Here is a 143,746-nt window from a genome sequence, read left to right as displayed (position 1 = left end):
TATCGATGTTGACATTTTGTGTGTGTGAGAGATTGTTAGTAGAATGAAGACAAAACAAGAATGCAAAGCAAGTAAACCCGTGTCCTACAAGGAAAAATATCCACGATGATTAAGATATTGCTTCTTATAACGATTAGGATATTGCTTCCTATAAATATAGCTCTTCTGTCAAGGTTTTATTTGTACAAAAGCCTTTGAGAAATATTGAGTGGTTGTTGTTAGTGTGTAAAGAGAAAATAAAATAGATCAATGTTTGATTGTGTTTGTATCTCGTGGGTTTAGTGAGATTGTTTTTATTGTGTAATCTTAAGTAGACATTATAAGCAAGGTAGTCATTATAGTTGATATCTTGAGAGAGCTTTGTAAAGAGAAAGAAAGGTTCATTGTGATCTTCCCATTATATAGTAGAACCCTGGTTAATTTGCAGAAGACCTAGCTAGATGTAGTCCAAGATTGAGGTGAACCCGTATTAATCCGTTGGTGTTAAGATTTTCTATCTCTATCGTCTCTTGCTCCTTTTTATATAGAGACGAGTTTGGTTTGAAAGTAAGATAATCATTGTAGGTGATATTTTGATAAAGCTCTGTAAAGAAAAAGAAAGGTTCATCATAATCTTCTCATTATATAGTAGAACTGTGCTTAATCTGAAGAAGACCTAGATCATGCTCCTTTTTATTATTACTAACTTGTTATATGCTTTTATCATGTGGGAGGAGAAAATCAAATAGATCATGTTTGAATTGAGAATCACAATTGGTCTATATTTTTTTTTCAATAGAGATGAGTCTGGTTTGAGTGTCCTATTATCTCCAAACATACAATCCATGGCAATACAAGAATCTCCCTTACGAGGAAAAAGATGTCTAAGCCATAACAGCAAAGAGAGCAAATGGAGGACAAAATGTGGTGGAGAAGATGGAGTTTTCTTTGGTGGGGAATAATTTCTTTCTTTTCGGTAGGGAATATATATATATATATATATAACAATATATAGGGATGGAGATTCGAAGTAACAATCTTTTGAGAGATATATGTCTTAACCAGTTGAAACATGTTCAAATTGACAAATCTACGTTTTCTTCGATTTCTTTATATATAATTTTTTTAATTAAAAAGAGAGAGTGGTTAGTTTAGAGTGAGAAGAAAGGAGTGAGAGGGAACATATAATGAATGGATGGTTCCAAATGCAAAGTACTCAATAATTTTAAAGTTATTATCATATTGTAGTGGATGCTCCCATGGTCCAATAACCTAAAAGAAAGGTTGTAGGACAACGTACAATTTGCTTAGATTTGCCCTCCTCTTTTAGGGAGAGATAGAGAGAGGGAGTTAGGACCATTTGGCCAACCCCATTTGGAAAAAGATAGGGCATGCCAAGATTCACGACATCAGCTCTCGTGAAATTTTGACGTTTTGTTTACTAGTTCGTGTAGTCCCTGTTTGGATTATATAGAGAAAGAGAAATATATGTCAAGATTTTGAATTTATGTATATTTTTCTTTAGGGTGAGACCGATTTCCTATTAAAAGTAGATAAAGAGCAGATTTGAGTGTCTTTACGTCTCAAATGTTTGATCTTTTCCTTTACAGGAAGAGTTGAGAGTGCTTTTGTTTGGTTCGTGAATTCGAGATTCGTGAAAAAGGGCATATATATATATAGCTTGAAAAACATGTTTAAGAAGGAAGTGTATGTATTATTTGAACTCATGAGATTAGCAAATTGGTAAGCCTAGAATAAGTAAAGTTATGAATGTATACCAAACAAAACGTAGATACTCAACTCTTCGATTCCATATTACACAAACGTCCAACTCATAAACCAAACACTTTCTCGTTGCTATCTTCTTCTTGGAGGAATCAAATGTGAAATTTAATGAAGTTGTATGGATGCTTTAAAAGAGAATGAATTTGGAAGTTCTTGGAGTGGTCAATTTTGGTTGAGATATAGAAGGGAAAGTTCCATTTTGCACCTATATATATCTCATATCATAAATATTAATGACTTATTTTCTTTCCTAAACAAAAAAGTTTCTTCTCTACTAAAACTTTTGGATCAAAAAGATGAATGAGGAAAAAAAAAGAGAAAAAAAAAGTGGAATATATTGATTAGGATGTTTGCCATAGAAATAAAACCAAGAATAATTTTATTGGATGGCCACAAATGGGTTATTGACTAGATTCTGACCAATTTCAACCACACATTTATTCCCTCTATAATATTCTTGTCTTCAATCTCACTCTCCTAAAAATGTTCCTCTTCTCTCTTTCTAATTCTATAGAATAACATCAAGGATATAATAGTAATTTCATTGAGAATAAATAAGGTTAATCATAATTTCACTAAAGTATGGGAGAATATGTGATATAATATTTAAAATTAAAAACTTAAAGATAACTCTAAAAGCAATGTCCAAATTATTAAAGGTAGGTTCCTATTCAAATATGTGTCCATCAAAATATGGTTCATTATCACATGCATATTTTCTTAAAAAAAAAAAAAACCCCAAAAAAACCCAAAAAAGAATTAAACTTTAACCCATATTTCTTTTCCCTTTTCCTCTTTTTCTCTTTGGAAATAAAGGAATTCATTATTTATTGAGAAGTATAGAGGTCGGTTCAAAATAGACATCCCCTCTATGAGAAATCTCTTTCATAAAGAACATAGTTAGACAAATATCAAGATCTGTTTACCTGAAAAATCAAAAGAAGAAATAAAAAATAAAAAGAAAGAACAAACCTAGAAGAAGAATTCTTGCCTTTTGTTTATTAGGTGATAAAGTTGATAAAGATTTTTTAGAATAATTGTGTTGAAGTAGGGATTTGGATCGGGATGCAACACTAATGGGAGCTTCGATGAACACATGCACATAAAAATATGCATAATGGTGTTGTGTTAAGGCTTAATACACTTTAATGGTTATGTCAAACAAAAGGTTCAATTGAGAGTAACGAAGAATAGAGTTGCGTTAAATGTGTATTTTGCACACGAAACCACTCACTAATTATATTTATAGAGGGAATCTTTTCAAGTTGACCGTTTCGATTGGGTCGACGTAGGCATTGGTCTGACATGACTGTTAGACTGAGTTGGATCAGGATTTAACTCATGTCGTTTGACTCATGTTACTTCTGCTTCACTTTAGGTGAACTTAACACGTTACTTGATTTTAAGGTCAATCATCATCCCAATTACCCAAGAAAAGGAAGAAAAGTTAGGTATATGACAATGCAAAAAGTTACTCATGATTTTTTTATAGTAAAAATAATAAGCTAAGATTTCCTTATTAACCCTAAAACCCTTAAAAAAGAGAGGAAAAAAAAAAGAAAAGAAAAGAGAATTACTTTATCTTTTCCTACATTTTGTGTCTTGATAATTCCAATAACCTTTAGCTTAACTTTATCAGCTCCACATAGCATATAGACTTTTATATTTATTTTTTTAAAAAAAGATTCTCTTTGAAAGACAAAAAGATATTAATAAATCCAAGGACAAAAAAGTCCACTAATTAAAAGGGTTCATCTTGCAAATTGGCTTTAGGCTTGTTTTGAAGGGTCAAAAATTGTATATAGAGGAAAATGACCTCTAAAACCATTTTCAATCTCACAATCACCCCCTTCCTACCTTGCCCTTTACACCATTGACAAATTGGTTGGCTCATATTCATTATCTTTGTCCACTCTTCTCTCCATCGTGTCATCCAAATAAATCAAAAGAATAGTTTTAAAGAAATTATGCGTTAAAGTTGAACAGTAAGTTTAAATTAATTAACTACTTGACTAAGATGAAGTTTAGTTATTACAATTTTTTTTTGTATGAAGTTTATGAAACTCAGTAAATAGTTCATATATGCAGTAGATTTTGATTATGCTTATATGTAAAGCAAATAAATACATTGTTCATTTTTTTCCTTGCTTTAGTATCAATTAGAATTAGGTATTGTTGTTTTATCTCAAAAGGAAATTAGGTATTGTTGTTGCTTACCATTACTATATAAACACATATTAGAACAACTAATTATGTAATGGCACTGAAAGTTTCTTTGATTCTTTATTTGAGTATGTGGATTCTTCTTTTTTTTTTCCTTTTAAATATTTTTAGTAATTTTATTGTTATGTTATTTTATAATATCTTGTTTTCATGATAATTTTTTTTACAACATGTAGGATGGAAATTTAAAAATCTTTCAATCGAAATATGTATTTTAACAAATTAGTTATGCATTTATTTTAATGATAATTTATAATCACATTTTAAAAATGCACCATTCTAGTTTAATTATGGTTTCTCAATCAATGTAAAAATAGTAATTTTATAAATTTGTATCTATCTTCAAAGTGTTTGTCCTTTTAAAATTATTAACATTATTATAATTCATGGATGAATACATCTTATTAAGATTTTATTTTTAATCCTGTCTATTAATATTATTTATATAATATCACGCAATTCTTTTTATATGTAGAAAATCTCATATTTATAAAAAAAATTTAAAAATTGACATGGCATACTTGTTAATTTGAGCTATTTAATAATTAAAAGTGGAATATTTTTTACAAGTTTACGATGAGAAAGTGATATAATAATGATGAAAAAGAAGAAGAGATTGAGAGAGAGAGAGACTGACTTTCGAGAAATTAGAATTATCTGAAAAAGAGAAAATAAACGTAATTAATCTTAATTTAAATTTAAAAGGGAGAAATAAATGCGCCCCAGAACGGTGAAAGGCAACGGACTGTGTCGTAAGGAATGACACGTGTGGGAATATTATAAGGTGGGGTAAAAGAAAAATGGGGAACTGTCACAAACTGGCATGACAGCGCGGTGTGTTTAAAACGCGTGTACGGTACGGAGATTAGGGTCCCGTTTGCCGGCAAATGAGGGATGCCCTGGCGTGCCTCTGTCAACTGACAGTCCACTTTGGCACGCGCCTCTATGATGTAAAAAAATAACCTTTTTTTTTTAATTTTCATAAATCGAGGGACTTTTTTTGATATTAATTAAATTCGTACAATAAATAAATAGCTTGTGTAGTTTAATAGCATTGAATTTGGATATTAATGTCCATTATATTCCTACGTTAATTGACATATTTTTAAATTAAAAGGTCATGAGTTTGAATCTCCTATTTCACATATTGTACTAAAAAATTGTACGATTTTCTTAAGCTTTTATTTACTTTTAGAAATCAGAATGATAAAAAAAATTAAAATGAAACTAATGAAAATGAGATTTTTTTTTTTGATGTTTGTTTAGTAGATTGTTGTTTAATCGGACTACAATTATCTCGAATTGAAATATGAATAAAGTATATAATTATTTAAAAAAACATGTTAATATTATTTTGAATTTAAAAATAATAGTTTCATTATTTTCTTTATTACTATTTTATAAAAATTAAATAATTTTTATTATAATAATTTATTTAATATTGAAAATAACAATTAATTAAAATAAAATTACATAAACAGTTTTTATTAGAAGTCATTAATATAAAATATTAATAAATTTTATTATTATAGTATTTAATAATAATAAATTTTATTTTAACAATTTTATTGATATTAATTAAGAATAACAAAGTAAAACTAAATAATTGATCAATTGAATATAAGTTATAATTAAATCACATCAACTAATGACAATGCTACATTTTATTATTAGAAGAAAAGTCATTAGCGGTAAAAAAAATTAAAGTAAGTTACTCATCAATAGATAAGAGAAAAAGAGTAAAAGATATAAATTAATTATTGAAAATGTGTGTGACCTAGCCATAAAAAATGAGAATGAAAATTTTCTATAAAAAAAAAGAATGAAATTGATGAGATCGTAAGAGAAGAATAATGAGATCTCTTCTTAGGGAGAATTATTCCCAAGTTTGAGGTGAGTCGTAAATTGATTTCATTCCGACATTTTAGTAAACACCGTCAAATTGAGAAAATTTTCATTTTCTTTCCTTACTAAGTAAATGAGATCTAGAACTCGAAAGTTAAAATCTTTCACTATTTGTTGTACTACTAAAAGTTTGTATGTTTATGCTTACTAATTATAAAAAAGTTCCAGAACAAATTTTTATTACATTTAAAATTCACGAATTGATATTTATGGTTTGGTTAAAACTCATTGTTGGAGCTCGAAATTGCTGAGCTCGGATGTAACGTAGATCGGAACGTGCATGATGAACTACGATCAACGATCTAACACCTTCCCAGAACACTTTCGAGACCTGAAAAACAAAGTTAGCACTCCGACGAGCAAGTCAGTTCTAGTCCGAGCTAACTTGCCCAGTCTATCTAGGATTGCGTACCTTGCATTTAAGGCTAAGGTTTCTATTTATAGAAACTGGGCCCGACAGAAACTCTGACACACTCTAAAAATACGTCGTGTTGTCGGGTTCGAAAGAAACACGTTTACGAACTCCGTTTAAGGTCGGCTCATTCTTTTAGCTCGGTCCGTAACCGCCGACCTGAACAATCTTAGGAAAAATTCTAACTTCATCCACACGTCAATTCGACTTACCTCTCTGATCATGACACGTGGCAGGTCCAAATTCACCTCCAACACTCGCAAATCACATATATTTTTTTAATATTTAAAATAAAATTCACAGATTTTCTCTACTTTGTCCACTTAAAAAAACCACCATTTATTTATTATTATTATTTTTTTACTTAGCCCTAACACACTTAGTAAATTGAAAATAAGTAAGTGTCAATAAGGATATGGATAATTTATAAGGGTTACATAAATGATAGGAACTAAATTAAAATTAAGTCCAAATCATATGGATTAAATTGAAATGGGATCAAACTAAAACTATGCGTAAACCATGTGGTCATAATTAACCCATTTTAGTTTATAATTTTTTTACTAGTTTAATAATATTTATTTTGTATATTTATATTTATTGAATTCTAATTATCCTAAACATAACATAACTATTTAAGACACATATTATTGACCAAAAAACGTCGGAGATTTGAATCTCCGCTCCCACACATATTGTTGCACAAAGAAAAAAAATTATAATTGTATTTTTTTTATTAAAGTGATTGGCTATACAGCCTACAATTAACTAAGAAAAAAAACATAAAATAACCTTAATGTTGTTATAAAAATAATTTAAAACATTGTAATACTGAATAAAAAAAATACCTCAAATTGAATTTTTTTTTCTAATAAATAAAGTAAAAATTTTAAAAGCAAATTACCTTTTCATTTTTCCTCTTCAAATGTGATGAAAGATTATTCCAATATTAGTGGAGAGAGAGAAATAATGCATAATATGTGGGGGAAACAAAAAACATTATCCACTCTCCCTTTTCCACCAATCATGATCACTAACATGCCAAGCTCCCCACTGACACCACATTAGGCATTTTGCGTTCTAAGTAATTAGAATATTAATCTAACATTATTGTATAAAATATTGAAAGAAAATACGTTACATTTCATCATATATCAATATATATGAAACCCCATTTCATTATATTATATTTACTATAATTAAGAATTTTTTTATTTAAAAGCATAGGGTAGCAATTGCCCTTTTGTCTCATATCGTATATATAAATTTGTAGGTTTTTTAAAGAGCCAAAACGAGCATAGTTCAGTAATAATTAACATATATCTCTTTTGTCTCATATCGTATATATAAATTTGTAGGTTTTTTAAAGAGCCAAAACGAGCATAGTTCAGTAATAATTAACATATATCTCTAATCAAGAGATTATGAATTCAATTTCCTACCTTCACATGTTGTATCAAAAGAAAAAAATTGGCCCTAAAGATTTTGGCTTATCTCTGTTGGATAGTTTCCTTTATAGAATATTTAAAAATATGTATTTTTAGAAAAGTAATTGATAATATAATATGTTTTAAAAATAATGGTAAATATAGTTTGCTAAAGTTAAAAAAAAAAAAATAATTATTATTATAATGCTGTCGTTTGAATCATGCGTGGATTGAAGAGACCCATTTAGAAATCTCTCGCCTCCTTGTTGCTGATTGTTTTAGGTTTGCTTCTGTTTTTAATTGTTTGTTTTCATTTTGTTCTAAAAAAATTATTAATAATAATAGTAGTAAATCGATCTCTGTTAGATTACACTCTTATTATGATATATTTGTTGTTTTTAATAAAATTATATATGTAATTTGAATAAAATTATTAACCTAAAGGTTTTTTTTTACCCAATCATTTTGGTATTAAATTATTTATCCGTGTTGATGCGACTCCCTAAGGCACTAGCAATAGGAGTGTGACCTAATATGTCAGCGTCAACAACTTAGGGAGGAAATCCTTCCGGGGCACCTGTAAAATAGGTAGGCCACTCCGATTTCCAAATTAATTTGGAATCCGAACTTAGACTGGTCAGCTTCGTACAAATTTCTCATACATGGACTCGTTGGGTGGTGTATATATTTTTAAGGGTCAATGAGGTAACTATACGTTTCATCGGGGTATTCCCTTGCTCGTCCTGGACTCCCTTATGTGACCATTGGTCCATATGCCATACAGGTCCCTTCTCTGCCTTTAACAATGAAGCCCTCGCGTCTTCACTTTTTACCTAAGTATCAAGGCCGACCTGTTCTTGGGATCGCTTGAACAGGTCGATGCACAATTTGCCTCCCAACAATTTATTTACCACCACTCGATATAACCCTTCTAATTGTATATAACAACTATAATTGTATATAGCAACTATAGACACTCATGGATAAAATAAAATCAAGGTTTATATATTATTTTGGTCTCATTTAAGTGTATGTGCTCTCAAAACGTCAAATTTAATTTTTTATTCATTTTAGTTCCTATACTTTTGAAACTTTCATTTTGGTACCTGTACTTTGAAAAAGTATCATTTTGGTCCATTCATTTTCATATTTTTCTAATTTATTTCAATCAAAATTTTAGCATGACATGATTCACTAATTTTTTTTGATGTAGCCATAAATTTGTATTAAACGATTTTCATCGTGAATAAAATTTGTGTTAAATTTTTTTAAATAACAACCATTTTAAAAGTATAGAGATTAAAATTGACATTTTGAAATACATAGACTGAAATGAACGAAAATAAAATATACATGAACCAAAATAAATCAAATTAAAAATACAGTCACTAAAATAGTATTTAAAAATATAAAACAAAATAAAATTCTCTTTTCACAAAATGTGGTCCTTCTTGGGGTTAAAAAAGTCAAAAGCACATTTTCTCACATGATTTAGCCAATTGCCCAAATTCATTGGGTTTGGAAAATTGGCCTTGAAAATGGTGTCATGTTTGGATTGAAAGGCATTTAATCATGTTAGAAACTAATCCCAAAGTGTAGATTTATGATCAGCAATTTATAAGGAAAAATTTGTCCCCTTTCCTCACATGTTATTCAAGAAGCTGAATTTGTTTGACCAAAAAACCTACCACCATTGAACAAAGTGTCAAATTATAACATTATATTAATGAGATATTTTTATTTTATTTTATTTTATTTGTGTTGCCTTTCATTTTAAGCACTCTTGATATTCATTTTTTTCTATCATTACACTAAAAAAATTATAAAATATTGCTTGTATTCCATTGACTTGTTTTTCAAGGGATTGGTCATAAAGTGAGAGCATAATTATTGTTTCTCAAAATTTGAATTGATGATATTATTATTTTTTACTATGATTTATTATTAGGTTTAAAATATAAGGGTGTGACCATTATGGTTTGATGTTAGGGTTAAATTTTATGAACATATCATCCTCTCATATGTTCTTTTTTTCTATTTCAACCAAGTTTAGAAAAAATTTCAAAAATAATAATAATAATAACAACAAATAAGAAATACAAAATTTGTTTTTCTTTTACTTCTTCGTTGATTTTTCGATTGAGGCATGGTTGAAGCTCGAGGAACAGTCAAAGATAGCTATGATGAATGTTAAAGAAAAATTAATGAACAAGTATGGCCTATTTTCATTCTCAATCAAGAAACAAAAGAGGATAGTTATCTATGGCATAGCCAAAAAAAAAAAAAACTAATAGATAAGCATGCTTGCCACGATCTTCTCTTATGATTGAGATTGTCGTAATTATCTCGATTACTCATTAATGGTTCGGTTTAGATATTGTCATTTCCTTGGTGGTTCTTGAATTAAGGGTTCATTAATATGGCTTAAAACTTGTGGTTCTTACGATGGTTCATTAATTTGTGGACTTTGATTTTTTGATTTTTTGGGGAAGTTTATTACCTTTTTGCACTTAAATTTTGTGGTTCCCTTTGTACTTGATTTTTGCTTCTTTAGTAACTTTTTATGCATTTGAATTATAATCACAAAGGGAAATAGATAGAATGTATTAAAGATTTTTCCCATGTATTAAATACAATTATGCCGCCAACTTGAACATAACTTAGTAGGTTAAGACACCTATGTATGATTAGAAGGTCGTGAGTTCGAATCCCCCACTTCACATATTGTACCAAAAAAAATACAATTTTGCAATTGGTTAAACAATACCAAATTTTATTAAAAACTTCAAATTATTTACGGCGTTCGAAGACAAAACCATGTATACATTATGGGTCTTCTCCTTCCTTAGCCAACGAGAAACTTTGGCTGCACTTCTAACATGTTTAAGCTATACTTTTATTTTTTGACTCGACATTTTATGGTTAGTAAAGCGAATTTTTCCACTACTATTAGTCTTCATTGGTTTCTTAGAAGATTCGACCAAATTCTTGGATGGAAAAATTAACAACTTAGTATATCAAAATCTCCCGATTGAGATTTATTTCAAAAGTCAACCTAAAGTTAAGTTTCTTAAATTTAAGATGCTACTCTAATTTCATCTCGACACGTGTAAAGATAATCAAAGTAGCCATTAGAAAGATCAAATGGTTTTTTCAATCATATGAAAAAACATAACGAATAATCAAGAGAAGGATGGCAATATGGAAAATGCATTTAAAGAATTAATCACAATCATGGTTGGAAAAGTCTAATCAAAAGTTAAAAGAATAAAAGGGTTTTAAGTGGGAAATGGAAAAATGTGGGAAGGAATGGGTGGAAAATATAGGGTCAAGGATTGAGAATAAATGAAGTAAAAAAGAGAGAGAGAGATAAAAGAAATTAAGGAATTGAGAATGAACTTCACTTTTTGGTGGAAGTATATGCATAATTTTTATTTAAGTAAAGGATGGAAAAGGTTTTTTCCTTCCATCAGTACAAGAATTTTAATTTTTGATGAAATTTAAAAGGCATAAATAAAAAGTCACTAATATATTTTTTTCATCGGTGATGGTCTCACCCAACAGTCGTGTTACAACAAAATAGACATTTTAGTTGACTACATAGATGACAATATAATATAAGGATCATAATTTAATAAAATCAATTTCAAATATAGAAAAATAGTGCATTAGTCCATCTATAAAATTACCATGATTAGCTTGAATCAATAATTAGTACGTAAATTAAAAAAAAAAATCCCTACGAAGGAAAAAAAACAAAATAAAAATTAAGCTTTTAATTAGGAATTTTCTAAAAAGAGGAAAAAGAATGAAAATCTTAAATTAACAAAAAAAAAAATTTGAATAAATTAGGATTAACATTGCCCCCTTTATTTTGCTCCTCTTAAAATTTTTAAAATTGAAAAACTACCTGTCAAAATGTATAATTTTGCTCCTTTTTTTTATGGCTCTAACTCCTATTTACAATTCTTTTAAAATGTTGTCCAAGAAGATTTTCCTAGTTTTTTTACTTCTAATTTTGGTTTCAGTACTCTCAAATTTCAACAATATTAGGCTTTTTTTTTTTTTAATTTCCATACTCTTCTTGGACATAAAAAAAATAAATCTCTATCACAGCTTGCAAAATTAATATATGATATTTATAACAAAGGGTCAAGGTCGCAATGATCTTAAGATGCATCCAACCATCACTTTAGACTTTAGACTAGTATTCTTCAGGACCACCACACTGTAGCATCGAAATCCTCTCTAAAAATATATATAATTATGAAAAAAATTAACACATTATTTCTTATATTAATGTTGTCATTTTCATAAGTGAAAAGAAAAATCAATAATTGTTTTTCATGACTTCACTTCTTGATGACTCAAGTCATCTTTGTTTGTAATTTAGCTATGTGATTTTCTTCTCCAAAATTTCCTAATATTTTTGTATTTAAATCAAGAGGGAGTTTCCAAAAAAATAAAATAAAATAAGTTGAAGTCATAATATATTCCATTGAAATAGCCAAGCTATGAATATGCAAATTGTCCATAGTTTAACTTAACCAATTAAACAAATTGCCATGTTTGTAATAAAACAAAAAAACAAACAAATTGCCATATATTACATTTTTTTTCTTCTGAAAACTAGTAACAATATGACGTGTCATTAAACGGCATTGAATAATATTTTATAATTATTAATTCTAAAATGATAATTTTTAAAAATTGACATCTCACTTAAATTTTACATTATTGTCTCGATGACTTAGAATAGTATGTTGAAGACTTTTATATATCATCATCAACTTTTGAAATATCCAATTGAGTGACCTTTCCGAAAAGTTGTAAGTTCGAACTGATCTTATCCCATTTATCTGAACTATTATATAGTAAAAAAAAAAAATTAATATGCCATTTTGGTTCAGGAATAGTATACATTCATTTTCTAATTTCATTTCCAATATTTTAGAAGGTTTAAATATTTTAAATAAAAAATTTTATTCCATAATGTTACGTGATTGAATAGTAGGATTGTGACATGACATTTAAAAATATTATTTTGTTTATTTAATGTTACATATTCAATCTCACCTTTTACCTTATTTAAAAGTCCAACCAATTTCTCGTCTTCTGAATGACATTATAAAGTAGAGGGATATTTGATGATTTTTTTTTTAATAATAGAGATTGAAATTCGAAAACAATATACTTTAGGGACTAAATCATAAAATAAGTCTTGTTCTAAAATAAAAATCAAAATAATTAGTGAGTAACTATAAGCACTTTTTTTAATCATGGTTATAATTAAACAAATGAAAAGTAACTTGCAACATAAACCATGGTTCTCCCCTTTTAAAATTTGCCTAAAATTGTTGATTATCTTCAAAGTTTCCAAGTATTTACTTGACTTAAGGGCTTGATTAAGAGAAAAATGAATTCTATGGAGGGACATTAAATTGTAATATAAAACAAAAGGGCAGACCCATACCAAAAATAAGTATTGCATTAAATAGAAATTAGAAAAATGGGGCAAAGCTATATATCTAGAAGAAAAAGTAGGTAAAAAGACAATGCAAAAACTTAATTAATATCTTCTTTTACCATTCCAAAGAATTAGAAACAACCAAAATATAGAAGATATTGGATTGGGCAACTCATGGAATTAGGTGCAAAGAGTTTTTTTTTTTTTTTTTTTTGACCTTTTGCATATGCTTTGGCTTTCAAACTTTATGACATTTTCAAGTTTTTCAAAATTGGCATATAATTCAATTTGATGCCTTCTTGTGATCAATACCAATAATATGATACTATTAAATTTCCGTCGAAAAATTCTATAATTTTTTTTAAAGGTCATTGAGATTATTTTTGTTTTGTATTATATTTTTTAAAATATTTTTATAATTTTAGTTGGATTTTGAAAATGGTAATTTCAAAATTTCTGTTAGTTGAAATTTGACTTAAAATTTTTTTAGTAATTTTTTAATGAAAAAATGAAAAATATGATACTATATATCTTTTTATTATAGTTTAGTTCTAGTAGTGCAGGCAGGTCAATTCAGCTTGAGTTTTGGCCAAAATTGACTAAAAGCATTTATCATAACCCAAACACCAAAATATTAGCAACGTTCTTTTAGCCAAACAAACAATTTGGCCACAAAGTAGTTTTCCAAACTGACTTATCAATTTAAGAAAAATTAAAAATCAATATTGAAACTTATTCCAAAACAAAATAACCACAAAATTAACCAAAACCAAAGTGAATGGATTGAAACTGATAAATGTCAATCTTAACATAATTCAACTTGTTAAAACACTTATCTCCGACTAAAAAGTCGTGAATTCAAATTCCACTCTCACATGTTGTGCTAAGAAAAAGACTAAAACTCATGTACTAAATTGAAATTAAATCTCGACTTTTTTTTTTAACTTTGATTTACACCACTGATCATTTTTCACAAATACAAGTGGGATAGAAAGATTTTAACGCTACTAAAAAATTGTGGCAACAAACCTCTTGCTGTTTTTCTTTGATTTTTATAGTCAATAAAGAATCTAGAATATTTTGCAGTCTTGTGTTCCTACTGATCCATTTGGTGGCAAAATTTTCTTTGCAATTTTAACCAATTGTGGGGATTTTGAACATTCAACAAAGTTGACCAACAAATAATTCCCCAAAGGAATATCCGTACAAAGGCATACAAAGATTTTCTCATCATCCAAACACAGCAAAAAGCCAATGGGAAAAGTTTGCTTGATCTTTAAAAAAGAGTGACAGAGGGAAAAAAATGGAGTAGAAGTTTGTGACCTTAAAAGCCGGCCTTATTTCTTCCATACACATATAATTCTTTGGTTCTTATGAGAAAAAAAAGTTCCTCCCTTTGACCAGGAGTAACTTTAGGACTTAGGCAGGCCAATGTGATAATTTAAATTATTATGTAGAGTGCAAAAGAAAAAAAAAGTCTCTCTAGATTAATTTCTACAATTTTTTCTTTGTGGGGATGGGCCCACGAGGACTTGTTTCGATTAGGACGATTTGATTTAATCAAGGAATAAGAAAAAAAAAACTTTTGATTTAAGAGTTCGACATGGGACGTGGAGATTTGAATCTTGAACTTTAATTGATGTATATGTGTATATTTTGTAATGAGGTAAAATCCAACACAACATGTAGCCCCCTCCTGTTTGGGCATGTGTCTCCGAGCTTTAGCTCACATGCTCTAAAGACGAGGAGGAAGGATCTATGACAATGTGAGCAGAGTTCAGGTCGACTTCGAACTGAGGGTATCAAAGAAATCGGTTGACCATTCAGTAGAAGGATGATTTTGGTATTAGTGGAACTTCTCATTGCTGGCGAAAAATTTGTAAAGTGACAAATACGTTAGTCAAGATAGCAAAGTCTCGACTTTCAATGCTCCCCTCCTGTAAAAGTTGGAGTCATCTTTGATAATGTTATTGATATATATGATTACGAGTGCTTATATGATAAAACATTGATATATTTTATTCTAAGTGTTATACTTTATATGAATACACTGGTACACCAATGATACATCTACTATATTACTTCTCTTTACCATGTTCAATTTCTCTTCTTGAATTGTGTTGTGTTATTTACAAATTTTAGATAACATGTTTGTCTTTTGTAACCTAATGTCTGTCTTCTATATATTGTCAATATACCAATAACATACTTAATTTGTTATATTACTCAACGGAACAATAATATTGATATAGTTGATTATGAGTGTTGATATACTAACTACCTAAACATGAATAATTATATGCCTGATATACTCGATTTGATATTTTTTTTTCAAAGAAAAAAAAACACGCTATGAACATTGATGGTATACCTAAAAATTTAGAAGGGAAAAATCGAAATAATTAAAAAATAAAAAATAAGATTTAGAATATTTTGTCATATTTATAAAATCCAAAATTTGTAAATTTATAAATATGACAAGTATTTTAGCTATCCATCACAAATTTCATATATTTTATCCAACCTCTTTACGCGTCTTATTTCTATTATTTCTATTAGGGGTGTTTGATAACCATTTTGATTTCTGTTACTTGTTTTTAAAAATGATTTTGTTTCACAACCATTTCAATTTTCAATTTTTTAAAAATATTTTTGAGATTCTAAGTAAATTTCAAAAACAAAAAATTAAATTTAAAAATGTACTTCTAGTTTTTTAAATCTCATTTTTTCTTATAATGCTCAACTTTTCTTTTCACTAACATATTTCTCTCTAACAAACTTCTTTCTCGCACTAAAATATTTTCCCTCCTAAATTTCCCTATCTAAAAAATTTATCTTTCTATGGAATATTTACTATTATTTATTTCTTCAAAATTTTCATCTCTATATATATTTATTTATTTTTTTCCAACATATTACTCTCATTCTTCTTTCTCGAAAAATTTGATATTTTCTTTAACTTTTTTCTTTCTCAAATTTCGTGTTTAAATATCTCTCCAACTTTTCTGTATTTAATTTTTTTCTTGTTCAATTTTCGTTCACTATAACTTTTATTTCTCTTTTTATTTATTTATTTTTTCTAACAAATATATTTCGAAAATTTTTTTTGTCTATTTTTTTCTCACTATAATTTTTCTTTCTCTTTCTATTTTTTCCCTCTAACATGTCTCTTTCTCTCAACTTTACAACGCTAAAAATTTCTATTTTTGTCTTTTAACTTTTCTCTCACCACATTTTCTTTCTCTCTAAAATTTAATCTATCTAAAATTTCTCTATCAAAAGTTTCTTTTTACCTCTCTAATTTTTTTATTTTCATGTCTCTACATTACTAGGGCATGACACACAAGTTGTCTGCTCGGATAAATCCAAGAACATGAAATGAATTTTTCACCATGTCTCAACTTTGTCCTCGTTCCATTTTTTAAGTAATTAGTATATATTTTAATAACTGTTTTACTAAATTAGAAATTAAATATTAAATTTTTTAACTAATTATTTATAGTAGTAAAAAAAATTCAATAAAAAGATATAAATTATATTACTCTGTTTACTTTTTAAGTGGCAAGAATAATTAAAATTAATTATTAAACCGGTAATTTTTGTTGCGAAGATCACCATCCCTTCATGAGGATTCCTCAACCTGGACATCGATTTCAAAAATCGGAGAGCGAAGTGGAGATGAAGACTAAAAATTTCTGCGAGAACGAAAATGAGAAAGGACATCCCGACTCCTATCTTACACGGTTGACATAGTTACTTTACATAGATTTTTCTCTCTTTAATATATGTCTCTTCGACTTTTCTAACTTTTTAAAAACAAGAAACAAATATTATTATCAAACATAAAAAAACATACAATATTCTGGACTCTTTTATCCATCATTTTCATATTAGAAAATAGAAAAAACACAAACAAGTACTTATTAAGTACATAAAAGATACTCAGTTCCTAAAGTATTTTTTTAATTTCTACACTTTTAGAACCCCTTTTTTATATGCTATAAAAAAAAACTATATATAAATACGAATATTGACAAATCAAGTTGGTTTTTAAATATGAGTGTAAATTTTGTACACAACTTACCTACCTTCTTTATATTCTTTTTTTTTCTAGACCTAACCCCTTTTGTCTTCATTCTTTTTTATCTTGAGGTTGTTATTATTATTATTATTATTTAATACTTTCAAAATATCCGTTATTCTATTTTGTCCCTCAACTTTTAAAAACGATCATTTTGATTGTTTCATTTTCATTTTCATCACATTTCTTCAAATCACAGTTTTAGTACGACATTTTACCCCTTTAAATATAACCATGAATTTATATGAAAGAGTTTCCATTGTGTATACAATTTACGTTTTAAAAATATAGAGATTGAAATAAATAAAAATTAAAAGAGATAGAACTAAAATAAAACAAAGTCAAGACTACATCGGTGAAAATAACGTTTAAACTATTTTTTAGTTTTAAATAATGTCTTCTTTTGGTACAAAAAGTAGTAATTTTTGTGAAGCTTTTTGAGATCTCAACCTCTTCCTACTTGTCGTTAAACATCCTTGTTGGGTTTTTTAGACTTTTCATGGGAATATGCTGACCAATCCCACATGGGAACTTTAAATAAATAAATAATTATTAATCGGGTCGTTTTTTTGACGGTTTGGTTTTAGTTTTTTCGTTTTTGAAAATAGTGTTTAAAAAATGTAAATCAACTTTATTGGAGATGGTGAGGTTTGGTTTAATAAGAATTTTGAGTTTGAGTTTCTTTTTTGGGAAAATTAAACTTGTAAAAAGAACAAGCTTTGAAAACTACCCTTTTCTTTTCTTTTCCTTTTTTACAAATTTAGTTTTGGTTTTTTTATTTTGGAAAATGCTAATTTAAATTTGTAATTTACTTTAGATAGGTTTTTTTTTTAATATAATTTTAGTACAACGGTGAGTTTGGATTTGATAATAATGATTTTGAATTTTGAATTTTGAATTTTGAATTTTTGTATCTGGAAAATCAAGCTTGTGAAAATTACTTGCAGTTGTATTTTATGTTTATTTTTTATTTTTGTTTTGTTTCGTCGTTTTACAGTCCTTTTAAAATAGAAAGTTTAGTCAACTAATGATTTGAAAATTAAACTTGATTTTAGGTTTTCTTTTTCTTTTTCTTTTTCTTTTTTTTGTGTTTCCAAAATTAAATTTGTGAAAATATTGTGATTATATATATATACATATTTATTTATTTATTTATTGCTGTTTAAGTAATTTTTTCTTTAAAAATACTTTTGAAATTAAAATTTTAGTCCGCATAAAAAAGATAATTAAATTTCCAAAGCGAGCAACGGTAATTGGCATATATCTCCAATCAAAAGATTGCGAGTTTGATCTCTTACCCCACATGTTGTACTTGAAAAAAAAATTAAGTTTTTTAAAACTATTTTTTTTCTTTTTTTTTGTTTAGAAATTTTTTTAGTACAACATGTGGAGTGGAGGTTCAAATTGTGATCATGACATTTTGATCGAAATAAGTGACTTAACCAATTAAGCTACGCTTAAGTTGACACGTTTTTAAAATCTTAGTTAAATGGTGAAATCTAGATTGTTAAAGATTTTCACTTTTGAGTTTTTTTTTTCTTTTTTTTTTTGCAAATTAAGCTTGTGTGAAAATTCTAATTGTGTTTATAGAATAGATGTGTTTCGTTTCTTTTTAAGATATTACTTAAGATTGTAATAAACCTAGTTTTCAAGTTTTAACTATGATTTCAAGAATCTTGTTTTAAAGAAAAAAAAACTATGATTTCAAGATTTTTTTTTTCTTTTCAAGTAGATTAGAAAACATAGAAAAAATATTCAGAATAAAAGCATAATTTTTAAAAACATGATACCAAAAAAGCAAAATGTTATCAAACTAGACTAGAGTTGCTTTCTAAATTTTGGAGAAGAGTTCTTAAAGCAAAAAATATGGGCAAAGAAATTAGAAAATTAAGCTTAATTAGAAAAAAAAAACGAAAACATAATGCTTGATACAATAACAATTTTTTTCTAGTTTTCTATTTTTAAAAAACATTTATTCTTTGTGTTTTGGTTTTTTTACTTTTTTTAAACTCATATATTAGTATTTTCAAATATAATCGAAAGTTTGAAATGTTAAAAAATAGCATAATTTATATCTATTTCAAATTCATATGTAATATAAATTACATTAAAAATGATATTTATGTTATATTTTAAAAAATTAAATATTATAACATTTTTAGAATACCTAATTAAATTTAAGTCCGTGAAATATCAACATTTTTTATTTATGGTTTTCTTCTAATAACATGACAAAACTACTTTTTCCACGCCCAAATGCCAAATCTCCTACGCTAAGAAAAAAGATGAGAGATTTTATTTTCTCTCTTTATTAACACATCTTAGTCTTTGATTTTAAAACAATCTCGAAGAGAAAAATGAGTTAGTTAAATAGGTTTTGGTTTTTCATAATTGACTTGTTTGAAAACATTTCGTGGGAGTTGTGTTTTTAATAAATAAAACACTTCCCTATAAAAAAAATAATAACCAAATCACATCCCGATTTTGTTTTCGATTTTGAAAGTTAAACTCGTGAAAGGTATGGAATCAAAATTCTTTTAGCTAGCTTGAAAAGTCAAAGTTACAAAGGAAATCTCTCTTCAATTATTCGTTCGTTGTTCCTCATTTAGAGATGTATTTTGTCTCCACAGAGATAGAATCTCGCTGTGAAACTCACCCCAGAATGAGGTAAAGAATCCCGCTTAGGCTTTTTTGTAGAGTGGGGATGGGAGACATTTGGAAAATTTTCTAGTGCTACAATAGTAGTAGGGAAGATTTCCATACCACTCCTATTAACTTTATGTCATGTGTAATCTCTCCCCTATTTTTATTAATTATATGGGTCTACGGCATAAAGTTGATGGGAGTAGTATGGAAATCTTCCCTACTACCATAGGACTAAAAATTATTTTTTTAGGGACACGGGCCAGGAAACATATTTCCCGCTCCCGTTCCATTACATATATATATATTTTGTGATGATGTTTTGAATAAAGTTTTAAATCATTTGTGATGTGTGAATTCTGTTATATTTATTTGGTCTATCAAACATTGTCGTGTATTTGACTTATAATCCTAAAATCTATATTTTAAGATTTGTTGTGTTATGAAAATTAAATTAAATTTTAAACAATCTTTTCAATCATGAAAATTAAAGCACACTTTTGTCTCAAAAGATTAATGAATGAAGAACAAAAAGACTTGATATAAATTTGTTGAGTTAATAAGAATTTACAAAGACAACTTTAATGTTTTTTTTTTATATATACAAGACAACTTTAATCTTTGTCAACATATTTACCAACATTACATAATGAAACCTTTTCAAATAATAATAATAATAATAATAATAATAATAATAATAATGAAATAACTAAAAGGAAAAAAAATTACATAATGAAATATTGCAATAGTAGTAACTTACCATAATTATTATAAAGATCTTCTTGATTTGTATATAAATCCCCACATATTTGGGGGAGATTTCAAATACACTATTTTAATTAAAGGTGTAGTGTAAGTTAAATTCTGAGTTTCTAGACAAATTATTTTTTTCTATTAAATACGTTAAAAGTTAATAATAAAGACATTTCTCAAAAAAAAAAAAGAAGTTAATAATAAAGACAAATAATTCTAAAACCAAAGTTTTAGAATTAAAACATAAATCTAAAAATGGAGAGATTATAAACACAATTTTTATTATTTTTTGGTTTAAATCTAAATTCACTCCATAGGACAAATTTAACATGTATTTTCAAGATTTTCACAATTATTTATTTATTTGTTTATTTTTGTTTAAATATTATTTTGGTATATGTATTTTTTACTTCAGTTGTCCACGTACTCTCAAAATGTTTTGGTCCTCATATATTTTAATTCTTATACTTTCAAAAGATCCATTTTAATACTTGTACTTTTAAAAAGTGAAAATTTTCGTCCTTCATTTTCATATTTATTTAATTTCTTTTTTTTTATCACAATTTTAGTAGGATACTCCACTTAATTTTTTTAAAATGTAGCAATAAAACTTTATTAAAGAGCTCTCATTGCATATAAATTTTGTATTAAAATTTTGCTAACAATAACCCAAATGGGTACTTTTTTAAGAAAACATAGACATAATTGGACATTTTGAAAAAACAAAAATTAAAATGCACCAGAGTTGAAAGTGAGACAAAAATGAATGTATCGGGAAGTATCGAGACAAAAATGAATAGAAGCTAAAAGTACGAGACTTTATTTTTTCCAAATATAGCATACATGTAACTTTTCTTAATTAATGTCTTTTACCTCACATGTGAGTTTGAGTTTGATTTAGATTATGATACTTTTCTAATTTCAAACCGTATGTGCTATATTTATTTTATGCTATTTATGTAAATGTCTCTAAATTTTTTTTTATAACATTCTCAATTCTATTGGGTGTTTGTTTACTCTATCGATTAATTAAAAAAAATTAAAGAAAAAAGAAATAATTGAATCACATATATAGAATTACTCCAAGCTAATATTACGTAGGATCAAAGTGAATCATGCCTAAAGTGGCATTTCTTTGAATGTCACACTCAAATTAAAGGAAATTATAATTAGAAATTTCATCAATCTTGCTCTGTTGGTTTTATCTTTTTTTTTTTTTTCAAGAAGAAAATCTTGCTCTGTTGGTACAATAAACATTGCCGAACAAGAAACAACAAAATTTAATATTATTATATAAATAGAGAGAGAGAATTGACTGCAAAAATGCAGCAGATAATATGCTCTACTGGCAATTAATAATTTTGGAAACCTTATCATTGGAAAAGTAATTTAAAAAAGAAAAAAAATCCTCATTATGGTAATTTAAATTTTAAAATGTGAACAGAGAAAGAGAAAAAAAAAACTGAAATTAGTTGTTTAACTAAAAGGACTATGTAATATATAAAAATTAATATAGCAACATTAATTGCATAGCATATGTTTTGCCTTATAATGTGGGAGGTGACTATTGATTTTTGTTAATTCACATAGGATTATTGATATAAATTTTTTTTTTGCTTGTTTATATTTTGAGTACCATAGAACTGTTGATTGATATATTTAACCAAGAAATCTCAAAAAATGATAATAAAAAGAAAACTAAGGGGGAGAAAGAATAATAACCATCCGTTGAACTTATTTCGATTCGTAGTTATTGGAGAATGTAAATACCTTTGTTGGAGATGGTCAATAAAATTGGTCGAATTGTTGGCTATTTTCAAAGGAGTAGAGACTTTCATCAAGGTCATGGCTTACCCATAATAATTGAGTTTGATTCGCTCGAATTCGAGATTCAAATCTTCTGCAAAATCAATGAGCTTATCCACATCAGAAGGGACAAAAATGCCCTTGCTAGTAGAGCTCCGTCAGCAAATCTCTTGAGAAGAGATGAAAAGTCCATTACCCTAAGATATAAATAAATACGATACTTCCGAAATGGAAGTGTTCCAATTGAAGTATTTGCAATGAAAATTAAAGTATAATTATAAAATTTCTAAATCTGAGAAGTACTAAATTAATATATATTCTTAACAGATCACCTCAACATTTTATAATTGATATATGTTTATGATATATATACTATAAACGAAACATAATTTAAAGTTGAGATGTTAGATTTAAAATTTAACCAAAAAATTAGTATATACCTTTTTTTGTTTTCTCTTACCCGTCATTCTTTATTCTTTTTTATATATAGGCCAGTCTTTCTTTTTATTAATTAAATTTAGTAAAAATAATTTGACTAAAGAGTTGGTTTTTTTTTTTTCAATTAAGTTTTTCATATATATATTTATATATTCATTTTTATGAAAATTTGAATTGAAATAAAAATTAGAAGTGGAATTGTACCCTTTTTTTTCTTTGGATAAACTGTACTCTTCAATTGAATTATGATATAATGGAAGAAAATAATTTAATGATAAAGAAAAATATAAATAGTTGATATGATAATATGCGTTGAAGGCAAAAAAAGAAGTACAATATTTAATTGTAACGTGTAAGTTTGTCCCCTCAAAAATACAAATTAGTAGTTAGATTTCATTTCTAATATTTATAAAAATAGTATTAATAAAAAACCTAATTTTCAAAGGGTTGTATTTGGAGTTATTTAGTGATGTTCTTATTTCTCTTTTTTTTTCCTTGTTTTTTTTTTCCATTGTTAGTTTTTCTTTCTATCTCAAAATTTTCATTTTTAAGAAGTTAAAAAAAATTATATTTTTTATGGGATTATAGAAATTTTGAAAACAAAAAATTGTCATTTGTTTGTAAATAAAAACATTATCTTCATCATTGTTCATTCCTAATAAAATCACAATAAATACATTTTTTTAGTACAAAATCATAATAAATACCAAAATTTAATCTGACGTAATAATGTTGAATATTTTTATTTAAAATTGAGTTTTAAGTAAAATTAATTTTATTTCTTAACATTATAATTAAAAAAAGAAAAACTTTATTTCTTAAAATTTAACCTTGAACTATAAACAATAAATAATTGCTAAATACTTTTTTTTCAAAAAAAAAAAATAACAAGAAGCAACTTAACAAAAAATTAAAAAAAATTCCCAAAACGAAATATCGGGAAATAAAAAACACAAGAAATAATAATATTTTCTATTTATAAGAATTAAATTGGGTCCCTAATAATGATTAATAATCAAATTAACCAAAATTTATCATGACTGCAATGTTAGAGAGACACCAAAGCAAAAAATTATGTAGTAATTTATGTGATGGGATAACCAATACTGAAAACTGGTCCTATTTTTTGTTTCAATCTAAAACTAATTCCGTTTGAAATTATTTAAAAATGAGGTAAAAGAAAAAGCCTCATCCTCTCGATAATGTCATAACTCACCTCGTTAAAATACTTTAAATTTTTTACTATATCTATAAATTTATTATTTGTTTTTTTACCACTTCAAATTTTTTACTATATCTATATATTTATTATTTGTTTTTTTTACAACACTTAGAAATATATTTAATCAGAAGGAAGGAATAAAAGTACATGTACAATACAACCCATCCCATATGAACACAATTGATTAACTTGAAATAAAATAAGAAAAAAATAATCAAGTTTCAAAAGTCTAAATAAATAAATAAAAAAACAAAAAATAATTAAGGGTCCTCTTTTTCCATAAGCCGTAAAGAGTTGACTAGCTTTTAATGGAATCCAACGGTCATGTTGGATTTACCCTCTTTATTTTTCTCTCTCATTTTAATTTCTATGGCTTTTTTTTTCCCTCCATTAATTTTCCCATAGTGCTCTCCCTCTCTTATTTTATTTTCTTTTATTTTCCCATCAAACAAACAATATTTAAGAAACCCCATTTGTTTTTAGAGACATCACAAGTGAGAAGACTTTGTGTACTATTATTGGGGTTCCCACAATCCACTTCATACTTCAAAAAGTCAAATCTTCCCCTATTTCAATTTTGTTCTTAAATTAACATTTTTATTATTACTACTTTAATTTCTTCTCTCTCTTAAGGTTTATAAAATAAAATAAAAAAAAACATTTTTTTAACCCTAATGATTTGATCATCCCATGTGCTATAATCTTGTTTATAGAGATCATTTTTTAAATCTTAGATTCCATTAATTGCTCAATTAGCCCTATTATATATTCTTTTTTCTTACTTCTATTCTCAATAGTACCTTATCTGTTCCATAATAAACGTTACTCTCGACTAGCTTCTTCATGTTATACCTATTCGAGTGACCAATATTATCTCTCCTCGACAATATTATTCTACCGTTCAAATAGTTTAAATAATAAACACCACCTTAATATTCCCAACTTCGAATAAGGCGAAACCAAAAATATTTATAAAGAATGGCAAAGTCGCCGTTTTACTACCAGCATGAACATAATTCAACAAATAACAACACATACTTCTTTCTTTAAAGTTGTAGATTTAAATTCCTATACCCCACATTTGTTATACCAAAAGGAATCCTTCACTACATTTTAAAGGATAAATTAGATAAAAACTTTAAAGTTCTTAACTTCTTTAATCCAATGACGCAATTGCCCGACCCTCTTTCCTTCTTGACTTGGCCTCTCACCCCAAGTATCAAATTTCATACTCTCTTACATCTGCATCTTACATCATACATGCATCCAACCAAATTATATTGTTGTTTCGAAGGCGGACTATATCCGACTCGAAATTTACAGCTACTTTTTGTAATAACCAATGTTGCTCCAAATAGACAAAAAAAAGTACAATAATATAATTTTGTTGTCACACACATACATTAGAGAGAGAGAGAATGAAAGAAAGGTAATAAGATTTGTCTTGCTTATTGGAAAGGGGGAAACGAGTACAATTTACAAAAACCAAAAAAAAAAAAATCAAATGCATGGGTTATATCAATCAAGAACAAAAAATAAAAGTCTAAATTATACAGATCATTTCATTGGTTATAACATAGTGATCATTGGTTATATCACAATAATGATTTCAATTTTCAACCAATATACAGTAGAAACAACACAACAAAATTTATTTATTTTTTTCTCTCTCTTTTTTTTTTAAAAAAAAATTTAATTAAATGGGAATCTGTGTGGCGATGAGATTCCACCTCTTGATGTGTGCCACGTGGATGTGGGCCCCACGGGTTAAATCCAACGGCCAGCAGAGCATCACCACCACCATAGTTGAATAGTGAGAGAAAGAGAGAGAGAGAGAGGTGGGGCCCAGTTGGACTGCGTGGTAGTCACAATGGAGGGAGCTTAGAGTTATATAAAAAGAGAAGAGGATTTGGACGCCAATTCCTCACCCCTCTCTTCGGCTTCTCTCATTTTTTTTTTCTCTCCTCCCAAACACAAATTTTCCCGGGATTCTATTATTTTCTCGGGAAAAATCCCCCCCAATGGTCCTTCTCTAGAACAACAAACCCCACCCCCATATCTCTCTGTTCTTTTCATCCCCTGAAGTGAAGAAGAAGAAGCCGATTCAAGATGGGAAACGACACCGCTTTAACTCTCGAGGAGATCAAGAACGAGACCGTTGATCTGGTACTCCCTTCGATTCCCCCCCTGATTTTCTCGGGAAAATTTCCCCCACAACCAAACACTCGCTTTCTCGTTTTCACAGGGCTCTGTTTCCACTTTCCACACCCCCTTTTGATTATAATCTCTTTTGTTTTATGATTTCGCTGATCTGAAATCATAGATTCATTAATTTCCCCATTTCCCGTCAACATCTCGCTGATCTAAGCACACAAACACAAGATTTTTCTTCTGCTTATTCATAAATCACTGAAACAGAGCAGAGAGAGAGAGCGATTTTTTCCTTTTTTATTTTTATTTTTTTGAAATTCGTTCTACTTCTCTTATTATTATTATATTGCCCTTTTATTTTCTTACGTTTTCTCGCCAGCCAAACAGATTTTTTTTCCCTTTTTTTGGTTTCCATGGTTGGCTCTGTAGTGGATCTGAGCATGTGCAGTACAGGAGAGATTAGGGGAGTGTTTTTTTTTAAATAATAATTTTTTTATCTTTTTTTATTGGCTGTCCTTTTATATTAATTTAGTTATTTCTGTCTCTATTTCAATTTTTATTTTTAATGTTTTTTTTAATTGTTTATAAATAATAAATAAATAAAAGGATCAAATTGGGAATTTTTGGTACTTCTCCGTGGTACTTTTGACTTTTCGCCAAAAATAAAAAAATAAAAAGAAACGTTTCGTTTTTCTCTTTTGTTTTTATAAAAATAAAATAAAATAACTTTTCACGTTTCAACTGCTCTGACACTTAACCGACCTCTCCTTGGATTCAACAACAATCGTCGGATTTTTTTCTCTTTCCGATTTTCCCGTTTTGCCCCTCTCCTCTACCGATATTTCCGCCGCCGCTGTTTCCTTTTCCTGTGCGGTAGGCCCCGGCGCGTGGGAAGACGCGCCGGCACGTGGGTGGCGGGGCCCACGTCTGAGGATTATAGTCAACGTGCCTCTGATTGGGGCTTCACATTTACAGAGAGTTGAATTTCCGTTGGGCCATTAAATTTTCTTTTGTCTGGTTCCGAGTCGAACTCGTTTAACTCGGCGGTGACTCGCCCTCTCTTGAAACCTAACAGCAATATTAGTTTAATTAAAAAATTTTAACTTCTCAAAAATAATTTCCTTTCCCTTTTTTTCTTTTGTTGCTGATTTGATAATTTCTTTGTTGGGTAGGTGGCATGTGATCTTTCAGTTCCATTTTTGTTTGAAAGGAAAAATCTTGAAATCTCATTAAAGGGATTATAAATGATCCTTCTGGTTATCAGCTGAAGCATAGGTTTTGGATTAATTTGAATGTGAAATACCCAAAACTTTGTTTAAATGGAAAATATTTGGTAAGATGATAATGTTTAATTTGAATTTAAAATACCCAAAACTTATTTATACGCCTGATTTAAAGAGAAGTAGGCTTAGTAATCGTTGATATCGATGTTAATGGATATTCTTACAGAAATTATTGAAATATGAAATAAGCATCTCATAGTTCAACAGTTTTTATAAAAGAAATATTAATTAAGAACAGCTTAATAAACATTTGTGTGGTACCATTATTATTGATTGCAGGAGAAAATTCCTATTGAAGAAGTGTTTGAGCAGCTGAAATGTACAAGGGAAGGTTTAAGTTCTCAAGAGGGGGAGAACCGTCTTCAAATCTTTGGCCCCAACAAGCTAGAAGAGAAAAAGGTTTGTTCTTGATTATCCAAAACAAGCCAAGTCTTTTGGTCTTTTTTTTTTTTGGTCTCTTTGTTGTACAGAGTTTTCTCATATGTATTTGTGATTGATTATATGAACAGGAAAGCAAGATTCTGAAGTTTCTTGGGTTTATGTGGAATCCCCTCTCATGGGTCATGGAAGCTGCAGCTATCATGGCCATTGCCCTGGCCAACGGCGGCGGTAAGGGCCCGGATTGGCAGGATTTTGTCGGTATCGTCTGTCTGCTGGTTATCAACTCCACCATCAGTTTCATTGAAGAGAACAATGCTGGTAATGCAGCAGCTGCTCTTATGGCTGGTCTTGCTCCTAAAACTAAGGTAACTAGAAGAACTTGTTCATTTTTCTTTCGGAAATTATGTTATGTGTTGGATCTTTGATTTAAAGGTAGTTGTGTTAAAGAATGAATTGAAAGATTAAATTTGGTGTAGTGAAATTAGAATAAGAATTGATATCTAAGCCTATGCGTGTGGAATCACTTAAGCTTTTGAGTTGAGGTAGAATTTAAGTTCTGTTTGATAACCACCTCTTGTTGGTTTTCTGTTTTGGAAAATTTAGCTTATAAATATCATTTCTCCATGTGTTTCTTTGTTTTTTTGTTATAAAACGGGACTTTTGTGCCCATTCAGTATGTAGAAAACTATGCGTTTGATTATTTTGAATTCATGCTTTTTCTTGGTTGTATGATGCTCTTAGGTTCTGAGGGATGGAAAATGGTGTGAACAAGATGCAGCAATTCTGGTTCCTGGAGATGTGATCAGTGTGAAATTGGGAGACATCATCCCGGCCGATGCTCGTCTTCTCGAGGGTGATCCGTTAAAGGTCGATCAATCTGCCTTGACTGGAGAATCACTTCCTGTGACCAAGCATCCTGGGGATGAAGTCTTCTCAGGCTCAACTTGCAAACAAGGAGAAATTGAAGCTGTTGTTATTGCCACTGGTGTCCACACCTTCTTTGGAAAGGCAGCTCATCTTGTTGACAGCACCAACCAAGTTGGTCACTTCCAGAAGGTTCTCACTGCCATTGGGAACTTCTGTATTTGCTCCATTGCCATTGGTATGCTGATTGAGATCATCGTCATGTACCCGATCCAACACCGTGCCTACAGAGACGGAATCGACAATCTTTTGGTTCTCTTGATTGGAGGCATTCCAATTGCTATGCCCACTGTCTTGTCTGTGACAATGGCCATTGGTTCTCACAAGCTGTCCCAACAGGGTGCTATCACCAAGAGAATGACTGCCATCGAAGAAATGGCCGGTATGGACGTTCTCTGCAGCGACAAGACTGGAACACTGACTCTCAACAAGCTGAGTGTTGACAAGAACTTGATTGAAGTATTTATCAAGGGCGTAGACAAAGAGCATGTCATTCTTCTTGCTGCACGGGCCTCTAGGACAGAAAACCAAGATGCCATTGATGCTGCCATGGTTGGAATGCTCGCAGACCCGAAAGAGGTACAGTTATCTTTGATTGTTATTCATTTTACATTTTTCTGAGAAAACTCTGAATCAAAGTCCTCTGGCAAAGTGGTCTAAATATGTTGTTATAATGTAGGCAAGAGCTGGAATTAGAGAAGTTCACTTCTTGCCATTCAACCCTGTGGATAAGAGAACTGCCTTGACTTACATTGATTCAAACGGTAACTGGCACCGTGCTAGCAAAGGTGCTCCCGAGCAGGTAAATGTTTTCTAAAACGATGTAAGACTGCATGATACTGTTGTGGTAGTTGATCATCATGTCTTATAACTATTTGATCTTTGTGAACAGATCTTGGATCTTTGCAACTGCAGAGAGGACTTTAAGAGGAAGGTGTTTTCTGTGATTGACAAGTTTGCGGAGCGTGGGCTTCGATCGTTGGCTGTTGCTAGACAGGTTCAAATCCAATGCTCCATAGAATAGTTTGGACTTAAACTTAGATGATTGAACCATCCTTTTTAATTGTTGTTCTTGTGATATGTTCACAGGAAGTGCCTGAAAAGACTAAGGAGAGTTCTGGTGCTCCCTGGCAATTCGTTGGTTTGTTGCCCCTTTTTGATCCTCCTAGACACGACAGTGCCGAAACCATTCGCAGGGCTCTCAATTTGGGAGTGAATGTCAAGATGATTACCGGTAACTCACTTGTTCTAGTTTCTTGAAAGCCTTCTTTACATATTCATCTTCTGTATCCTAACGCCCAACCCCGACCTACCTCGATACCAGGTGATCAACTTGCCATCGGAAAGGAAACTGGTCGAAGACTTGGAATGGGAACAAATATGTATCCGTCTTCTTCTTTACTCGGCCAGCACAAGGATGAAAGCATAGCTGGCCTTCCTGTTGAAGAGTTGATTGAGAAGGCTGATGGATTCGCCGGAGTGTTTCCAGGTGAACTTTGTCTCCTGTTAATCCTTAATGATTGACAAATCACAAGATGTTTACACCCCATTTTTCGGTTTCAATTCTCTAACTTTTCTCTTATGATGCAATGTTTAGAACACAAATACGAAATCGTAAAGAAGTTGCAAGAGAGGAAGCACATTTGTGGAATGACAGGAGATGGTGTGAACGATGCCCCTGCTTTAAAGAAGGCCGACATTGGTATTGCTGTTGCTGATGCTACAGATGCTGCACGAGGCGCATCGGACATTGTTCTTACAGAGCCTGGATTGAGTGTTATCATTAGTGCCGTCTTGACTAGCAGAGCAATTTTCCAAAGAATGAAGAACTATACCGTAAGTCAGATCGCTCTACTCATATCCCCATAAATAGCTAACTCAAGTTACATGTATCTGGGAAAGCACTTGACCATTTCTCCTTCTATCTTTTCTCTTCCACAGATTTATGCAGTCTCCATCACAATTCGTATTGTGGTACGTTTGCAGTCCTCGCTTAAACTCGATTCGCACACTTACGATCCTATTTTCTTCGGTCATTCCTATACTAAATTCTGTGTGATTTTCATTCCTTTTGCAGTTTGGTTTCATGTTCATTGCCCTCATTTGGAAGTTCGATTTCTCACCCTTCATGGTTTTGATTATCGCCATCCTGAATGACGGTGAGTTGCCAATAAATTGTACATTAGTTCTGTTCCTATCCGTTAGTTTGTCTCTTTGATAGCTACATGGAACCAAAACTATGAATACTGATGGGGCCTGCATTGTTGTTCTATTAAAGGTACAATTATGACAATTTCAAAGGACAGGGTGAAGCCATCTCCATTACCTGACAGTTGGAAACTAAAGGAGATTTTTGCGACCGGGGTAGTACTCGGAGGGTACTTGGCATTGATGACGGTTATATTCTTTTGGTTAATGGATGGAACAAACTTCTTCTCCGTATGTTCCCTGCTCCCAGTTTGTACTTTTCAGAATTGTTTAAGTTGTATGTAGATGTACTTTGATCCAGCAACTCATCTCCTTTTTATGTCAATGCAGGACAAATTTGGTGTAAGATCCATCCGTCATAGTGAATATGAAATGATGGCTGCTTTATACCTCCAAGTGAGTATTGTCAGCCAGGCTTTGATTTTTGTAACTCGATCGCGTAGCTGGTCGTATGTTGAGCGCCCTGGACTTTTGTTGGTGGGCGCTTTCTTGATTGCACAATTGGTATGTACAAACAACTACGGTTTCACTCTAGAAAATGTCGAGTCGTAGAAAGTTATTCAAATCGAATGCTTGGAAGCTAAAATGTTATTGGTGTCTTAGGTTGCAACTTTGATCGCGGTGTATGCTAACTGGGGTTTCGCAAAGATCAAGGGAATCGGATGGGGATGGGCCGGTGTCATCTGGCTTTACAGCATTGTGTTCTATATCCCACTCGATATCATGAAGTTCGCCATTCGGTACATCTTGAGCGGAAAGGCATGGCTCAACTTGTTGGAGAACAAGGTATACGTTTCTTTCCAGTTTCGTTGTTTGTCAATCTTTCAAGAGAGTGAATATAAGCTTGAGTTGTGAACTTACACACTGTTTTGTTCAATAGACTGCTTTCACCACCAAGAAAGACTATGGAAAAGAGGAGAGGGAAGCTCAATGGGCTCTTGCTCAAAGGACATTACATGGACTTCAACCTCCCGAATCGACGAACATCTTCTCCGAAAAGAGCAGCTACAGAGAACTCTCTGAGATCGCAGAGCAAGCTAAGAGACGTGCCGAGATTGCAAGGTAAGACAACACAACACCATCACATTGTGCTATCGAAAACCATTTACAAACGAAACGAATCAGCATTCTAAACTCTCTCTTTTTATCATTTCAGGCTCCGAGAGCTCAACACACTCAAGGGTCACGTCGAGTCCGTCGTGAAGTTGAAGGGACTCGACATCGACACAATCCAGCAGCACTACACAGTGTGAAAACAGATTGCTTATAAACAAAGAACAGAATGAACTACTAATTCACTTTGCTGTGCCAAGGAAAGAAAGGAGAGAATGTTTGAGGGAGAGACAGACAAAAAAAAAAAAAAGAACATACAGAGAGCTTGTGTGACTGCCTTGTAATTTCCCTAGTTTTTGCTTACTATTTTTCTTCCATATCTATTATTGCAATGTAGTAACAAAACAAAACAAAAAAAAAAAACATCAAATTTCTACCCTTCTGCTTATATTGCATTCTGAAAAGTTCTAACTTTTTTGGGTTGAGGCCAAAGTTGTACTTTTGTTTGAAAAGTCCAGATCTTGTGAGATTGGAAAAGAGGGAAAGATAGAGAGATTTTTGTGGTGTGTTGTGAATTAGAAGGCATTAGTAGCAGTGAGACCCATAAAGAACAATAATGGCTTCAAAATCAGTCTCTTTTTCTTTTAACCAAATTCTCCACTAAACTAAAAGAAAGGAAGATGCCAATCCAATTGTGGTAGAACAATTTTTGCTGGCCAATGCTGTTATGTTGGGGCCATTTTCTCATCATTATTGCCACATTCAACCTAACATGAGGCTGTTTTTTTTTCTTTTTTTTTATAGAATTGAATTTCAATTTTTTTAAAGTATTTGTAAAGATGTTTTTTTTTTAATACTATTTTAGTTCGTGTACTTTTAAAACATTCATTTCGATCTCTGTATTTTTAATTTTTGGTTAATTTTAGTTTTTATACTTTCAAAACGATTGTTCCTGAACTTTTACACTTTTAAAAAGTAGTCATTTTAGTCTCTATTTATAAAATTTTAGCATAAATTTTATACACAATAGAAACTCTTCAATACAATTTTATTGCTATATTTAAAAAAAAAACTGTGAGTAAACTGTCATGTTAAAATTGTAATCTAGAGATGAAAATGAAAATGAAGGGATCAAAATTGTCACTTTTGGCCAAAAGTTAAGAGACTAAAATAGACGCTTTGAAAGTATTAAGGACCAATCTCCCTGACCAAATCCTCTCGCATTAGAATTACTTGTTAATGGTTGATCAAGTTGGATAGATTCGTCATCTAAAACAAAAAGTTATGGACCAGGATAATATCAACCACTTGACGCCCATCGATGCATCCACTATAATTATTTCATATCCTCTTTTTTTTGTGTATTATTTTGCTTACTATACATGGTATTGTAGTATCATCAACATTATTATTACTCTTACTCTTGGATAAATCTGACCCCTTCCCCTGTTCCCGCCTACAAGGGCCAAAATAGATAAACCAAAATTTGAAAGTACATGTACCAAAGTAGTATTTAAACCTTTTTTTTTCTTTAAAAAATTATTAAAATTTCGATATGTTTCCCTCATCTAAAATGGGAATGAGGATGAGAATGGATCAATCATTTTGAATGAGTGTATACCGACATAAGTTTAGAATACGGTTCTTGACTTGTGGGACTTATATCAAGACTAAGATGAGCTACCGACCCCAACATTTTTCTTATAGGTGAGGTCAGACATTCGAATTTCTACCCGTAATATTGGAATTATTGATATTCTCATAATAATGAGATTTCTAAATTGATGAGAATGAGATTCCCTTAAGAAAGGTGAAGTATCTCATTGTAACTCAAAACTTTATATATTTAGAACTATCCTTTTATCTCCACTTTGGTATTAGATTTCATATTTAATTTAGATTGATTTCATTTTGAATTTTAGTAAATAAAATTAATAATATATCTATTTGTGTATTCTAATTATACCAAAGTAAATTTTCGTAAGCACAGTAATTGAAATTTGATTTCGATTCTACAATTTTCCTATTTTAAGGTCGCCCAACATGGTAAATCAATAATTGATGATTTTAAATAATTTTAGAAATAGAATAACAATCCAATGATAATCGGAAAAAAAATCCAATGATAATCAAAATTAGTCCGTCTCCAAAAAAAAAAAAAAATCAGAAAAAAAGATTCAGAAAAAAATCAAAATTATTTAGTGAATGATTTATAATTAAAAAAAATGATGTTGATGGGTTAGTAATCAATTTACTTTCTCAAAAAAAAAAAAAAGTCACAGAATAACTCAGCAAAGACCTGTTTGATAACATCTTAGGTTTCTTGTTTTCTATGAATTGCGTTTTAGTAACTGTCTTATTGTTTCTCGTTCGTTTTTTTTATAAAAAAATATAGAAATATTGATCAGTAATAATTTCTTGTTTTTCTTTCTCTAAAATTTTAAATTAAAAAAATATATTTTATTATATTAGATTTTGAAAATTTTTATGTTTTATTTATTTGTTTTTATTTATCGTACATTTTAAAACCAAGAATGATAAAATAATATTTTTATTTATACTTTGGAAAAACTGAAAATGAGAATAAGAAACCATAAACTTGATTTTGTTATTTTCGCCCAATTTCGGAAACATTTCTTAATATGAGGAAGGAGAAACATACATAATTATCAAACAAAAAATAAAAAGCATAAAATTTCCCAAACGAGTATTAAAGCATCTACTCCTCCTTTCGAGATTGGAATTTAAATTCTCCCACGTATTTGTACTTAAAAAAAAAAAGAAAAGGAACATAAGAGTTTACTTAATTCATATATACCAGGACTATTTTTACTATTTATTCAATTGTATCCAAATTTTGTTCAAAAAGAAATTTTTGACTTAAGTAGGAAAAAGAAAAGTTAAATTACAAAGGTAATCTCTCAACATTGATAGTTGTGTATCAATTTAATTATTAAAGTTGAAAGAGTTGTCAATTATATTTTTGAAATTTCAATTTTGATTTTAATAAGTCTAAATCTGAAAACATTGTTAGCTAAACATTTTTTTTCTTTTTTTCTCTTTTTTAGAAGGTATGCACTTAATTCGACTAATAAGTGATGATTTAACCTAATGTGTCCCAAAAGAATAGACAAACCAGATAGAATAAGAGTGATCAAACTAAAAATTTCGACATGCTAATTGCTAAATACATTTAAAATCTTTTTTTTTTTTTTGCTAGCTCATCTTTGTTTTATCCAACTCGCCTACTCGTTCCTCTCTCATTTGTTCACATCGTACCTTGCATTATAGTCTAGCTGGTTAACGTGTCAAAAGGTCGGAGGTTTTCGAAACTTTCACCCTTACATGTTAAACTAATTAATGTGTCATGTCAACATGCTAGTCTGGACATAGCTTAGTAGTAAAGACATGCATGCTTACTTCTCCCAAGAGCATAGCTTATAAATAGCACGATTAATAAGAATCACAATAAAATATTATTTTTTGATTTTTTTAGTTCAACAATATGTGGGGGTGAGGATTTGAACTCCAATCTTTTGGTCATAATATATGGAAGGTGAATCATAATTAAAAGATTAAAGATATACTATTGAAACTTTTTAAAAGTTGAGGGACTAAATAGAAACCGTTATAAACTAAATTTATAATTTAACTAAATATATATATATATATATATATATATATATATATATTTTGGTTTTAAGAAACTAATTACAAATAGTCATCATCCAGAAGTATATCAATGATATGTTATTGATTTGAGGACAAATAATGGATGGCGTTTTTTCCTTTTGCAATAAATTGTTAATTTATATAACAAAGTAATAGATTTAGATGTTGATTGAAATATATCATTATTGATGATAGGCTTAGCTAGAGATTTTGATTAAAACAAATTAATCATGAAGTTCATTTTATTTATTTATTGAAATTGAAATTATATTTATAATACTAGATTTGTTCTAGTTGGCCCTTTTCAAAAAGTTCATTTATTAAAATAAAATTAAAAAAAGACTCTAATCTTTTGATTTTTATTTGTTTATTTTGACTTTATTTTGATTGGTCAGTCTGTGACATGGACAAGAGAATCCAACCACACACATTATTCTTTATTGAATTGTCAAAGGGGTTGACTTGTCTCATATTTGTGCACCTCAAACTTCCAAGAATATGGTTGAAAAGTCAAAAATAGAATCCAATAAATTTAATTTAATGAAAGAAAAATTCTAAAACATTTAATAATTAAAGTCTCATTGAACAATATTTTGTGTTTTGTTCTAAATTCAATCTAGTTCATTGTTTTTCTTTATACTATTGAAAAATAATTTACAAATCCTAGCCAAATTTCCAAATTTCAAAAAAGTAAAAGCATATACTTTAAAAACTACTCTTCTTTAGTTTTCAAAAATGTGTTTAGAGAGGAGATCATTATAGAACAAAGAAATTTGGATGGTAATTTGCCTTAAATTTAATCAAATTTTACATATTCACGGATGACGGAGTCAGAAAGGTATACAAATTTTACAATTTCACATCTTTTGATATTTTGATACGATCACTTTTACTATTGTCAAAATCATTTCTCTTTTTATTGATGTGCCAAATTAAAATTTTGATTTTAGGAAAACTTAAAATCACTTCAGACCACTTGGATTGTGATTTTGGAAAATCTATTGTACTTAAATTTTTATTTCAAAATTAAATCACTCATCCTACTATCATACTCAAACACACTCTACTCGATGGTTCATTGATGATTTAGAAGTAATAAGGATTGTTTTTTCTTTTAGAAAAAGAAAACCTACGAGTTTAAATATCGAGTAAATTTCAAGTAATTCAAAATAAATGTGGGCCCCACATAATAAAATAATATTTCCAACTCTTGAGACTTCATAATGTAGCCAAATATTAATAATAATAATAAAAAAAGTACCTAGAATTATTTTTATTGTGAAATTCACTACCAATATATCAATACGTAAATTAAATTAAAGTATAAATCAGTCTCTCACATCATTCAAAAAAAAAAAATTGAAGTTAGGTAAAAAAATTACACAATACCAAAAATACACCAAAAGAGAGAAATTAAATATATAACATATTAAATTGATACCCCTGCAAATCCATATATGTTGCTTCTTTTTCTTTCCACATAAGAAATGAAAAAGAAAAAAAAAAAAAATCAATCTGTGTTTGTATCAACCAAACATCTAAGAACATTCACCTGCAACTCAAGACATTTAATATAACTCTCAGTTTGTTTCAACAAATCATCTTCTTCCAACAAATCTCCATTACTATCATTATTATTTTCACCACCTGGTAAGATCTTCCTTAGCTTCACCAATCCATTTTCCATCTTCTTCTTATCTTCTTCTTCTTCTTCTTCTTTTTCTCGAGAAAATTTCAGTGTTTGGAGGGAGAAATCAAAGCTATTGCGCCCATTGCCATTGCCATTTTCTTGTTTCTGAAGAAGCTTTTGTTTGAGAGCATGGCCCCATGCAAATTCTGAAGCAGATAAAGCCATTGCCATGTCCACTTCAAACTTCACAACTTTCTGCAAATTTTGATGATTTGGAGAGATTTTTGACAAAGAAGCCATCAAATTTTTGGCATAGTTTCTTGCAAACATGATGTACACCAGCTTGTTTGGTTCTAGGGAAAATACCCTTCTTCTTTTTCTCACAATTTGCCTTCCCATTCAAAATAAAAAGGGATGAGAGAGAGAGAGAGTGGAAAAAGCTTGAGAATTTGACCTAGAAATGAAGAAGTTGGGGAAAGAAAAATGGTGGGTTTGGGGAAGAGAGAGGGGAGAGGGGAGAGTTTTTAAGTAGGAAAAGAAATGGAGCATGGGACTTGAGAATTTTTTGAAACAAAGGAAAGAGTGGTGGTTGATATAGTTGGAAAAGTGAAAAATCTTATCCCCAAAACAAAAGGGTTTATATTTTGAACAGTAGTGAGAGTTTTGGACATTATTATTACAACAACACCCATTAAAATTCTTTGAGCTAAATTGCACATTTGGTCCCTGGAGCGTACACTAGTAGATTCCTATAACCGAAGTTCGTTGTTTGAGTTGAGCAACATTGTCCCAAGCGCTTGACACTGCGCCATCCTCGGATGTGTCTATTTATTTAGTCCTTTAACTTTGAAATTTGAAATCTTTTTAGTAGATTCTGAAATTTTGAAACTATGTTTATTCCATCTCTATACTTTTAATATGTTTCCAATAGACGATCCTTAAATTTTCATTTTTTTTTTGTCTAATAGGTCTTTATCCATCACTGTTATGTTTACATCACATGCTAACTATATTATTCCCCCAAAACTCATGTCTTGATTACCTGTCTACCTGTTAAGAATCAGAGTTTATAATAGACATGTGTTATCTCTTTCAATACCAATTGGTTTTAAGATGGAATCCATGAATATTAATATGGTATCAGAGCCTAAAAGCTTAAACAAGAAAAATGGGATCCAGCCAAGTCTGATAAAACCCAAAAGAGGCAACATCTCTTGAGGGGGCACATGTTAAGGATTCGAGTCTATAATACACATGAGCCACTCCTCTCAATACCAATTGGTTTTGAGATGGAACTACATGAATATTAATACTACCCACCAAAGCATACTCTAAGCTCACCTCAATAACAAGATGACTATAAAGATCTCAAATAAACAAAATCTTAAAAGTTCAGTGACCAAACTTATAATTCAACGACTTCTTAACATATGAGTCAAATGTCGTCAAAACAGACGGTGTGGTCGAGATCGTCCAGACAGACACATGATATATTTTTTGACGAGGAGAGAGAGAGTTTTATGAGTTACATTTTTGTTTGAAAGAGGTCTCACATGGTGTCACATGCATGGCTTTCCTTAGGGTTTTTAAACCTACCTGAAGAGGGACCCTTTGGCCATGTGCCAAAGCAAACAAAAACACCAAAACCCCACTTTTAATGCCTTCACATGACTCTCTCTATATATCATCAATTCTAAAAACCTCTCTCTCTATATCTTTTCATTTACTCTTCCACACAATGCCTCTCTCAAAAACTCTCTCTCATCTCTCATTTCAAATCAAAACAGCTCATTTCTGCTATTTCCCAGCTCCTTTTTTGACCACAAATACAATATATACATATGTGTATAAATCTCTTCCAATCCCAAGTATTGATTTTCAATAAAAACTTGGGTTTTGGGTTCTTCTCCATTTCGTGGACTTATTTGTTTGTCCTCAATCACCTTTCTGCAAAAGGGTTTGGTCCCATTTTCGGGTTTGTTTGATTACGGTTTTTGTTTTCATGCTTTCAATCTTTTGAGACTGTGCACGCGCGTTTGGTTTGCAATCTCACTTTGTGGGGAGGATTTTAGAACCCTAGTGAAATTTTAAGGAAGGTAACAAGAGTAGAGTTGAATTGATGATAATAATTTTGTTTTTTATTTCTACTTCGAAATAAACCATATACACACTTATATCTACCGACAATTGTGTTTGTTTTGTAATCTACTTTATATGAAAAGATCATTCTCAGTTAAATTAGAGAAAACTAAAAGAAAATAAAAAATAATAATTTTCAATTTTTTTTTTATTTTTGTCTTTTAAACTTAACCATACAAGGGCTAAAATTAAATGCATATTATGAAACAACGCCTTGAAAATTAATGGTTAGATAATATTTATAGATCATCCCGAATAAAAATTTGACAACTTTACTTCTAGTCTCTTCCACTTGTTAAAATTTTAATTGCAGTTTGAATGCTGATCGGTAAGCACCTAAATATTTCTCATTAAAACCTACTTCTTAAAACCACGTCATTCCTACCACCCTACACAAAAATACATAGATTAGTAAAATGTACGTATGTATGAATTAAATCAACTTAGTTGACATTTCATAAAAGTTTACGTAATAAAATAAAATGTGATTAAAAGGTTCTGAGTTCAAATTCTCACCATGTTTACTAAATTAATATATATATATATATATATATATATATATATATATATATATATTATACACAACGATTGAATTAGGTTCTAAGAGCTAGCCAGTCTAATATATATCGACAGATTTTCTAAAATTCTTCAAATAAAAGAAAAGAAAAACCTAAGGAAACTTGAAAAGATAAAGAATAACCATAGTAAAGTACCAACACTCGTACATAAAAATATCTGCAACATAAATGAAACACTAACTATCTTACAAGTACATATAAGAGAAAAAGTACTCTTCTTTTTCCAAAATTCTTTTTATGTGTCCAAACATCAAGAATGATTTGATAATTAAATGATGTTTAAGAACTACCTATTTTAAGTTTAGCACTTCAATTTTTTATATAATGTGTCACGTCTCCGATGGAAGGGACGATATGCCCACATTGTATAATTAGTTGAAAAAGGTTATATCATCATGTTCAAATATTCGTCGTTTTATATATATATATATATATATATATATATATATATATATATATTCCGCGCTAGATTATAATTTTGATATAACATTTTCGAATAGCTTAAACGTACGATACTCTCGTCCCCATTTCATATTAATAGTCAATGAATTCGGGTTTTGTGTGAATACCCAAACTCACTAATTAAAGATATGATTTTTAAAGTTTACTAGTGATTTAACGATCCCACCCTACCGACTTGCTAGGCCATGATGGCCTAGCAAGTGTGGCTTAGAAACATTTGAGAATTAAACTGGGAAGTTTCCAAAATATCCCCATTTTTTTCCTATTGGGACCTCAAGGGGAATAGCCAAGAGAGGAAACAAAATCTTTCAATGATTTAGGGTTACAGAGAAATGCATGTGGGCAGTGGTGGCCAGTTTGAATTTACTGTGGAAAGAGCCTATAGTACACACATTTCATTGCAATAATGTAACATCTCACCAGCTGCATTCAATTTTGAGCCTATTTTTAGATATGGTATGATTTGGCCCATCTATTTGAGGGGGTTTGTAACCATCTCATGAAATTTATTGCATCGTTTGGACACGGTTTGTTCGCACGGAATAACGATCATCGATGTGTCCAAAGTTATGGATGTCTAGGAATCTAGATGACTAGGCATTTGTATGTTTGGATATATGTTTACTTTAACGAGATTTCGTTCATGGAAATCGAAATCTTGTGAGAGGATGTTTGTGAACGTGAGATAGTTGTCTCACAGCATGCAAGTAAGCGAATTTCATCCCTTACTGAAGTTCAAAATTCGATCTAACAAAATGGAAAGTTTAAAACTAAAATTGACTCATTGAACCTATAGGTCGAGTAAAACGTAAAATTTTCTCGAATCTTTTTAAAATCAAATACTAAGTTAATATTTAAGTTTATTAAACAGAACTTGCTAACATAGACTAATATCATTATTTTCTCCTATGAATTAGTTTGCATGTGTTGAGTGTTCTCTCATTATTTTCTCTTTTGGAGAGAGAAGAGATACGTTAATTCAAATATGTGAAAATTATATTTTACATGTGGTTTATGGGAGATAGAATGAAATTTTAAATCACTTCTAAATTTAAAAGTTTAATAAAGCTAATATATATGCTAAGTTATGTTTAATCTTTTATATATTCTCAACGCTTCTCTCTTTGGGGAGGTTTGGGAGTTAGCACGAGACCCAAAAAATAATCACTATCAATATTAATAATTTAGGAAAAATATAATATATTATAAGAGTTTAAACGTAAAGATCTCTATGACAACCCAAACATAGCTACTCAACTAGTTAAACATATATTTCTGATCAGAAAGTTGTGTGATTGAATATCCACCCCATAATTGTTGTATTGAAAAAAAGTAAAACTTTTTGTTCTTGTACCATGTTAAATTACCACTAAACTAGGTTTAAGTAAATAATCTAATTAAGTATATTTAATCTTATTTTATAAATTTTTAATCGCATCCGTATTCAAAATTCAAAATTATGTATAGAAGATGATCAATAGGGGAGGCTTGGTCATGGAGAAGTTTGGTAAGAAAACACATTTAGTTCTTGTATTTTCACTAGCTAAAGTAATCTCACACATTTAGTCTTCTGAACTTTAATTTGTAATGATTTAGTCTTTGTATTTTCATTAAAGTAATAATTTAGTCCCTAAATTTTAATTTGTAACGATTTAGTCCCCGTAGATTAAAATTTGTAACAATTTAATCCTACCGTGAAAAATCTTATTAAAATTAAGTGTCAAGTTTTATCATATAACAATTTAATCTTTCTAATTTATAAAGATATTGTTTTCTCTTTGACCTATATTTAGATTCTTAAAATCATTTCTCAATTTTTTTTTTGGAAGTTTTTAAATTCTACTGCAAGCTACATGAGGTGCTGGGGGTTGGCCTTCTTCGAAGGAATGAAAATGTGGAGCAATAGATTTTGTTTTCTAAAATATTTTTGAATATATATGTACTTTTATAAAAGTAATTACAAATGTATAACATTTTATAAAAAGTAATTATATATAGAACATGAAAAAAAATCATTAATAAGTGATTGACTTTTAATATATACTGGTAAATCAACATAGTTATTTGTTAAAAAAAAAGAACAAAAAAGAATCAACATAGTTATATTTTATAGGACATTCAAATATTGATTAATTATCTTAGATATAGAAATAATCAATTGTTTAGGTTAACTAAATTTATTCCACTCAAACCATCTTTATTAATTAAATAATGAACTCAATCCAATCCAGTCATAAAATATTTAGATCGGGTTAATTTGAATGGTTCGAATCACTCATTCTATAACAAAAAGTAGGTGCTAATATCTTAAATATTTATTTACATATTTTGAACTATTTATTTATATGATGAAAAAATACGCTCCAAAAACTTTAAAAAATTATTTTTAAAAGTTTGGAAAATAAATAATCCTTAAAAAATTAATTAATTAAATAAAAATTAAAATAAATATATCCGATAAGTAAAATAACTTATTTTAAAATTAATAATAAATTTGGATCGGTTCGGTTCAACCCAATTTGGTTATAGGTAAACTATTGAACAACTCAACCCATAAATTTTCATTCATTAACTCAACTCAATCTAACCTAAACAAACAAATTTATAACTCTAACTCAAGAACTGAATTAGATTAGATTAATGAAGTTTTTTTAGATTTATCGTCTAATTTTTTTTTTAATACCCCTAGATTTTTCTATTCAACCTCTCTCTTTTGTCCAAGACCCACCATGACATGAAAAAACTCTATACTTTGTACCCCTATTTTCCTCTCCCTCGTGACATATGAGAAAAATTTTGCTTTCTCTATTATTATTATTATTATTATTATTATTATTATTTTGACTAATTTACATTCTCTTTATTGGAGATATATGTCAATTATTGTTGAGCTATGTTCGATTGTTCTATAACTGTTTTGTTGATTTACTTGCACGAAATTTAATATCTATATAGTCCATTGATGTTTGACACGTGAATCGAAATGTTAAAATAAAATATAAGTACACCCAACCCAATATTAAATAACCAAAAATTAGGAGACAAAAGAAGAAAAAAAAAAGAATATCACACCCAAATTGATAGAAAACCACCCAGAACCATGAATGGATAACAAGTGAACTGATGATAAATCATAGTGAATCACAGTATTGGATTAACCCGCCAAACTGAATTGATAAACCATCGGTTTATCTGTCTACCGTGGTTCGACATTGGTTCTCCTATGATTCGGTTCGATTCCCTGTAAATTTGTATTTTTTAATCGGTTCGACTATCTTGCTCCAAAACCGAGCCGAACCAACCCAATTACACCCCTATCAGCGATGGACTATACCATCTTTTTAATACAACAAATGGAGATATGAGATTCAAACGTATGCCTTCAACAATCTAAATCAATCTAGAAAAATTTATTACACAAGTCAAAATAATTTTTCATAAAAGTTAAGAAGTAGAATTAGATGTTTTTAAAAGGGTAAGAAATGTAATAAAATAAAGTTTAATAAATTCGTTGGATCATCAAACATGAGCTTAGCTCAACTATAATCGATACTTGTTTCTAATCAAAAGATCCTGAATTCGAATTCTTTTCCCAACCTGTTATACTAAAACAAAATAAGATAAAAAAAAAATCATTGGATCAAAATAATATTTGGGTTAAGTTGTAAAAAATGTGTTTGAATGTATGCATGTGGTTTTAATCCTTTAATTAATGTTTTAAAATTCTCTCAATATTTAAATTTCTATTCAAATTAGAGTAAAACCTTGGATTTACGCTTCTCACTTTTCTCCATCCCCTTCTCTCTCCTACTTTTTCAATCTCCAACCCTCAATTTCTCTCTCTCAACTCCGGCACCGCCCTAGCCACACCAAACCGCCGGCGACAGTCGCGAACGACGGCGACGGTGCAGTAGCAACCCCAAGCAGCATCGGCGTTGGCGAGACCCACAACGATTGAACCGCTCAAATTCGCGCCCCATACATCTAATGGCTGCTTGAAAAAAGGTTAAATTCTTTCGTTCCATAAATTCCCCCAAATTAGCTTTGTCATTTCTTCACGCGATAGTTCTTAAAGTTCAAATGTAAAATGTGTTGAAAAGTTTGAGAAAACTTGCAATCCTCCAGCTTTACTTTGCCCGCTGAGTTTACTAACTCTGAAATGCACCTGAAAGTTTCTCGCTCAAAGGCAAAATCAAACACCTTTGTATTCCTTTCTCTGTCTACCGTTCCTTTGAAATTTCCTGCTTTTTGTTTTTTGGGTTCTGGAACCAGTGAGTTTAACTAATATTGGAGCTCTGCATACCATGTCATTTATTAAGAGTTTCAATTCAAGTTGGAAAGTAGTTCAAATTTGTTGGCATTATAATGTTATTTTCTCTAATGGAGATCTGGGTTGGGGATTAATTTCTATATTAGTAGTGATATTGTTGGAATGTACTCATCCAGCTATGGTGGGGATTATATAACTCGTGGTGAATTAGGTCAACCATTCTCTAAAACACATGGTTATTGGCTTGGTACACGTTGCTATGAACGAATTCTATTTGTTTTTAAATGACATTTGGTTAATAAAGAATAACATACTTATCCTTGGGAAGTTCTAATATTGCAGCAATTATGAGATTGAGTCTTAATATTGACATCTTAAATTTTATATAATTATGGTTTTGTCAGCTTTTCATGTTTACGGCGGCTTGATAGTATTCCTTGCATTATTCCGGTTTTTTTCTTCATTTTAGGATGAATCATCTTTGATCTGGAATTCAAGTAAAGGTGAAAGAAGTTTGAAGTTAGCTTCACTCTCGCAAATTATTCTACAAAGAACTTTAAGATTTTAATTTATTCTAGAACTTCTGTTGTATTAATCTTTTTACAGATTGATATTTGATTGATTGACGAATCGTAATGAAACAGATTGAATTGAAGAAACCCTCGAAGCCCATTTTTCCCAATTGAACTTCCTCTTCTTCTTTGTGTTGATTCTTCTGCGTGAGATTGTGTGATTGTATTTAGAGAGAGAAGGTGAGAACCAGAGATGTCGTACTTGCTGCCGCATCTTCACTCAGGTTGGGCCGTTGATCAAGCAATTCTCGCTGAAGAGGAACGGCTTGTGGTTATTCGATTCGGCCATGACTGGGACGAGACCTGTATGCAGGTTCTTTCTCTTTCTTTTCCTTGCAACTTAGGAAAGATTATCCTTGCTCAAGTTACAGGTCACAGTGTTTGTTGTTAAAAGTATAGCTGAAATTACTCGGAAATATTTCTTTTATGGTACCTTACTATTGTGCTACAGTGCTAGAGCCATTGAGTTGGTTAATTTGCTATTGTCATTTGGCTTGAAATGAACTTTAGTTGTGCGTTGGTCGATTAAAGAGATTCTGAAAAGGGACCTTAATCATTCAGTAAATTAGATTCTATATTTTTTTTTGTAGATTATTTCTTAAAGTATTTTCGAGCCATCATTTTCTCCAATTTGTGTTTAATGAAATTGCTTCTTTTTCTGATAAAAAAATTACTTTCTTTTATATTTAAAGAAAATAGTTCTTTATTTTTATTTATTTTGTAATCTGTAATGCTTGATGAGTTGTCTCCCATGTGTGTAAAAATCATGAGGTTTAATTTGATTTGATCAGATTTATAATTCTTTTTGTAATCCCTTTGGCTGGGATATCCCATCTCCCTCTTTTTGCATATGTTTTTCTGCTTTAATACATTCTCAGTGTCTTATAAAAAAAATAATAATAATCCATTGATTGTAATCTATTATCCAATTTTGCTATGCTTAGCATAATAACAAATTGATTAATTTAGGTATATAGATGCTACTTTAAAAGTTCATTACTAACTTTCAAACTGATATAACTTCATTGGTCATGTGAGAATTTCAGTGATTATTTTTGTATTGTAATTAACTTAGATAATCATTTTAGAATCTTAGTGCTTATTTTTGTATTATGATTAACTGAGATCATTTATGTATCTATGGACTAAAGTTGAAATTTTAAACCTATAGTACTTGTCATATTGTGTAGCTTTTAAAGACTTTGTTTTATTGATAAGTTGGGAAAGAAAAACTCAACGATTCATTACATAATTTTTAACTGAAAAATGAAAATAATGAATTTTATAGTTCTTTTAGAATTGTATGAAGTCCCGAGTTCAAATATTACTGTTCATCATCGTATGTAATCTTAACCCTGTTGCGTATATCTTTTTCAAATTCCTTATTCTTCTTCTTCTTCTTGCTTCCAGTGGACTGAGTTTGATTCTAGTCTCATCGTTTTTAGTCGGTCGAGGGTGTTTGGGTATTCTCTCAATTGATTAATTTCTTAAGATTGGTACTGGGGAAGTTTTCCTCAGCAATACAAGTTTGTGCAGATCTAAGAATTGGTTGACCGATTAAACCAAGCTCAGGTTGGCTTACCTATTGTGTCCTTGTGTGTGTTGGCTTCTCTATTATTGTCATGTGTTCGGCTGCAACTATGCTCCTTAGACGTTTTCTATAATCATACCTTCCTACATATTTGGCACATCAGTCTCATCATGTACCAGAAATGAAGTTCCCTCATTAAAATTGTCATCAACCCACTTGCCTATTGATCTTTAATCTAGTATCTAAATGTCGCAGCCAAAGCAAGCATAGTTCAGTGGTCATTGACCAAGAGGTTGTAAGTTCAATCTCCCACTCCACATGTTGTACTAAAAAACAAATGTTGTAACAGACTAATCAAAGTTTGAACCCATAGTCCTTCCATCTTAAATGTTAAAGATTATGAAGATCTTTGTTCTCTTTCCCTTGTTATATTTATAACTGCTATGGGTGGTAGAATTTATCGTTTTTTGAGATGTTTTTATCTGATTGATATGTTTTTGATCTAGATGGATGAAGTGTTGGCCTCAGTTGCAGAGACAATTAAGAACTTTGCGGTAATATACCTTGTGGATATCACGGAGGTTCCTGATTTCAACACGATGTACGAACTTTATGATCCTTCCACTGTCATGTTCTTCTTTAGGAACAAGCACATAATGATTGATCTCGGTACTGGAAACAACAATAAGATAAACTGGGCGCTCAAGGATAAGCAGGAGTTCATTGATATCATCGAAACGGTCTACCGTGGAGCAAGGAAAGGACGTGGTTTAGTCATTGCACCCAAGGACTATTCAACCAAATATCGCTACTAAGATGTTGTGCAAGTTCTTGTTGATGTCTCAGAAATATGTACTATATAACATTAAAGTCAGTTTTCGATGTCGGTTTTTGTTACGACTTCTCAAAACATTGAATCATTGATGAACCTCTGAAGAGGGTATATAACTGTTTCTGAAGTGGTCATTTTATTATGGCATAAGGTTGAATAAGCTGTTTCCTTGTCTATTGATGATGTATTGGAATGTAAAATCATGGAACTAAATGATTTTATGAACAAACAGATATGATACACAAATATAATGTTTATTTACCATATTCATTTGTACTTTTCCATTCTTTTGAAGTAACTACATATGAATTTTAATACGAATCTATAAGTTATTATTAGGGAATATTTTCACTTTTTACCCTTCAACTTAGATGAGTGAGTCCATTCTTAAACCTTAAATGCTTTCAATTTCATTAATTAGAACTCGAAACTTTAATATGTGTTTTATAATTAATACCGTCTCAAAACTAAATTTGATAAAATTGCTCATGAATAAAACTACACAAAATTTATCTAACAAAAAAACAAAATTCATGTCAAAATATGTCCTCCCAAAAAAACAAATATTTGAATTTAGCTGCAAAATCAAACAAATAAAAGATGCTCAAACTTAGATAACAAATAAAAGATCCCCCACACTTATTGTACTACATTAGTCCTCTTTTCCAATTATAACAATGAGGACATTAATTGCACAACTTATGTCTATTAGTGAATGGCAAAATTTAGCTGGTGGTAAGTTAAACAATAGGGATTAAATGACATTTTCGTAATATTATAAACAAATCGACAAAATATGGTATTAATCATTTTTAACTTATTTAGAAATGTTGAAATTTTTATTTGTTAATTTAAATATTTCATACGAATTTAACATTTTCAGAAATATTCATGGACATCTACATTTTATCGATATTTTCATAAAATTGAGATCTTGATATTTTCATGAAATTCAGATCTTGACATTTCTATGGATCTTTAAAATTACAAATTAGAATTTGAAACAGTCGTGATCAGTCAAATTTCCCCGTGAAATTTTGATATATACCTGAAATGTATTTATATTATTATATTTAGCCTTTATTATTTATTATATCTATTATTTTCATTTGCACAAAACTGAAAAATTTCTAAAAAAGAAAAGATTTCTTGAAGCTTCCAAATTCCAATGGACAAGATCATGCCACGTGGAAACCTCACAGTCAGTAAAAAAAAAGGGGAAAAAAATCTTCTTCTTCATCACTTCTTCTTCTCCATTCGATTTTCAGAAAACCCCTAAAAGCAAAAAATCTGAAACCCTTCTTCTCGCCTCCTCCATTTTTCCACCACCATGGCATTAGCCTCATCGCAGCAGAGTTTTCTCACCAATGTCCTCTCCGCCGCAGCCGCCGCCGCCGCCCGCTGCCCCCGACGGATGAGGAAGCTTCTCCATTCTTCCAATGCCGCCGTCTCCTCTAAACTCCCTCCCGCCGATGATCCCGAGTAAGTTCGATTGGGCGTTTTCATCCCAAGTTCCTCCACTCTTTGTTTTGTGATTGATTGGATTTGTTTCTGGTTTCTCTTGTTGTGTAGTGGATTTTCATTCAAGAGCGGGAGCGGAAATGAGAATCGGCTCGCGAAGCTTGCGATTGTTACTCTCGCGGCTGGGGTTCTGACTTTGGGATCGGTTCATGATGCGTCTGCCGCCAAAACCGGCGGCCGAGTCGGCGGCCAGGCATTCCGGTCGGCGGCTCCTCGGCCTTCGTCGCCGAGAATCAACAATAATTCGAGGTAACTTCGAATATCGGTAATATATAATTGGGTTCTTGCTTTGACTTTTTAAATTTTTCTTAGTTTATGGATTTGAAATTCATGAACTCATAGTGCCCGCAAGAATAAGGTACCGATTTTGATATTTTTTTTATCATTTTTTATTTTATTTTATTTTTTGCGTATCTGGTTCAATTATTTTAAGATTAGATATGGTTTGTGCTTATAAACCAAGAGTAGGCTTAGGTTTATGAAAAATTAACTACAAAGTTTAGAATAACTTTTCTTTTTGGTATTAAATTATCAAGTTATCCGCTGAGTTTAGTTTCAATTTAATTTTTATAATTTTAAGTTTCAATTTTTGTTCCCTTTAGACTTTAGTTTTAGCTTGGTGTCTATAATTTTAAAAGTTTTAAACTGGTCTCTAATGGTTGTCATGTTGTTCTCATGTTAAATGCCGGCCGCATGTTTTCTTTTTTCTTTTTTTAAATTTATTTAGGTAGCAATGAATTGATGTTTAGAGTTGAGTAAAAAATAAGAAAGAAAAAAGATGGAGAAAAATTAATTAAAGAATTATTTGTGAGGTGTAACTGAAATATAAAATGCGATGTTTGAATTTTTTAAAATATTAACCATCATAGGATGGTCCAAGTGGTCTATGAGGGACAATGTAAATAGCAAAGGAGTAGGGAATGGGTTCAAACCATGGTGGCCACCTACCTAGGATTTAATATCCTACGAATTTCTTTGTCAACCAAATATAAATGTAGTAGAGTTAGGACAGTTGACCTGTGAATAGTCGAGGTGACCATAAACTGGTCTGTAAAAAATAAAAAAATAAAACCAAAATAAAACTAAGAAACATGGACGTAATACGACATCAACATGAGCACATTGGCACAATAGTTTCTTAAAATCTATGACATAAACATCGCAATGACATGTTTAATATAATATACATTTTTTTAATAATATATTATTTTTTTACATTTCGATAATTCTCATGCTAGAGTTTGTTTTAGTTTAGGATGTCTACAATAAATGTTTTACGTTAAAATATTCAAGATAGATCCAAACTGCTTATCAATTTTCTAAGTGATTTAATATCTTAATAATATATATATATATATATATATATATATTAAAGTCTATAATGCTTATACATTTACGTGCTTTTCACGCTCAAAGTGTTCATGAGTATTCAACACATCTTTATTGTGCTTAACAAGTGTCCAGCATGAACCCAATGCAAGTATTAGACTCATATTCAATTTGTTCAATCTAGTGTCTAACATGTGGCTATTGTGCGACAAGTATCCTAACAAGTGTCAAAATGTTCGAAACATGCACATCTCTCAAATTTGATTATCCATGCTTCATAGGCCCAAACCATAGAGGTCGTATCTAACAAGAGTCAAAATGTTCGACACATGCACATCTCTCAAATTCGATTATCCATGCTTCATAGGCCCAAACCATAGAGGCCAAATTATAACTTTTTATTCATAGTTTAAAGATTGAAAATATAAAATCAGATAACCATCATGTGTGGTTCATTAGTCTAAAGAGACTAGAGTTAATTAAGGGATAATGAGTTCAAACCCTATGATGGCCACCTACCTTAGGAATTAGTAATTCCTATGTGTTTCTCGACATCAAATGTTGTAGGATCAAGCGGTGGCCCCATGAGATTAATCGAGGTGTGCATAAGCTAGCGTAGGAAGACTCACTTTTTGCATTATGCTCATACCTCACCCCACTATCTCGAAGAAGCTTCAGCCACTCTAGAACCAACACTATGAACCTAGGGCTCGGGCCTTGGGGCTTTGGAGGATATCTCCAAATGTCTCAAGCCGAGGGTCGCTCTGGGGTGATTCAAACCTAATTTTAAATATAAAAGACTTTTTTTTCCCATATATTTTGATAAATGTATATGATTTTGCAGGACAAATATCTACATAAATCCACCAGTGGCACCTCCTCTAGTAGGTGGGTATGGATTTGGGTATGGTGTGCCATACTATGGAGGGTGGGGATGGTCACCATTTTCGTTCTTTGCACCAGGCCCCTCTGTTGCTGTTGGCATTGGAGGAGGTTTTGATCTTCTTTTTCTCTTCATTTTTCTTGGTTCTGTTGCAGCTGTTGTGAGAAGATTCTTTGGAACTAGGGAAGATGATGATGATGATTATTAATTAATGGTGCCAAGAAAAAAAAATAATAAAAGATTCCAAGTTCATCTGGATGAGATGTTAGATTTCATACTCTATATTGACAATTTTGAACTTGCTTTCTTTTATTGTGGGGGAGTTTTTTTTTTTTTTTTTTTTTTTGGGTGGAAAAAGGGTTGTTTAATGTATTTGTATAAGGAGAGACTGTGAGTTTACATGTATAAAATGTATAGAAAATTATGTAACGTTTGCCTTGAAATTGAAACTATTATAGGATAATTATTTTATTTTGTTGTTGAAATTTACTTAAATAATTTCCCTTTTTTTCATTTTTTAAATTTTATAACATACAGTTCGACTGTTGAGTTTTCCAAATGTCTATACTATATTTAGTTTGTTCTATTACGTTTCCTTTAATTTGATTTTTTTTCAATAATTTTATAATATCAATCATACAACGATATAGTTTCTAAAGTATACAAAATAATTCCATTTAATTTATTGCTTAGATAAGTTTTTCTTCACATAAATATATATAGTATATAGTACATTAAAACTCCTTTTCCAAAAGCTCTCAAGATAATCTTTATTACTATTAAATAGTTACTTAAAAATAATATTTGAAAATAAAATAAAGTTGTTCTCACCTAGTTTTGTTAAAAAAACCTCCCAAATACTTTTATTAACTTTTTAAATAAATATTAGTTTTTATGCTTTGAAATATTAAGAATTTAATAATAGTGAATTATTGCGGGATTCTTTCATAAATAAAAAGCAATAAGTAAATTATTATCCAATCACTTTATAAAATCATCCGTTGTCGTCCAGCGGTTAGGATATCTGGCTTTCACCCAGGAGACCCGGGTTCGATTCCCGGCAACGGAATTTTTTTCTTTTTTTTTCCCCTTTCATGACATTCTGTTCTCTCTGTTTCTGTCTCTCTCTCTGATTTTCTGATTCAGAATCCAACGAGAGAGAAATTCCAAGAGGCTGCAACAGAGAACACCAATCAAATCAAACAGAACTCTACAAATTCTCTATTCTCAACATTGACCAACCTCATTAAAATCGTAGAAACAAAGGAAAAGGACAAGTTGAACTCAGAAACTACGAGTGTGAGCAAGTAAAAGTTGAGAATGAATGAATGCTACTGCTACTCTATAAGCTGGACAGCTGCAATGGATGGTATTTTCTCTCTCAACTTCTGTGTTAGAGCAACTCGAACTGTCATAACCCCAGCTGCTGGCCCACTCAGCCGCACCTTAACTATATAATCACTTATCTCAACAAGTTCCAGGATCCCACCTCCGGTGCCTCCCAAGTATGGCCTAATCTCTGCAAGTACCTGAAAACACACACAAAACCCCTTCTTTTATCTTCTCAATTCTCATCTACCAACAAACACGCTACAAAAATGATAGGAATACTATTAGGGTATTGATATATTATTAATTATTTAGAGAAGTTGTTAGCGGATTTTTTTTAGTACAACAATTTGGGAATATGGGGATCGAACTTCTGACCTCAAAAGAAGGAGTACATGTCAATTATCGATGAACTAGGCTTATGTTAGCAAATTTGCTATAAACAGAGCATGATGAAGGATGGAGGTAGGCAATTGTTTTTTAGGCTCGAGTGACCTCAAGAGGAAGGATCTAAGTACCTTGAATTAACTTGGAGATTATTGTAATCCCTCTATCTTTTATCTTTCCATTTATTTCAACTATTTGAATTCTATCAAAACAATTGGGTATAGAAAGTTCATAAAAATACTTGAAGCCGCTGGATCTCTGAGAATTTTTGTAGGTGTTAGACTGTGCTCCGAAGCACCTTAAGATATTAGAACATTTATTTTTAAAACAGGGACTTAAATTTTGCCCATCTTAAATGTAAGTGCTTTTAAGTTCTTGTTCTACATATAGAAGAAGATGTTTGAATGATCATATATGGAAGTGCTTTTAAGTTCTTCTTCTACATATAGAAGAAGATGTTTGAATTGAGAGTCTAACCTTTTCAACATTTTCCTCATTAAGTTCAAGTCCTGTTTCAGTGTCCATGATCTGCTCAACTTCCAAAATTTCAGGAATTTTGTCTCTGAGTCTGGTCTCAATTCCCATCTTGAGTGTCATTGTTGAGCTTGGGCAAGATCCACATGCTCCTTGAAGCTTCAATATCACAACAAGCCCATCTATTTCATGCAAAGCAACATTCCCTCCATCGGCCATCAGGCTTGGCCTTACCTCATCCAACACCTTCTCCACATTCTCCTCAGTCAACGGAAGAACACAACTGGGTGATACCACACTCCCTTTGCAACAGAAAACCCACAAAATCCAATCAATTTGGAGTAAAAATTAATCTCATTCCTGAGATTGTGATTTTGATGTAGTGTGTTATGTTAATTAGTTCTACTAATAGTTTGTTCTTTGTTGACAGTTTTTTATTTTATTTTATTTTTTTGGTGTAATAGATATTTTGTGGTGTGATTGTTTTAGTTTCTTAGTTACTACAGTTAGTTGATGATTTTTCTACAAATAGAGGATTTATGCTCTAGTATTGGATGTTGGGTTAAATCACTAACTTTGAGTCCTAACTATATCTATTAAGTCTCTCGACAGTTAGCCGGTGATTTTTATATAAAATTTTAGCCTTCTGGGTCCTCAATTTTTAAAAGTACTCATAGGTTCTTAATCTATTGTTAGCCTATTAGACGTAACATTCAGAGTTTCAAATTTATTAAATACTTTTGTTAAAGACCTATTAGACATAGCATTGAAAATTTAAGTTCAAAGATATATTACACATGACTCGGAACCAAACTTGAGGCTATCTTTGTGAATTATTGGATTAGTGGATAGGCTCCATCATGAAAACAACTAGAGGGAAAGGATTTCCAAGAGAAGAAGTTGGAATCTGGAAGAGAAGTTGCTTCTGACTCTGCTAAATCATCTTTTTACTCAACCTGTTTATTAAAAATATTATCACAATATTGAACCACTTCAGTCTTCAACTATGAACTAACTAAAATTATCATCTTACAACTCCAAGAGTAGCCAAATTTTGAATTTCGTAATGAATCATAGTAATAGTGAAATCCGAAATGCTACCTATCTGACGCCTTCGAGTAAAATTCGACTTCAACCCAAGAAAGCGCCTGCCACAAAATTGACCTCTGAAGAACGAGCTCTGCTTCGAAGAATATCGGCGGGAACTGGGAACAGAAATCTGCTGCGGGAATCAAAATCAGCGCAAACAAAGAAAGGAATTGATCGAGAGTAGAAACCAACCTTGAAGAGCGGCAAATGGGAAGCCGAAGCCGAAGCTGAAGTTGGGTCAGACGGGGAACGATACGGCGTTGGAGTTGCGTTGAGAGGTTGAGGTCGAGTGGAGATTGCGCCCACCATTGAGATGCGAGCGAGAAACTGAGGGATAAGAGTTGTTAGGCCATTGGTTTCTGAATTTTAATGGAGATTTGGGCTCTGATACTGCAAAACGAAGGCATTTTGATTGGATGATGATGGAGAGGAGGAAGATCAGTGAGCAGAAAATTGATGAAATTTGTGGATTGAACTTGAAAATTAGCCACACGTTGGGTTTTTGCCATGGACAATAATGGAGAAGCCCTTAGTTTTTTTAGTCGGACATTATCTCTTTGATATTTGAAGTTTAATAATTTACTATATTATGGGATGAAAATTCGAAGTCAACATCTTTTCATCGGGATGATACCTTAAATATTATTTATTCCATGAAACATAGTTCAGTGTTTAAGATAATTGTCTTTTCCTCCTATCATTTCATTTTATTGGATTACACATCAAATTTTAGATTAAACTTTAAGTTAAAAGAAAAAGGAGTTAATATCCTTTCCAAGAATTTTCTTTTCTTTTTTTTTGATAATTTTGTCCTCCCTTCCACCAAAGCTAAGTAAAGAGATCGAAGGAAAGTAAAGTTTTGATCAGTAAATTTTTCTATCATTCATGTATCATTGATCGGTAGGGGGATTTTCATCTCTTGTCCATTTTTTCCAGTATTTTCGTTTTCGTACCACAAAAATTAGAAATAGAGAATCTATATTCAAGAAAGGTCTAACAATTGGAATAATAGTATCCATTGTTATTTGATTTGATACATTGTGGTCAATAACATAGTTGAATTAGTACGGAAAGAGAGGGATTCGAACCCTCGATAAACAAAAGCTTGTCCGAAGTTTTTGATTAGGTGCTTGCATTTTTTTAAGTATAATAAGTGGTGTCAGAAGATTTTGAATGCAAAATCTCTTAATAAGGGATCCTTGAGCTAAGGTCAAAGTTGACTATTGTTTTCATTCCTCCATTCTTGATTAGTTTTTTATGTAAATATTAATTGTTTGGTTCTATCAAATATCCTTTGGCTGCATTAGACATTTGGTTATTGCGTTAGAATGACTTTTTTTTTGTGTGAAAATTTTAATGAATAAAAATTTACATTATCATATTTGTAAATATAATAACAAAATATACGGTTATTTTTTACAATTTTCATTTTCCTATTTAAATATTTTTACGTAATTATACTGATATATTATTTTTTATTTTATTAATATGATATATCAATAATAACCAAATGACAAATCAACATGCAAACAGAACATTAAGAGAAAACGTAAGTTTCATAATTGTTGTTACACCATTTCTTATCTTATTGATACTATATATATGTGATGGATCAGATTAAATCAGCATGAAAAATTAACATGAAAGAAAACTAAAATTATATAATTAATAATATATCATGTTAATTATATTGATGGTGCATATGTGATAGACAAAATATTAAATAAATATTTGAAAAGAACAATGATAGAAAACAAAAATTACATAATCAATGATATATCATTTATACATCAGAGATAGACCAAGTAGTAAATTAGCATTAAAACAAGACACTAATAGAAAATAAAATTTACATAATATCATTTCTATTGTATTGATATGATATTATCGATGATAGACTAAATATCAAATAAGCATGTAAATAAAACATGACAAAAAAATGAAAGTTATATAATCACCAATGTACCATTTTCATTCTATTGATACGATAAATAAGTGGTAGACCCATAACGAGCCAATAGCAATTAATCTTTAAAGAAAATTTAAAAGTAACCAAATTTTATTGATTAAGCTAAATTAAAATTATGATTTTGTGTTAGATCCCTAGCCTATTGCAATTTTTTTAATTCACGAATCTATTATAGATAAAATGCTAGACTTTCAAATTTGTCAAAGAAATTTATGAATTATAAAAATAAAACCTATCAAATAGATAAAGATCTATTTTAACAAAAAGTTAAAGAACGTATTACAAACAAAACTAAATTTTGGAAACATACCTATTTTTAAAGTTTAGAAACCCAGTACACACTTGATAAAGTTTAATAAGTTTAATGACTTATTAGACGCGTGCATGAAAATTATAACATTTGCCCTGCAAATTTTCAAGCAATACATTATAAGTATCAAAATCATCAGTCTAATTGGTCCAAAATAATCAACTCACTATCAAGTTTAATAAAAAAAAAGGGAACCCTATAAAATGGGTCCTTTTTCTTATTTAAATCATCTGAATGTAGAGAATATAAGCAGTAACACAGATATTATTTATCACTGAACATTCAGACAATCAAAAATAAAGTTCTATCAAGATAAATTGAATTTATGACAAAATGGTAATTGCAAATAACCATTTTACCTGAAAATATACTAATTTTGTGTTCAGACAGACACATCATGCTGGGTTTCTTTCCCACAAAAAGCCACATACTGTTCATATTACTCTCTTGTCCAAAATCTATCTTCCAATCCAAAATATGGAAAATAAATAAGAAAAAGAGAGGGCAGATTGTCTTTCTCTTGCCTAGATCCACTAGTTATTTAAAACAATTTACCTGCATCAGAGAAGAACAAAAGATTATTATTGAAAATAAAGCATATTATTCTAATTACAGATGACAGTACATTAATGGGAGTATCAACAGATTTCTGCTATAAAAACTCATTCCCACTGCAAAAGTGAAAGTCGGAGGAAAGCTTCCTTCCACTTTAAAAGTGAGTTTGAGATTACTTAAAATCAATTTTCTAATTTGCTAAACATGAAATGGAAAAGAAAGTGATTTTAACAATGGCAAAAGATTTTGGATATTCCAAAATCACTCCCAAACACATCCTTAATCAGTGATTCTCCTAAATGAGTGCTAACAGAAAAAACTATTTTTAGTTAAAAGCAATTTTTTCAAAAGTCATCACAGACCGGCCCTAAAACCGGTAATTGAATTTTTTACAGAAGGGTGAACCACAAATAATCAGTTTTTTTGCACTAGATATTCAAAGATGGAACACCCATTTTTCTAATTTTTCTGAATTCTGTTTAGTTCCCTTTCTTTTTCTTGTTTCTGGAGCAAAGACTCAGTGACAATATTCATAGCCACGATTCAGCCCAGAAAAGTAGATTGTCTATTGCAAAGAAACGCGGAACTTTCAGTTGAGGTACCTGATACATGTGAAGTAAAACAGTGATGAATTTTTCAGATGCCCTGGAGGACTTTCTGAGGATCAAGTTGCCCACTACAGTAACTTGAAGGAACAGCAGAAAGTTCCAGTCTTCCTCTCCATTCCTCGCCAGGTTTCAGTGTAATCGGCTTTTCAATCGCAGCAGCTTCCACACACAGCATATACTTGTACTCTTCATCTCCAAAATCAGTCATTGCCTTTGCTTTCTTATCCCACGGATTCCAGACCACTGCACCAACCAATAAAACGATATGGTGAGGTTCAAACATGGAATCTCAATCTCCTACCACTTCTTGAGGAACCCATTTTGGGGGGACGCAAAATCAGAACAGAAGCCATTAAATTGGCATACATTTTAAGTTAAAGGAAGTTCCAAGAAATTGTAAGCATCTAAAATCCTTATCTAAGTATTTATCCCCAAAGTTGATCGTTGGGCGAAGTCTATATCCATCCAAAATCCCTACTTGCATGTCTAGAAATTCTACTTATTCAAACATGAAAGAAAATGGACTCCATTACCTAATTTTTGTTCCTTTTCATTCATCAATAAAAAATTCATTTCTTGTTAAAAAAAAGGGCAAGGAGGAATTCCTCAATGAATGGTATGCTGTGCAACATTGATATTTTATATTCATGGGGGAGGGAAGGTCACAAGCAAGCTCCTTGAGTTTTTTTGTGATTAGTTTGCTTTTTGGAGAGGGCTGCCTTGGCCCCTGTCCGTAGGCTGTTCTACTCTTTTGTTCCTCTTAATGAAATGTTTCTTATCCCAAAAAAAAAGGAAAAAAAAAAATTATCTCCAAAGGAGTAAGCCTTAGCTGCTATTATTTCCAACGTTCCTACTACTATCACTCTATGAAAATCCCATCTAAAGGACAAAGAAGACAATGAAGAAAGAATGTTTAGAGGGAACTAGAACCTTGTTAATTGAAAACTTACTTACCTGTGAATTTGGATAGTTTGATCCTCAACTACATTAGTAAAAAGAATTATCTCGTGTCTGGCTGTGATTTCACTTGGTGCATGACATAATAAATGGGTTTCATTTTTGTCTAACATAATGATAGGATTTCTGTTTATATTGGTTAGTTAGGCCTAAAGGGAGCATATCTTGGCAGCAGCAATTGTACTTGATTTGAAACTTGCAATTACTTCCAGTAGTCCCAAGAATACTCCTCCAGGAATTTTTCCGTATTTTATGTTTAGTTCCCTCAAAGTCATTGGCCATTTCAATTTTTAAAATAGCCTAATCAAATGTGAGGGGAAGATTTGAGGGGTGAAATCAAGGACCCAAGGAACGAGGCCAATTATCTGTTTTCCTACATGGAATTCCCCTGAAAGGATACAGTTCACGGAGACCTTAGAATAAGATGAGATACAGGATGGCTGACCTCTAGGGGAAGATAATGCTGAAACTGCTCCTATTCCGAGCAATGTTAAGTAGAAAAGAAATCATGCAAATAACAGCAATTATAGGATGTTTCCTTTCACTATCTCAGAGGACCAGAGTCGATCTTGAAATTCATCATCTTTGAAATCTTATAAAACTGAGATTCCAGCAGCACACTGTTCCATTCCACATTTGGGCGACAGTTCTGTAGGAACCTATGGAGAGGGCATAGAGATTGGGATAGAGAGACTAGGGGTCTAGAGAGGAAGAAATCTTTCCAGGGCTCTTCGAAATTTTGACAGCATTATCATTTGTAAACCAATCCGTAGGGGAGAAGTCATATTTACCTAAAATTTCAAATAATTTACAGAGTTTGCAATCCATACAACATAGGGTTAGAATACACCCTACTTCTTAACGACTCCATGAATGCTGAGGTGTTTATTCTTAGAGCACTCATGTCCCTAAGAGAGACAACAAGTATTGCACAATCACAATCTACAAATAAGAGTGCTAGGACTGTGATGAAGTATCCTTAGCTCCTCCCCAAAGGCATAATCCTATATCAAATTTAAGAGTAAGCTTGACTCCAAAACACCAGTCACACCCATAATCCATAAATAAGAACATTAGGAGTTTCTTAAAATAAGATCTAATAGCTGCTGCTCCAAAATCCCCAAACTAGGATGAACTGGCCCAGATATGCCGAGGGTCTATCAGTCCTATGGGCCTTGACAAGCAATGCAATTGATGAAATGCCAAGAACATCTTCACTTTCAGGTTCTGTAGAACTGATATGTACTAATTTTCTTCTCTCATATTTTTCTTAACTCCTGCCTGTGCCATAAAACCTATGTTCTTGCTGAATATCAATCATTAAGTCCTAACCTGACTCTCAGACTGGAAAAATGCCAATTCCACACGACAAAATTGGTGGCGAACTTCCTGGTCCAATGCAGTCCTTTTTCCTTCCTCTGATCTCCTAGCCCTGATCCTCTCACTCTTAGCTTGAATTAAGCATTATATGCATAATTTTTATCTATGCATAACCTAGATTCACAGCTGTTTTGTTTTAAAAAAAATATTAAAAAAAAGTATCTTTCACCTGTTTTCCCACTAGTAGTTCCCAGACCTCTTGCCAACAGATGGATCAATAACCCATTATGATTGATGATAAACAGTCGGGGCGTGACTTTACTCAAATAATCTTATTGGTCTCTCATTTGGGGTAATCACACTTAGAAAGAGAAAACAGACATGGGAATTTCTTACCAGCATCTGGGAGTCCATCTTTTCTAACCACAAAAGTCCTCTTCTTTTCATGATCCAGAATTGCTATCTTAGTTGGAGTGCTAAGATATATCTTGTCCATCTATATAAACCAAACACCAAAGAGATAGTCTTGATCACAATGAAATAACAAAAAGAACGAGAAGAAATATAATACTCGAACTCACTTCTGATTCAAAAGTTAAAGCATCCCCCTGTTCAGTAAAACGCTCTCGATGTTGCAAGTTGTCAAGATAGTCCAAGGTCTCCAAACCTTCCACCCGAACTTCACTGGCCACAGGCAACTATCTACTTTAGATACAATATAAACTAACTTTGCATTACTCTAACAAATTTTATCACAGTTTACAATAAAGATATTCAGACAAAAATATTCAGTGGTAAACCGTAAATCTAATTCTGTCCGCTTATTTCCATTTGATTAAGAAATACGGAAAGAGAAAGCACAACTGTAGTAAATAAATAAAGAAATTTTCTTTTAATAAGAAATAAGAGAGATTTATTTTTTTAACTGAAACTTTTAGAAAAGGACCTAAAGATGTCTTTCTTCACCAAGATGCAAATAGAAAACCTAAAAGCATCTGAAAAGCAACCAAGGCATATCATCGAAAACATCAATGAAAAAAAAAATCTTCAATAATTATGATAACACATTGAATCGACATCTTTCCACAATCAAGTTTCTTGCTGAAGTAGTAGTCCAAGTTCAACTAACTAACAGAGTTACAAAAACCCTCCACTTGACTTGTATATTAAAAGAATAGCAATTACAAAAATATTTTGAAAGAGTAAACCATCTAGACATCCAAAACATGATTTATAAAAAGCATCCTGTGCAATAGCAAAAGAATCCTCAAAGTGTTCTCTAATTTCTTTCTAACCAAATATAGCTCACAACACCACACGAGCCTAGAGTTTCCAAAAAATAATTCCTTTCACCAGAGAAATTCACATGAAATATGCCTTATACACGGAAGAAAACAAGTGATGATCTATCAATATCTTGTCCCTACATAGTTGTCAAATGCAATCAAACTAGGGTAAACCAAAGTTGCATAATTTCGATGATAAAAACGACAGGGATGGTTGGGGAAGAGATTTAAGCTTCAACTTGCTTGAAAAACGAGGTGAACATGAATATTTTCTAAATCTTGATGACAGAAACCACAGGTATGAGCTCTGTCTTGTATGGCTTAGGCCATAATAACTCTACCTCCTTTTGACTGTTTTAGCTAAATATTTAAAAAAACGCAGACAAGTATTAAGTCAAGTTGCTAGTACCTTATATCTGATACTGAAAAGTAAGTGTGATAAGCAAATGTGAAGGAAAAAGGCTTTCCATCTGCATTGGTATTCCTAACACGTGAGGTCAACAGTAGCTCTCCAGCAGGTCCTAGAGCTACCCTCAGACGGTACTCATAACTACAATTTAGTCAAATAATGATATTGTTATTGACTGAAGCATGGAAATTTTTGAGTAATTGAAATGGAAATGCTGCAAGAGCCGTATATGGAATTTTCAAGAAATCAGTGAAAGTAACACGTTTCACATTATACCTATGTGGCCAAACCTTTGCATCGTCCTCAGAGGGTTTTAGGATTAGATCAACAAAAGTCTTACTAGAGGTATTCGCTTGAAGAGGAGGTGGATTATTATCAATGCTCCAAAATCTGTTTCTAGCAAATCCATGGGCCTCAAGTGGACCAAGGTTCGAAAACTGCAATGAATGGTAATTATCATGTACCAGGATGAAACCCACAGACCATATAAAATCCATTCCATGCATTAAACTCGCAAAGAAGCACATACTTGAGGAAAACATATTGGAATCCCTCCACGAATTGGTTTCGGAGGCTTGAAAATGGCCTGCACAACAAGAAGAAATATCATAAATCATTTTGATCAATCATCCTGAAGTTACAAGAAAGTAAGTGTCAAGGATTGCAGCTGCAAGCTCAGGCTCTTGCTACTGCCGATGATAAAAATACTGATGTCAAAGAAAATAATCATGTTTTGACTTAACATAAAATTTCAATTTTATTATAAAACAGAATTTTATAAATTTAAAGAGTTCAAGTAAATGGAAACGGTATCAAGGATATAAGATTTAGCAGGAAAATAGAGACCACCGATGACAATTATGATCTTTTTTTCTTTCTTTCTTTTTTTTTTTGAGAAGAAACATGAATGAATTCATTGACAGATCAAATATTATGGAAAGGGAAAAGATCCCTAGAGCCCAAAAATGCCAACTATGATCTTATAAGTGTTAGATTAAAAATAATGTAAATCATTTGAATGATCTCTGAATTTTAATTATATACTAATTTTTCATAAGAAACAACATATTCAAGGACAATCCAAAAGAGTCACAAAGTAACGGTTGGGTAGAGCCCCCACCAAGTAACAGCTCCAGTCAAGGTTAATAATAGAACATAGTGATTATAAAGGTTTTTACTTTTCCCGAAAGTTAAAATTACGCCACAAATTGGGGGGAGGGGGAGATGGGGTTCATACTCCTCCCAGGGATGGAGGAAACATGGCCACCAAACCAGTGAGCTACATGTTAAAGCTCAATTTCACAAAAATTCATTGTGAAAGGCACTCCAAGAATGTTGGACAAATAGTTTCCTTCGTTCTTTCTATTATTCTAACCTATAATTCTCCTCTAACGTATCACTTATCAGCATCCAACTACCAAGCTCTAAATATCTTTCATTCAGCATATAATGAAGAATTTAGATGCAAGGAAGGGAGCTTATCAAAAAAGATGAAAATTATTCAGTTGGTAACAAAAAGAAAATCCATAGTACCTTACTACTAACAAAAAGCAGCTCTTCCCCATGGTCATTCTTCCAAGATGTCACGTGGGCCCCATATAAATAGACCTGGAGAGATTAAAAAATTAATCACTAACCACATAAGAAGACAAAAATATGCTTCTGAAGACTGACCAACCCTATGTAAGATATAAATCTGGAATTGAGTATTATGGTAGTAAGCAAGAACAATAAATTCATTGACAAAAGTACTTGTAGTTATCAATGAAAATTAAAATAAGAAGAAGAAGAAAAGTAATATACAATTATGGATTAAAAGGAGCTAATGGGCTTTTGAAGTCACAGAATTGTTTCTCCTACAACCCCTCCCTCTTCTGAAGGGGAAAACAAAGTGTGAAGCCATATATCGTTCCTATAATTCACACTTCAACATTAGAATCAGATCGGAAATGCGATGCCGCAAAACAAGCATGTATCCAAGTTCCAATAATGGGTATAATTCTACAAATATTCCGCACAAAAGTGGCGGAAAATGGCCGAGCCCAGTTTTGAACCAAGATAACATAAATACACGAACAGATCAAAATGTTTAAAACCAAGAGAATACACAATTCAATCCAGAAATCCACTAAATGAATCGGAAGTCACCCAAAATTAAAAAATCCCAACTAATTGCACTCCCTCGATTACAATCGAAAGAAAACGAGCACTCTCAGTCAGGATCAGATCAGTTCCACATTGGGGTCACGAACAAATCAAGCCAAAACAAAATCCTAAATCCAAAAGCAATCATCTCTCTCCCTATTCATTTCTCAATTACTCAATTCCCAGAGCATACCTCAGCAGAACTGCCACGAGGGTCGCGAAGGACGACTTTGTCGAGGCCATTGATGCCCTTAACGACGTCCACAGAGCCCGAAGAAGCCCCGGACGTTGCCGCAACCTTATCGCCGCTCATTTGGTAAGATTTTTTGCCGTTGGAATTCCTCGCCGTGGGTCGTGTTCTTGCTCCTCTTTCAGATCGGAAATCTCAGCAGAATCGAGGCCTTAATCCATAGCCATGCGCTTGGAATTTGGTTTTATAATGGTGGCGTTGGCATTTTGATCAGAAACTCGAAAACAGTCGTCTTCAAGTCACTGCAAATCTGGGAATCTCGTGAAACTCCTTTCTCTGGATTGCCTTTTTATTTTTTTGTCTTTATATTAAAAATGTGTAAATTGAAAAAACAATAACTTTAAATTCCGTTTTCGTTTCTTAAATTTATTCTATTTTTGTTTCTAAGACCTAAAGACATGTTTGATGGATACAAATATAACTGCCTTCGGTATTTTTTTTATTTCCATTTCTTAATTAAAAAAATCATAAACATCTGATAACGGTATCTTATATTTATTATGCATTCTATAAATAAAAAACTATAAAACAATAATTTTATTTATGTTTTTTATAGATAAAAAATAATGATAATGAACTTGGTAGCATAATTTTGAAAAATTTTGAAAAGTGGAAAACAATAAACGGGAACATAAACAATTATCATGGGATGGTCCAAGTGGTCCATGAGGGCCAATTTAATATTCTATAAGTTTAATAGCCAATAAATGGAAATGTATCATTTTTTTTCTTTTCCACTAATCTCACGAGACAACTGTCCGATCCTATAACAGAAAGACATTCAGATTACTCATTCTAGGTGATATTAATCCAATTTTGAAACTAAGGTGTTTTAAAAATTAGCATGAGCCATTTTCTCAAAAAAAATAAATAAATAAATAGAAAAAGAAATTAGCATGAGCCATGAAGAGGAAAATGAAATTTCACATCTGTTTTTTATTCTTTTTTCCTTATTTTTTTTTATTAGTCTATTATCATTTTCTCACATCTATTTTGGGATCGCTTCCTTTTGCAGAAGAAGACGAAATGAGGTCCAGATTTTTTCCATTTCTTTCGCAATCCTCAATCGCGTAGAATCCTCTTCAATTCAAACTCATTCCAGGTCGTCTTCGATCAACCAACCATTTTTTGCTGCTTAATTTGTTCTCACGTCTCACATATCTTCAACTCGTTGCGGAATGCGGAGATTTCTGACCATAATTCTTCCTTTCTTTGTAGGATCCGGATCGCTTTCCTCGAATCTTGTTTCTCAATCTCAAGGAATCATAAATACAAGTCTTGGATTCGACGCAACAGCAACGTCTCCCCTTCCCATTCGCCCACCGAAAGGTTCTCTGTTTTTAGTTTAAAGTTTCTACAAGGTACACTTCTAATTCTGGAATGAACTTGAGTAGTGTTTCAATTGGAATTAGGGGTGTTAAGAAAAGAGGAAAAAAAACTGAACGAATTGGTTTATATTATAAATTTAATCTTCTTTTATGAACGAATCCAATTAGGTTGTGATATAGTTTTAGTCACTACAATTTAGAAAGTTCAAAAAGTTATATTGGATCAATCCTTACTTGAATATCAAACATGCATCTTCAACTTGGAGTCGAATTTTTGAAAATGAAAGGGCTGAGTGCAAGAAAACTTAAGAGATAGAGATAAGAAAAATCACACTTTTATAAGTTTATTGTCATCTAAAATATTACACTCTGCTGTACACACTGTTGTACTTCCTCAAGAAATGCAAATCAAAGAAAACTAAATTGCAGACCACCTAATTTCTCTCCTGAAAAAAATTGAATGAAAAAATAAAGCTGAAAACTAAACATATGTTCTGAAGGAAAAAAATGCAAGCTCACAACATAGCATTGACTTTAGAATGAACACCAAATGCTTAATGAAAAGAAAAAAATAAAATAAAAAAATAAAGACAGTCTGCAATTGACCGCAAGCAAAAAAACAAAACTCGAGTTTTGTCCATCAATCATGAACACAAGTCTCTGGGCAACAGAAGCAGCTAAAAATGCACTGAAGTTGTCCCTTCCGCTCCTTACCAGTTGAGTTCAACCAGTTCAGAAAGCTCCTTACATCCAACAACGTATAGATTTTGAAGCCAAGCTTCTTCCACTGGTAACATATTACTGCAGGAAACTGAATGAAATGACCAAAGGAAATCATACAAGAAGAGTTAGAATAGTTGAAGGGCCATTTTATGCTTATTCTGTTTCCATTTTGGCAACTTATAAAAGGCGTCCTTTGTCATTCCAAACTTCTCCCTGAACTCTTCTGATGACAGGTATGTCTGCAGAGTCGCAAATTTAAACATCTCAGAACAGACCATGATAAGAATCTATAGACTCAAGTTGAAACATTACTGTTCTAATGTTACCTCTCGTTTTGTCACATCAATGTCTAAAACAGGGTTGGTTGACGTAGTTTTTAGACTTTCATATGGATATATTGTGAGGCCTTCATCATCTTCAGCCTCGCCTTCTTTCACATCTTCTTGTATGGTGAGAGTTTCAATTCTGACTGTCATTGAGTTGTTCTCCTTATCCTTAACCTCCTTACCATTGTTATTAGTCTCTGGTTTAGGCTTGGGAGGCTCTGGAGTCACTTCACCAAGATATAAGGTAATTACGTCAGGTACAAATGCCATGAAAATACCCTCCACGAACTTATAAGTCGAAGCCTACCTTTTATCGAACGCGGTATAATAGCTTCTCGAGCAGGTGGTGGCCGTTCAAAACTAGCACTAAGGTCTGCTATTGTTGAAGATTTTGCAGCAGCCAATTTTGCCGAATCTGGGCTCACTGATTTTGGGTAGATCTTTCTAACAACTGGGGGTGGAGTAGAAAGGTTCCGTGCACTGGGGTTCTCAAAGGTAGCAGCCAATGCATTGAAAGCAGGAGATCTTCCCCTCACACGGACTCTTTCAGGACTAAAAGACATGCTTCTAGAGCGCTGCGATTTGTCTGGCACTGCAGACCTCCCTCCATATGATACCGGTGTTCTCCGCTTTGGTTTCTGAATAATAGGGAGTTGAAGTCACTTCTAAACGTGGTATGCAATAAAGACCAGGAAACTAGGAAAAGAATGTGAAGAGCGCAGTTGGCGATCGTGATTGAGGGAAGATGTAAAGTGTGTTATAGACTTGGATTATATTTCATTACAATCTGCAATAGCTTAGCAAACAGAATTGAAACTACAGAAGGCTTACATCTACAGCAGGAGTGCCCCCGCTTTTGACTATGGTAAGTTTCCTTTGGAACGAGTTTCCGTGCATCTGTTTACGATTGAAAACGTTAGTCTCTTGCAGATATTTTGTAGGCATATATACTGAAGTTAATAATTGTTGAATGCTTACTGAAGACTTTGCAGAGTCCCAGGTAAAGAAGCGTGTGAAGAAAGGGGGCTCACTTCCTTCCGTGATAATGTACACTGGAGCTTTAGAAGATAGATTTTCTAACAGAAAATCATGCTCAAGAAATTTCTGTTGCAATGGAAAGAAAATTACCAGTAGTGAAAAATACCACATATCCACAAAAAGTTGTCCAGAAACATTCTTTTGATTAAGGTTAGTAGGAACATCATTGAGCTCAAAAAATAGTGATGAATGAACAAACTGAGAACTTTTAGTTTCAGACTCTCAAGATAAGAAAAGGAAATAGAACTTATGACATTGATATATTAGCAACTTTAGGTATCAGTAGAATGCCATGAAATTCAAATGAAACAGCTACAGATCGAAGAAAACTAACATGTGAAGTTGGCTGCCTTGAGCTTAGAAGATTAAGAAAACTATCAAGGAAATATATATTGTTCATACCTCACCAACAGTTAAAGCATGAACTCTAGCCTTGGACTCGACTTGTTGGCCGACCCACACATATATCTCTGAGTGATTATCCAGAATGTATATGTCTTCAGTCATCAAATCATCTTGATCAAAGTTATATACCTCGACCACCTGAAAATTTTCACATTAACCAACCTTCTTGAGAAAGACACGGTATCACTACTCGCTTGTTAATGTTTTGAATGCTAAAGTATAAAAATACATTGGCATTACGAACAAGAACTAGATCACTTCAAGGGGTAACCTAGTGATGTGCATGAGGGCTTGGGATGTTTGGAGATAACCTTCGAGTTCATAAGCTCGAGCTTAGGTTGATAATTTAATAACTTAAATCCTGAAGTCTTTATAGAGATCAGGAAGGGTCAAGTGTTAAAGCATAATGTTAGGATTGGAGCTCTTGATATATAAATTATTGCAAAAAAAAAAAAAAAAAAAAAAATTGAATATGAAAAGTAGGACACCCTAAGAAAACCGATATACAATTTATGGACCAAAGTGAGAAGTACCTTCAAATTCCCTGCAAGTTTTCGTCATGGGCGAAATCATCACAAGTTCACAGGAAAAGGAGTCAGATTTAGAAGTATAGCAGACGAATAATACAGGATAGAACATAAACTTTCACCAGCAGGAAGATTTACACAGACCTTTAGAGAAGGTACAAGAAAATAGGTGAGGATCACTCTCAGCATCTCGTCCAATTTTCTGGCTAGGATATTCAGATTTGCCTCCCAGCAAATTCCAAAATTGTTCAGTTTCTGTACCTTCTTTTTGTGATCTGGATTGTACATTGGGCTGATGACAGTTAAAAATTGTGTAAGAATTCGATAAGAAAACGATATGCAAAACAAACTCAGTTAAGCAAGACTCCTCTGCCAAAACGAAACACTTGGTAAAGCTCACAAAGGAATTGCATATTGATTTGACATGAGATAGATGCAACAAATTTATGTAATCAAACAGCATAACTTCCGGAATATTTCATACAGAACATCTCTGAGAAATCAAACTCTGCTTTTAAGGAGAGAGGAAACCACACAACCTTTATCAAATCGAGCAATCGCTCGACGAGTTCTTGATTATCTGAGCTGGTAAGGCTTCCAGACCATGTAAAGACAGTGGAACTGCTATTCAATATGTAACAGTAGGAGGAGTTCAAAGACGATGCAACCTGACAAGGGAGAAAAAGAATGGGTAATGTTAAGAATGTATATAAAAGATCAAAAATACCTTAATTTTATCTGTTTAAGCTTTGGGGTTTAGTAGTAGTTATTTGAATTTCTCCAATGTTATTTTCCCAAATTGATGTCTTTTGTCATATGTGTGAATGACTAAAGAGCAATGGAATCTCTTCAGTAAAAGTACTGACTGGTTCAACTTGTATCGCTTGCATATTTTCAGGCCCAGAGCCCTGCACTCTAAATAATGCAACCCCATCATCTTGGTAAGTTTCGTCCTGTATGCCCTTCTCTGCAACATAATTCTTGTATCCCTCACTTAGGCCTCCCTGTAATTATATTTCATTATATTTTCTTCAATCAATCAAAATGCATATATGGAATAAGGAAAATAAGATTTTTCCTATAACTTTATTTAGCTGCAGATTGAATTTAACAAACCTTGAAGACAATAAAGCTCTGGAAAATTGAATAAAATTGTATCGGCTCGTTTCCTTCGTACATGCGTGCCTAGAACACAATGAAATGAAAGCTTTCAGAAACAGGAAGATATTAAAGAAATGAATGTACATCATCAACTGACAATAACAAACAATCCAAGTGATGAATCTACCTGGACTGGAAGAAACTTTAATGACTCAACCATCTTGTTTACTAGTGATAATGCTGAAGCTCTTTCTTCCTGGAGGAGATGCACAAAAAAGAAGTCCAAAAATAACAAAGCCTTAGATCAGGGTGAATTCATGTAGTACAAAATTAGTAAGGGTGTACATGACAAACGACCATATCATTTATTCGGGGAATTTGGCTGTATATTTGAGAGCTTATTAAATTTAATACTTCCCTTTCTTGTGGGTTCGATTTCTAATTAATTAGGTGTTATTCCTTTAGATTTGAGCCTCTTTCTCTAGGGGCACCCTCTTCTCGAGCTGATCTTTGTATGCCCTTATATATTTATTTCTCTCAATGAAAGTTTAGTTTCTCATTCATTATTAAAAAAAAAAAGAGACAATATTATCCTAACATTAATTAGATAGGTAGAACATAGGAAGAAGAGTAAAATTTAGATGCACAAAAAACAAACACTAGTGTTCCCATCAGCGTGCCCATGTGAAACAATACGTTTTCTTTTAATATATTGTTGAGTGTCCAAGCTAGTTTACATGCCCTCAACTAATTTCACGATATGACTACGTAATTTTATTCCATTTGATTGTCAAGAGAAATTTATAGGATATTAAGTTTTAGGTGGATAATTACACATGGTTTGAAATTATTCTCTAAGATCCCTATGCCTTCCTTACAAAGTGGATGATTTGATTGTGAAAAATTTTAGTAGCTCGCTGCTAAGAGGTAAAGCTAAATGCAAATTTCGTGCCCTGTTGTGGCTAATTTTGAAAGAAAGGAATAGTAGGCTCTCCAAAAATAAAAAGTTTTCGGTAGATTCTTTTGTGACAGCCTACAATATACTTCTTCGTGATGATGCATAAACCACACAATTCTTTTGTAACAATAGTCCCACTATGCTTATAAACGATTGGAAAATTCTCAATGTTTAGTGTTTGGGAGGGGGTGACCTCCACCCTATGCTCCTAGGCTGTTTCTTCTCTTTTGTGATTAATAAATTTCCGTTTCTTATAATAAAAAGCACCTATTCTCTCTAAGCCTTTTACTCTTTTTTTTAACATGTGGTTAATCTCCTGTTCTAATTTCAAAACAATATAAAGCCAGATCTCCTAAATTACAAAAAAGTTTATCAACATTTGAATACATAACAATTGTATCTCTCTTACTTGGATCTTCTCCCTTTTTCAGAGAGAACATACAATGAACACTTGCAAAGTGTATTAATGAATAACAAGCCATGTTCCAAGTCCTAGAATAAAATTAATAAATGATAAACCATGTCTCAAATCATTGATCAAAGTAAGCTCTAGACCTAACAAGAAAGGAGCATCAAAGAATATTACAAATGATGGCATGGATTTATCCTAACATAACAAATAATAGTTAAAACATTACTTCCCAATCCATTATTCATAGTCAGCCAAGAAAATATTTTAATATATCACTAATTTATGGCTTTCAGTTTTAACTTCTCCCATGGCCATCATGTTAAAATGTAGTGTCATCGAATGCTTAACTGGATGTTAAGAAAACATAAATTTTTGTTTTGATACAATCTTTTTCTTGAGGTTGAGGGAATTCAGAGGCTTTTAGAGCATTTATTACCTCAACGCTTTGCTTCCCGAACCACGTTCCTATAAGATATTCCTCTTTATCTTCCCCAGGATATGAGTATTGAAAGATATAGCAATCTCCACTGTAAAATTTTGACTGATCAGAAGCAGGTATGAGAATCTTTTCATGGCCACTGACTCGCCAAACCTGCACCATCGAGGAACGGGAATCATTAGTCATAAAGGAAAATAGGCAAGCTAAATCTACAAATTAACTTACAAGCTGGATAATTCAGTATTCAGTACCATATCTTGCTTCTATGTAGAGGAGCAAACAATGAGGACTTGTAAAAAACATATTCACCTTAGGTCCTTTTTTGTTCAAATATATTTGAACTTTTCATTAAAAGTATTACTTTTGGGCATCCCTAGAAATGCATATTGACTACAAAACCAGTTTGTGCTACATATTATTATTTTCTTTTTTTATATCCTGGAGTGTCCGAGTCAGCTTGCGCACACCATCTAGGTGACTCACCATCTCACGGGACAGTTGTCTGACCCTATAACATATGGTGCTGGGAAACATATAGAAATTAATTCCTAAGGTAAGTGGTCATCACGAAGTTTGTGCTACGTATTTCACATCAAGTTTTTTCTTTTCCGAGTTATTTGAAGTCAGCTGTCATAAGTTGACTTAAAGAACAAGAAGAAGAGACCATTAAAAGAAAAGCCACAGCAACTAGAAAGCTCTCTCACAACAACAATTACAGAAACGACCAATGAGCTCCAATTGTGGCCATTTTTTCATTTAAAAAAAAAAGGAAAAATGACTAAAGAATTTACAAGAAACCCAAAAAGAGGCATTGGATCGAGCCTCAAACTACATCCACTGTTAATGGCATGGTCAAACATATTTCCACTTGAAATCCTCAAAATAATGACAGATTGAGTTAGAGCTTCTAAAACTCAAAGGCACGAATTCTTATAGGCATGTACATTCACTTGCCATCCTCGAAGGTTTATTTTAATTATCAGTCGGGGGTTATTCTTTTGGATTTGAGCTCTTTTATTGGCTGATCCCTTTTTATCGAGCTTGTTTTTTGTACGCCCTTTGTATACTCTTTCATTTTATCTCAATGATAGAGCAGTTTCTAAAAAAAAAAAAAGAAGAATGGCAGATTGAGTTAGAGCTTCCAGGGAAGAAATACGTGATAGACCCCAAATCACCAAGTACTATACACGTAAGAGGGTGAGACATCAGGGAGCCATGTAAGCACTAAGCAAGGGGGAATTGTGTGTAGGCCCTAGGAATATTGTTAATTAGAAAACATGAGGTGCAAGGGCGGTGTGGAGGAGGGGAGAGGTTATAGATGTTTGTTGAGGGGAAGGGTATCTTTTGTGACATTCTGAATTCTGCAAGGCTATCGAGTCCATGACGGAGAGTTGGGGAGTTCTCAAAATTTCCCTTGTTTGATACTTTGTTTGATAAATAATATTGAGCCTTATCAATAGGCTAGAAAGATATTAAAGAGAGTAGAAGAATGAATCCTCAGGGGCAAGTAGAATGAAAGAAGAAAATTCCTTCTACAGATTTCCTACAAACAATTGTGAGAGTTTCAGAAGCCATACCTGCAAGTTCCCAGTGCAATCAATGTATGGTTGGGGTTCTTCTTTTACAGGATCAGCTTTTAGAAGGCCCTTTACATTAAGCCCTTGACGCTTCAGAAGAGCTAAAACAAACACCAAAAAGCAACACATGAGGAATGAAATTAAGGTGGTGATATTGAAAAAAGTTGTTGTGCAGACAATACCAATGGAAAAATATCTTTAAACTTTTTACTTCCTAACCTGCAACCTTTCCTCTACCATCCTCTGACACCACTACATTAGCAACTTGAGGCCATGAATCAAACTTAGACCGGAATGTCGCTGTCTCAAAACCTTCAATCACACAAGTTATTTGCGATTTTGGTCTATCAGGTCCATGCACCAATTGCTGTTCACTTAACAACAACACAAGTTAATAAGAAATTCTCTTAAAGTATTGATAAAAGATTAAATTTATCGTAACCCATCAGCTTATGCTTTTGGTGATATAATGTCGAAAGTGTAGGGTGAGCTGACCTCGGCAGCTGCAGTTGTCTTCTTCCGATCATCAAGAGCGGTGCTTCTTCCCATCCATACATATACTTCAAATCCAGAATCTAGAATGTAGCAGTTATGTGTTTCTAGCAGGTCTCTTGTCAAAGATCCAGCACCAATAGGTTCCAGTTGCCCCTTCTCAATTCTTTAAAAGCAAACATTTAGCTGTCAGAACTAGAGAATAAATGGTTAACAATTTACTATCTCACATGAAACTCCAACGCATTAAGTTTTAGGATTTTTTAGTAGTCATTGGTCATTACACTATTAGCTGAAGATAATTATAGCTATGGTAGAGTAATCAATAATTCTATTCAAAAACCCCAGAAACTTTATTAAGAGAGAGCATATATATATTTTGATATCTCATTATGTAGATGCAAGATTTTTCTGAATCTGGCTTGAAGCAAAGTCGCATTGTCACAAAAATATCACAGCGCAAACAGAAATCATCCTAATTACCCCAAAAAGGAGACAACATATTACCGAAATAGCTTAGTTGGATGAGAATCAACAGGCTTATCCTCATCACTAGCTGTTTTCCTTGGAAGTGGAGCAAAGCCACCAAAAAAGCTCCAAAATTCTCCAGTTTCAGGATCAGCCATCAACTTTCCATCCTCTACAAAAAGTTAACTCACAAACTGATATTCCTCAATGTTCATCTTTCACTTCCAACTCACAGATCAATCGTTAACTTACCAATGGCAGCTATGTCACATTTTCCATTGTGATAAGTATCTTTAACATACTGAACAACTTCCAAGGCTTTTGCTCTCTCTTGAATAGATGAGTTCGAGCCATTAAATTGGAAAATTTTAGACTTGGTATCTAGAACAAAAATGTCATCGTGATTGAGCGAAGACCGGCTAAAAGGAACCTGTCACCACAATTCCAGAAAACTCAGCACTCATAAAGAAGCAAAAGATACCAATGACACCCAGCCAAGAAAAAGAAAGAAACTTGCCTCTTTAACATGGACAACTCGTTTTCCTTTACAGACAAATAACCGAGTCTTATGTTCCTCAGCCTCAGCATGCTTGAACCCAGATGCGAATCCACCTTCTTGAGGTATAATACATGGTTTGAAACAGGACAGGAACTTCTCAGTCTCATGACCTTGAACCTCGCGGTATTGTACTGCACGTCCACCTAGAGCTGCATCCAGTTCAATTGTCTTGATAGCAGCAGTACCACATTCATCCTGCATAAATAAGTCACCAGATCACAACTTTATGCAAGAAATGGATGTTGAAAATGAAAAGTAATTTAATGATGTAAGAAGTTTTTTACCTGAGTGGTGTCCTTACCAAGCCAGTAATGAATATCGTGTCGCAAGGTACCACTTTTTAAAGAGGTCGTCTGCACAAAGAAGTTCAAAACATGAAAATGTTGGTTCAGAACACATTACCTTAAGAGGTGATGCACAAAAAGTCTAGTTACATAGGATGCTTCTTAAGCAGAGTATGCATTCTTGAGAAAGTGTTTATGTATGTATGAATTGCACAATTTAGGAAATTAAAATGCATTCTTTACCTTAAGAACAATATAAGAGTCACCAGTAAAGAATCTTCCATAGGAAGACTTTGGAACAGGAACAGGTTGGAAATTTTCGATGCGCCATATTTCGAGTCCACTTTGGAGTGTCAAGGAACGAAAAATGAGAACTTATAGAGGAATGAATAAAAATTTAGTTTCTTGGAAATCCAACAACATTTCAACTAATGCAGAGGCATCCATCACTCTGTAATTTCATTTATCAGCTATTCTTTGGAAATCAAGTTGATTCGATTGGAAAATTTTAGGTACGGGATGTGGATATCCAACACAGAAAAATGTCAAAAATCTCATACATAAAAAGGATACGCTTTCTGTCCTGCCCCTTGGAAAGCTGGGTCCAAATCTCTCATGGAAACAGCCATATTGTCTTTGCAGCTCTAGTTCTATATTATTTCCCCACTCTGTCAGAATTACAGCAATTCCACCCTGAAAAACAAAGAATACAAATGAGTTGTCAATAGATAACGTCGATGAGATACTCGACACTTCAAAAACTCCATGACCAAAATTATTGTAATGCATGGTTAACACCTTCTAGTGTTGAGAAGAACCTCCTATCAGTCACAGGCAAAGCAAAGAAGAAAAGGGATGACAATTGCCCCTAATTTGTCTTGAATTCAATATAAAAGATATTAAGATTCGGAAGTTTCCCTGTAAATTTCCGTTATATCGAAAGTTAGAAACCTCCTGATAAAAATTTATGGCTCCACCCATGACAACAATAGGACATCAAACAAACAGAAGAACATTAGCATAAGTCAAAGGCATGACAGAAGAAGGAAATCCGTCTGAGTTTACTCCCAAAAAACAAAACATAAATTTATATATGATGCAGCCTATGCACCATTCTAGAATTCTCAATGCTAATTACTGATCTCCATTCAAAATCAAACTTGTTTCCAATCATCTATAGTACAAGACCTTAAAAAGCCTATAGTAACTAAAAAAATTACACCAAAAAACTGTGTTACTAAACTAATTAACAAACTCTCTAACTTACTACAACAATTTTCTACAGAATTCAGCTGAATCAGGGGCCACAGAACATGTTCTATACACATACCCAATCGATAAAAATTCAATCCCAGAAGACCCAATACTCGATTAGATCAAATGTTCAACACTCAATAAACAACGATTCAACCAAAACAAAGCTCAGAAATCTGCAGCTTCACTAACAGCTCATTGAACAAAAACCCGGAAAAAGAATCCCACGTTTCAAGCGGCCAAGCAAGTGAATTAGAAACCCAGAAGAACACAAAAATCGAAAAAGCAGAAATCTAGAGAATCAAAGACTGAATTCCAAGTACCCGAGGCCGATGAAGAGAATCGGGAATGGAAAATCCGAGCAGAGAAAGCTCCCAGATCCAGTCCCAGGACCAGAATCATACAAACAATACTGTTTCCTTTTCACAGCGCATAAGAGAGAGAGAAGGAAGAAAGGGGGAAGAGAGAGAAAGTAAAGTGTTGAGCTGAAGAAGAAGTAGAATTCTCGAGAGAGAGAGAAAGAGAGACCCAAAAAAGTATTTGTACGAGAGAGGAAAAATGGAATGATGAAGGGAAGGCGTGCTAATCACTAACTGCAAACAGAAGAACGAACCCACAAAACAAGCAGAAATGAACTGTAATAATTTAATTAATAAAATTGAAAATTTACCCCCAAATTTTTTTATTTTGGTTTCTGTATGACAGATAGATTTATTCCTCCAGAAATTCATGAACAGCGTCTTTCCTTTGTAGTCTTACGAAGTCATGTTTGGTCGGATGTAAAAATCCTTTTTTTTTTTCAAAATTCACAACTTGGGTTTGGTATGAAATTGTAAAAACTGCACACTGTAAACAATAAATTAGTTAGCAAACAAGAAAATGGATCATGTCCCAAAAGTTGGTCGGTTTATTTTAAATGCAAAAGAAAATTTCGAAGGTAGAAGAATCTCCTATAATTTTACCAATCGCGAGAATAATTTAATAGCTCATCAACTTGCTACGTTGATGATAAACATATTAGATATCCAATATATGAATTAAATTTATCAAATCTATCAGTTTAAATTTTTGGATTGAGTGGTGGTTTATTCATCTTTAATATAAGCAAAATATCGAAGAGTTGGAAAAGTGATTACCAAAATTATGATGTTATAAGCCAAATGGGTTGATATTATGTCTTAATTATTGATCTTTATTAGTTTGGTTTATAAAAAAGAAAAAAAAATCAATCAAGAATCTTGTTAGTTAATAGTTACGGTTCCATCTTTACTTCTATAATTATTAAATTTATAAACAGAAAAATAATGGTGGGGATTAATCTTAAACTTTAAAACGATAATAGGTGTTTTATTGGCTTAATTACAACTCTAAATGAATCTAGTTTGTCTTTTTTTTTTTTTTTTTTTTTGTTAGGATTGAAAAATTATATCTGGAGTTAAAATCTAAAATTTATATTTTAAAATGAAACTTGTTATATAAAACAAAAGTTTGAAGGTGTCAGAAAGGGAGAACCCATTGGGGTGGAATATAATTCCAAAAAATATGGAAATCTTGATGTGCCAATTAATATTAAAAAACAATTTTGATATCAACATTCAACATGGACAAATCGTATGCACCATTTAAAAAAAAATCGAAATGTGTGAAAAATAAGTAATTTAATTTTAAAGAAGAAAACAATAGTATTAGCCTCTTACATTTTTCATATCTTAAAAATGTGTTATATCTAGTTTGGTTGGTCGACTTAGTGGCTCTATATAAATTAATATTTTTTTATCCCTTCGATCCTATTCTTTATTCAATGCGGAGACAATGTATATTTGTTATACCTTTCATAATTCGTTTAGGAATAACCAATTCAGGGAATCGAAGTATCACATAAGAGACTATAACGAATTCAGGTATTTTGAATTGTGAATATGTGGTCGGAGAGGTTTTTGAATTGCGTTTCTTATCATCTATTTGAGATTGAGAATATTGAAAACATGGCAATTTAAACTAGAATAGGGAATAGGCTATAAACTTTGTAATTGAGAATTGATATATGAAATAAATTTATTTTAGAATGTGTTGTCAAATATAGCATATGAACCCAATGAATGCTTATATGGAATCATATTCCATCTATTTTTTATTTTATTATTTATTGGGTGAGTTTTGGAATAAAAAAATGTACTTAGGGGGAGAGAGGGCCAAATTGACTTTTCCCCTTATGATCCAATTTTTGAAAAGAAATTCAATAAAGGAAGAGAGAAGAAGGGTAATCAGCCTCAATCATGCATGCTCATACAGCTCAAATTGTTGCTTCAATGTCATCCCCAAATAAAATAATGCTTTTGAAATATTGCTTGTTTGTTTTTTTAATATTCAAAATGAGCAATAAATCAATTTTGTAACAAAGAGTAGGATGTAAAAATGTATGGAGTCAATCGTGGGATGTTACAGAACTAAGATGGATTGGCTTGATTATATTAAGTGGGGGTTTACTATCTCGACTCAAATGGACTGACTCGATAAGTCAGGTCAACTTGTTTGGTTCGAGTAGTCCAACGTATTGAGGTTAGCTCAAGGTAATTACCACCTTGACTTAGATGGATTGGCTCACCGCCACTTCTTTGACCTCACTATGAGTGAACCAACCACTATAATTTCACCCCTAACACATGTTTTCTAGATTTTTTTGTTTTAAATTAGTTATTTTATATTCATTTAATTTATATTGTGATTCAATAATAGTTTGTTCTTTTTTAGTTCAGCAACCCATGAAACTCGAGATTCAAACATTTAATCTTTTGGTGGACGATATATATATTTTAATCAATTGAGTTAGACTAAAGTTTGATACAAATTTCATATAAATGAGCTATTATGATGTATTTTTAGGTTAAACAATTATTTCAATTCAAATCATTGTCCGTTGTACTAAAAAAAAATTCAAATCATTGTCCATTTTTTCTCTTTATCTAGGTCAAAGGTTAACATACACAAATCTAAATTGAGGATATATGATATTAGATAATCTTTCCGCCCGTATTATGTTTAAGTCGAAGATGGATAAGATCTATAAATAATCATTTATCAATTCGAGCATAGCTCAATGGATAAAAACACTTGATACTATTCTAAAGGTCGATATTTCATTTCTCTGCCCAGCGCTATGGACTCTTTTTATTTCTCCAACTAAATTTTCGGGTTTCAACCATTACATGTCGCCATTTAAGAATACAACAGATTGAAGCATTTTGAAAAGTGTAAATTGTGCATATAGAGGAACATGAACTCACAATGAAATTCGAAGTACATATCTAATTAATTAATTTAGAGTAAGATTTTAGGATACGTTACCAAGAAGTAGGAGATTTTGCCTATTTTCTTACATAACTCTAGTTCTATTAATTAGTCTATTCATATCTATTGCGGGAAAACTCAAGTTATAGTTAATTATTTTGAAGATATGCCAACTAGTTAATACATATATCATCGATCAAAAAGTTGAGTTTTGAATCTCCACTTTCACATATGGTTGAATTAAAAAACGAGACGTTATACCAACGACCAATGTATGCACAGCTCAACAGCAAAATACATATAACTCATTTTCTTGAATTGAGATGTTCAAATTTCCACCGTCCATATTTGTAGATATTATGTAGACAAGTGTCTAGGCCAAACCTAGAAGTTGATGTTGAAAATTCTAGAAACTAAAATACAACACTTTAAATGACCTTATTGAGAAGCAATTTTTTTAAAATAATTTTGAAATATTACTTAAAATTTTTAATTTTGTGTTTAATAAAATTAAACATATTTTAAATTTGTAAAAGCGTTATTAAAAACTCTATTAGGGACAACTTCTTTACTTTTACCAGGTAACCAAAGACTGTACTTCTTAAAAGCAAAATTGAAAATAGAAACAGAAAAATGATTTTAAAATTAGTTAAAACTTTAAGAGATGTGATTAATAAGTCTGTAAATTTTTAATGTTGTGTATAATAATTTTTTTAATTTTAAAAAACAGTCTATCACATTCAAGCTTTTTAATTTTGTGTTTAATATTCATTTATCTGTTAAACATTTTAAAATTTATAGACATATTTAGACCTTACCTCAAAAATTTGACACGAAGTATTTTAGCCTTTAAAACTAAAATACCCTTATTATTAAAACTTCAAAACACCTTTATTAATATTTAATAGTAGTTAATGCCTTATTGATCCATTTTTTATTCAAATTAAAATAGTATTTATGTTTATATAATTAAAATGAATAAATATTAAAGAAAAATTATTATTTAAAAAATAAAAATATTAAATCTTAATCAAATTTTAAAAATAAAAAATTGAAAAAATTATATCTTTAGTTTTTCAAATTCGTTATCATTTAAAAAACAATTTTTAAAATCAAAACGAACATAACTCAGCGCTAATTGACATATACCTCCAAGAGGTTGTAAGTTCAAATCTACTCCCCAGCATGTTGTACTAAAAAAACAATTTTTAAAACAAATGATAAGAGTATTACAAAAAAATAAAGTTTTAAAATTAAAAAGAAACATACAATTAAAATACATCCCACATACAGATACAATACATGTAAATACGAAGAATAATTGTCATCATGAAAATAATTCAACAGTAAAAGTTGTACTCAAAAAAGCCTAACTCATTCTTTTAGCGAACATGAACATAGCTTGACATATAAAAGAAGACTCAATTCTACAAACATTGTAACATCTTTTTTAGTTCTTCCACAATGGATGGGGTGATATTTAAATTCTAGACCTTAGATTACTTAATGTATTTACCAATTGAACTATTTTCGAGTTGGGCTAAAATTGTAACTTTTAAGTTACGAAATTTGTAACAGTTTTAGATATATTTACTCTAATATTATGTTCATAGTCGTTAAATATATAGAAGTTATTTTATTTTTAGCCTAGATTAATTTTGGTATCTACTTTTAAAATGTCTATTTTCGTTGATATATTTTCAATTTTAGCTTTATTTTGGTCCCTCTACTTTTAAAATATTCATTATGGTTCACAATTTTAGTTCATATTAGTCGTATTTTCAAAAAGTTCATTTTGACTAATGTACTTTTAATTAATTAAAGAGTAATAAAAAATCATTTTGATTACTGTTTGCAAAATTTTAACACAATTTTTATAAAAATTCTTCAATGTAAAGTTATTGTTATATTTCAAGAACATACTAAATATAATGTTAGGCTAAAATTGTAATCGAAAAATAAATAAATCAAAATGATCGTTTTTTAAGAGTACAAGGATTAAAACAAACCTTTTGCAACTATACCAGAATTAAAATGGACAAAAGTTGAAAGGTAAAACCTACCATGAATATTTTAAAATATAAAAAAAAAAGTAGAAGGTACAGGAACAAAAATAATATATTTTTTTAACCACGAATATATATAACATCATTTTTAATATTTTAGACAAATTTTAGTTTCCCAAAAGGGCAAGGACTACCAATTGGAACTCAAGAAAACTAACGAGGGTAAAAGAATAATTTGACATGAAGCAAAACCCTCGATTTGCTCTCTCTCTTGCTAGGGTTTCATCATAAAAACCACACAACCAATCTCTGCACAAGACCCGCCCCACTCTCTCTTCTCTCGCCGAATTTCGCTTCAACTAATCTTCTCTCCAATACCAACAATGGGAGTTTTCACCTTCGTTTGCCGGAGCTCCGGTGCCGAGTGGACCGCCAAGCAGTACTCCGGCGACCTCGAAGGCTCCGCTGCCTCCACCTATGAGCTCCAGAGGAAGCTCGTCCAGACTGCTCTCGCCGTCGACTCCTCCGGTGGTGTTCAGTCCTCTTTCTCTTACATCTCCCCCACTTCCGCCGTTTTCCAGGTATTCCTTATATATATCTTCTATTGTATCGGTTTGTCGAGTTTATTCTTCAAATACTTTTGATGTTCTCGCGTGATTATTCCCGATCTGATGCTTTTCGATTTCTTTTTTTACATGTTTAGTCAGTATAAGGCATTATCTTCTATTTTATGGTATTTAAGTTTTTCTCTTTTTGGTGTATGCGTTAGTCTGTGTTTGATCTGTAGGTCGATGTTTTCAATTACGAAATTAGGTTTTTGGGTACATGGTCCATTTAGAAATTATTGATCATTTAGAATTTGGTCGACCAAAAGATCTCCGTGCTAAAAGTATTGCATTATTGCATTCTGGAATCTTGGCAATCATATTTCTGGTATAATGATTGATGAATTTCTTGATTGATTAATACCTACCTGCTTAGACGCCAATGTCTCCATTGAAATATTATTTTGTGTGATTCCTTCTTGAAGTTTTTCTGGGTTAGCAAAAGTATTTGCAAGATGAGGGTTTTTTAATACTCTCTTTATGGTATCTCCTCAAGTAATTGCCTGCATTCCTGTTATTACCTGTTGTGTGTACCTAAACACTATTATATTTCAGGTGATCATTGGTGGCGGTGGCGGTGGTGGTTTCATCAGCGGTGGTGGAGCAGCCGCAGCTGCTCCTTCTGGAGGAGCTGCCCCAGCTGCAGAAGCCCCAGCTGAAAAGAAGGAAGAGGAGAAGGAAGAGAGTGACGATGACCTTGGCCTTTCACTTTTTGATTAGTTGGTATAATTACTTGTTATCGTTCTGTCCATTGACATCATAATTTTTTAGGAAATTATGCATATGCAAGTACTTGAATTTGCCAGTTCAGTTTCTGTGCTTGTGAAGGACATGAAATTTTGTTACTGATCTTTGTTAAATGGTTGAGAATTAGATGTGTTCTTTTGGGAATTGTGTTTTGAGGAATTTCTTCTGATTAACTCATTGTCTTCATCTATAAGTTGTTGGAGAGCTTTTGCCTGAAGTCTTATTTTGAATCTATTTCTGATTTAGAGCACAATTGTTCCAACTTTGAATTGAGTATATTGATATAGTTTTAACTTTTACAAGTTTGGAGTCTTCTCTAAGTGGGTCAGTTTTTGGCCTAATCCACCATCAAACAGATCTATGAATTGAAGAAAACTAAAAAACTGACATTGACTTCTTTTGGGTTAAATTACAAGTTCAGTCCTTGAACTTTTTATTCGGTACGGTACTTTTTGTGGATAGATTAAAGATTCGAAATGGTTTTAGGGTTAAGGGTTAGTTTACAAGATCCTTCATAAGGGAAGATATAGTTGCCTTTAGTTTATTATTGATTGCATTAAGTGACATTAGAACTCGAGCAATATTAGAAACTCTTAAGAACCAGAAAGCATTTTGTTGACTCACAGGGACACCATGGACATTGTCAAAAAAGGTAGATTTTATTTTTGTTCCATACAATTTTATTTAAAATTTTCTCCTTTGAAAAGGACTTTTGAAATAAAAACTTAATCTTGATAGACAATTTTCTCAAAATATTGAGGATTTAGAAGTTTTAAAGTTGTAAGTACAATTATAAATAGACAAAGATGAGAGTGAAAATTGGTAAAAAAAGAATTAGTTGATTGGCATTGAAATGAAAAGGATCAACATAAAATGGAAGATATGGTAAAAATTTCTCAATTAACAAGTAGATTGTCGAGAATGGGGATATTTTTCATTGGAGTAGTGATAAAGTGGGATGCGACATATTTTACTATTTTAACGATCAATTTTTCATTCTACACTTGCGACTTAGTTTGATTTGATTACAATATATTCATTGTAGTGATAAAGTGGGATGCGACATTTTTTACTATTTTAACGATCAATTTTTCGTTCTACAATTGCGACTTAGTTTGATTTGATTCGAATATATTCCATCAACTTTAGATATTCAATTTTATTTTGGTTAGAATGCTGGTCAACTTTGCTATGCGTTTAGCTTGCGTGTACCTCACAGGCCAATCGTCTGACCCTACTACATTTTATTGATAAGAAAATCCGTAGAATATTAAATGACTACCACAGTTTGAATCCATTTCCTCTAAGCCCTTTACCATTTACTTTAGCCCTTATAAATCACTAGACCATCCCATGATGGTTTGCTGTTTTAGGTCGTGCATTTGTTCCAATTTAGAATAATATCAACTTCGAAGTTAGTTTAGGCCAAAAAAGAACCAACTCACTCACACTATAACAGGGAGCAACTAAAAAAAAACATTCAAGTTACTTCATATAAATCTAAGTTAGATTTCAACTAAATACATCTATGTGGAGCAATTTTCTAACCTTTGTAACCCAACCAAATAAAATAAAATAAATTCTAAGCTACAAATAAAAGCATTTGTAATTACATTCCAACCCCTACTTGAGGCTATTGTGCTATTTGGCTACTGTCTCCTTTAGGCTTTTGCTTAAGAAGATCACTATATCCATCAGCAGAACTGATAGCAAATTCAGTCAGTGAACTCATAGCAAATGACAACCCAGCACACAGCACTCTTATGGCAACTTCAGCCATTTTTTCTGCAGTCATTACCTCTTCAACTTTCCCAAACTCTACCATTTCCATGCTCCCACCTGATTCTTCGGACCCCCCGAATCTCTGTGACCCGACCTGAATCCGGTGAGGGTCGTCCCTTTGCTGCTGTTGTGTGTGGAGGGACCCCATTCCTGCAGCAAAGAAGTCGAGCCCGTCTAGTACTGCCTTCTCTTGGATTTCGTCCAGGAACCTGTTCCACTGGATGCAAAGTCCGAAGATTGGAAGTGCAGATGCATTCGACCTGCGGGGCGAAAATGGTGGCTTTGCTGTGTCGGAATCGGAATTTACACAGCGGAGGAGCCACCCGGTTATCGCGTGCATATAGGATCGCTGAGAAGTGATCCATGACTCGAAACAGCTTCGCCAATTCCTCAGCTCCGTCTCGAGATTCGCAGATGCACGGGCTAACCAGTTTGGCTCAATGACGGGAGCTGAAGAGAGCTTTCTACCATCCAACTTCGACGGTATACCGGCGAGTAGAAGCTTTGCTTCATCCAATGCCCGCTTCTGTAACTGATGGCATTCTGCCATTACTTTCCACATCCTTGCTAACCTGTGCAAGTAAGGTTAGATTATTATCTCAGCATGACCTGGTTTGTTTCTCACCCGCCATGTTTAAATCCAGTTAGAGACTTACCCTTGAACCAATTCTAGAAGTTGAGGCTGCAACTCTTCATCTCTTAGAGTTTCGATTCTTTTCGCCACAGCTTCGACAGAGTGAATCGAAACCTTTATCTGAGTATGCAAATCTCTCATGGAACTTCTTGTTTTTTCTACTGAAGATGGATCTTCGCCTTTTACATCTTGGTTCCTCAGTTGGTTACATTTTTTCTCGTATGCAATTCGAACTTTTTCTCCAGACTGTTCAACAAGAAAGGGAATATTACAGAGATCAATTGTCTATCATGATCTACGAATCGGTCTTATGATGAAACAAAAGCGCAACAGAAACGTCCACAGGATTAATTCAAAGCAAGTTTGTGAGTGTCTGTCTATGGAACATGTGAACATTCTAACTAATGGTGTTATTAGTTATAAACGCAGAAAAATTAGGAGTTAGGACAGGAGAGGATTTGAGCTACACACCCTCACTTCCTGGTAGAGCTTCTTCTCCCAGGCATATAATCTATCCAATGTCGACTGATGACCAGCCGAAAATGAGCTGGATTCTTCCGATATGTCACCACCGCTCTCATAACCACCTTCATCCTTAGTTGCAGAAGAGCTCATAAGAAATCTTGATGAGGAAGAGCGGGATGAAGCCGATCGGAATAAAGCTACTGGGTTCAACATTTTCATGGCTGGCAAGAAAGAACAAGACTTCATGAATTGATATTGAGAATATGAGAGAGAGAACTTGTACATGTGTTCCATAATTTGTCACTTTTACCCTTAGTTTCTAAATCCTAAATCATAATACCTCTCAAAAAATCGGGTTCTTCTCCACATAATAGCATCCAACCAAAGATTGGAGCACGAACAATCCCATCCACTCCCCTAGCTTTAATCAAATTCTTCCTCACTGTGAATGATTGTTCTAAAAAAGGTAATATTTCATTCAAAATTTTCAATAGTGCTTAACTCAAGTTCAAGGATTAATTTCATCTCTCATGTATAGAAATTTATGTTTCTCATAATCAATCTAATCCCTTCCCTGCCCTCAGATATAACTTTCTTATATGAGATGGACAAATAACTAGAATGCAAAGCACATATAAATTGAAGGATAAAAAAAAGGTTGTAAAGTAAAGAGAATTAGATTGAAGTATTTATGAATCTAACCAGTAAGTTCATTTGCGGTCGCCATGTATGGAGCTTTTCTAGCCTCTAATAGTGCTGAAACCTCATTTGCTGAATTGCAAACTATCATAAACTGAGCTTCCAGTTCTTTGATAACCTCTGCCATGCTTGTTGGCTTTCGGTTCACATACACAGTAAAACCCGGTGTCTCTTCCTTGGTTTCGGGATCGGCTACTGCAGATTCTTGGCTTGTACTTGCAATAGGTCCAGCATTCTGTACTCTTGATACATCAATCTTCCTGCTACCACGAGATTGCATGCCTTCTAGTTCATGCTCCATCTCACTTCCATGGTTTGTTGCGTCTTCATCGTCATCGCCATCGTCGTCGTCGTCTTCTTCTTCTTCTTCATCATCATCCACGTCTTCAACAAGGACTTCCTCTCTACAACAACTTTGACCAGTTTGTGCTCTTTCTTCAGTGGCATTTACTCTATTGCTGCTGTCTACCCTCCTATTGCTGTTGTCTTCCTGCTCTGTTTCATCCTCTTCGAGCTCGGGAATCCCTTCTTCTTCTCTAACCTGTCTTAGTCCTCTGATCTCATCATCCATAGCCATATGATAAAGACCATTGTTCGAGGGGTAGCCGTAGTTATCCAACGATGAAAATGGATTCCAAAAGAAGTCCCATTGCGAACTTTCGGGTGATGGGGGAGGGATGTTTGGTCTGTTGTTGGGAGAATAAGAGAAGAATGAGGAATTCATTGGTGAGGATTGCATTGGAAAGAAACCATCAAATCCATACTGGTGCATTGGTGAATAAGATTCAACTCTCACAGTTTCTGGTGATTGAGGTCTCTCTTCAACAGAAACCGCCCCGTTCCCACCCGATCTTAGGTAATTAACTTTCAACACTGTATTCGGTTTGGACTGGATTGGAAGTGGTGGAAACGACTTCGGTGTTATAGATATAAAACCAGGACTTGTTTTCTTCACGGGTGTGAAAGGGGGTGTAATGAATGAATCTAACAACAACTCACGAGGCTCGTATCCATCGACATACTCACGCAGAGCGGCAGACACTCGTTTCAACGACTGGATGTAGGCTAAATGTCCACAAGCAAATCGCCTCCGCTGCTCAACAGCTTGTTTGATAAAACTCTTCCGATCTTTACAAAGTTTAACAGCCTCTTCATCTTCCAGCTTTGACATGGAACATCCCATCTCAATTCGTCCCCTTTCCTTCAAGACTTCGGGACACTACGAATTTGTCAGGCTCGAATCGAAACCGAAATCACAAGGATATTGCTGTGTGTTTCTTGCCAGATTCATAAGGTTTCTCTGGGCTGTTTCAGCCAAAAGAGAGACAACTTCAAGCCTTGAATTACTTGAGTATTTCAACAAAGTATCTCAAATGCACTAACAGAAGAAGAAACAGGAAGAAGAAAAAACATGGAAGCAAGATCCTAAAATATCAAATCAAAAAACTAAATAATGTTTTAGAAAATGGAGGCTTCTCTCCACCAGATTTGAGGACACAGAGAGAGAGGGAGAGACAGAATTTGAAGGATTAATGCTTTTCTTAATTTTGAAGTTAAAGAACACAGAAAAAGAACAAAAGATTCTATGGAGTTGTCAAAGATTTCTCTTCTGAAACAATAGGAGCCTCTCATCCTCAACTTGCCAGTTAGAAATTTAAAAGGAAACTGAGAAAATTTTATATTAGGAAGGAAAAAACAAAAAAGAGACACCCCAGGAAAAAAAAATGAAAGATATCAATATAAAATTACAAAATAAAGAAAAGAAAGTCAAAAATAGGCAGAAGGAGAATGATGACTGTCATATTTCGAGCTTAGCAAAAACAAACACAAGAAAAGAAGATAAAGGGCTCAAAGTAAAGAAAGAAGAACGACCCATTTGCAGACTTCACATGGAGAAACCTGATCAAACAACAAATTACAAACAACCCCCCCCCCCCCCCCCCCCTCTCTCTCTCTCTACAAATGGGTTTGAGACATCCAAGAGAGAGAGAGAACAATAATTTACAGTTCAACGAGAAATATTGAAGCAATGTCGTGATTTCTTCAGAAAACTATGGCTACCCAGAGGAAGAAATGTAGAGAAAAAGACACATTATCCTTGAAATTTTACAGTTCAACAAGAGGTATTCAAGCAATATTCTGATTTCTTCAGAAAACTATGGCCACCCAGAAAAAGAAATGTTGAGAGAAAGCGCAATATCCCAGGAAAATTTACAGCTCAACAAGAAAAATTAAAGCGATGTTGCGATTTCATCAGAAAACCAACGCAACCCAGAAGAAGAAATGTAGAGAAAGAGCAGATAAACCCTGAAAATTTACAGCTCAACAAGAAAAATTAAAGCAATGCTGCGATCTCATCAGAAAACCAAGGCAACCCAGAAGAAGAAATGTAGAGAAAAAGCATATAAACCTGAAAATTTACAGCTCAACAAGAAAAATTGAATCAATGTAGCGATTTCATTAGAAAACCAAGGCAACCCAGAAGAAGAAATGTAGAGAAAAGGCATATAAACCCTGAAAATTTACAGCTCAACAAGAAAAATTGAATCAATGTTGCGATTTCATCAGAAAACCAAGGCGACCCAGAAGATGAAACGTTGAGAAAAAGCAGATAATCGATGAAAAATTGGATAGAAAGTGGGGAATGGATGGATGAGTGATGAGAGAGAGGTACCTGGTGGGTGGAATCTTGGCCGGCGGGAAGGAACAGAGAGGAGTGAAGAGTGATCAATTACACTGCCTCACCACAGAGCAGAGACGATGATGAAGGTTAGAGAGAGAAAGAGAGAAGGGTTTAGAAAAGCAACGGTCAAAAAAAACCAGGAATGGAGGAGCAAAAAAAAAATTGATGAAAGAACAAAAACTAAAGATTCATTCACGTCGGGTAGCTCATTAAAGAAAGCTCTGAGAGAAAAAGAGAGAACACGACCTCTGCTATATATTGCCCTTTCCACTGCTCTATATTTCAATAATGCCACTGATGAATCTTTGACCAAATAAATTTGCTTGAGTTTAAAATTCGATTGAATAACCATTTTTGTTTATTTTACTTCATTTTGGTTATTTGCACTTTTAAAAATGGATTGTTTTTGGTCGTCAAGGTAAAACTATTTATTTTTTAGGCGTTCTAACCAATTGAGCTATTCTAACTATTGGTGCTACATTAACTCTCTTGACTACGTTAACTTTTGGTCCGCTTGGTAAGGTTCTCATTTCTTATTTCTCGTTCCCAATTTTTTGAGAAATCTAAACATTTTGTAACCAACTATATTTTTTGTTTCTCATTTTTTAGAAACATTCTCAAAATTGAATAGAAATTTTGAAAACAAACCAAACAAGTTTTAGCTCATCTTTCTCTACAGGAGCAACCCGCTCGATTGAAATTTGTCCTTTCAGTTATGTAACAAGGTGTCTACACAATTATGAGTTTGCTTCCATTGAGCCTCTTTGACGACACAAGCCTATAGTTTTTCCCACTAGCCATGGCTTGGCCGAACCTTTGACTTTGATACCACTTGTCATGGCGCTAAGTCCTTCAAGCTCACAAGCCACAACACCCTGCAAACCTAACGGTCCACAGTGATAGGGTAAGTGGGGCATTCGATTCTAATGATTTCTTAGATATAAAAATAGCTTAATTGAATGCTCGACTTTCTATTTCTTTTTTCATAAAATCGATATTAAAACGTCAACTTTAGGCTTTGTGAATTAAGGAGGACTCATATAATTCTCCTTCCTCGATTTTGGTTCTGTCTCCTAATTTTCTCACCTTTTTTAGGCTCGAGCCAAAGAGCTAAAGCAAAAGGTTGCAAAGCTCATGAATGGTCGTTTTCTTTTTCGTTCCTATTTCCAATTCGTTTCAAAACATAAATAAAAAGATTATTTTATTATACTTGAATTCATGGATGTTGGAACATGCAATTCGTTTTTTTATTAGAAATGAATAAACAAAAACAAGAAACCTGAAATGCAGGCCCTAATTTGATAACAATTATGCATTTGAATTTTATTGTTTTATTAATAATTTTTCTTTTTTTGTCCTATTTTTAAAGCTAAACCAAATTCAAAATTATGTTTTACAATAACTCAAAATAATAATACTAATAATAATAATAAAATAAACGACAAAATATCAAAAATTACAAGCAAATAGGTATAAATTTTAAAAGAAAAAAAAAACCTAGAAACAAAGTCCTTAACAAAATCAATCTAAAATATTATTTTTTGTGTTCTAATATTAACTTTCTTATTTTTGAAAATTCTTACCATTAATTATGCATATATTGTCCACTGATATTTTTAGTTCAACAAAACATAAGGGTGAAGATTCGAATTAGATCAAAGATATATATCTCAACTAATTGTAAAAATGATGTCACGAGTATCAAATCCTTTCAAACAAATAGAATGTCAAAATCTTCAGTGTATATATAAAGAGAATCTCTAGTATTTGTTCGAGACTTGAATATTATTTTCTAAATATATACATTTACACACACCAAAAATATATTTTTGGAGAAACATAAATAAATTTTTTAAAAAATATAATTTGTAAGTGGGGATGTAGATTCTCAATTTAATTTGAAATTGGCAAAAGAATATGCTAATCAATAACCGAAAGTGATAAAAAAGGGAGAAAAAAGAAGAAGAAGAAGGGAATTTTGTTTTTATGACCTCATTCTTTATCTTAGTGAACATATTCTTAATTTCCATCGACATTTTATAATATATATATAGATATAGATATCAAGTTTTTTTTAGTAAAGTTAGACTTTAAAAAACAATAATAATAAATTACCAAATAAATTTTAAAAAATAATAATTATAGGGAGATGATAAATTGTGTAATTTTATTTTATCCTCTAAAAACATAATAAAGTTTTCTCCATCGATTTTATTTAAAAAAAAATAATATTTAGGTGCTTAATGGTCAACACTGACAACTTTTTAATTTTCTTAAAAAATATAAAAATATATTTTTTTTGCATTTATGATTTCTCTCTTCAATTTGTCTTCAATCTGTCGTAATAATGGTAAGTAAAAAAATGTGTGCTAACCTAATAGGGAAACACTCAAGTATTTTCTTTTCTAAAATCAGATTTTCAAACAAGTCATCAAAATTTAGTGATATAAAGTTGTTACTTTTGTATTAGTACTTAAAAAATGTGAGATCGGTTTCGTCCTTAAATTAACTTTATAGTTCTTAACTTAGTATCATAAAATATTAAGACGGGCTTTCAACCGCTGGATGAGCGAGTTTTATAGTAAATTAAGACGAATTAAGTTAATTTAATTGGAAAAGAGAGGGGCAAGATTGAGAAGTACATTAATGAAAAAACATTTACAAATTGTGTGTTCTAAAAAGACAATACTTCATATGATTAAGTTAATCACCAAAAGCATCTCCTTTAGAATTTTCCAAAATCAATCATTGAAAATTTCAACTCCTCCAATTGTCCTCAAATATATAAAGAAAGATTAGGGAAGAAAAAGAAAAACTTTTTATGATCCCAATGCAAACCACAAACAAAATAACAATTTCAAAAACTATTTTTATTTTATTATTATTATTTTTTAGCTGTTGGAAAAGATTTAACTAAAACTTTTAAAAGCTGGGAACAAAACTAAAAATTAAGAATAAAATTATATTGGCTAAGTATATCTAATAGTCATAATCTTTTAAATAATTCTCAATTTGGCCATTCATTACCTTCTCAATATTATCCAATGTTTAAAAAACTATCAATTCGGTCACTGTAAAAAAAACAAATTGTTTAGAAAATTTGGTGTACCATGAAATTATTATTTTACATTAACTTATCACTTAGATGATAGCCACGCGGTTATCAGATTAGTTTAGGTGTGCATAAGTAATTTAAATTAATAAAATTTCATAATTTTTCAATTTAAATATTATTTGGTCCGGACCAGTTTTAGCTTTTATTTATTTTGATCTTTGAACTTTCAAACCGTTGTTCCTGTTCTTTCAAAATGTCCATTTTGATAATTGTGATTTCGATATATTTGTTTTGATCAATGCACTTTAAAAACGATCATTTGGTCTTTTTATTTTATTTTTCATCTTATTTTTTCCAATCACAATTTTATCGTGACTGTATTCTCAATAAATTTATTAAAGATTTTCTGTCATGTATAGAAATTCTGTTTAACTTTTGTAAATAAAAACTAAAATTGTCACTTCTGAACCAAATCAATAGATATTAAAATGAAGAGCACCAAAAATAAAATAAATTAAAGTTAACAAAACAATAAACAAAGTAATATTTAGATTAAATTTTGTCTATAGAATAGCATAATTGAGATTTGTTTTTTATAATATTAAGAATTTCAAAATATTAAAGAAGACATTTGAAAATTATTTACAAAATCTACTCCATATTATTTGAGTGTACGGTACTGTAAATTTTGCTGACAACACAAAAATCTGCTGAGATTCTGAACGATCCCCGAAGTACTCCAGTTATTCTCAGCCGTCGGATCAGGATTAGCTCCGATCAAGAAGGTCAAACAATCATCACACCGTTCGTTTGCTATCACGCCACGTGTACGGCGGGAACTCTCTGGAGGTGGTTTGTTGGTAGTTTAGGGAAAAAAGGAGGGAGAAAAAGGGAAACAATGAAATTTATTAAGAAGAATTGGAGAAAAGCAAAAAAAAAAAAAAAAAAAAAAAAAGCGAGGCAGGAAAGTAAAAGAAGGGGAACATGGTCCCACATAAAAGAGGAGCCTCCACCCGTAGCCTCGTGGATTCGTTGGTTTTGGCACTTATTGAAGAATGGCCCCTCTTTTATTCCTAAATATCGAATATGCCCCTCTGAATCAATTTTTATACTTCAGGGATAGCTCGTGCAATTTGACCGATCCAATATATTTTGGAGCAGGGAACTCGAGAGAATTGAAATTTTGTGGATCTACGTTTCAATAACTAATATTCGCTTGACGTTATAGATAGGAATGGTAGAGGTATTTTACGTGGAATTTCATTATTGTTTTGTTATAGTTGTCCATTTTCTAATGGTGGAATTTTTTGTTGGCTCTTATTTCATTTGATAGTTTGGAGAGAGGTCGATCCAAAGTTAAGTGTGGTAATTCAATTCTAAAAATTCCTTAAAGGGAAACGGAAATGTCAAAAAGGTTTTGTTGTTTCTTTGACATTATCCGAGGTGATGTAACTTTTGTGCTTATAGTTCAACTAACAAAGTTCTCCCATCATCCTCCTCTCTAGAGTGGATTAGAGCTATTGTAGTTTACTTTCTTAGTCGAGATTTGATGTGTTAAGGGTAAAATCAGAGCCTAACATGTGACTTTTTTCATCAAAAAATCAGCGTTTGAACCTTAACTCGAATCGACCAAGGATGAGATGGCAATTGGTGCAATCACCTTTGATTAACCCAACAAAGAGTATAGCTTAACATCGCCATTGGGACGCTAATGCCATAAGTGTAAAATCTACTAATTGTCAGGTGTGGAGCGCCAAAACAAGAAGTAACACTTTTCGAAGCTCCACTATAAAAGATGAAATCATTTCTCTACAAAAGCACACAATTTCTACGCAACTTTATCAAAAGCTCGACTTGACCCCAGTTTGGACTAAGATCTAACTTAAGTTTCACCATAGTGTATATGGCTTAGCACCACACCTGATTAAAGTGAAAATTCACCTAGGGAACACGTCATTAACAAGTTCGACTAAAGACCACATGCACGAACCTCATAAGGCAGGAGTTCAGAAACCAAATTGGAAGATTTCCACGGTTAAATTGCCGAACTTGTTTGTTCGTATTCGAACTTGACTCTAACGTTCAAATGGATAACTGTATTCCTCCCTTCAAGTGCAGTTCGCATGAAATCTCGGAGATAACCATAAATTTGAATTCATAACACCCATGGTTATCTAGTTACTCTACAAATACTTTTAAGTTAAAGGAGAAAAGTACGTGATCTTTGAGAATTGAGATATATTTGAATTAACTCATATCGATACAGGTTCCGGAGTGCTAACTCATTTTTTGCAAAATTCAATCTTCGAGTATGTTCGGAGATTTATTGTTTTTGATCGAACAAGTTTGATAAAAACAACTCCAATGCAACCATTAGTGTGTAGGTCACCAGCTTGGTTAACTCCTTTGGATCCATCAACAATCTGTTTTTTTTATTTTCTTTTTTAAATTTTCTTTAAAAAAATATGTACATTAAAAATCATAGACGTTAATAATTGTTAGACCCTTTTGTTTGGACCAGGTAGGTCACCAAACTCCCACCTCTCTCTCTCTCTCTCTCTCTCTCTTTATGATTTTAATTTTTTGTTTAGAATGTTTTTTTTTTGGGTGGAAATTTGTTGACTCAAAATTTAAAATAAGAATAAATTAGGTCGGCAAATTATCGTCATCATTAATTATTTGAATCTTAAATTGATTTAGTTCTTAATCAGGTCTCTCAAGTTTTATAATTATTATACTGTTAATCATTTGTTTAAATCTAAATTGATCTTTTTCTCCTACGAATTATGTCAAAATGGAGAAAAGGAAAAAGATTTGTTAGCATAGATGATGCATATGAAATATATGCTTCTTAAAACGTCAATTTTTTTAATTAAAAAAAGTAATATATATATATATATATGTTGAGGGTTTTGTTCGAAAACAATTTTCATAACAATTTTTATAATAAAAATTCAATAGAAACATATTTGAAAATTTGAGTAACTATTTTTGTTAAATAAAATTGTTCCTCTTTTCAACATTTGTGAACAACGTCAAATAGAACCAATACTATCTATTACGTATACGGGTAGGCCAACCTGAACATAAAATAAAAAATATGTATTTTATTTTTACTTTTTAGTATTATATATTTTTAGAAAAAATATGTTAAAATATAAGTTTACTCTCTAACCCATTAATTAAAATTTTTTATTTTCATTTAGCATGTTTGAAAAAACTTGTTTGTGATGATATTTGGATAAATAACCGCTGTCAAGTCGATCTCTTATTTATCGTTTCTAATTTTTTTTAGAAATATAAGCGTTTTGTAACTATTCATGTTTCTTATTTCCTATTTTTAAGAAAAGTTCAAATTTTCTTGTTTAGGTTTCAATTTCCAGTTTTTCCAAAACATAATTAAAAACATGATTATTGAATTATAAAATGCATAATAAATATAAGATACATTTAATTTAAAGAGGAAATGAGAAACAATAAATAAAGAAACGAAAATGTTACGAAATGAACCTATATTGAATTAAAACACTACCTATAACTATCATTGAAAATCAAATTTTTGTTATAGCGAGGATTTTTATTTATTATTATTATTTTTTTTACATCTCACGACATTCTGGTTGGAGATAAGGTGCTATAACCGATTGAGCTGTGATAATTGTTCCATTGAAGGTTCCTAGATGGAATTGTAATATCTATATTAAAATTCAAGGGTGATTTTTCCTATTTCCCCCTATATTTTATCCAACGGTTTTTTTTTAAGAAAATATATATTTTATCCAGGGATTAAGAAATAACAAGTCTGAAAAATTCACTCATTTAAGCTTAATCATGTTTGATGCATTCATTTTATTATAGTTTTAATTAACTAGGAAACATAATATAAACTATTATAGCAATAACTGATATTAAAGACTAATCAACATGCCTTCCTTAGTCTTTAATTATAGTCAAAATAAATATAAATATTAAACAAAAATTAAATAATAGCATTAAAGTTTGACAATGTGAAGATAGCACTAAAATCCTATCCATTAAAAGATAAAAAAAACAAGGATAAGATAGATTTCATGCCATGCATATCTCATATTAAATAAAAACTTTATTAAAGCAAATGGAAATTAATGTTTGGCAATATGCACATATTTTACAATTAGGATATTATTTATTAATCTATCCTTTTAAATCTTTGAAAGGAAAAAAAAAGTGATGTCACATTATCAAATAATATGCTGGTCTACATATTTGTTTCCTAGCATATGTTTCCATTTTATTAGTGTTCACTTTATTTATTGTAGGGGTTTGTGTGAATAATATATGGTTAGTTTGAGAAAAATATTTAAAAAAGAAAAGTAGTTGAAGGTCATGTTTACAATAATTATTAACACTCAAGTTTACAATATATATTTTTCTAAAAAAAAAAAAACTAAAGTTCTTGTAAAAATAATCTTCAAAATATTATAAAAGTTTTACAAGAGAGATATCGGATGACTAAGATTCAGTTTTTTGAAGAAGAATTTCTGAAGATTAGAGAGTAGACTTTCATGACGCTCGAAAATAAGGTAAGCGAAATATTGAAAATTTATTTGACCAATTTTCAGAAAAAAAATAAATTTAAGAAATCAATTAACATACTAAGAAGTCAATGAACTAATTGAAATTGAAAATCAATTTGAAAATTTAGAAGGTTTTAATTTGAAAAACTTTATCCACGTGTCTACACTTAAATTTTGAATTTGAATCTAAGAAAACTGTTTGAAAAACGAGAGAGATTTTGGACTTTAAATTTAAATATTACCATCAAAAAAAAAAATATATATATATAAAATTAAACTGAAAAGTACGTGTGTGTTTTTAGTATAAAATATAAAAGTGAGGGTTCGAACTTAACTCGTTGAACTATATTTAGATCGTCTATAATTCACATATGATTTCAATACTATATACTATTTCATGAAATATTGCTTTTTTAGTACAACAACTGTGACGTTCGAGAATTTAAACCTTCGACCTCAAGACAATGAATAAATACCATTTACCATTGAACTATATTCATGCTAGCGATAAATATTTTACAAAGTATCACATATTCTTCAAACTAACCACAAATTCATACAAAACCCCTCACAAAACTTCATATTTATAATAAACGCTTCCAAGGAAATGTGAAAAATTGGGCCTTATCTTTAAAGATCACAATTGGGCCTCAAATAGTTAAGGCCCAAAAATCCAAGAGCCAAAATTTCAGTTTATATGATTCAAAATTTTCAGAATTAAACCTCAAAAGGAATGCTGAGAATAAAAGCTTCTCCACATCTCATTTCCCGCTATCTCAATTTGGAGAAAACGAACCCAAATCCCAATCGCCGAGCTCTCTCCGAAAAGCTTCTAGCTTTCTTGCTACAACAATGTCTAAGCCTCAGACAGCTGAAGCAAATCCACACCCAGATGATCACCAACTCAATTCACAAACCCAATTCGTTTCTCTTCAAGATCGCCGACCTCAAGGACTTCGCCTACGCGTCGGATTTCTTCTCCAGGATTCTCGAGCCCACCGAGTACGCTTTCAATGTCATGATTCGCGGCCTCTCCACGACTTGGAATAAGTCTTCTCTCGCTCTTGAACTCTATTTTCGGATGAAATTTCTGGGTCTGAAGCCCAATAAACTCACGTACCCGTTTCTGTTTATTGCGTGTTCGAATCTTTTGGCTGTTGAGTATGGGCGGGTGGGCCATTCTTCTGTGGTTAAACGTGGGTTCGATGAGGATGGTCATGTGAGTCACTCGCTGATTACGATGTATGCGAGGTGTGGAGAATTGGGTGATGCCCGGAAGGTGTTTGATGAAATTCCTGAGAGAGATTTGGTGTCGTGGAACTCTATGATTTCGGGTTATTCGAAGATGAGGTATGCTGCTGAGGCTGTGGGTTTGTTCAGAGAGATGATGGGGGCTGGGTTTGAGCCTAATGAGATGACTTTAGTGAGTGTCTTGGGGGCGTGTGGCGAGCTGGGGGATTTGAAACTTGGCACTTGGGTGGAGGAGTTTGTGGTGGAGAATAAGATGGTTTTGAATTCTTTTATGGGTTCTGCGTTGATCCATATGTATGGGAAGTGTGGTGATTTAGTGTCAGCGAGAAGGATTTTTGAGTCTATGAAGAAGAAAGATAAAGTTACCTGGAATGCTATGATTACAGGGCAAGTGAATCACCTTCTCTTTGAATCAATACTTTTGGATATTGTAAATAGACATAGGTTGAATACATGTTTTAGTCCCTCAGTGTTGGTTTTTGTCCTCTCTTCAATTAGTCCCTATTGCTTGAAGAGTTTTAAATTAGTTGCCTTAGGTCTAAATATTTTTCAATTATACCCTTTTTGTTGGTGGATTTTGAATGGGATTGAAGTAAGCTTATGTGACATGATACTTAATTTGCAAAAATTTGAAGGAGGAATTAGAAGTTTTGTGGCCTAATTCCTCCTCTAAATTTATGCTAATTCACTCGCTATTATATGGTTTCCATTAGTCACATTTGACGTCTACCGATGAAAAGGGTATAATTGAAAAGTGTTTAAATGCAAGAGACTAAATTGAAACTTTTTAAATAATTGAGACTATAAAAAATTCAAATATTAGGGACCAAAAGATATATTAGCCTATATAAATCAGGTTCTTTTATGTTCCAAATTTTATGGAATCTCTTTTTGTTCTCCAATAAATCAATTGCAGATATGCGCAGAATGGGCTGTCAGAAGAAGCCATTAAATTATTCCAAGACATGAGAATGAGCAGCACAACTCCGGATCAAATCACATTGATAGGAATGCTTTCTGCCTGTGCTTCCATTGGAGCCCTTGACTTGGGGAAGCAAGCAGAGATTTATGCCTCGGAAAGAGGCTTGCGAGACGATATTTATGTTGCGACTGCATTGGTTGACATGTATGCAAAATGTGGAAGCTTGGACAATGCATTTCGAGTTTTCAATGGCATGCCTCGGAAAAACGAAGTCTCCTGGAATGCTATGATATCTGCTCTTGCTTTCCATGGACAAGCTCAAGAAGCCTTAGCTCTATTCAAATCCATGATCAAGGAGGGTGGATCTGCTTCCCCCAATGACATCACATTTGTAGGAGTACTTTCTGCTTGCGTGCACGCCGGATTAGTAGACGAAGGACGTCGGTTGTTTCACATGATGTGCTCATCATTCAGATTGGTGCCAAAAATTGAGCACTACTCTTGTATGGTCGACCTTTTGTCACGGGCAGGACATCTCGAAGAAGCTTGGGACTTCATCGAGAAGATGCCTGAAAAACCCGATGAAGTCATCCTCGGAGCATTGCTAGGTGCCTGTCAGAAGCGCAAGAACATCGACATCAGCGAGCGTGTAATGAAACTACTCCTAGAGTTGGAACCTTCAAATTCTGGAAATTATGTAATCTCGTCGAGATTATATGCAAATTTGAGAAGATGGGACGACTCAGCTAGGATGAGAATGTTGATGAAGCAAAAGGGTGTTTCCAAGACTCCTGGCTGCAGCTGGATTGATATCGATTCACAGCTTCACGAGTTTCATGCTGGTGGTGATGTTTTACATCATGAGTGGATTGAAATCCATCAAATCCTAAACTTGTTGATTGATGATCTGAGAAGGGAAGGTTATATTCCTAATACCAGTCTTCTTTAGCTAGACTAATTTTCATCCAAACACTAACTTTATGGCCAGGCAATGGAGGTTTGGGATCAAAGAAGCTGCTCGGGAATTACATCGTTCCTATCAAAGCCGAGCAAAAAATCGGTAACACGACTCTGCCAATCTTCATTCCTTTGTAGGATGCTTGAGATCGATATGTCCCCATATATAGTTGTAGTCACTGGGGAATTTTGACTAGCATGAATGCATTATGAGTAGTTTCTTATAAGTTATACTAAGAACGAAGGTGAGCGAAGGGTATGCAATATGAATATTTGATTGTGGTGAAAGAAAAGCCCTGTACTAGTCTTGCCTAGTTATAGACAATGAATGGACTGTTTTAGGGTTTTATCAATTTGATTCTTATCTTTTAAAAATTTAAAACTTTACCCATTAAAAATTCTCAATCAAGTCATTGCATAGAAAAATATGTTAAAATATGTTAATTGAAAGTTGATGTGTTAATAAATTATTTTTTTTTAACATATTTGGACGTGTGGTCATGCTACTTGAAAGAAATGAATTTTGTTGACGGTTTAGTTTGATTTTATGTGTCAAGTAGCATTTGAGTAAATATATTCACATGACTAAATATGTTAATAAAATAATAATTTAATGATACATTAACTTTTTGTTCTCAAGGGGTAGCTCGGTTTGGTCATACTGACTTAGAGATCTCAAGTTCGAATATTTTTGGTGAGTTTAATATAAAAAACTCTCGATGTCTCTTGGGTTCGAGCCTTGGGATGGGTGCGGTTTTCTCCAAGTATAGGGGAGGAAAGCTCGGACTATAAAAAAAAAACTTTTTATTAACAAATTTAACCTTGTTTTTTATTATTATTTTTGTTATTTTACTGAAAGGACCTAATTGAGAATATTTGATGCATTGTGGATAAAATTGAGAATTTAAAAAAATTAAAGACGAAGATTAAGGACTATTTGGTTTTATAGTGATGCTTTATATGTCAATTTAGCAGTTTTGAATAAATTTACAAAGTTGATGAGAAACAATTTTTTAAAGTTGTCAGTACTTTCTTTTTGGTTTGTCTTATTTTTATTTTTATTTCCATTAACTTTTTAGAAGTTTTTTCTAATGTACATAAAATGATAAATATGAGCTTCTCGACATTACAACAAATCTGGCTTCAATAATGGTAAAAATAAGAAGAAAAAAAAAAAGGATAAGAGAAAAGATGTGCTAAAATTGAAAAAAAGACAAGTTTCAACGTCGGTCTTGATTGACATTGTAAGCTAGCCTTTAGTGTCGAGCTACGGCCGCCATTAAAAGTCCCCATAATTTAAAAATTTCAGTCCCTTTTCTCGAGATAGGAAATTTACTTTAGAATATTTAAAATAAATGTTGAATTTGCGTGCCACTAATAATTATTAATATTAAAATATGAATCAATAAAACACAAGACATTTATAATAGCACAAAAATATTTTCTATTAGATCAATAAATAATAGGATAATTTAAGATAAATTGCCATAATCGTTTTTTAAATGGGTTTTGTATTGGTGTTAATTAAAGTTTTAAATGTCGATGTCGATAGAAATGTCAAAATTTCAATTTTACGCTAAAAATATCGATAAATTATTGATGTCAATAGATATTTATGTAAAGATTTTAAAAAATAAAAAAAAGTTTGTAAAAAGTATTTCCATTACCAAATAAACATTGCAACTTTTCTAAATAAGTTAAAAATGTTAATATTTTTTTAGTACAAGAATGTTAATATTAATATTGTGTATATATTTGTGATATATTTAATATTTTGTCAATTTTTTAAAAACAATATAGAAATATCGATGAAAATATCGACACGTCAACGAATATTTAGAAAGGATGTATGCACCCTGGACAATAATATGAACACTTCGTCAGTTGCTAGGTCTCAATAAAAGAGGACTTTAAACACATGTTTAGGTCGGGAATCAGTGTGATACCAATACCAAACTCTCGTATAGATCAAATGCATGGGAAAATCTCTAATACTACAAGAATAAAATAAATGCTTAATTAATGGTATATCAAATTATGAATGAAAAGAGTAGTTACTACGAATTTAAGTTATAAAATTTTTGCCAAGATAGAACCTTTGTGTATAATTGCTAGAAGGCATCAATTTTTTCCACATTGCACTAATTATTTGCCATGACTTTAATTTCCACCACAACTTAAACTATGTGTTAGTAATGTTACTTTGATTTTTCAAGTCATGGCTTAAAAAACAATTAAGAATACAAATTAAAATTATAAAGCTCCAATCAACTAATTAACTAAAAGCTAAGTGAAAGAAATATAATAAGATAAATAAAAGTTTCATGTGAGTGCTTTTGTGACCCATGAGGTGTAGAAATTTTAGAATATTGCTAATGGATTTGGACTTGGAATCCAACTCAAAGGAGATTTTAAAGCCACTTGAAAATCTATTGGTAGAAGAGATATTAGAAGGATAAGAGGGAGATTATAGAGATAATCCTATCTAAAGTTCTAAGAACTTAATAATGAGAAATAACATTTGTAATTAGTGAGCTTAATTTCCTTGGATTAGTGGAGAAAATTGGATAGCGTATGATTTATTCCTATACCATTCGGGCATAGATTAATTTTAATCATAACTTCCCATTGAAATATAACTTAGTGGATAAGACCTTTTTTGTTAACTTAAAGATCGATGTTCAATCTTCTTTCCCGTTGAACTAAAAAGAGCAGAAAAAAAAGAACGATCAAATCAATTAAGTTGAAACTAAATATAACAAACTTTTTTTTTAATTTTATTTTTTAGTTCTCATCCCAACAGACTAAATAAGCTTGTCTACTACTAATTTAATTGAATTTCAAAATATATTGTCTATATTAACAATTAAGTTAGAAGCTAAATACCTATTTGATAACACATTTTTTCTTTAGTTTTCATCTCTAAATACTAATTAAGCTTGTTTACTACTACTTTCATTATTTATCGTTCAATTTAATTTTAAACAAAAAAATTCGATTATTGAAAACCAGTTCTTTACTTTGAAATATAGTGCTTAATTAGAAAATGAAAAAAAAAAGTTGGAAGTAAAAGAAGCTCAACTTTAAATATACAAAACCTATATAACCAAAACCTAATTGAGTTTTAACGAGTCAAAACCCCTTATTAGATTAAAAACCCAAGTGTAGTATGTCTAGCTTAATTTTGACTAAAAACGTTTCAAACGCCAAAACAGAGTCGAAGAATTTTAGAGAGAGATTTAAATTTAAATTGTTTCTGATCGTAATATTATCGGACTATTTAGCTGTCTATTATATTTGTATATTATATAACACCGAATATTCTATGGTTAAAGTCTATTATATCACTAAAATGGTTTGTCCCTTGTTTATTAAAAAAGTTCAAATTTGTTCCACTGCCTGCCACTCCAAAAACCATGGAGCATTTGTCTTGGAATTCTTGTGCTATATCAACTTTTATGTACTTTTCTTCAAAATTCTAACCAACATTAGAACTATTTAAATAATGAAAAACTGTCGCAATTACATTTAAAATAAGTACTCAGTGTGAATTAAAAATTTTAAATCATTTTCTTCGCAACATTAAAAATTACATGATCGAATCTCCTTTAACACGAGATTTATCAAACACATCATTTGAAGTCGATTGAATTAGTGTGACATATTTATGATATTATAATATTAGTTTAAAATCCTGTTCGGATCCCTAAACTTTTATTCTTATTATATTTTGGTCTTTAATATATTTCTCTAACTCTCTGGTTGAAAAAACTATTTTAGTTTTTATTATTTATTTACATAAAATTATTTAACAAAAACTTGACATGATATGTCTTTTGTCAATTCATGATATTAGTGGATAATGTATATGTTAGCCAAGTATTTGAAGCTACGAACATATAGATTTTTGTTAAAAAAAAGAATGCGAAATTAACGACGGAGTGGTAAATAGTGTTCTAAACAAAGTTAAGGGACTAAAACATAAAATTTAAAAATGTAGGGACTAAAAATTTAAAATTTAAATCTATAATATTATAAGAGATACTTTTTAGTATCATGCTATTATATTTAATGTGGGAAGATTATTAATTTAAACCACAGCACTAAAGATTTAATAATTGAAAAATTATGTAAAAGATTTTGAAAAGTTATATTGGGTGGGTTTCCAATAATGTATATGTAAAGATGTAGAGAAGCAAATGATCATGAAGTATGGTGGAAAAATTATCAATATGCATTAAGAAATGAGAAAGAAGAGGGCAAAATCTTTGGGGAAAAAAAAAATCACAAAGGCATGGCTTTTAATTACAAGGGCTTGCTAACTTTGGTTCTTTCTCAATTATTGTTTCAATAATTGGCCAACTAGGGTTTGCATAAAAAATATGAAAAAGAAAATTGAAAACCAAATCGAACCGACTTTGTTTTTTTGGGATATTTATTCTATATATTTGTTCTTCGTGATTTAAAAAAAGTGAAAAATTTGATTTGAAACCGATCGATAAATGAAATAGTATCCCGATTCAGCTTTTTGGTTTGAAAAAATTTTTAACCGACTTCAACCATGAACATCCCCTTAATAGTTGCTTCATGGTGTTGATAGAAAATTTGTGGCTTTTGTCTCCCTTCTCTTAAATATTCGATTTTATTTTATTTTGAGTACAACATATTAGGGAGGGGATTCGAACTCACAACCTTGTGGGTTCGATTTTATTGTTATTATAACAGACCTCTCTTTTATCTCCATGGTGATATTTTTTAAGTTTTAAATTTTAATTAAATGAATTATCAAAGCCAATTTTTTAAAGGTAAAAAAAAAATTAAAAATTAAAATCACTAACGAAATAGTTATGGTCAAAGATGCACCTTTGAAAAGTGCTTTTTTGGACAGCAGGCGATGAATCAAATAAAAATGAAGTCAACTGATCATATATACTCACAATGTCGATATAAAATAAATATTCCAATTCTACAAGAGAATGGAATATAACACTTTTTAATTGCAAAAAGGTATATCCAATTAATCTGTTGGCCAAACTTTCAACTGCCCCAAAGGTTTATTTTTTTTTAAATATCATACTATATACTATAATATTAAAAAAAAACTCGGGACCAATAGACATATATCTCCAATTAAGAGGGTGGGAGTTCGAATCCTTACATCCTATATGTTGTACTACAAAAGGAAAATAAGAAGATTTTACGTTAATTTTACTATATTATATATAGTTTTTCTACTAGATAAAAAGGAGACAATATGATACTAGAAAAAAATAATAAATTTACAAAATAAAAGAAGAAAAAGAAAGAAAACTACTTTTGTAGCCATATTTGTTTGAAATCATTCAAATTTTTAGGAAGAATTTACGACTTTTGATCGAAGAAAGGTAGCTTAACCAGTTTGAATATCTTCGGATTGGCAGTTTCATAGTTTCAAATATTTTTTATTGGCCTCAAAATTTGACGAGTAACTGAGAACAAGGGAGAGGGATATTATGGAAAAGGATAGATGACTGTCCAACATAAGGCAAATGATGAGACACAGAAATTCCAAAAATTTCATATTAATGTCAGGGGAATAAAAAAACAACAAAAAGAAAAGTAAGGTCGTTTAAACCATATTTTGATCTTTAAAGTATCAATAACTGTTTCATCCTGGTTTTTAAACTTTCAAATTTATTCCGCCTTGATTTTACATAAAAAACCATTTTTAGTGAACAAAGTTAAATTTACTACAAATTGTTTAAAGAAAAAAAAGATTGTAACATGTCTTTTGTTCATTTATTTATTTGAGATGAGACGTCCACATGCACAAATATAAAAACAACAATTTTTTTTGAGCTAAGGAATATATATAAAAAGTATGGACATTTAAAAATGAAATTATTTATTATATGATTGAATAAATATATCCAAATAAATATTGAAAAAATAGATTTTTTTAATACAACAAGACTTGGGTACGTCAGGATTCAAATCTACGATCATATATACCTTAATCAATTGAACTATATTAAAGTTGATATTAAAAAAAATATATATATATATTTGATGTACTTGGTATATATCAAGCTCTCCCTGTATAAGGAGAATAATCAACTAACCAAAATTTGATGCCAAATTCCACACCAACTATGGTCTATAAAATTCTGGCATTCCTTACCTAAAAAGAAAGAGAGAGAAAAAAAGATTCCTTGATCAAAAAAGGTTCAAAAGCACTGAATTTAATAATTCCCAACAATAATTTAATGTTGTCTCTTCACTTGGAAAAGCCAATTCTTTTGCAAAGTTGATGCCTCCCCTCCCCATATCTCTTTAATTTGTTCAATGGCTTTTTATGTGTTTCCTTTACCTATTTTTATCAAAGCCTTTGATGCTTTCTAGGGTTGAGGGCTTTCCCTTTTCTTACCCTTCTCAAATTTGTCTTTTTTTTTTTTTTTTCATTTTGGTTTAAAATTTGTACGGAAGACACCGAGTCTCTTCATATGTAATTTTATATTTGTTCATTTTGAATTTAAGTCCGTAAAAAAATTATTCTTGATTTAAACTAAACACTATCATACTAATGAAAAATGTTTCTTTATTTAACTATATGCTATAGACGATACGAGAACACTTCTCGCATTCTAATTAACAACATTTAATGTGAATATTATATCTAAAAAAATTATATTAGTATGTTGGGTTTTAAATAAATTTATTAATTGCATATTAATGGATTATAATTTTTTCCATAGAATATTCAATAATTGGTACTAAAATTAAGTCCATAAACTTAAGGTTTAAATAGGTTTAAGCGAGCATAGCTTAGCTCTTTGACCTTTATGCTCTTATACCTGAGCTATGCACACTATCTACATATATAAGGGGTATTGTTTGGTGGAGTTACGTTTCATGTGACTCGAACTCAAGACTTCGAAGATATTCCTTGAGGTCCCGAGCCACCCAAATTATCTCTTGGAGACTTTTAAAAATAAAAAATTGAAGGAGTACCAAAATCAAACTTTAAAAAGTTTCATGAACAACTAAATGACATTTAAACGTAAGATCAACTTATAGGGTACCTTAATCAATAAATGTTAATTAAATTGGAAATTGATTAAATGTTTGGGTGTATTTTCCAACAAAAAAGTATTTTGCACTCATTTTTCTTTAAACTAGTTTATTTTCTTTTTAGTTCAAAAAAGTGTTTGAAAAACATAATTGATTTAATTAACCATGTATGTAATGTGTTTAATTTTAAAACATTAAAAGAAAGTAAATTAAAACAGCAAAAACACTAATGTTTTGAACTATTTTTTGTATTGAGAAACTATTTTATCAAACATGATTTTCTATTTTAACTCATGATTTTATTTTCAATGGATGCTCTACAGCTCCTAATTGGTTCCTTTCCCCTTCCACCAATGGAAAATTTCAAATCCTTTTAAGAGCTTGGAAGGTTTAGGAAATCTATGGATTTTCTACATATGCACAACAAATGTTACCCACAATATATATATATATATATATATATTAAATTTTGACATGCTAATTATAAATGATTAACCTATCGTCTTGATTATAGCTCAACTAGTTAAGACATATATGTCTGATCTAGAATCACAACCTCTATATATTATACTCGGGAGAAAAAAAAACCTACGACTTCGAGAGAGGTAGCCTATCTTAATGCTAATTTGAATTTCATATTATCTATATCTTGACAAAATGGCCTAATTGTTAGCGAGGAATAACAAAAAGTTTAAAGTTAATTAATTTTGTAATATAAACCAACTTTATATTCTTTTTAATGGGAAATAACATAACTAAAAAAATAGAAAAAATATGTAACAATTGATTCTTCAAAATGAATTCTAAGAGATTAACTAATTAACATGAAAGTATTAACAAAATTTATAAGTAAACATAAAAAAATCGTTTAGCAATAGTTAAGAGTAATTATTTCGCATTGTTAAAACGTATATATATACAATTTTTTTTCCCTTTTTTCACAATAAAACATATATGCAATGCATATGAGTATGCTATGAATAGTTTTTTTTATTTTTAATTTTTTTGAGCATATAATTCCTAACCATAAGGGCTAAAAAAACAAGAACTTTGGTGGAATCCCATGTGGTTTCCAATTGATAATTTTGGCAGAGATTGATGTGGGTTTTCCACTAATCTCTGTCTCATCCCTTCTCCTAATTGAATTCCACCAAAAGAAAAGAAAAGAAAAAAAGAAATTATATATTCAAAGATAGAATTTTTCAAAAGCTTTATGTCTATATTATATTATATTATATTATTCTATGGCATTGTATTCCTTTGAATATACTTTCACATTATTCTTTATTTATTTATTTATTTTTGGTGATTTTCCTTCTTCTACTTAAACCTCTGTGAGGCTGTTCTCTCTTTGCAGACACACCACAAGAATTCACACCTCTAACTCTAAGGTTTGTTTCACCTTTCTCTGCTTAGCAATAATTTATTAATTGCCTCTCTCCTCCCTCTTTCTCAGCTTGTTTTTGGCTCATGGGCTTCTCTTACTTGAAAATTTCAACTTCATTCCAATTTATTTATTACTTTCTGTTTTTATACATCACCAAAACAATAATACTTAGCCAAAGCGAGCCTAGCTTAACGATATTTGACATATATCTCTAACTAAGAGGTTGTGAGTTCAATCCCAACCACCGCCACATATTGTACTAAAAAAGGAGAATAATACTTAAGTTCGCTTATCCGCAACTAGATATCTCCTACTTACCACCCGTCATTAAAAGATTGATAGTTAAGAGAGATGAATGCATTTAGAAAGAGAGAAAATAGATTTACTTTACGTTCGGTTTATGGGTCTCTCTCTTGTTATATCTCTTTCAAAGAGATTTTTGGCTCTTTACTTTTCCAAATTCTATTTGAAGGCTTGTTTATGAACTGTGTGTAGTCCTTTGTTTTTAGAGAAAAATAAAATAAAGAAAACATATTGGATAACTATTTAAAAATAATTGATTTTATTTTTCATTTTCTTCTTGCATGTATATATATAGTTTCACGAATGCTTTGGTTTTTAGAATATTTAGTGATTATTTCGTTTCAAACTCACACAAGTTTGTGAAGAATAACTTCAATTAGGTATGGGCATAAATTTTCATTGTAATTTTAAATATAATAATTTTTTTTCAAATTTCAAAATTTAGAAGATAAATTAGAGCGAAAACTTTGAAATGGTACTTTTTTTTTAATAGCTTTTTTAGTTTAAGTTGAATCAAAGGATATAGCCGCCTCTTCCTTCTTCAACATCAGAAGGCATAAACAAAAATTAAGAAACTGTGGGTTGATTTGTTTCTTGTTTTTCGTTTTCCATAATAGATAAAAATATTTACTATGCATTTTTCAAATCAAGAATGATAAAACATTGTATTTATTTATGTTTTGAAATGCGAAACTTAGTTTTGTAATTATTTTCAAAATTTCAACACAATTGTGAAAACATTTCTTAACAAATGGAAAATAAGAATTATAAATAGCTATCAAACGCTTGTGTTTCTAAAAACTAGAAACAAGTTGAAGCATGAACATTATCCGACAAGTTATATATTTCTCCGGTGTTTAACACTCTCATAAAAAATTGCGAGATGGATCTCAGGATATTTTCTCTCCCTTTCATTCATACAAAAGCAAAGGAAAAAAAAAAGAGTGATTTCAAAAAATATGTTGTATGTATATATTTTGCAGGGAAATTCAGAGTGTAGAGATATTATTATTGTTTTGAGAGGAAGATCAAGAAGAGTACAACAATGGAGATGGAGAAGAAGAAAGGAGAAAACAAGTTTCAGAAAAGCCACTTCGAGGTTTTGGGACTGTGCTGTTCTTCAGAAGTGCCTCTCATAGAAAACATCCTCAAACCCCTCGAAGGGATAAAACAAATCTCTGTCATTGTTACTACAAGGACCATCATTGTCCATCATGATCCCCTCCTCATTTCCCAAATTCAAATTGGTATTCTTCTTCTTCTTTCTCTTTTAATAATTTCCTATTTCATTCATTATATTGATGGGTTACATTGTTGGGACTTGTGGTCCAAACATCTGCATTATTTATCCCGTACCGATTGTAGTATTGTTTTACAGCATGTGAAGGTGAGGATTTGAACCCCGCTGACCTTTTGATTGAGGATATTTACCTAGTTGAGTTATATTTGAGTTGGCTAGCTATAAAATTTAGTTACGACTTTGAATTAGAATTATGCTTTTATTTAATCCTCACTTTTGAGATTGAGATCCCATAGTATTTATATTATTTTCTAATTAAATAATATTTTGGTCTCTACATTTTTTACTTTGGTTCATCTTGATTTATGTACTTCCAAAATATATATTTTGATTTCTGTAGGTAAATTTATAACTACATTTTAAGACTAAATTAGCGATTGATTTCATTTTCAAAAGTTAAATGTTAGTATTCAAGTTCATTTATGTTATAAGTATAATCTATTATTTTCCTGTTATTTATTTTTTTTTTGCAGTAATAAATATCAATTGGTTTGTAACAAAATTTTATTAGATGGTTGGAAATATGATAAAAACATTGAGTAAAATTAGAAAAATAGCAATCACATTTAGGTTTTTCAAAAATAGAACTTAAAAAAAATGAAGGTTTAATTTTTAAAATGACAACTTTACCCAAATGATATATATTTGTAATATATCTACCACTTATGTGATATATATATGATATACTATTGATATGAGTGTCTCGTATGCTTGCAATATATATGTAATATACATACGATAAACTACTGATATGAGTGTCTGTGATATACATCTACTACCAATATACTACTACTAATATGAATATCTGATATATTACTGATATAAGTGAAAATTTAAAAAGCAAGTGACATATTTTGAAATACATAAAAGATTTTGCTCCGGATATAATTCCCCAATTTTATTTTGTTATTGAAATGTTGACAGTGAAAGCTCTAAATGAAGCAAGATTGGAGGCAAACGTAAAATTACATGGGAAGGGAATTAGCCAGAAGAAATGGCCAAGTCCTTTTGCAATAGCTAGTGGGTTGCTTCTAACGGCGTCGTTTTTGAAGTACGTGTACCACCCATTGCGGTGGCTGGCCATCGGCGCCGTGGCCGCCGGCATCTCTCCGATTCTCCTAAAAGCCATCGCCGCCGTTCGCCACCTTAGAATTGATGTCAACATTCTTGCAATTATTGCTGGTAAAGTTTAGAATCTCTATCATTTTTTTTTTCTTTTTTATTTTGATTTTTACGTGTTTGGGGTGAGTCGAGATTAAGAAGCTGAATTTATGTTTGATACGTGTGATGTCAACTAAATTCGTAGGACTTTATATCTTGAATAGATGGTCACCATAAAATTAAAACTCAATCCTTTAAAGTTAAGAATCTATTTCCTATGTCGATTCAAGAGAGTTAAATTGAAAGAAGTGGAGGTTTAATTGAATTCAAAATTGAAACCGTATTAGTTTAGATAGATCGTGAATTCGCCTTTGATTCCTAAGCAATGCTTATCAAATCATTTTTGTCTGTCACATCGTGCTAAATTAGTCGATCTTTGGATGAATAGATGACATATGTCACGCGGGTATATAGAATTTAAATCCTATTATTATCACTTTTAACCATGAAAAGTTGGGGACACATTTTGCAGTTGTAGGGACAATTGCTATGAATGACTATATGGAAGCTGGGAGCATTGTGTTCTTGTTTTCCATTGCTGAATGGCTGGAGTCAAGAGCAAGCCAAAAGGTAATTAGCTGAAATTAATTAACAGTGAGAGATTAATTAGCTAACAAATTAAACTAATTAAGGCCTATGAATGGATAATAAAAAATTTGATTCTGTCAGGCAAGTTCTGCAATGTGCTCACTTATGAGCCTAGCCCCTCGAAAGGCAGTGATTGCAGAGAGTGGAGAGGTTGTGGATGCAAAAGAGGTAAAATTGAAGAGTGTATTGGCTGTGAAGGCAGGAGAAGTCATTCCCATTGATGGCATTGTTGTGGAAGGAAATTGTGAAGTTGATGAGAAAACATTGACTGGAGAAACTTTCCCAGTTCCCAAACACAAACATTCTCTTGTTTGGGCTGGTACTATCAACTTGAATGGTAATATATATATATCTCTCTCGGAAATCTAATTATACTCTTCTTGTCTTGAAGTTTGACTCGGGTGTGTCATTTTGGTCTCCTAATTTTAAAACTCTATGAAATGTCAAAAAAAACTCGACCTGGATTTTCGGTAGTTAGTTTTCTATTTGGACGACAATACTTCTCTTTTGACTAAGGGGCCATTTAAGCGACGAAGTTGCAAGGAGTGGAGTTTGAGTAAGAAACTCCACCCTTCTAGGTTTCTACTATTCAAGTCCCTCAATTTATTATTCAACTTCTCACTTTATTTATTATTCAACTTCTCACTTTATTTATTTTATCTCTCTTCTTACCATGTGGTCACATTCTCTCAAATTTGGTGGGTCCCATCATATTTTTCTTAAATAAGTTATAGACAATACTTTTCTATTGACTAAGTATATTCATTGAGTTTTATCTCAAGATCAATTGTTCATGAGAGAGAGTAGTATAGGTATATTATAAACGCCTTAGGTAAGGTTCCCTTATCTTTTCAATGTGAAATCCTTAACATGCCCCTCAAAATAGTGCTGGATGTCGGATGCTTGTTTGAGATTGCTAGACTCTGATACCATATCAATATTTATGGGTTATGAGGCTTCATCTTTACCTGGATTTTTATACGTAGACAGTTTTCTATTTCGACAATACTTTCGTATAGACTAAGAAGAACATATATTTTTTAAATTGTAAAAAATTTAATGATGGTCAACGAAATAAATTCTTGCTTTCCAATCATAAAGGTTGTTTTCCCTGAGATCAAATGAATACCTGAAGCAAAATTTTACATCTTTTTTCCTAAGGGGGTTTCATTGATTTTTTGTAGGTTACATTAGTGTTGAAACTAGTGTTGTAGCTGAGGATTGTGTGGTGGCAAAAATGGCTGAGCTTGTCGAAGAAGCTCAAAATAGCAAATCCAAAACCCAGAGATTCATTGATGAATGTGCCAAATATTACACTCCAGGTAATTTTTTTTTATTTTTTTATTTTTTACTTTCAAAACAGGTAATATATTTTGGTCCCTGTTTTTTAAAAATAATAGATTAACTTAAAAAGGTTGTTGGTTAACGTTCATATTAATTTCAATTTCCCGTCTTTTAGTAACTATTATTTACTTCTCGTCTCTCATTTTTAAGGAATGTAGTTCTCAAAATTATATCCAAATTTTGAAAATATCAAAATCTAATTTCTTATTTATGGTTCATATTTTGAGTTTTATTTAATATTTTTATTTATAAAATACATAATAAATATTAAAAATAAAACATATACAACATGTAATTTTGACTAATTGAAGATGTTAAGACTATCACAATATTAAAAATAAAATATATATAACATGTAACTTCTACTAATTGAAGATGTTAAGATTATCAAATACATCTATTTATTTGTTTTTCTCAATAATATAATAATATAAGAAACAAAAAGGAACAATTATCATATATATTTTTTGGGAAACGAGAGAGAAACAAACAAAAACTTTACCAAACACGCTATTAAATATTGTTTTCTTGGAGTTCGACCAAAACGAGTTATTTTCCCAAACCCAAAACCACAAAAACACAACTTTTTTTTTTCCATAACTTTCACTTGTTATCATATCATCTTCTTTTGCAGCATGGTAGGATCATGAAAATTTAAACAACTTTATGAACTTCTTCTTCTTGTATGCAGCTGTTGTTGTCATATCAGCTTGTGTTGCAGCCATTCCAGCTGCATTAAGAGTTCACAACCTCAGCCATTGGCTTCACTTAGCTCTGGTGGTTTTGGTGAGTGCATGTCCCTGTGCCCTAATCCTCTCCACCCCGGTCGCCGCCTTCTGCGCCCTCACGAAGGCCGCCACGGCTGGAGTTCTCATCAAAGGCGGCGACCACCTTGAAATTCTTGCCAAGATCAAGGTCATGGCCTTCGACAAAACGGGGACTATTACTAGAGGTGAATTTGTTGTCACCGATTTTCGAGCTCTTCGGGACGATATTAGCTTGCACACCTTGCTTCATTGGTAATTTACCCAACGACGAACTCTCCGAATATATAATTTAGTCAGTTCGTTGTGTTTGTCGCATTAAGGAACTTATTTGACGCTTCTAAAGATTAGATACACAATTAAAAAATGAAAGCTAAAATTCTGAACTAGATTTTATATTTAGCTAGCTTTTTTGATATTCATACAGCAAGCTTTGCAGATTGGTATGGTATTTTGATCAAACTGTGTAAATTTAGGGTTTCATGCATTGAGAGCAAATCCAGCCATCCCATGGCAGCTGCACTTGTCAACCATGGAAGGTTGCTTTCCGTCCATATAAATCCCGAAAACGTCGAGGAATTTGAGAACTTTCCAGGAGAAGGTGTTCGTGGAAAGATAGATGGAAATGATATCTACATTGGAAGTAGAAAGATTGCTGCCAGAGCTGGCTGCACAACAGGTTTAATTAAACCCCTTTCTACTATAATGTTCTCGAAAATAAATTGTTCGGGAGAACAAATTGAGTAAAAATAACTTCTCGATACGAAACATGCATGTTTTTATCTAAAAACTTTAGTTTTCATGATCCTGAGTGGTTGATCTGAATTTTTTCAGTTCCGAGCTTAGACGATGAAACGAAACAAGGGCTGACTGTCGGATATATATTCCGTGGGGCGACCATAGCTGGATCCTTCAGCCTTTCGGATGCTTGTCGTTCGGGAGTTAGAGAGGCGATCAAGGAGATTAAGAGTTTTGGTATAAAAACAGCTATGCTCACTGGAGATTGTAGTGCAGCAGCCGCACATGCCCAAGAACAGGTTTTATATATACTTCATTTCCTTCTTCCTTTTCTCAATTAAATTACCTAAAAACTTAATGAAACATTCAAACTTCAATAATTTGAGAAAACCCACAGCAAAACTTAAGTTTGTTCAAATGTTATAAGAAAAAACAAATTTAGTATAAGTCTAGTATCGATCGAAATAGAAGATCTTAAGTTTAAACTCCTAACAATTAAAAATAGTTTGAAAAGAAAAGTTTGATCCGTGTAAAGGATGTCAGTTTGATGGCAATTGACAGTTAAGATTTTAAGTCTGATATGTTCAAAATTTATCAAACTTTTGAGTTTTGTGATGATTGAAACAGTGCTCGTTTTACATGAATCTTTATAACGATGCATTATTCGCAGCTCGGGGATGTGCTCGACGTAATCCATTCCGAACTTCTACCTAAGGAGAAGGCAAATATCATAAAAGAACTCAAAAGGGATGGACCAACCGCCATGGTTGGAGATGGCTTAAACGACACCCCAGCATTAGCCACAGCTGATATTGGCATATCAATGGGTGTTTCAGGTTCAGCACTGGCCACTGAAACTGGGAATGTGATCCTAATGTCAAATGACATGAGAAAAATTCCAAAAGCCATCAAACTAGCAAAGAAATCTCATGCTAAAGTAGTTCAAAATGTAATTCTCTCGATCGGCACGAAGACTGCGATCCTCGCCTTGGCATTTGCCGGGCATCCGCTCGTCTGGGCGGCCGTGCTTGCTGATGTCGGTACATGTGTGGTGGTTATTTTAAACAGCATGCTCCTTTTGAGAGGAGCTGATCGCCACACAAATGTGAATAAATGTTGCAAATCTGCCAAACCATGTTCGACAAAACATGGACGATCGTCTCATCATCATGATCATCGTCACCACCATAATCACCGATGCCATGTCGTTGACGATAAATCAACCTGTCGTCTCGAGAATCATGTCCATAAGCATTGTTGTTCTGAGAAAATTAAGGCTCATAAGCTTCATCTTGATCCTCATGAAAATAGAATTCAAGGTGATCAATCATGTGAGGAAGAACACAATGGAAGTAATGGAAATTCTTCTAGGAAAGTGAGTGAATCAAATTGTAATTGCCACTCACATCATATTTCTATTGACATTCATGAAGGTAGTAATTGTGAGAGAATAGAGCACAAATAATAAATAGTTTCATATGAGGATCTAATGGTTAATTGGTTGAGTTTGAAGAATGAGAGAAATCTGATGGCCTTTGCAAGAGATTTATATGTACTTTTTCTTGTAGCTTTCTTCTTTGAATTAAGCTGTTGAGTGTATTAAGCAAAGGGCTGTTTCTCTAACTCTCATTTTTCTTGTCTTTTGCTTTAACTTGTTATCTTCAATTGTAAATTCTGTTAGCACATCCTTTTCAGCAGTTAATCCTCTGTTGGAAATGTACCTAGTAGCCACTAGTAATACACAAGAGGAAGACTCAAACCTTCTTTCTTAGAGTGGAAATGTACGTATAACTTAAACATATAACGATCGGTATGTTGTTATTCATATTGTCTATTCGTAGGTCTCGTTATCTTTGTGGATAGAGATAAAAGATCCTATCCCACCTTATTCTCTTATTCGGAAGAACTTTGAAGAATTTGACCGTAGAATTATGAACTTCATATATTATAAGAATTACCATGATAAAAGCACTAATTAAAAGATAAAGTGAAGAAAGAAGATACCATATAGTTTATACAGGTTCACCTCACCTCTTTAAATGGATTATGCCAAATTTTCTGCTACCGTTGCATGTTATTCTTCTACAAAGAAGTTATAAATATATATAATAATAAATTACATTCACAAAATCCTTAATGACAGATAGTATCTATCACGAAAACCTTTACATTCACAATAGATTTAGTGTCACCTAATAGTATCGTATTTTAGTGTCACTCAATAAGGCTTCCTACATGTATAAGCCTAAGTAAAGTCATGTCTTTCCTTCCTAAAAATGAATACATCCCTTAACCTATGTTGGATCTTAATACAGATAATGAGTGGTATGATAAATGACACTCTTCAGCCTGCCATAAAAATTCATTTCAAGAAGTGCCACAAAAATGGAAGAGAATATGTCTTCTTTTTTCTTTTTTTTTTTTTTGGTAAGAAACAAAATATATTAAACCAAAAAGGAGAACATAGCCTACGGGAAAGGGCCTAAGAACTACCACAGTACAGCTTGCCAATCATGGGACAATAAGGCTAGACTGTAATTACAAAAGAATCTCCAATGAGTAAGACACCAAGTGGCTGTAGTAATTTGTACATTTTCATAAAAAAGTAAAAAAAAAAGGGATAAAGGTATCATTGAACGTTCTTTAGTTTCTTTCCTTCCAAATGCTCCAAAGACACACCCTACCAGCGCAACACCAAAGAACTCTGCCTTTGCCTTTTAGAGAAACTCCATGAATAATGTCAAGTAGCCAATCATCAATCGACCGAGGAAGGCACCCCGAAAGGCCGCACTCTCTCATCACAAAAGACCAACATCTTGAGGCAACAGTGCAATGGAGAAACAAGTCATCAATTGTCTCCTCATTCCTAAGGCAAAGAGAGTACACCGAGGGAGATAACGTCCAATTTTGAAGTTTTTTCAGCAGTTATCGTGTGTGTTGATGCTTCTATAGGCTAGGCTCCACAAGAAAAACCTTTGTCTTCTTAGGATAAGGGAAACTTCTGTTAGGGCCCCGATCACTAAGACATATTCTAGGAGGGGTAAGTTGGGAAATAACCCAGGGGTAGTATGGGTAATACCCAGGGAGAGGCCTAACGGCCAAGAGAGAGAAAGTATCTACCATGTTTGAGGGAGTGAGGTAGGTACGATAGAAAAGGGGGGAGAATGGGTTCTGGTGGTAGTCTGTTCTTGGGTATTGATCCTTGAGCAGTAAGGAAGGTAGGAGAGTCACCCACCCTCTCGAATAGGTGGGGTAACTTGTGCCTTCGGGCTCGTTTCTTTAATCGAACAGTAATCAGAGAAGAAGAAGTTCGATACCTTACAACTTCCCGATTAACTTTATAAGAGTTCTTTAGAGAAGGGGTAACTTCCGTTAGTTCGAAGGAATCCAAAAACATCCAGCCATTTCTCTTTCCCTGATGCCTCTTCTAAAGCCTAAACTCCAATCATTTTGATCAGAATTCCACCAAGCTGCCACGGTACACTCTTGTTTGGTTGAGATTCTATATAAATCTGGAAACTGGATTTCAGAGGGGCTGCCTCCCAACCAATTATCTTTCCAGAATTTTATTCCACGCCCATTTTGAACTTTAAAGGATAAGAATCTCATAAAACAGGGATTTGCTTAGCAATTTCCACCCATGGCCGTCCTTTGGGCGACCCTTTGAGAGGGGGCAACAGACCGGGAGAACCTCTACCATAAATATTCGAAATGACCCGCTTCCACAGAGAGTTGTCTTAAAATGGAAGAGAATGTCATCACACTCGTACTAAAGGAACAATACTGCCAATTAGTATAGACAACGACAACCAGAAATATGACCTCACAAGAAACGCATTACATTGATGTAAGTTTATAAGAAGGAAGAAGACAAAGGAAGTATTGTCAATCACATACAGATTCACCACTAAGATTGATGTAAGTTTGAGGACTTGCCAGAAAAACAGGTATGTCCCCAACAAAACCTGACTTCAATAGCCAAATATCCTTGAACTTCATGCAATCAGAAGAACAACAATAACTGCTGAAAACATTATACAATTGAAACAAAGGTTTATAATTAAAAAAAACAATGAACATACCTTCACCAAACAAGGCTTTCTAGTGAACCTTGTTCTTGTTCATTGAAATTCCAACAGACCCAGCAAACACATTAATCATCTCAAACCTTTACTGAAACCCTGTACTGAACCAAAATAAGAATGGCCCAACTAGTACCTCTCATTCCAAATCCACGCTTAGTTACATTACTGAACATTTAGTAGGCAAGGCTGTGATTTCTACAATTTAGTAGGCAATGGAGCAGGCCAATAGAGAAAACATAGAAATTAAAAATTCCAACTTTTTTATGTGGTAAATTTGAAAGAACTGATTAATTAATCACGGGAAATATGATACCGGTCCCATTCCATATCAATCTGCTTGAAATCAGCCCCTTGTTGAAGAATCCAACGGTTTCTTGTCAGGAAAGCATGGTGCTGTAAGAGCTCCAGCAGATATGAATTCCCACTCTTAATAAAGAGATTAAAAGATTACGGAGGCACCAATTGTGTATTATATTCCAGATTCAAACCCCATGATAATCACCTACCTTAGGAATTAATTCTGATGTGTTTTCTGGTACCAAATATTGCAGGTCAAACGGTCCTGTGAGATTAGTCAACGTGCGCGTAAGCTAACCTCAACACACAAATATACAAAAAACAAAAACAAATTGTGTACTACGTTCCCCTCCTCATACAATGAGTACAAACCATTTGGGCCCATACAGCACATAGTGCACCCATTCATTCAACACAACCTGCAGATCAGTAAGACAAACAAAACTTATCTCCATCAATTTTATATTTTTAATGTGCATTACGATAAATTGGTTTCCAAAATAATAAAAATTAAATAACTTGAAAATGCCCAAGAGATCAATCTCCATGGCTGGTGCCCGTAAACCATTTTATCAACTTCCAGAGCACCCATCTTTTCTAATCTTAAATTTCGAAATTAGATAAAGTGAGAAAGAAACAAGACTTCTTCTACAATGTGTATAATTCATCTTGCAATTGATAGTCAAATAGCAGATGAACTCACCCAAATGGATGGGATCCTAAATTACTAACATAAAAATTTCACCTAAAACTCTCAATTGTTTGTCAATTCTCATGAATGCAGCTAATATGATTATCTCCAATTTAGCTTGACACATGACAAAACGCTCCTCATCAGATAGCTTGATCATAGCAAGAAATTTAAGATTCAGAGAGCATGAACAATGGAAATTAATTATCAGCACTCATCCGCAATTAGTAAACCAGCAAACAGAGAATCAATGGCAGAGAAAAGGGAACTCGCGTGGAGGAACAAAGAGGGGATTTTCTTGAGGGGCTGAAACTAGAAAGTGAAATGAGATTGTAGCTTGAAAAAGTGGGTGAGGCAATACCCTTTGATGGGAAATACCCTTTCCGATCGGAAAAGAGGGGAAGAAATATCTGCGCCACCAGACGTTGCCGGAGAAGGGAGTCGTGGGTCTTCCAAGTTCCTGGTTTGTGTGGTTGCTGCCGGAGTGACTACCACGGTGTGGTAGTCGGAGGGACGTACGCCGCCGCAGGGAAAAGAGGAATAAATTTGGTTTTTATAAAGCTAATAAGAAACTTGGACAAATATGAAAACAATGTAAAAAGAGTTTTTTTTTTTCAAACCATTAAAGAAAAAAACTGCACATAACTAGGAATATGAACCAATTTTAACCCGCTAAAACATCTCCTACAAAGTCGCAACATCTTGAACCTCAATCTATGATATCGGAGATACTCCTCAATTAACAGAGGTATCTTGTCAATTATGGAAATAATTGCCTCCAAAGTTGTCTGTAGGCAAATTCTCAAATCACGTTTGTCGTGGATCTTATTACAATTAAGATTGATAGCCTTCCCAAATTCCAAAACGATGTTTGAGCTGATCGCTGCTGCATTGAAATGTTAGCTTCAGGTTTTGGGCAGCCCATCTGGTGGGGGCAGCTATCACTGTTGGAAGCTCCTGCGATTGTTCTGCTGCGTATTCCCTATCCACGTATCTCACACTCCCAAAACATCTTTTTTCTTTCATATTTCATTTTCCTTTCCTGCATTTTTCTTTCGATTCGAGATATAGATCGGCTTCGTGCATCTCGATGTTTGCCTGGGGTGCTCCTAAGGTATGCCCTTCCAGTGGGTTGTTCTCTTCTTTGTCTTTTCCATCCAGTGCCCACACTGCATCAGAAAATCTTCGTCTTCGATCTCTCTTCGCAACGCACCTCTGTTGTCGCCCACCTTCTGCTCCGTTTGTATTGCCCTTGGACCATAGTTCTCTGAACCAAGATGCAATGAAAATGAAGAGTCATCCCAAGAGATTGCATGCAGGTGCCCTCTCCAATTATGTGCCTGATAATTCTTCAAAACGCCCAAATGACGAAGCCACAAACCATACATTAAAATGTTGTCTTTAATTTTGTCAGCTGATAACTCTTCATAAGAGAGTGTTTTTGTGGCATATTTTAAGTAATATTGGGGTGTAAACATGAGGGTCATTGTCAAAATAGCTAGAAAAGAATATACATTAGTGAGCTAGGGGCGTGGGTTGTTAGAATTCTCAATTTCTGCCATTTGATTGAAGTTGAGACTAATTTTTGATATTTTGGACAGGAATTGTAGAATTTGGGATGACTAAGCTGAGTGCCACTGATGACGATGCTGGAACCTGAATGAAAGGGTTTCTATGCTGGAGTCTGTGGAACCGGTCGGATGTCCTAGCACATGTGACTGCGTAGTAACTAATTGAACCAGTTTTTACCGTATCCGTACAGCTTCCAAGTGTTGCCCTAACTTTGAGGACCTGATATAAAAAGGAAACATGACCACAAAAGAAGAGACAGAATAGAAAATCATTTTAGGACATCAATTTTATAGAATATTCCTTATACATTTTCATAGAAGGAGCTGGAAAAGAAGGTTGAACTTGGTGTCACTGTTGAGTTGGGGGATTTTTCACCATTTTTTAAGCTCTCTTGCTTGATGGAACACATTTCTCTTCTACCCATTGTTGTCTTTTAAACCCCACATTTCGGGGATGAACTCGTTGTAGCTTCTTGACTATTTATACTTTGGTAGTTTTTAATGCTGATTTAATAGAAGCGTTATTATTCTTCCATCTCACTAATTTTGTTTGGCCAATGTTATTAGTTTGCAAGCTCATTTGAGGTTTGGAAAAATCCTTATGATACATGATTGCTTTTATTTGCATTAGATTCTTCTCTTTAAAACGAACTCAGGGATGAGGCTTACCTTATCGTACCTACAAACTGTTTGTATTGCGTGTTTAAGCTACATCGGAAGTTTGGTTTAAACATGTTTGGGTATCTCATGAGAGAACCTCCCATTTCGCTCGCCGCTACTACGGGAATTGCTTTTGCTTTCTAAGCCTCTCTCGACCCTCCCTTTCTCATACGTCTTTATGAAAGCCTCTCGCCTTTCGAGATCCGGTTTTGGGTATTTAGCATTCTGAGTTTGCTAAAACATTAGTTAGTTAGGAGTGAAAGCATTAGAGTGAATCTCCATCGACTTACCTTTATATCGCTTCATATACGCATTCTGTTTGTTTTCTGTTTTGGATGCTTCAGCATAATATCATATATTATCTATGTGTTTGTTCATTTTCTGTTTCTACCAAATTAAGTTACATTATTCATACACCTTTAAACGATTTTATTTTATTTTACTTTTGGGTATTCTGTTTTGCTAACTTGAAGTAAAACATTAATTCATGTGGAAACGACCTTGTTTAATACTACGACTGAGCATTATTTGGTGTATACTTGCACCAATTTTCACACAAGTTGTGAGCGAGCGAACATCAGTTGCAACAATACTTCAACATCCGACGGGGAAATCTCCGACACCCCTCCATTGTCCGTCACCCCAAAAACCAGCGGGGAAGAATGATCCTCACTGAAAATCACCTCCACAATAGCTCGTCTCCACAACAGCAAGAGAGGTCCCTAATATATTTCTATCCATGCTACTTATTTCTTGAAAACCCATGGAAGAACTGGAACAAAGCAGAGAGGAACACCCTCTGAACAAATTGAAAAAACTTAGTCGAAGACTGAGAGAAAACGCACACCCTTCACGGAGAGGAGAACGACATGAGTGGAGAAGGTCGCCGACCACCTCACCCCCTCCCCACTTTTGGCTCTAACTTCTCTGAAAATACTCTGTCTTCACCAAGTAGAGAGAAAACCTAATTTAAAAAGAGTATATGTGTTTGGTAGCAAATTTGGAAATTGAATATCAATTTAAAAAACTGTTCAAAATATTTGGTAATATGTTTGTAAACTAATAGTAGACCGTTCAATCTAAAATAATATTAATTTTTTTATTAGAATATATGATTTAAATTTTGTAGAATTATTATTTTACAATATTATACTCCACAAATTTTAATTAAAAAAAAAGAGTTTATAACATGAAATAGCTTATTTATCAAAAATTTTATATTCGTTTAATGTAGTTAGGCATCTTAAAATTTCAAATTCAAAATCTAAAAAACATAAAAATTTTGTTTTCAGAATTTCCACCATCATATAATCCAAAAAAATTTTTCAAAAAACAAATTTACAACTGGTTAAGTGAGTATGAAAACAAGAAACATAATTTGATGGCATAATAAACACTTCAAAACAGTACCTTTGAGATTTAATTATAAATTTCTTTTCAAAATCATAATTCTATGAGATTTAATCATAAATTTCTTTTCAAAATCTTAATTTTTATCTAATCTAAGCTTTTCAATTTTTAAGCCTTACTTAAGTTCATTGGGATGAATGAAGATTTTGATTTTGAAATGTATACATAAAATAAAAAGGGAAAAATAAAGTTTTCAATTATTTGAGGGCTAATATTTAAATCAAAATCTCTTTCCAACAATTCAGAAATTTAATTTAATTAAACGAAAAAATTAAAACTAAATAACTTAATTCAACCCTCTTAGCAAAAAGACAAAATTTGGAGAAGAATTGGAATACAGAAATTAAAAGCTGAAGTTTAGTCTACTTTGCAAACTTGTGCCATTGTAGGTGGTGGTACGAGATTGATTGAAGCTAAACAAAAAAATCTCATGACAGTCCTAAAACAAAAGAAAAACTTACAAAATTCCCTAAAATTCCAACTAATTAAAGAAATAGAATATTTCGAAAATGAAAAACACATAGTGACATTTTTAAGTTTTAAAATTTTATGACTTTCTGTGAGGTTTACAAATCATTATAAAAATATCAAAAAGTTCGAATCTATAAATAATCATTGTTTTGCTCCAAAAAAAAATGCACTCAACATCTTATGACATTTATTTTGATATAATGAAATTCTCCCAATTTTATTTACTTTACTTGACATTTAAAAAAATGTCATAAATTAACCCGCGTGTGTAAAACTTCCACTTTTTTTTTTATTCCAAAAATGCACCACGTGACGTTTTTCAACTGTCATAGAATCCAAAATTTTTTGACTTTCGAGACGTTTAAAAAACGCCATAAATGATGAAAAAATCGTAAATTTTCATCTTTTCCGGTCGGAAAATGCACCTCCATCCTTTTAAGTGTATAGAATCACAATTTTTTTTTCTTTTCGTGAAATTTAAAAATTAATGTTATGTTTTTTTTAAGGAAAGAACTAACCATCTATATAAATTTATATATAATTGGAAAAAGCATTTTAATTTCCACCAAATTATTTCAAAATTAGGAAAAATTATAATGGATAACATAATTTAATTGCTATATTTTCAAATTTGTTATAAATGAAAAATATAACAATTTCTTCCCTTCACATCACATTCATAACTATTAATTAATATATAAATTAACGAGATATCACCAAGATCTTGATTTGATAGGAATATCGATAAAATGTTGATGTTGATGAATATTTCTGTAAAGTTAGAGAAGAATTAGAAAATCGTAAAAAATATATAAATTAATAAATTAATATCTTTTTATTTCTAAATAAGTTAAAAATAATTAATATTAATATTATGTATATATCAGTGACATTTTGTTTATATTTTTCATATTTTGTCGACTTTTTTGGTAATATAAAGGAAATGTCGATTTGTCCCTCATGTCGATGTCGAATTTAAGGATACATAAAAATATCGATGGACATGTCGAAGTATATTTAATATCATGGATATCACTAATAAAATATATCATTGATATAGCTACTATACATATGAAGTTCTAAACTTTGTGTCGTTTCTAAAAGATATTTTACAATACGATAAATTTGATATTATATTTATGGCCAAAATTGAAAATATGGCATAACATTCCCCCCAATGAATTTGAGTTGCTGCCTTCCTAAAATGGTCTCTTGTTTTATCTATATATATTAATGTCTCTTCCAAGAACACTAATATTCACACAGAATATTGGAGCTTTGTTTTCAATCTCTTGCCTTCTAAAATGTCGAAGATTATTTGTCTACCATTTTGTATTATCTCTCTCCTTTTGCTGGCAATAAGTAAGTGTCGTTGATCGAGACTCGATTATTATTATTATTTTTTTGTTTTAGTAGAAGAAGGTCGAATATTCGACCTCTAGGAAAGTAAAGTAATGTTTTTACCAGTACGTTAGCGAGATATCCCAAAAAAAATGTTAGAATCTTATAGATTCTAACATTTGAACTTAGATTTTATCTTTTCATTTAGGATTTTAGAGATATAAGATATATTATCATTGTTGAAAAACTCTTTGATTTTTTAGTGTATAATCAATGGGATATTTCTTTACAAGAGTTGGGTTGATTGTTCCAATTTGAGTAGCTGGATTATATCTAACTTAAGGTTGTGAGTTCAAATCCCTATATCATAATTTAAAAAAAAAAAAAAGAGGTGTTGAATCTGAATTCTGTCTTTTCCTCTTCTTAGGAAAATTTAATTTTTATATGATTTGGAAGTTTAGAGGACAAAACTAAAGTTTTTTTTTTTAAAATGTCATTTGGTCTGTTTGCTCTCTCGAGATTTTGTGGAATTCTAATATCATTGAATTTGAAATGGCTTCCTCCCTTGTTACCCTTAAAATAATAGAATGACCATCGATATTATAAATATTGATGTTAGATGAAAATATCAAGTCTTAATTTGGTTGGAAATATAATATCATTAAAATGCTGATGTCCATGAATATTTCTGTAAAATTGGAGAAATTAAAAAATTGTAAAAAAAATTAAATTAATAAATTAATATCTTTCTATTTCTAAATAAGTTAAAAATAATTAATATTAATATTATGTATGTATTAATAACATTTTGTTGATATTTTTTATCTTTTGTCTTATTTTTTTTGTAATATAATGAAAATTTCGATTTATCCCTCTCATGTCGATGTTGAACTCAGGGATATATGAAAATGTTGATGGTCATGTTGACGTGTCGAAAGATATTTAATACCACGATGACAATATTTTATAGCTTAAAAATTTTCCCGACTAAAACTAGTTGAATTTCACAGGTTCTTAAGATAAATTACTAACATTACCTTGTCATATTTTGAAAGGTTATTATATATATCGGTAAATTCATTTATTTTATTTTTCTTTTTCAACCAACACTCAAACAAAAAAACAATAATAAACATTATTTTCAAATTTTTCTCATCCTAAAATAAGATAAAAAAATTTAAAATCATCAACAAATATTTGAAATCTCGAAATTTAAAATTATTTCTTCAAACAAACGGCATGTTTTATTTGATATCCTTGTGATGAGACAGGCACGGTGGATGTGGTGGTGGGGGGCGGGGACATATGCCGAGACGGGCTAGGGCTTTGCAGTTCAAACTCAGACTGCAACGGGAGGTGTAAATCAAGGCACAAGGCGGAGGAGAATCCACAGGGCAGCTGCGAGTACACCGCCGAGGTCCCGCTGTGCTACTGCCTTTACAGTTGCGGTGGAGGCGGAGTAGTGCCGCCGGGCCGGAAGATGTGCAATGCTGGGCTGGGGCTATGCAGCGGGCAGTGCAACAGTGGTTGCTGCAATGCCAAGTGCGCAAGCCTTCACCATGGGGGCAATGGCTACTGTGACAACAATGCTGGAGTCAATTTGTGCCAATGTACCTATCCTTGCTAGCTATGACTATTTCTCAAGTGTGTGTTGCTTGGCCTAGGCCACATGGTTTGTTATTGTGGCTTTTGGTGTGCAATTAGAAATAATATTTTGGTTCAATGGATCCTTGAAATAGAACTTTTTTTTTCCAATAACATTATAATTGTTAGGGTAGAGATTCCAATCTTTGACTTCGAAGAAGATTTATTAATACCTTAACTATTGGACTATGTTTAAGTCAGTAGGAAACGAAGTTCCCCTGAAGATGGCACAACGCCTTGTGGTATCATCCACTATGAAATCTTGTCTTCTAGCACTGTGCTGATATAATGGCGCTCAATCCAGATAAAACAAAAAACAAGAACAAAAACAAACAAAAATTGTCCATTACTAGGTGCACTGGACATTCATTCTTATTTAGGTATAACAAATATGATGTTTTTTCCTTTTTTTTTTCAAACTGAACTTAACTTATTAAGACATCTATCCTACTTGATTTTTTTAAATAAATTTTTTCATATTCTTATTTATTTTATTTTATTTTTTCACGGGAGTTCCATAGAATTCTTAAGATTGAAAACACAAAAGTTTTATAATGATAAGTTTTAAAAATGTAATTTGAAATAATCTAAAGTTGAAAGATTAAATAGATATAACTAGAAAAATTTGTAGGATAGGCGTACTGTCTCTATATCCGTACATACTTCCTTGAGACTTCAAGACACCCAAACTATCCGTTGGAGACGAAATTGGGTACTTTAACTTAAAAATTTACAAAGTTATTGTAACAAAAAATTACAAATTTAGTCTCATTTTAATCTCACATTTCAAATTTCCGTTTCAGAAGAAAAAAAAGGGAAAAAGAAGAAGAAGAAAAGCTTGATATTCCAATTTAATATCCAACTAAATCCAAATGTGAATTTTTTTGTTCCTTGCTTATAAAAATCATGCTTATTTACTACTAATTCCCTATGTTTTGTAATTTGTTTTCAAAACCATTTTTTAACTCTAATCACTTTTTTTTACATGAAAAATACTTTTAATAGGATACCGCTGAAATTGGCTACATTTAGTTAAACTAAGGTAGTATTCGATCCGAAAAATACTTTCAAGGGGCTCTCAAAAGTTTCTAATTTTCCATCAAGTTTGTATTCGAAAAAACTTCCCACTTCTATGGTGGAAATAAACAAACAAAATTAAAGAAAATAACAAAAATAAAAAAAACACAAGAATATACGAAAGCTTCAAATCAGAGAAAAATCACTGACTCATTATAAAGAAAAATCGAGTAGGTTAAAAAAATTACAATCACACAAAATTCTCTCCCCATTCTAATTAAAAATAAAAAAATAAAAACAAAACAAGCAAAAAAACAATACCCTCTCAAAACTTTATACTAACACAATTAAAATTAGTATACTAGATGACTTCAAAGTTATTATTTTTTTCTTTTTGTGATATAAACATTTTTAATTGAGATGATTAAAATTAAAAGTCGTGAATCTTTTTATAGAATTTGGAACCCATCATTTCATTTATCTGTGAGATTTTTTCTCTTCTAAAATTTTTGCCAAAAAAACCCACCAACACTTTGAAACTATCATAAGATCAGATAAATTAAAGGCAGGGAATAGAATTTTGGAGAATCTTTGTCGAATGGAATTTAAACTCCAAAGTCAACTGTGGGATTTGTTCTTGGAAATTACGAGGATGGTGGTTGGAGTTTGAAATTGATTCCTGTTTTTTAGGTCTCTCACCAAATATTAGAATTGCAAATTGTCTCACGTCATCGAAATGGTATAAAAAAGAAATTTGCTCTAAGTGCTAAAATGGATTCGTACATTTGGGTTTTATTCATCTCAATTTAAAGAGTTTGGTATACTAATTTTAGTTAATTTAAGTATAATTTAATTGATTAAAATATATATTTTCAATCAAAAAATTGTGAGCTACGATATCTATTACACGCATTGTTGTACTTAAAAAAGAAAAAGAAAGCAAAATTTCTAAAACTACTCAAACTATTCCATTCACTTTTGGCATTTATTTGAGATTACTTGGAATTTCTCCTTTATTTGCAACATGGGTTTTTGATAAATTGCTTATGATATTGCTTTTCACCCTTTCCCTATTTTGGCTTTTTGAGTTATCTTTGTCCACTATATATATAATTAATATACCTTGCGGTAAAAATAGTTTTGATGGAACTTTTTTATGTGATTGCTTTATATAAGGGGCAAATTACGCTTTTTTATCTTTGAGATTTTAGCGTGATATATAATTTGGTCGATTTAATTCACAAATGGACATTAATTAAATCAAGCATTTCTTATGTAAATACATTACAACATTTACTTAAACTAAGGTAGCACATTTTTCTTTTTGGTTTGCTCGTATAAGAAACCTAAAATTATCCTAACTTGAACGAAAAGAATGTGCTCTTCACTTATCTAAAAGTAATTTTTTTTGAGACGTGTGGCTGACAAGATATACAATGTTTATTAAATGAATCTATATACATTTGATGCATTTTCTCTTCCATTTGTCTATTTTTCTTTTTAGCTTATCTTTTGTTGCTCTTCTAAAAAAGATATTCAACATTCGCAACCTTTCAAATTTTCAACGTTATTATATGAATTATTTGGTACAATTATTCTATCAAATCTATCATGTATGGAATTTGGAATCCCCTCCAATTTGTGATGCACACTTGTCTAAATGTAAATGATCTTGGACAATGTGAAGATTTACTCATAGAAAAAAATAATAGTAAATAAATAAATAAATAAATAAATATATATATATATATATCAACATTCCTTTTGACAACCTTAACTTTCATTTTTATTGTCCTATTAAAAAAAACAATTATTTACTAACAATTTTTTCTTTTATTTTCATCAAGAAAAAAAAAAAGAAAAAATTCTTGAAATCTTAACTACATTTGGAAAACCTACTCTTTTAGTTTTAAAATTTGATTAAAACTTCAAATATATTTGTAAAAATATATTTTCGAGTTATCTCACATCCTACCATTGTTGCCACTAGGGCTCTCCCAACTTCCCTTGACACAGATTATATTCTTTGAATTAAAAAAAGGAAAAATAAGAAGAAAGAAAAAGAAAAAAAAAATTGACTTTCTGAAAAGGAATTAAAACAATCACCTATTTCTTAACTCTTTTATTTTTAGTTTCTTAACTTAAAAATTATTTAGTTATCAATTTCTTTTACCTCGTTATCTACTTTCCAAAAACGTTTTTAATATCAACATGTCAATAATTAAAAACTAAAAACATTAGTATGCATATATAGTGGGTTGTGTAAAAGAATAATTTATTGAAATTTTGGTTTGCATAAGTTGTATTTTTTATTTTTTTATTTTTTTTAGTTTAACAATTACGGTGTCAGAGATTGAACCATCAACCTTAAAAATCATAATAGATATGTCTTCATTTTTTTAGTACGATATATATGTCATTCGAAGTATTATTCTAACTCATTATTGGCTCCTGATACTTTTAAAAAATCACAAATCTTCACAAAGATTACCCCCGCTTTTCCTTTGAAGTAAATTTTACAATTAATGCTAAAAAAATGATGTTAGGGGAAAAGAATATTAAATATGAAACAAATATGATATCCATTCACTATAAATCACGTGCATAAATATTGCTCTATTACGTCAATTTTTTTCATTAGACGTATATTAACAAAAAAAAGAACAAAAGTTGCAAGAAAAAAAAACATAAAGAAAAAAGAAAAATTTATAGAAGCATTTACCTAAATGGTATAAAATAAATATGTATAAAAATGGTGGAAAGTATGAAACTATACAAAAAAAAAAAAAAGAAAAAAAAATCATTAAGAAAGGTCACGCTTATATATATTAAAACAAATAAAAAAGAAAATTTGTGATATTCTTAAAAATACATATTAAATTTATATTTTGAAGTAAAATTTCTATAAAAAAAATAAAAATAAAAAAAGTAATGTTTGATAATATTTGTTATATATATATATATATTTCTCAATCCCCTCCGAAATATAATTAAAACTTTTCAAAATAATGCTAAAATTGAATTTAGTTTCGAGTGATAATTAGACTCCAAATTTTTCGGAACACATACAAAACTCGTAATTGTAAAAAGAATATGGGGTGGTGTGAATCTTGTGGTGAAATCAAAGTTTTGCATTTTCTATTGTGATTAAGACTTTGTGGAATATTTGATATCTAGAGACAATATAATAAAAGGCATATCTAAGCCTATAAATAGAGGCAAATAGCGTGGAGAAAATTGGTGGGAAAAAAGAGTGAGTTACAGTGAATATGAGCCAAGAATGACTTGCCGGCCGGCCGGCCGGCCGGCGATCACACCGGAGGTTTCCACTTTTTCCGGCACATTTTCCGGCGAGTCATTCTTGGTTCATATTTGCTCTTTCTCCCTCACTAGTTGCATCAGTTTGTTGTTATCATTTATATTTGATTAGTGTCATTTTTATCAAAATTTGTTCGGAAATCGGGTCTAAAATAATTACTTCTCCTTCAAACACATGACTAAAAAGAGAAGTCATCAATAATATAGACATGTAGTTTTTTGCGGTAAAAAAATGGAGAGTTAAGTTTTGTTTTTTTAATTTGTGATGGTTTTTAACCTTCATAACTTATTCCACTAATTTCAGGTTTCCATGACTAAAAAAAAGTCACAAATATTATGAGTGCATTTTTCGCGGAAAATGATAGAGATTTATGTATTTTTTGAGATTTATGAGGGTAACCTGCATCATAAATCACTACATTTTGAGATTCTATAATTTGATACATTTTTTCTATTAGAGAAATGGATTTAGGATTGATTTTTTTCTTCTTATTGATTCTTTATATGTCATGAACTTAAAAAGAGAGTTTTTTTTTTTCCCATTCTTTTCACTTTTACATGAAGAGGAGGGAAAAAAACAACAATAAAACATAAGACAAAAGACCAAAAAAAAAAACACAGACTAAAAAGTAAAACATGATTAGGTACATAACTTTGGGCTTACTTAGGTAAATAAAACTCTTTTTTTCTTTTAGCAAGGGGAGAGATAATTAGCAATGTATTGATTAGTTGAATTATATACCATTGTGTGAATGTTGCTTCTATATATTAATCTTTTTGTGTGATTTTTTCCTTTCTAAAATTTTGTTTAAACCCTAAAACACACCTAACGTTAGGAGTCTATGGTTTTTTTTTTAATTATCAATTTTGATTTTAGAAAGTAGATGACAAGATAAACCAAATCGTTTATAAAATACTTTCTAAAAGAATCGATAATAAAATAGTTTTTTAAATTAAAAAAACATCTTAAAATAGTTTGTTATTAAGACCTTTTTAGTAAGTATTTATAGTTAAAGTATTAGGCTAAAGACACTTAATACAACCCTACTTGTTATCAAAATGCTATGATTAGTACTTTTTCTTTGATGAGAAAGATTTAGGATTCATTCTTTTTTAGTACTTTTTACTAGTACTTGAATGATTTGTTATATGTTATCTTCTTTAAAAGTATCTTCTTTAAAAGTTATATATATATATATATATATAAAAGATATTTGCAAAAGGAAAAACTACTTTAATTTTCTTCTTTGAAGTTAAATGAAAACTTTTTTATATGTCTTCAATATCTTTAATAGTCATTAAACTCACTTTAGTAATCAATCTAAACATAATTCAATTGGTTAAGATACATATGTCTCTAAATAAAAGGTCGTGAGTTCGAATTCCCACGCCCCCACATGTTGTACTCCAAAAGAAAAACTCACCTTACTAAACTCTTAGATCGATTCGACAATTCATCGATCTTTTTATATGGCTAAATCTTTCCACAAATGAAGGATGAACAAAGCTCCACATGAATGATGAAAAAAAACCAAAAACTCTAGTCGATAAAAAGAACGAAAAGAAAGATAAATTACATTTTTTGTTGCTGAATTTTTAAAAGTTATGATTTAGAACTTTTTTAGAGTTTTACAAAATAGTTTCATTTTGCGTCTACGGTTGCTTTTTCCAATAACTACACATATGGGGTTTAGTTTAATTTGAGCTATCATTAATAACGAAGAGTGAGGATTTGAACTCCCGATTTTAATGGATTGAGTAAATACTTTTACCGCTGAACTATACTCATGTTGATGCGAGTAACTTGTGCTTGAAAATGTTGTAATTAATTAATTGAATAGTTCAACACTTAAATCATGGGGGTGATTGTCGGAAATGTTTTCATATTCTCTCATTTGATTATTTTGTGTTCAGACATTGCAGTTAAGTTTGTAATATATATTTGTTGAACTCACAAAAAAAAAAAAAAGTAAGATCAATGGTTAGTTGGGCTAGGACATGAATGAAACTGAAAACTTCATAGGACTAAAATTAATAATCATTTTATTTTTCATTTTTTGTTTTTGAAAATTAAGCATATAAACATTGCTTTCACCTAATCGTTTTTTAGTTTTGTTATCTTCTATCCAAAAGTGTTATCAATATCTAAGCCAAATTTTGAATACTGAACAAAAAAATTTGTTTTTCCTTTTAATTTAGCTAAAAAATCAAGTTTGTTTTTAAGAAAGGCAAAAAAAAACATTAAAAAAACTGTTGAGGAAACAAACATAATTTTAAACTAATAATAATAAAATAAAAAGTGAAATGGTTTATTGTATCAGAAGTTTCTTGTTGGAGGTGTACGGGTCAAAAAGTTTCTTATCAGAAGTTTCGCTCGTTGAACTAAATTTCTAGCTCACTTAAGTATCACGAATACTAATATTCATTTTTATTTGGAAAACCGAATTGGGTTTTAAAACAATCAAGAAAATCAATGTGATTAAATACGGAAAGCTAATTGAAATATCAATCTTAATTGATAAATACCTCAGTAAATTGGAATTAGAAATCTTTTGGGTACATGAAATCCCTAATTAATTCGTAAACACTAAAATCCCAAAATAAATTTAATACAACGATATAATAAGGTTACCTTATTGATCAAAGACCACAAGGTAAGAAAATTCAAACTAATTTCCTACCCCAGGTTGAACCGTCTCAGTAAAAGAACCTAGAATTGATTGTTAATTATTAATGAATTGGTATCTCTATTCAATATTAAGAAACTAAGTCCTTTCTGTCAAAAAAAAAAAAAATCTAAGATCCTTATTCAATTGAGAAACTAATATCCCCATTCAATTTTATTAACAATCAAAATATCTTACGTCTATTTCTTTTTAACAGCTTTTAAAAGAAATTCTAAATTTTTAAATCTTAAAACTGCTTTAGACATGTATTCAAGAACGTAAGATTCAGATTTAAAATCAAATCAAGAGACTAAGTACGTGAAGCATATATAAACACGTGAAATAATAAACAAATCTGTCGACACAAAATTAATAAATCCAACTCATATTATCTACTGATACATCAATTCTTAACAAAGAAACTTAACTATCCATAATAAAATATATATATATAAATAAACCCAAAAATCGAAATTCCAATGAATCAAAAGAAAAGAGGAAAAACTAAGTTATGACGTGTCAATCGTCTGTCTTCGAAGTGATCTCTATGATCCCAACTTTTGGAAAATCTCCATCATCCCAGACGTTTGGTTCTTGCAGCTGCTTGATCGTTCTCGGTATGTTGGCCCAAAATGTCTTAGTTTTTCTTAACACTACAAATTGTATACATTTTTATATGAAAGTAGTCTGAATATCACATACACCAAAATGTGCTATCTTGATCAAACGGAATCTTAAGTTTATTATTTTTATATTTATGTTTACTAGGAATAGCTAGAAATATATAGCCTAACTTAGATAAAATATTATACAAATAACCAATAAATTATTGCAAATAAAAAAAAAGTAAAAACACATAAATTAACCATGATATCAACAACTAGAATAATTATCGATTAAATATCTTAATTAATGACTACCACATGAGATAAAAACATTAGAAAAAGTTCAGAAATAATTTAGAAGTACAAAGAGAATAATATATTTGTTGGAAAAAAAAAGAAGTTAAATAACCCGAACTTTCAAATTTATATCTGATACTTGAATTTATTAGAATTTTTAAAAGGTGTCTAATAAGTTCATGAACTTTCAAATGTGTTTCTAATAGGTTCTAAATATATTAAAAAATTAATTAACGGGTCTATTAGACATAAAATTGATTTTTCCATCTAATAGAGAATTCTAAACATTCAATTAGTAAAATTTGAATATGTCAACAAGGATTTATTAAACACAAAATTGAAAGTTCAATGACCAATTAGACACTTTTTAAAATTTAAAAACTTATTAGATACAGACGTGAAAATTCAAGGACTAAACTTATATTTTATTCTTTAAAAAATATATATTTATAATTACCTAAGTTTTCTTCTTGAAAAAAGAAAAAAAAAATCCCTTCACTTTGTTCACCAGCCTTGCAAAATGATCTATTATTCTCAGCTGTTTAAATCAAGAAGTGATGAACTCCTTTTTATAATTTATTGGAAAAATAAAAATTTACTTGATGCCCAATTATGGGCTAAAAGGTCCAAGGGTGGTTGGTAAAAGAGTTATTGGAATAATAATATTCCAAACACAAACAAAAGAAAATTAAAGATATATAGTGCTAATTAAAATCATTAAAGCAAATTATATACTAATTATGATACAATAACTAGAAGACACCTAAGAACTTTTAAAAGGTATAATTAAAAGTTGAATACTTCTTTAATCAATTAATGAATAAAGGAATAATATAGGATTTACAACGACACTATATTCTGGTCAATAGCACAAAAAAATAATAATAATAGTTTCAAACACTTAAAAAAAAGTAAAAAAAGTCAAGCAATTAGTGATAGAATGTGGCTAAATAATATATAAAATTTATAACTTTTTTTTAAGAGAAGATTATGTGTGAATTTAAAAAGGTGTAATTTTTAATGAGTTAATTAGTTGTCAAGTATGATAGCTTTTTTCTTTTTTTTTCTCATTTTGAGAGTATAATATAGTATTTTTAATGGATTTATTTTCCATAACATCAAGTTGACTAAGCTATCATGTTTCAAGTCATATGAAATAGGTAAATTTACAAATTTTATGGACATTAAATTTCCATATTTCATGTCAAATTTAAACATAAAGTATTTTCTACCTCACATTAATAAGATTTATTTTGATGTTGCATTATTATTTTATCAAGGAATTTAGAACCTTTATAACAAAAAAGACTAGATCGATCCATCGACATAAAACATTAAAATGAAATAAAATCTTGGGGCATAGAACATTATCCTAACTTTCAAATTAGATACTCCCACAGCATAATTTAAGGTGGCCATATATTGTTGCTCCCCTTTTATGAATTATACGAGAAATATATGTATATAAAATATATTAGTGGAGCATATATTAGTAGACTAGATTGATTATTCAGATGAGAAGAAATTGACTTCTACTTCAAGTCTCATGTTGTCAGCTAAACTACAAGCATGATAGGGTAAATTAGATTTTTTATTTTTTTTTTAAAGAGGGAATTGGATTTCATGTATAAAATCTTTGACAAATCAACTAGTATGTTTAATTGGTCAGAAGAAAATGACATGCATTAACTCATTTTTGTAGAATAAAGATGAGTAATAAATCCACTACATCTAGTTTTGGGAATTCTTATTTGTGGGATGCTATTTGAATCCTACAACAACAACAAAAAAAAAAAAAAGATTTTAGATCATACTTGAAATTGAAAATGAATAGTGTTTAATCATCATGTCTAATATGTAAACATGAGGAAGATATATATTAATTATGATGAGTATTAATTGGATTGAAAAATTTTGAGATGGAAGTTTTGATAAACATGCTTGTGTGTATGGACTCAAGATCAGTAAATTATATAAATATCACTGTCAATTGGTCTCATTTAACATAATATTTTCTATTGTCTCTGGTTCGGTAGGAAAGAAACATGTAGTAAGTGACGATACTTTTTTACTGATATGTCGGTAATGATAGGTGGATTTGGTAATTGGTCGACGTTTCGATTCTAATAAGTGCACCAACATGACATTTCTACAATTAAATAGTGTTTGATTCTAGTTGTTGTCATTAAATCTCTTGCTCCCATTACGCTTGGCTTTCAAGTTCAAGTTGTCTGTGCTTGCTTAGTCAGCTTATGCGGTGAAAAAAAGTTGATTTTTAAATGAGAAAATAATAGATTGGTCATAATGTGAAGAGTTAGGTCAGTCAGTAAACTTCTATTGTTAGAGAGATTCGTGCAACAAACTTGTCTGCAATTAATTCATTATTATTCATGCAAATCGAAACATTCATATATATAGAAAATATAGATATCATATATAATACCATTCGATTCATTTGACTGATGGTTAATGGAATTAATACGGATGATTAGTATGAGTAGCAAATAATTATTTATAAAACTTAGAGGTATGAATTTGTAAATTAGGCAATAATAATATGTAATTGGGTTGTGAGTTAGATTTTTAAATAAAAATACACTTCATGTGGATAGAGCACGTGTCAAAGTAGGACCTGCTTGCTAACCATGAGAGTACTAGCACGAAGGTTGAATAAGTCTAAATACTTTGTCCAACAAAAGGTGGGATAAATGAGAAAAAGTTATACAGCGCCAAGGTGAGATGGTCATAAGGTTGTGTGCTTGTAGCACGAATCTGATAGCTTCCTGAACTTGAGCACGAAGGCAAATTCCTTGGAGGGACCTATATAGAGAAGAAAAATAGCTTCGACGTTCAAGTCAGTTATAGTCGGATATTCATTCTCAAGACTTACAATTATAATTGGGTATACCTGTGTGCAAAATTCCCGGTGCATGCAAATCTGCATTTATGGTTAACGAGCAGTTACAAATGGTTACAGAATAATATCTCAGCTTTGTCTTTATCAAGATCAGAATTATTTTACAGAGTATACCTCGACTCAATCTTTTGAAAGATCGGAGCTTGGACGAGGTTTTGTCGTGTGTCATTCGTCGTCATTGTAGGATGAGGAGTCATATCTCGGATCCTTACGACTTCTTCCCTTCCTACCACGTGATAGGTAATTTCACTGCACTTAACAATCCCAATTGGACCCAATTGGTCTAGCTAAAGTACTCAAACTAGGTTCGAGAAGTTCAATAGAAGCAGAAGGCTAAGATAATCACATTAGGAGCCATTCAACTACTTATGGCATTAGCCAAATCAAATATCGGATGCGACAGAAATGTGCATTCGATAATTTAATATTGTACTCTATGCTAACCTAGTAACACCCACAATCTTACCACCTATGATACTACCTATGACATCCAAACAAGTCATAGTTATGTGTGATGCAATACAAAACATTCATATTTCAGTCTTTAAACATAACACAAACCTCCAAGGAAAAAAAAAGCACAATGAGAACGATTTAACAAGAATATTATCATGATCGTTTTAGTATAAAATGTTTTGTGCAAATCTAGATCAAGAAAGACCTGCAAAAGAATAATGAGTACTCTGACATTCAAGTCAGATTTAGTCCATACTATTAACTCTTAAATAAATACATAGATTCACACGTACGTGGAGGTGAATTTACCTTTCATATTTATAAGCATCAAACGGTTAAAGTTATAGTCAGCCATGATGTCCATTTCGGAAACTAGGCGCACTATACTGTGGTAAATGAGAAGTTTAAGCGGTCTGCATCAAGTTCTTACTTCCATTAATCTCCTAACCTTCACGGCATGGGAAGCAGATCACTTGGTCAACTCGAACTTCGGAGTATAAATATTCATCCTACACGTCAATCTCGAGAAAATAACATGTGGCATGCCGTTTCCGCCCCCAAACAATGATCTTGGCATGACATGAGAGAAAGAAAGCCACACTTAGCCAAGAATGGAATTGCCGGCCTCAAAAGAAGCTGCATTATCAAACCCTAGCCGCCGGCAATTCATCCTTGGCTTAGTAGTCCTCTCTTCCACTTCATGCAATGCCTCAAACCACAACATATAACCACCTGCTCAAACTTCCCCACAAACACACATATTTATAGCCTCCAAAACTACAAGCAAAAGTTCAAACAAAAATTAAAAAAAAAAAAAGATTGGAAATGGGAAGAAAAATAAAACAAAAAGTAGGAGAAACATATATTCTTATTCGAGACCTTAGTGTCACCCTCCAAAAGAAAGAGCACTTTAATTTGTGGGCTCTAAATTTCTTTTATGGATTTGGTGAGACCACACTTTTTGGACCCAAAACCAAGCAAGATTCTGAATGAAGAATAAGAATTTTGGAAAAAGGGGGAAGAGGAGAGTGGGAGGTGGGAGGTGGGAGGGGGGAGGGGAGGGGGTGCCTCATGTCTGGTATAATAATAAGCCTATGGCTAACATTAACCCTAAAAAGATAACACATGCCCCTCAATAACTCTGAGTAAATTTCGATCGACCTGAAAATAGTTCAGTCGAGGTTCCATCTCAAAATCAATTGGCAATAGAGAAGTTACTCATGTCTATTATAAATATTTGTTAGATGGTATATCTATGTGGGATCCTTAACATGTCTCTTCAAGATCGTGGCTTTTTTGGTTCATCGATCTTGGTTGGATCTCATTTTTTTTACGGATGCTCGTTTGGACTCTGATATCATATAGTATTGATGGGGTTCAATGACTCAAAAGCAATTGGCAATGAGAAGAGTATGACATGTTTATATAAGTTTTTGTTAGGTCTCATGTCTATGTAGGATCTTTAAGAAAGACATGTATCTTTGATCTTAATCGACTTGAAGATAGTTCAACTAGTTAGATATATACGGCCGACCTTGGGCGAAGGTTCGAATTCTCACCCTACATGTTGAACCCAAAAAAAGAAAAAACATTAGGTAAATTTTGATTTGTAGGACTCTATGGGCCATTTTTTTTCTTTTTTTCTTTTGCATTTTTTTTCTTTTTTTGGGATTGAAGTGTTGTCCTTTCGGTTTCCAATCAGCCAAAATACACTCCACACTCCCAAAAAGGGTAATGGGAAAAAGGTAGATATTCGACCCAAAATGGGAATGTAATTCTGGAAAATTTGGAAAGATTTGGGCAAGTATGGGTTTTGGTTATATGCATTCAATATTTCTTGAATTGTTGTTTCTCCCATCACTTCGTTGTCTTCATTGATTGTTTCTTTTCAATAACTTTTTTCCTTTTCTTCTTTTTGTTTTGGTTTTTATAAAATATATGTGGTAAAATAATGTGTCCCATTATGAGAGATTGAGTTTGAAGAAAATAGTGTATATTTAAAAATCTGGAGTGAATTGTATTGCCTTGACCATATAAATAGAGAAATTATAAAGTTTGAATTTCGATGGCATTTATCTTATATAAAGATGAATTTTCATTGGAACCATTAAAGATAGAGCAAGGAAGGAAGGGCAATTGTTCTCCTTAGTTCGTCTTTATCTTAAAAAACCATATAAAAAAACAAAAAAGAAAAAGTTAATATTTTAAAGATATTTTTTTTCTAATTTACCCCACCTCAAGATTTGAAATTAATAGATTATACATATTAAAGATTTTAATGTAAAGTTTTGTCAAGATCTCAGGTTACGAAGATAAATGACCTAACAAGAATTTATAATATTCATGAAGTTTCATCTTACATCTATTGGTGATGTGATGTCAAAAGCTCTTGGTAACCCAAAAAAAGGACCATGAAGCGACATATTTAAAGATCTCACATTGAAAATATGAGAGAAGTTGACGTAGAAATTTGGCCTTCTGGGATTCCGCCAAATTCGCATCAATCTTCCAGAATAAAGGGATCAACGAGACCTGCAAAATAGAATAGCACTAAAGGTCGGAGTAGTTGAGTATAAAGTGTGGAGTGTTGTGAGCATACATTTAGGTTTGACTTACTTACCTGGGAGAATCTTAGCCAATCAGGATATCTTTTTCCTTTTGGATATAGGATATATTCTCCTCAATCATACCATCAAGATATCTCACTTTGGTAGAAAATAGGGATTTTCTCATCCATAACAATATGGATGAACTACTCATTCTCATTATCTATTAATTTTGAGATTAAATTCCATAAATATTGATAAATTTTATCCGGTCCTAAGAGAATTTTTAGTTCGTCTCTGCCTATATGGAGAAAAGAGAATAAATGAAACTCTATAAATAGTCATTTTTAAAAAATATAAAAAAGTTTGAAAAGGAAAAAAAGGAAAAAATATCCAAAAATTCATCAAGTTGTCCATATGACCTTCACACTCTTGGCATTTTTTGAGACTTGATTTTGTTATTCTTTGCCCATATTGTTCTTCATGAATTTGTTGAATTTCTTCTCCTCTTTATGAGATGTATTGTGAGCAAATGGACTTCTCTCCTTTTTCTTTGCTTCAATATTAAGTTGAATTCAAAAGTTTTAAGAAAACCCATTATATAGTTTGTCACCTTTTTTTTTCATTTCTATAAAATAAAATAAAAAAATTATTTTAGAGTATTTAATGAAAAGAATCTTTGAAGCATTAATTATCTAAGTATACTCATCTAAATTATTTGATAACCATTTCATTTTTATTTTTCTATTTTTAAAAATCATGCTAGTTTCTTACGTTTGGTTTAGTTTGCTTTTCACCTTTCTTTAAAATACATTTGAATTTTTAGTCAAATTTAAAATACAAAAATAAATTTTAAAAAACTACTCTTTTCTTTTCATAATTTTTCTTAAATTTTGTAATATTTTTTTAATAAAGATATATAACAATACAAAGAAAAATATAAGTGAAACTAATATTTATAAGCTCAGTTTTCAAAAGTAAAATAGTTATATTATTATTTCTTTTTCTTTTTCTCGTTATAAAATAAACCATTCATTTGCAATAATCACATTGATATATAAAAATGAGATGGGGTCCAATCTTTTTAGCATCCTAAGATTTTTCAAGACCTAATGAGTCTTTTTTTTTTCTTTTGTGTGTGTTATACTAAAAAAGTAGCATTTTACTTGTCATGCAATGGTATAACCGCTGCAAATTACAAGTACTATATTTCATTGTATTTGGGACGGGTTTGAGAAGTGGCTCATGAGAATCTTTTTACACCAAGCTAAGAAATGAAATAACTCAACTTGAGATTAAGGATGGGTTAAGAAATGAAATAACTCAACTGAGATTAAGGATGGGTTGAAAACATGGAGTTGCTTTAGGAGAAAAAACAATGGAGTATGTTGTCTAGGTTGAGCAACTCAGTGCCAGCATAGAGCTTGAATCTGAGATCTCATTGTAGGTGATACTACAAAGCTCAAAGCCTTTGTCACCTGCACCATCCTCCAAGCGCGAGAAGTGTTATTATTTGTATGACATAAATCCACAACGGACTCATCGGTAAAATCTCAAAATCACACTTGAAAAACAAAGTGCACTACTCTAAACCAATATAGATTTTTTTTTTTTTTCAAGAAGTTTCTTCCTTCCCATTCATATAAACTTGAACTCCCTAAAGAATCACCAACCCTAAAGAAACAACAACACTATCAATTTCTCACAAATAAAAGTCTCTTGAAATAGAAGAACAAGTAAATATGTACATGAAAGAGAGAGAGAGATGTTACCTTAATAAGAAAGTCTTGGGAAGAGCAAAATGACTTGTAGGACAAGCATTGCCATTTAAGGAAAGATTGGGAATGAAAAGGTACAGTTGATATGCTCCTTAAAAATATAAAAGATTCTCAAATATTTAAAGTAAGGTACAGAGTTGATTGCACCAAATTGATTGAAAATTGCAACATACTTTTCCCAGTGACACAACGATTGTAACCGATCCAAAAGATATAAAATTTCTTCATAAAATAATAAATTCTTCACATTATATAGAAACATTATTACACGAAGAACATGTTATAACCTAGCAAATCTAATTTGCTGATGTGAACATAGCTCAACTCGGAGTAATACTTAGGTATTGTTTGAGTAGGCAAAATTATACTCACCATCATTGAAAAGTTGACATCTATTTATTTGTTTTTCGAAAAAAAAAAGGAAAGGAAAAAATCTCTCTTCTCTCTTCCTTTATACATTTCTACTCACTAGTGGTCAAAAGCATCATTTAGGTCGCCTTAAAATTTTTGGAGGTTTGAATCTCACACCCTTGCTGCTAAAAAAATAATAAGTAAATAATCCAATTTGAAATAATCACCTAAATTATTTAATTACCAATTGCCAACGTGAGCACAGTCAATTGGTCAAAGCATTAGTAATCTCTAAAAGGGGTAAGTTTGCACATGCTCCCTCGCTTGAACAATTGAAACATTCTAAAATTATACTTTAATTAATTATCAAATGAATTATAAGCGTTATTTAACATTAATCCAAACATAATTTAACTGATTAAGATATTTATCTCGGATCAAATTGAGTTCAAATCCCCACTCCAACTACCGTAAAAAAGAGAAGAAAAAAAGAAAAGCTATTTAACTAGATGGACCCTTTCAATTGGTATGCCATTTAGAGCCCATTCTTGTTGAGCAGGGAATATTACTTTGAATTATGAAAAACTAAGTGCATCCATCGCTATTTTGTTTTTTGTTTTTGATTTTTTAAAATTAAGCTTGTAAATTCTATTCTACTTTCATTTATGTGTTTTTATATTTTGCATCTTTTTAAAGCTAACTTTAAAAACTAAGAAAGAAAAAAAAGGTTGTTTTTATCTTTAAAATTTGGGTAGGAGTTCACATGTATTTTTAAGAAATAATGTTAAGAGATACTAAATA

At 31.6% G+C, this 143,746-nt stretch overlaps 11 protein-coding genes, 2 long non-coding RNA genes and 1 other non-coding gene across 20 annotated transcripts; 7 read left to right on the top strand and 7 right to left on the bottom strand.

The window, feature by feature from the left end:
* The first annotated feature begins 26,057 nt into the window (after nt 1–26,057).
* Nucleotides 26,058–32,454, top strand: LOC111020826 (plasma membrane ATPase 4). The gene is made up of 16 exons (XM_022297603.2): nt 26,058–26,307; nt 27,855–27,974; nt 28,085–28,321; nt 28,698–29,459; nt 29,560–29,682; nt 29,773–29,877; nt 29,970–30,114; nt 30,205–30,369; nt 30,478–30,716; nt 30,822–30,854; nt 30,958–31,039; nt 31,159–31,319; nt 31,419–31,592; nt 31,692–31,874; nt 31,969–32,150; nt 32,245–32,454. Exons 1-16 carry the CDS (start codon nt 26,251–26,253, stop codon nt 32,339–32,341), a joined length of 2,865 nt encoding a protein of 954 aa, XP_022153295.1. The 5' UTR covers nt 26,058–26,250; the 3' UTR covers nt 32,342–32,454.
* Nucleotides 32,455–37,208: 4,754 nt separating this feature from the next.
* On the bottom strand, nt 37,209–38,029 carry LOC111020869 (transcription factor/transcription regulator). The gene has a single exon (XM_022297662.2). The coding sequence runs from the start codon at nt 37,840–37,842 to the stop codon at nt 37,324–37,326; it is 519 nt and encodes a 172-aa protein (XP_022153354.1). The 5' UTR covers nt 37,843–38,029; the 3' UTR covers nt 37,209–37,323.
* Nucleotides 38,030–44,386: 6,357 nt separating this feature from the next.
* Nucleotides 44,387–48,091, top strand: LOC111020885 (thioredoxin-like protein YLS8). Of its 2 annotated transcripts, XM_022297677.2 has the most exons (4): nt 44,387–44,627; nt 45,362–45,395; nt 45,537–45,777; nt 47,502–48,091. In XM_022297677.2, the coding sequence occupies exons 3-4, from the start codon at nt 45,658–45,660 to the stop codon at nt 47,808–47,810; spliced, it is 429 nt and encodes a 142-aa protein (XP_022153369.1). In that variant the 5' UTR covers nt 44,387–44,627; nt 45,362–45,395; nt 45,537–45,657; the 3' UTR covers nt 47,811–48,091. The 2 variants fall into 2 exon arrangements, with proteins under 2 accessions (XP_022153369.1, XP_022153368.1); XM_022297676.2 differs by lacking the exon at nt 45,362–45,395 and having other exon boundaries at nt 44,388–44,627.
* Nucleotides 48,092–49,082: 991 nt separating this feature from the next.
* LOC111020818 (uncharacterized) lies at nt 49,083–52,031 on the top strand. The gene is made up of 3 exons (XM_022297595.2): nt 49,083–49,309; nt 49,400–49,597; nt 51,522–52,031. Exons 1-3 carry the CDS (start codon nt 49,158–49,160, stop codon nt 51,766–51,768), a joined length of 597 nt encoding a protein of 198 aa, XP_022153287.1. The 5' UTR covers nt 49,083–49,157; the 3' UTR covers nt 51,769–52,031.
* Nucleotides 51,761–55,378, bottom strand: LOC111020817 (nifU-like protein 3, chloroplastic). Of its 3 annotated transcripts, XM_088127712.1 has the most exons (5): nt 55,032–55,378; nt 54,852–54,972; nt 53,754–54,052; nt 52,896–53,089; nt 51,761–52,734 (listed from the first exon to the last, which is right to left on the bottom strand). In XM_088127712.1, exons 1-4 carry the CDS (start codon nt 55,146–55,148, stop codon nt 52,898–52,900), a joined length of 729 nt encoding a protein of 242 aa, XP_087983838.1. In that variant the 5' UTR covers nt 55,149–55,378; the 3' UTR covers nt 51,761–52,734; nt 52,896–52,897. The 3 variants fall into 3 exon arrangements, with proteins under 3 accessions (XP_087983838.1, XP_022153284.1, XP_022153286.1); XM_022297592.2 differs by lacking the exon at nt 51,761–52,734 and having other exon boundaries at nt 52,756–53,089; nt 55,032–55,377; XM_022297594.2 differs by lacking the exon at nt 51,761–52,734 and having other exon boundaries at nt 52,756–53,089; nt 54,852–54,969; nt 55,032–55,375.
* TRNAE-UUC (transfer RNA glutamic acid (anticodon UUC)) lies at nt 52,558–52,629 on the top strand. The gene has a single exon. It is a non-coding gene; the product is annotated as a tRNA-Glu (tRNA).
* A 1,986-nt stretch (nt 55,379–57,364) lies between the features above and the next one.
* Nucleotides 57,365–64,936, bottom strand: LOC111020860 (putative glucose-6-phosphate 1-epimerase). The gene is made up of 9 exons (XM_022297653.1): nt 64,592–64,936; nt 63,787–63,861; nt 62,783–62,839; nt 62,530–62,690; nt 62,254–62,394; nt 61,140–61,242; nt 60,955–61,054; nt 58,276–58,524; nt 57,365–57,673 (listed from the first exon to the last, which is right to left on the bottom strand). The coding sequence occupies exons 1-8, from the start codon at nt 64,709–64,711 to the stop codon at nt 58,310–58,312; spliced, it is 972 nt and encodes a 323-aa protein (XP_022153345.1). The 5' UTR covers nt 64,712–64,936; the 3' UTR covers nt 57,365–57,673; nt 58,276–58,309.
* Nucleotides 64,937–66,295: 1,359 nt separating this feature from the next.
* On the bottom strand, nt 66,296–77,105 carry LOC111020821 (villin-4). 3 transcript variants are annotated; one of them, XM_022297599.2, is made up of 24 exons: nt 76,863–77,103; nt 76,084–76,203; nt 75,859–75,978; nt 75,529–75,628; nt 75,286–75,354; nt 74,960–75,196; nt 74,695–74,872; nt 74,482–74,614; nt 73,978–74,140; nt 73,702–73,849; nt 73,483–73,583; nt 71,903–72,058; nt 70,284–70,352; nt 70,112–70,180; nt 69,862–69,999; nt 69,535–69,663; nt 69,140–69,287; nt 69,002–69,012; nt 68,466–68,606; nt 68,004–68,129; nt 67,857–67,922; nt 67,333–67,663; nt 67,026–67,252; nt 66,296–66,938 (listed from the first exon to the last, which is right to left on the bottom strand). In XM_022297599.2, the coding sequence occupies exons 3-24, from the start codon at nt 75,912–75,914 to the stop codon at nt 66,825–66,827; spliced, it is 2,910 nt and encodes a 969-aa protein (XP_022153291.1). In that variant the 5' UTR covers nt 75,915–75,978; nt 76,084–76,203; nt 76,863–77,103; the 3' UTR covers nt 66,296–66,824. The 3 variants fall into 3 exon arrangements, with proteins under 3 accessions (XP_022153291.1, XP_022153292.1, XP_022153290.1); XM_022297600.2 differs by lacking the exon at nt 76,084–76,203 and having other exon boundaries at nt 67,026–67,243; nt 76,863–77,105; XM_022297598.2 differs by lacking the exon at nt 76,084–76,203.
* Nucleotides 77,106–82,114: 5,009 nt separating this feature from the next.
* On the top strand, nt 82,115–83,329 carry LOC111020814 (60S acidic ribosomal protein family). Its single transcript, XM_022297589.2, has 2 exons — nt 82,115–82,414; nt 82,994–83,329. Exons 1-2 carry the CDS (start codon nt 82,217–82,219, stop codon nt 83,156–83,158), a joined length of 363 nt encoding a protein of 120 aa, XP_022153281.1. The 5' UTR covers nt 82,115–82,216; the 3' UTR covers nt 83,159–83,329.
* Nucleotides 83,330–84,652: 1,323 nt separating this feature from the next.
* Nucleotides 84,653–89,629, bottom strand: LOC111020881 (uncharacterized). Its single transcript, XM_022297674.2, has 5 exons — nt 89,440–89,629; nt 86,769–88,070; nt 86,073–86,287; nt 85,624–85,847; nt 84,653–85,539 (listed from the first exon to the last, which is right to left on the bottom strand). Exons 2-5 carry the CDS (start codon nt 87,946–87,948, stop codon nt 84,819–84,821), a joined length of 2,340 nt encoding a protein of 779 aa, XP_022153366.1. The 5' UTR covers nt 87,949–88,070; nt 89,440–89,629; the 3' UTR covers nt 84,653–84,818.
* Nucleotides 89,630–97,792: 8,163 nt separating this feature from the next.
* LOC111020815 (Pentatricopeptide repeat (PPR-like) superfamily protein) lies at nt 97,793–100,542 on the top strand. The gene is made up of 2 exons (XM_022297590.1): nt 97,793–98,697; nt 99,227–100,542. The coding sequence occupies exons 1-2, from the start codon at nt 97,793–97,795 to the stop codon at nt 100,179–100,181; spliced, it is 1,860 nt and encodes a 619-aa protein (XP_022153282.1). The 3' UTR covers nt 100,182–100,542.
* A 7,955-nt stretch (nt 100,543–108,497) lies between these two features.
* On the top strand, nt 108,498–116,447 carry LOC111020851 (putative inactive cadmium/zinc-transporting ATPase HMA3). The gene is made up of 10 exons (XM_022297642.2): nt 108,498–108,630; nt 109,913–110,176; nt 111,154–111,411; nt 111,863–111,960; nt 112,060–112,315; nt 113,163–113,300; nt 114,014–114,341; nt 114,563–114,765; nt 114,921–115,123; nt 115,495–116,447. The coding sequence occupies exons 2-10, from the start codon at nt 109,975–109,977 to the stop codon at nt 116,287–116,289; spliced, it is 2,481 nt and encodes an 826-aa protein (XP_022153334.1). The 5' UTR covers nt 108,498–108,630; nt 109,913–109,974; the 3' UTR covers nt 116,290–116,447.
* On the bottom strand, nt 115,521–120,491 carry LOC111020852 (uncharacterized). 2 transcript variants are annotated; one of them, XR_015792787.1, is made up of 4 exons: nt 120,259–120,491; nt 119,579–119,625; nt 118,907–119,471; nt 115,521–116,086 (listed from the first exon to the last, which is right to left on the bottom strand). It is a non-coding gene; the product is annotated as an uncharacterized LOC111020852 (long non-coding RNA). The 2 variants fall into 2 exon arrangements; XR_002602752.2 differs by having other exon boundaries at nt 118,907–119,625.
* A 16,959-nt stretch (nt 120,492–137,450) lies between these two features.
* On the bottom strand, nt 137,451–139,010 carry LOC148209908 (uncharacterized). Its single transcript, XR_015792786.1, has 2 exons — nt 137,929–139,010; nt 137,451–137,835 (listed from the first exon to the last, which is right to left on the bottom strand). It is a non-coding gene; the product is annotated as an uncharacterized LOC148209908 (long non-coding RNA).
* Between the last annotated feature and the right edge of the window lie 4,736 nt (nt 139,011–143,746).

This window comes from Momordica charantia (genome assembly GCF_013281855.1).
Source record: "Momordica charantia cultivar OHB3-1 chromosome 8 unlocalized genomic scaffold, Mcharantia_2.0 BLBB01000008.1, whole genome shotgun sequence".
Taxonomy (NCBI): Eukaryota; Viridiplantae; Streptophyta; class Magnoliopsida; order Cucurbitales; family Cucurbitaceae; genus Momordica; species Momordica charantia.
This window is presented reverse-complemented; position numbering and strand designations above follow the sequence as displayed.

Coding starts and splice junctions, on each gene's coding strand:
- LOC111020826 (XM_022297603.2), top strand. CDS start 26,251: ATGGGAAACGACACCGCTTTAACTCTCGAGGAGATCAAGAACGAGACC. Junction 30,717..30,821: donor AAAGAATGAAGAACTATACC/GTAAGTCAGATC, acceptor TCTCTTCCACAG/ATTTATGCAGTCTCCATCAC. Junction 31,875..31,968: donor TCAACTTGTTGGAGAACAAG/GTATACGTTTCT, acceptor TTTGTTCAATAG/ACTGCTTTCACCACCAAGAA.
- LOC111020869 (XM_022297662.2), bottom strand. CDS start 37,842: ATGGGAAGGCAAATTGTGAGAAAAAGAAGAAGGGTATTTTCCCTAGAA.
- LOC111020885 (XM_022297677.2), top strand. CDS start 45,658: ATGTCGTACTTGCTGCCGCATCTTCACTCAGGTTGGGCCGTTGATCAA. Junction 45,778..47,501: donor GGGACGAGACCTGTATGCAG/GTTCTTTCTCTT, acceptor TTTTTGATCTAG/ATGGATGAAGTGTTGGCCTC.
- LOC111020818 (XM_022297595.2), top strand. CDS start 49,158: ATGGCATTAGCCTCATCGCAGCAGAGTTTTCTCACCAATGTCCTCTCC. Junction 49,310..49,399: donor CCTCCCGCCGATGATCCCGA/GTAAGTTCGATT, acceptor CTTGTTGTGTAG/TGGATTTTCATTCAAGAGCG. Junction 49,598..51,521: donor AGAATCAACAATAATTCGAG/GTAACTTCGAAT, acceptor ATGATTTTGCAG/GACAAATATCTACATAAATC.
- LOC111020817 (XM_088127712.1), bottom strand. CDS start 55,148: ATGGTGGGCGCAATCTCCACTCGACCTCAACCTCTCAACGCAACTCCA. Junction 54,973..55,031: donor CCCATTTGCCGCTCTTCAAG/GTTGGTTTCTAC, acceptor TGATTCCCGCAG/CAGATTTCTGTTCCCAGTTC. Junction 54,053..54,851: donor TACTCGAAGGCGTCAGATAG/GTAGCATTTCGG, acceptor TCTGTTGCAAAG/GGAGTGTGGTATCACCCAGT.
- LOC111020860 (XM_022297653.1), bottom strand. CDS start 64,711: ATGAGCGGCGATAAGGTTGCGGCAACGTCCGGGGCTTCTTCGGGCTCT. Junction 61,055..61,139: donor CTTTAACTTTTGAATCAGAA/GTGAGTTCGAGT, acceptor TGGTTTATATAG/ATGGACAAGATATATCTTAG. Junction 58,525..60,954: donor AGATGGACTCCCAGATGCTG/GTAAGAAATTCC, acceptor TGGTTGGTGCAG/TGGTCTGGAATCCGTGGGAT.
- LOC111020821 (XM_022297599.2), bottom strand. CDS start 75,914: ATGGCTGTTTCCATGAGAGATTTGGACCCAGCTTTCCAAGGGGCAGGA. Junction 70,181..70,283: donor TAAAGTTTCTTCCAGTCCAG/GTAGATTCATCA, acceptor ATTGTGTTCTAG/GCACGCATGTACGAAGGAAA. Junction 70,000..70,111: donor AGAGCTTTATTGTCTTCAAG/GTTTGTTAAATT, acceptor ATATAATTACAG/GGAGGCCTAAGTGAGGGATA.
- LOC111020814 (XM_022297589.2), top strand. CDS start 82,217: ATGGGAGTTTTCACCTTCGTTTGCCGGAGCTCCGGTGCCGAGTGGACC. Junction 82,415..82,993: donor CCACTTCCGCCGTTTTCCAG/GTATTCCTTATA, acceptor ATTATATTTCAG/GTGATCATTGGTGGCGGTGG.
- LOC111020881 (XM_022297674.2), bottom strand. CDS start 87,948: ATGGGATGTTCCATGTCAAAGCTGGAAGATGAAGAGGCTGTTAAACTT. Junction 85,848..86,072: donor AGCTCTACCAGGAAGTGAGG/GTGTGTAGCTCA, acceptor CTTGTTGAACAG/TCTGGAGAAAAAGTTCGAAT. Junction 85,540..85,623: donor CTTCTAGAATTGGTTCAAGG/GTAAGTCTCTAA, acceptor TTACTTGCACAG/GTTAGCAAGGATGTGGAAAG.
- LOC111020815 (XM_022297590.1), top strand. CDS start 97,793: ATGCTGAGAATAAAAGCTTCTCCACATCTCATTTCCCGCTATCTCAAT. Junction 98,698..99,226: donor TGGAATGCTATGATTACAGG/GCAAGTGAATCA, acceptor AATCAATTGCAG/ATATGCGCAGAATGGGCTGT.
- LOC111020851 (XM_022297642.2), top strand. CDS start 109,975: ATGGAGATGGAGAAGAAGAAAGGAGAAAACAAGTTTCAGAAAAGCCAC. Junction 113,301..114,013: donor TGCCAAATATTACACTCCAG/GTAATTTTTTTT, acceptor TCTTGTATGCAG/CTGTTGTTGTCATATCAGCT. Junction 114,766..114,920: donor CAGAGCTGGCTGCACAACAG/GTTTAATTAAAC, acceptor GAATTTTTTCAG/TTCCGAGCTTAGACGATGAA.